This window comes from Aquila chrysaetos, chromosome 13 (assembly GCF_900496995.4).
Source record: "Aquila chrysaetos chrysaetos chromosome 13, bAquChr1.4, whole genome shotgun sequence".
Classification (NCBI taxonomy): Eukaryota; Metazoa; Chordata; class Aves; order Accipitriformes; family Accipitridae; genus Aquila; species Aquila chrysaetos.
Window position 1 is genome coordinate 18,266,572 of NC_044016.1, and position 142,858 is coordinate 18,409,429.

Sequence of the window (142,858 nt, forward strand, 5' to 3'; positions counted from 1 at the left end):
AATTTGTACACAAGTGGAGACCTCCTCAACACTTCCGAACTTGTCCCAGGAGGAAGGCTGGGACGAAAGGCAAAAGGGACCTTTCACCTAGACACGGGGAGTTTATCACTGGCATGGAGTTGGCAGTGGCTGAAAGTCCTTTCTTGTTACTGCTGGCAAACGTGTTGGTGGCTTCCTGTGGGTGCAGAGAGGCTGGGAGCGTGTCAGTCAGTCCCTGGTAACCTTCCTGTTTTGCCAGGGAGGTGTGGGGGGATGGCCATGGAAATGGAGCGCCTTGCTTGGGCCTGAGGGCAGCTGGTGCAGCAGGAGCCAGTGCCACCCTGGCCCTGTGCTTGCATTTGCTGTGAGGAAAGGCGGTGGCGAGTTTCCGTGCAGCTGCAGGCCCCTTCCAAGCTGCCTGGGTGGCTCGAGGGACTCGAGATGGGATACACGCATCCTCCCTACGGACCTGTGCTTGGAGTCAAGGGACGGGACAAATAGGTCATGGCACCCTGTCACCCTCCTGGTGCGAGCCAGGGTGCTGTACAGCACAAGCCGTTATCAGTCTAGCACATCCTGAGCTGAGCCCGCCCAGGCCGGGGACCCAGGGAACGCCGCCCGGAAGGGCTGCCAGTGACACCGCGGCTGGCCTGCCCCAGCCCCTCGGGCACCCTCCTGGCCGGAGGCGCAGGGACCGGTGGTAACGCCGGCGGGGCCCCTTTAAGCGGAGGCCCCGCCCCTCCCCGCCCCGGCCCGCCCCGGCCGGCCAATGGGCGCCGCGGCTGCCGCGCCGTTTGTTACAAGTTTCCCGTCGCGGGCCGGGGCGCGGGGTGGCCACGGCGGTGCGGGAGCCTGGGGCGGTGGCGGCGCCGGCGCCGCCCGCGCCCGACGGGAGTGGGGCGCGATGTCCGCCTGCGGCCGCCGGCGTCGAGGCTGATGGGGGCGGACGGGAGCGCTGCCATTGAGCTGAGCCCGGGGCCTCGGCTAGGGAGCTCTGCCGTCCTTCAAACACTCTGCGCCGAATGTCTCTTGTCCTTTGCAGCAAGCTGCCAGTGGGTACCTCCCTCCTTTACTGAAGCGTAATCGGGGAGAGGGCGGAAAGCAAAGGAAGTTTGGTATTTATTTTTTTCTTTAGGCCTTGGAAAGGGATTCCCCCTCCTTCCCCCGTGGAGGTCCGCAGGACGGAGTGCGGTGGCGGAGGAGAGAGGAGCACAGCTGGAAGCGGGCTGTCCGGAGCCGTCCGCCCCCCCGCCGCCGCAGCGTACCTGGGGGTGCTGGAGGCAAGCCCTACGAAGCTCCTCCGAGCAGCGGCTCGGCAGATGTAGATGCGTGCGCGTGTGTATGCTTAACCCTTTATTGGCTCCCCGGATTTGTACCATGCTGAAGATCCTCACCAAAAAGCTCAGGAACCAGAGTTTGAACGAAATTCAACCTTTCCAGCTAAAGGTAAGAACAGCCCGTTTTGTCTCGGTTGTTTTTTGCACCCTTCAGGTAACTAATAACGGGGCCTTGAGAAGCTAGTAACTTGCAGTGTTTATTATGCTGGGCCAGTTTCCTCTCGGTGTGCTCAGTAGGAACTGGCTTAGGCTGTATTCCTGTTACTAAAGTCCTGTTCCTTTGCTCTCAGAGTTGACCTGCACAATTCAGTAGGACATACAGAAAGGTAGATAAAGGCAGATGTATCTGTCCGTTCTTTAGCAATATTTACTTTTAATGGGGTTCACATTTAACTACATAGGCATTTGCCCGTCTGTCTAGTTACCTTTGTACGTGTGCAATCTGTAGTCTCCCAGCCCTTGCCAGGCTAGAACCCACTATGCTAGGTATTGTACAAACATGATTTGCCTAAAATGCCTTTCAGCTCGTTATTTGCATTTCTCTCTCTTCTGGTTCTGAAGGCTGGAATCTGAGCTGAATTTTGCAGTCTGGCTCACTGCATTGACTCATGGACTCTGTTTCCATCCTTTCTTACTGCTCAAAAGAAAAAATGAGGATTCAGGATAAGGAATATCTAAGCCCTTCCTGCCAAATGAAAGGAGGAGTTTTGAGCCATGTGCAATGGGATAAAAATGGAGTTGTGATGAGTGAGTTACAAAAAATTACCAGATCCTTATTTGGTGAAAGTGTTGTGAACCAAGGGATACCCCCTGAAATCAGCAGAGTTACTCTGTATTGGCATCAGTACTGTGGGAAGTGTAGTGCCTGGCCCCAAATCAAATAAGGGATCTGGGAAAACTAGCAGCCCTCCTTGCCTGAGTTGGGGTCTGGGGATCCGTATACCAGACTCTAGTGGAGTCTTTTGTATGTGTTACACAGAGGCGGATTGCTGTGTGGCTGCACTTCTGCGCCGTCACTCTGGACAGGCTGATGGCAACTTTGTTAGAAACAGTGCTGATGTTTCCTCAAAGTTTGCTGTGTCTATGTACTTCTTCCTGCGAGGATTGCACAGTCTGTGGTTCTTGGGGGAGGAAGGATCAGATTTTATTCTTGGAAATAAAATAAGGGCAATGCTTTAGGTTGTAGTGGACTGGTTCAGTGCAGAATATCTCTGCAGAGGCAGTGGGGGATTTCTTTTGAACAGTGTGTTTTGGGGCCTTGTGGCTGTGATCACCCCCTTTAGCTTTATTGTTTGTCTCTTGGAGCCTCAGGTTGTGAAACTGTGAGAATCTTTGGAAGGAGCTCTCAGGGGTATATACAGCCTTTGGGATGCTTGGAGGCATGCAGGAAGAACTGCAGGAGTGGGTGTCTGCAGCCATTTTGTTCATATTAGTGCCAAGGTTTTGTGCTGTAAACAGGTGGTCTGCATTTTTTCAGGCTCAATAGAGAAGAGAGCCTTAAGCTTGCACTGTTTCTTGCAAGGCTAATGCGTAGACCATCAGAGGTATCGTTGCAGCCTGCTGTGGGGAGTGGTACAATGACTGATATACATGTGTATGGGCAGAAAGACAGACTTTGAAACTCTGGGTTTATATGTTTTGTAGGCCTTTGGGGACCATGTGCAGCTGCCTGGTCTTGGTTGAGCCTTGTACCAGCATACTAATCGGTTAATAGAGTATGCAGTGCTGTCTTAGGTGTTGGGCCAGATCTCCTTGCAGGTGTGGACATGGGATAGGTGGCACAAGTGGCAAGAGGTGTGGGAGCTTACCATGGTGCATTGACCCTGTGATGAGGCCAAGTGTCCTGTACCATCTTCCTTTACTGCCCTCGGATGATGTGGGGCTGCCAGGCACAGACCGGACTTCTGCCTTCTCAACTTTCTCATGTTGGTCTGTGTCTGTGAAGGTCTGTATGTATTCTGGCAGATATGGTACATGCATTATGTAAAAGGTCCAGTCTGCTGTCATTGAAACCTAGTGAAAAGTTAGTTAGGTGTGAGCATAAAATCAGGTCTGTAGTAGTGTAAGGGAGAATGCACAACTAATTCAGATAGAATGAGAACTGATCTGCATCCACCACCCAAACCAAGAGCTTTCTGAGCTTTAAAAACAGTGTGCTTAGCTGGTCTTCTCCTTCATTACCCACTTGCTTTTGCACTTTATGACCTTTGTTGGAAGTCCCCAAATTCAAGGGAAAGCAAGCTGCTGTTGTGTTTCTAGCTTGCAACAGTACTGCCATTAGGCAAAGTCCCAGGAGACTGTCCTTGGGTAAATGGTAAACTCATTCCTGTAACCTTGGGAGATTTGACTAACCTTGGATTGGCATCCAAGCTTTGGGAATCTTCAATTTCTGCCCACTGTAAAGATCTAATTTTGGTACCATGTGCCCTGAATTGGTTTAGTGTGGGTGTGATAGGTCTTCCTAGCCTTTCCCCACTTGGAGAAGCTGAGAGGCTGCCACAGCCTCCTGTAAGTGAAACCAGGAAATATGCAAGCTTTGGGTGTTGATGTAATGGACTTTTCTTTTTTTCCTGACTAAAGTTGGTCTTTAGGCAGTTGACAACTAAGGCTGCTCAGAGGGCTTTGACTCAAGAGGTCTGCTGGTTCGTGCTGTTGTTGCTGAGGAAGCTAGTGTCCCTTTATTGTCCTTTCACCAGAAGTCACCATAATGGGAAGGGAGGGATTGACTGATGTTTCACCTGCTGTTGGGTTAGTGTGTGCTGCCAGCAGTTTCTGGTACAGGTAGCTGGGCTGTGAAGCATGGTAGTTAGGGTTCAAATTTGAACCCTTAGCCTTGGAAGACTGGTCCTGTTGACCTTGCTGTCTCCTCACTGGACACTCATGCCCCTGTAGCAGGGGTGGCTAAGTGGCAGCATGTCTGCTCCCAAGCTGTTGCGGTTCATAGTCCAGCCCATTGACTTAGAGTCCTTCAGCTGCTGCGGCTAAATCCAAGAAAGGATTTTGAGTTGGAGCCTTGTGCCTCAGCCTGTTGTTCTACCTCTTGCTTCAATGGTCTGGTGTTATTTGCTAGAGATTAGGCCAGATTCAGAAACCTTGTTTTTGGCTGGCTGTTAGAAATTGAGAGCCAAAAGCAGATCTGACTTTACAGGTTAGGGCTCATCTTTAATAACAGCTGGCAACTGGGGCTGTTCCAGAGCAGACTTTGTGGGACAGGAGAGAAGAGTGAGAACAGGGGGTTGTCCTATGCTGTAGTGAAATCCTTCAAATAAGGAAAGTGAGAAAGGCCTGTAACTCAAGACCTGAATTTTTTGTTGGTTGTCCAATATTACAGTCTAGTATGGTTTTTTTATTGTTTTCTTTCATAGTTTTGGACTGGTAGTCTTGAGAAGCCCTTCCTGAACTATAAGTCAAATTGTTCAAGGAGCTTTTAAAATGCATATCCTGGGGTTGCATGTGGGTTTATGAGATGGAGTACTGATACTGAGCCCTTAGAAGTACTCTCCAACTGACTCAGCTTTCTACAAATGAAATGTCTTGTTCATCTCTGCAACTTGGGGTAGGGGTTTCTCACACAAATGCATTTCTTCCAAATCCTTCTTCAACTCTTGCGCCCTTGCATATTTGTGCAGTGGCTAAAGTATAGGTGTTGGTTTTCTAAGCTTTGCTTGCAAGCAAGCTCCTTGGGGCAGGGAGCATCTGGTTGGAACAAGTCTGTGCATTGCCAGTCAAACTAAGCCCTTAATTAGTTGCCCTAGGTGTTATCAGAATGAAACAGTTGGATTGTGGTGTGTTACAAAATTAACTGGCTGAAACATGTAACTGAAGAGAACTAAGCCCTTTAATGGTGGCAATTCCATTCCAACTTTGCTGTTGACACAGATAACTTTGTAGGCGGTACAACTGATCCACAAAAGTTGTTAAATTACCTATGTACTTGGCATATTCCTTTTTGTCCTGGGCAGAGGTAATTAAGAAATGTTTGTCATTTCCTTAATGTCAATCAATGAAATGAAGTCATATGTGAGTCTGTTCTGGTGGCAGAGAACTGCATTTCTGTGCTACGTAATTTTGGCCTTACAGTTGCTTACAAGGGAACTGTGGACTAGGCACTAACAAAGCCACCATGTCAGCTCTCTTCATGTACCCTTGCAGCTTGTATGTGTGCATACACAGTGCTGGGGACCAGCAAGTTATGTCAGTTATTTTCTTCTGGTATCTGCATCCGGAATCAGCTATGAGACTCTGGTCTGGCTGGCCAGCCCTGCTGAGCGACTGGGAATCATCCTGATCCTTCCTATATGAAGGCGATTCAGTTGGTCATGCAAAGTGAACCTCAGGCTTGCAGGTAGTGACTTCTGAGTCACTGTCCCAGTGGTAGCTGGTTGTTCTGCAGAGCCAGGAATGTGGTATTTAATTTTTCCTCCTCAGACCAAAGAAGAGTGAAGTAGCATCATTATTATTGATGCACAGTGTGTGTGCTTTCAAAGATCTGTGTAAGGACTCATGCTTTGTGGTAATGAGGACAGATTAATTTCCTTTCTTTGGGTTGACTGCTTGTCACGTGTTCAGCCAGCCACTTGTCTTCAGGCTGGCTGAAGACAGCTTGGCACAGTGAAAATCTAGCTTTGTCTTTCTCCTGTGGTATGTGAAGGTTTTCTCTCTCCTTCATGGGTTTTTCAGCGCATACCACCAAACAGGTTCATTGCTTTAGGGCTGGAGGACTCTTTTACACCTAAGCTTTGCTTTTCCTCCTGTTTAGAGCTGGTAACATTAGATCCTTCTGGTTTGTCTTAATCTCACTCAGGAGGGGCACAAGCACTTGCATGAGTGTAAGTGTGTAAGTACAATTTTGTCTATTGGAGTATCTATGAATATGCCTAAAGTTAGGCTTGTGACAATTTGGGCTAAAATTATGTTAGTGGGTTAGAAATGCTGTGATAGATACTTAGCCAAGACAAAGAATAGAACAGGCAATTCCAACCACTCAGAAACCTTAAGGTTTAGAGACTTCTGCCTGAGGCATTGTAAAATAATAGGTTTGGAATTCTTTCTACTTGGTCTGCTTTCTAAGGTCTGAATCTTCAAGGGTTGTCATCTTTCCTGTGTGGACATCCAGCACTGAATCTCCTGTAATGACTTAATTCCAGAGAGTGGCACTTCAGACAAATTGCAGATATTGCAAATACAGCATAATGGGAAGTTCATTGACACTGGGGTAGTTCAGTGAAACATCCTCTCAGCTGGTCGTCTTTATGACTGATGAAAATCTGGGCTAGATTAAAAAAAAAAAAAAAAAAAAAATAAAATCCACCCCCCAGTGTCATGAAGAAGTCTTGTTACTTTTCCTTATGTTTCTCAGTTCTTGATTTTTATTGGAATGAAAAATTTAATTCTGAAAATGTAATACTATGTATTTAACTTTTGCATTTCAGTGAAAACAGATTAATCCATTTTGCTTTGCTGGACAGTGCTGTTCTACTTCATTTCCTGCTGTCATGTACCATCTTACAGCTCCTGAATTTGTTGCACTGTTTGGGATGCTGAAAGTTTTCCTGAGCAGGGGACTAGCTTATATTTGAAGTGAAAATAGAAAGCAGACCCAGGTCATCATTTATTTTAATTATGGCTTTTGCAAAACAGTGGGTTCACCTTTTTTTAAAGTAAAAAGCAAGGCTGGCATCCATTAAGACACCTCTGTGGGGTGGTGGGTGGACATGGTACCACTCTGCTGTAGCATGCAAGTCTAGCCAGCTTCTCTGGCTGTTCCTGGAGCATGCCTGGGGTCACAGAAGTGTTGTTGGGATTCCTCAGTATGGGAACCAAGGGATGTATTCCCTTTTCAGTGGGAAATACACTCCCACCCGCAGTGTAGGCAGCACCAGCTCCTCCTACCCCCTTGCATTTATCTGTAGCCCCTGTTCTCCTGTTGAGTGGGATTCAGGTTGCCGGGTGACCCAACTCCTCCTAGCAACCAACATCACAGGTATGTGTGCACTCAGGGCTGTTTTTGCTACATGGCTGTGGGCAGAGCCTGTTTGTCCTCTCGCCACTGTTGACCAGCAGAGTCAGCCAGCTAAGCTGTTTTTGAATAGGCACCAGTACCACCCACAACTGCTCAGCATGAACACCCAGGCAAGGATTTAGAGAAAAGCCAATTAGTTGTGACCTTTATCTGCACGGAAAGCATTCCCTGTGCAGTATGAATTCTGCTGTGACCCAGGCCTAAAAGTTGACATAAGGGACATATGGCCCAATGTGACCTATGCAAAGCTGTCTCCAATGCCAATCTGGGCACAGGCCTGCCCAAGTTGTAGGGACATGGCACACAGGTGAAGCACAGTTCAAGGAAGGTTTCTTCTGGACCAGCTTGGTCACTCATTGGGGGTGGACAGCTCAGGGTGCCTCTGGGCATTTCTCACCTCTCTTGCTATGATGTTCTTGCTTTTCAGACTGATTATAACCTCCTCCCTTACATGGGCTGGTCTGTTTGGATATTGACCTGACCTCCCTGTGTACCTCAGTATATACATCATACTGAATTGTTCAGTTGTAGGACAGGCATTTTGAGGCTGGGGCATCTTGGGAGTTGGCTGAGGCAGAGGGAGCGGATCTTACATGGTGACTAGTCTCTCTTCCTCCTCTGTAATCACTGCAGCACACCAAGCGCTTGGCCAGGTGAACTTCTGCTGTTCTGTCTTTGAGACAGCCCTAGCAGAATGGGAATGCTACAAGAAAGTACCCTTGTGTGGGTACATCATGTGAAGAGCTCACCTGGTTGCCTCTCGAGTCCAGCCTTGATGGCTTCATGGAGGGTGAAATACTGCAGATGCTTATGAAAACTTCCTGGTGGACCTGGATGTAAGAAAGTATCTTGCTTGGAAGATTTGCATCAAAGCTGCCACTTACCTGCATGTGCAATAATACAAACCCTGGGTCTTCCTAGTTGTTCTGGGTTAGCATGGCAGAATTGCATCTGGGGGCGGCAGGAGCTAAAAGCCCAAAGAAGGTGCTGTGAGTGACTGTCAGCTTTGCAAGCAGCTGGTGCGGACCAGTCTCTGTTTCCAGCCCTTTCCTCCCCCAGCACTCTTAGCCAGCCAGCCCACAATCCAGGCTCACTGTAGAAATGAAGTCCTGCTGCAGAGCCCATTCAGCTTGCCAAGGCTTGAGCTGTGGTGCTGGTAGTGGAGATCAATGCCTGTGCCCCACTGGCATGTACCTTCTAAATGAGTGTTGTCAACGAGGAGATGTGTTGAAGCCTGGGGAGGTGTCACTCAGGCATGGTAAACTGTGAGGCTGTGGATTGCCTTCCTCAGATGAGCAGCCATCTTGTGGGACTGGCATGACTGGGTTGGTTGGTTGTTATGCCCAGCAAACACACCTAAGAAGCCCTTTACAGCTTTGCCTGGGATTACCTCCCAGCCCTTCTTCCAGCATCAGCCCAAATGAGAAGACCTAAGAGTTCAGGGCTAGAAACACCTTCTGAGGAAAAGAGGAAACCAGCACCTGAGCCTAGGTATCCTGAGGAGGGTTTTTATTAGTCATGTCTCATTTCAGGGATGGGTTAACCTGAGGTTTGTTGCCTGACTGCAAGGTAGGTCCTTATCTGAATTTAGATTTATGAAAGGACAGGAGGTGCCTGGATAAAGTATTCCCAAATACCTCAATATTCATTAATGTCCAGAATGAGAGTAGGTGGACTTTGTTTTCTGACATTTCTAGGGAACAAACTATTGATTGGCCTTGGGTGGCTGCTTAATTGATTTGACTGGGCTACAAACCAGCTTTTGAGCCGCTGATTTCAAGGAGATCACAGAATTCAAGTTGCTGATGGCATAAAGATCCTATCCCCTCACACCCATTTTGTTCAGAAATCTGTCTCATCTTCCTAATGGGATCACATTGTTTCCATGATGCAGCCTCTTTATTTAACTGATGTCTGTCCTTTTTGGCATCAGAGGCCACAATCTGCCAAGGTCTATATGGGCATAAGATGAGATGAAAATTTCCTTTGATTGAAGAGGGAATTTTCCATCTTGAGGAAAGCTGCCAGACAGGCAGCTAGATCCTCCAGTTTGCTGAGTGTGTCTGGATGTAAGCTGGGAAAATATAAAATAACCCTTCCATATCCTGTCACCCAGTTATTACACACAAATCCAAGTGGTTGTTCCAGACAATTGTCTGCAGCCAGACTGTTTTTGTGTGTGGGTTTCTTTTCTTTTATTTTTTCTTTATTCCTAGGAATTGGTTATTCTGAAGAAATAAAAGTTCTTTGGTCAGGAGAGAACAGCAGTATTTGGTGTGGAGCATATGAAGTGAAATAATTTAGAGGCTTAAAAAATCAGTAGCTTCTATGTATATGTTTTTGTTCATAGAAAACCCTTTATTCTGGCTTGGACAGAAAAAGTCATTCTTGGGAAACCCCTCAGTGGTATTTTGCAGAGGACTGCAGTGCAATGCAAATTTTCCCCTGTCTTGCTCCTGAAATGGTATGTGGGGGTGCCAGTTTAGTTTGTGGTGCTGGACACTGTCTCAGTAGCTATCTATGGTGAGTGAGGTGAGTTGGATCTGCAAGAACACTGTCAGGTTTTGTTCTGTGCATCCCCTTGTGTTGTGACATTGCAAGTGAATGTATATGCTGTGTGGCCTGCTTCCATGAATGACGCTTAAGAGCACCCATCCTGTGTTAGACCTACAGTCTGTCTGCCCCCACCTCAGTATCCTATCTCCTGCAAGTGCCAGAGGGGGGACCTAGAGGAGACTGTAAGAACAGCACGTATTTTGGTCTTGGGGACTTTTTGAGATGGAACTGCTGTCTGTGCATTAGTAGCCCAGTTGACTTCTTTTACCTAAACCTGTTCACTTCCCCCCACCAAATCTATGTAGGGTCTTTGCATCCAGAACAACCTGTGGCAAAAAGTTTCATACCTTGACTACATGTTGCTGAAGGATCACCTATTGTTTATTTAGAACTTGCCTCTTACTAATTTAATTTTGTGCTTTCTGCCTCATATTGGAGGAGAGAGTAAGCATTCAAATTCTGTCTTTTGCCACTCATCTCTAGCCCATCCCTCCATTTGTGGGGTGAAGAGACCACCCCTTTGGCCAGATTCTCCCAACTAGGAACCACTTGGAATCACACAATGCCTACCAGGAAAGGATCTGACGCAGTGAGAGCCATTGCAAGTTTTTACATGGTCCTAATTCTTACTTTAAAGATGCCTAACCATAGAGATCAAAGACCTGGTCTTGAAGGATTATCCTGTATTACTGGCTTGCTCCATGATAAAACACAAGACGTTTGGTGTAAATCTATAGAGATGAAACAGCTTGCATCTGCTTGCACTCAAAAGGGTTAATGTGGTATTTTTATAGGAGAAGCCTGAAATGTCTCATGTGCTCCACATGCATTTTCCAGCCTGACTATAAGGCATTGTTCCTTGTGTTTGCAAACCTGGCTGATGTAGTTCTTTATGGCTGAGCAGAGGTGAGTGTCAAGTGAGGTCTCCCAATGCAGGCAGCTTCCCCTTCAGCTAATGAGGTATCTCAGGGCAATGGCAGTGTATCACCACATCACAGCAATGTAATAACTGAACTAGGCCAGTGGGCATGGGGTGTGAGTTAGGAGGGGTGTATTTAAATCCCTGTGGCCAAAGCAGGAGTGGTTGGCAGTGGTGTGAGCAGCCATCTCCCATCCTCCCCTCTCTCAGTACATGCATAACAGATAAGATTAGCTATGCTATAGGTGCCTCTCCAGTTCTAGGTGTCCCTTGTACTGTCTTCCCCTTATGTCTGAGAGGGGTGTCAGCCTGTGATAAATAGGGCTGCTCTTAATCTGTGTTTGGAGCTGAGGTTCAGCAGCAAATGGGCTGTAAATCATAGATGGAACTAAGTCCCTGTATCTTAATGCAGGGTGGATGAGGCCCTGTAATGAAGGTCTTTAATCCTTCAGGCTCCTTCTGGTCTTTCTGGACTGCTGTGCTTTGTGGTGTCAACACTGCTGAATAACACTGCTCCTCTAGGGTGTGAGCTAGGGGAATGCCAGGGCTCCATGCTGTGCGCTGTCAGGGTTCTCTTTGCAGCACAACCGTTTTGTAGGTTGCTGCTTCTCTCTGATGGGTGCTTCTTGACACTACCATTGTTTTCTTAGCTAATTCCCTTCTGAACTATGTATGTAAAATGCTGTCTCCCTGCATAGGATGAGAAAGTTAACAGGTGAATGCTAGCCTTCCAAGAGAATCCTTGAAACTTGGACATGAATTAACCATAACACTCTATCACATCAGCAAAGCCATGGGTAGAGTAACAGAACTGGTGAGAAATTTACTGTGTGAGTCCACCACATACAGGTGACTGCCAGCTGAGGCCAGGCTGCACTGGGTATTTGTACTGAGCAGAAACTGAGTGGTGGGAGGAGAGTAGGAGATCTGCTGGAGACTTAATGGGAAATGGCACTTCTGGAAGGTTCACTTGCAGGTAGGAGTAGAGTTGGAGGAGTGTATGGTTTCTGTTGCCACAGTAAGAGCAATAAACCTTAACCAGCCTATTAAGATAACAACATAGGGATAGTTTGAGAATTTTGTAAAAATTCTTGCTACCAGAAAGGATGATACATATCACAGCATGGAGCTGCAGCATTCCCCTGGCTCCTGTACTGCAGAAGCAGTCTTACTTTGTAACACATTGTGGTCTGGGAAGGCAAGGAGGAAATTGGAGGATTAAAGGCCCTACTTTAGCAGTAACACCTTTGTTACCAGACCCTATCCACCTGCTGAGTGAGGGCTGTAATGACCTTGTTCTATCTGTGAGTTCTAACATCATGACCTATGAAATCATGGCCCCAAACATGACTGAAGCTATGTTTATACAGAGAGATTCTGGTTCTCATAGTGGCTTTGAGGATAAATAAACTGAATGGAGTTCTCTCAGATTTGGAGTATTTGGGGTGCTAAGGACCAGAGTCTGGGTGTTTTCTGCCTGGGAGGCTTTTTAAAGCATTTTTTAGTAGATAGCATTCCTTTTGTGTCTTCTGATGTCATGCAAGTTTGATGGCTGGTGGGAGGAGCATGTGCATACGTGTGGGTGCCTATATCATTGGTCTCTGCTGGGTAGAACTGAGTCTGTTCTAGTCTTTTTGCAATTACTGCCTTTTGGAGGTTTATCTTGAGTGGAATTAAGAAGTATGGTCTTGGTTCTGCTCTTCTAACAATATTTGCCTGGAGCTTTTGAGAACAGACCCATGGTGGATAGGAGTCTCAACTATAGACATCAGCTGCATTCACTTCCCTGTGATTGGAGAACATCGGATGTTTCTGGTGACTATGGAGTCCATGTGTTCATCTGCCATAGGCTCATTGGTGCTGTATACTGTGCTTCTCTGAAGCAATGGTGAGGCATTGGGACTTGCTAGGTTTTTTTTATCTGCAACCCCCCCCAGTGTTTTTATCTTTAGTCTTCCCCTGCAAAATCATCTCAGCATAGCCCTGGGAAGAACAGGGGGAGATTTAGAAAAGGAGGTTTGATGCAGGCTCTGACTGCTGCAAGAGAACTGATGTGGGGCAGATGAGAGAGTGCAGAGAGTCCAGCTGTGGTCTGTGGGTTTGGCCTGAACTGGTCACTCGTTTTGACTAGTCTCTTTGTGCCCCTTCCCAGTGCTGAAGACAGCCCCACTGCACTTGTGTCTGCACAGAGTCCTCTGATTCACTCCACTTGCAAAATGAGGATCCCCAAGCCTAGGGCAGTGCCCTGTCATCTCTGTAGTTCTAGTCAGGTTTGGCCACAGTTGTAACTTCTTTCCAGGAGCTGTAGCCAGTAGATAAACATAATCTTGTCATGCAAACGGTATGTTCAAGATGTGTATTAATTTGTTAGTGGAATTACAGAAGGATGAGGGAGAGGATTTAAAACAGTAAGAGGACCACACATGTGCCTTCTCATACCCACCCACCACTACTCTCCTTACTGTTCTGTGTAAGCCTAGTGCTTTCCTCTCAAGATCTAGGTAACCCAACTTAAGCCCATGCTTCTGGAAATCAAGTTCAGTCATTGTTCCTCAGAACAGAAGCTCAGTTTCCATGTTCTGTGGTTAATGACTCCCACCACTTGCACCCTGAGAGTTGCCAGTCACCATATTTGCCTGTGTCTGTGTAAGGTAAGCATTCAACAAAAATGGCATCTGTATTGTTAAAACAATGCAGACTTGGCTACCTAGAGTGACTCTCTGCTTCCCTTAAATCTGTGAAACTGCTGACGGTAGACTCTAGGACTCTAGACCATGCAGAAGATGACGTGTCTGACTAAATGTGCAGCATTCTTACAAAAATAGGAATTTTGCTGTCTTTGGCATGGGGCAGGCCTGGAAAACAAGGGCCTCGGAGTGCTGTGTCCCACTGGCCCATCACTGCTTTCACTGACGCAGCCAGGCAGCTGCTCTGTCAAGCAGGACAATGTTCAACAGTTATGAACCCTGGGTTTGAACTGTAGCCACTTGCAAGGAAATGGGGGAAGGAGGTTGAAGGCAGAGCTGTTACGAAAATTAAAAAGGAAAATAATAACAACAGAAAAGAAGACTTTAGAAAGCTTTTTCCTAGTTTGGACTGTTCTGGCTGGAAGTTTAGCTGTTGAAGAACCCCAGCTGTAAAACCCAGATCTAGTCTGGGCAGTCGTATCTCACTTGTGGATGTTTGAAGTCTGAACTGAACTTAATCTCTAACTCTGCTGCTTTTCTTGAGGAGAGAGCAAGCATTACAGCCTGTTTTACTAGTATAAATTGTCCCTGTAATGCTGAATATCTCTAAAATAAAATTTAAAGGAGAACTTGGGAGAGGAGTTAGATGTAATTCGAAGGTCTGTTTGACTCATTCCTTCTTTCTTCCTCACATTGTTCCATGGCTCAAAACTACCTGTCAGTGTCTCAATCTCCCTTGTTTTCCCACTCTCTCTAATTCAGAGTTTCTTTTAATTGGGAGGATGGTGCCTCCCTCATTCAAGATCAGGCAGTGTCCCATGTCAACTGTTGACCTGGAAAAATAACACTGGGGAAACTTAGTAAAATGTTTTTACTAAAGTCAAGCAGTTGCGACGGAGAAGAGCTGGTAGCAGAGCCCTGTGCTGTAGGATGCTGATGTCTCTAGCAGCTGCTTTGCAGGAAGTGTGGCAGGGAGAAGGTAAGTGAACACTAGTTTAATTTCCCCAATCTGAAGTCGGAAGAAATGGAAGTTGGTTCCCCATAGCAGAGATATCAGTAGTCATTGGTGAGGTCATCATCCCTTTCTGCTTTTGTGCCAGGAGCCTGTGAGTGAGACCAAGTCAGCAAAGTCTCTTTCCAGGGCACTTGGAAGGGGCTTTACTTGGTTCCACAGATTCCCTGGAGTACCAGGGCTCACGTGAATGAGCCTGTGTTGCAAACTGCCTTATATGCAGCAGCACAGGCAGCTGCTGGGGAAGCCACCTCCCTGGAGGTAGACTCCCTCCCTCCCTCCCAGAGGGAGATTGGGAATGATGCCCTCCAGCCTGCGTGCATTCTCGATTCAAGCAGGGAATGAGGGGTTGCCTGTAGTCAGTTGTATCTCTGCTTTACCTGCTCCTCACACACACACCCTCCACTGCACCAAGCCACACCGTTGGTGTTTTAAGTTTTTTAGAACAATACAGCTGTTAAGTGAAGCCTGTTGGGAGAGATTTGTTCTGCCTTGGAAGTGAGATTCCCTTCTCTTTTGTGAGCTCCCAGATGATTCTTAATGTAATTACTTTTGATCATATGATGGCAGGTTAATTTCTTTTCTGTAAGCAAAACCAAGAGGAACTCCACTTTAACAGGGTGGGGTTTTTTCATTGTCTGCTGTATTTCAGTACTTTAAGGGTGGCAGGACCCTTTAGGAGCTGGGCAATTCTGGCTGAGCTAGTTATCATTACTCAGTTGACAAGCGGCAGCGTGATGAGAACGGCAAAGATTTTTCTCCATCTCTAGCTTTTTCTTATATCTGCTAGTTTGTCTTTCATGTTAAATCTCCCTCAAAGGTATAAGCTTTACACTCAGTTCTCCTTAAATACCATCCGGTTATTCTACACAAACCCATCTTTTCTTACTGGAGATTGATGCAAAAATCAAATGCATGGGGAAGTTTGTCCATGTTTCCATCTGGCATGGTAGGAGTCCTTAGCCTGCCAGAAGGCATGTCCGGTGCTGGAGCTGAAGGACCCAGGTGTAAGACTGAGATCCTCATCAACAGGAGGCTGCTGTCTTTGAACTTCAGATCCGATGCATTTCCTGAAGAAAGACTGGATGGTGGATGGGCACCGGTACTTTTTCTGATTTGTTTTATACCATGGCTTGTAAACATTCACACATCTATGTGAATTGATTTTCTTCTCTTTAATTTTGCATGTTAAAGTACAAAGTGTACTGGGCACAGTCCTGGGCAGCCAGTTCTAGTTGACCCAGCTTGAGCAGGGGCTTGGACTAGATGATACCAAGAGGTGTCTTCCAATCTAAACAGTTCTGTGATTTGTATGTTGTGAATAAAGCCATGCTCTAATGGTATCTTTGACATGGAGATCAAGATTTCTGCTTTAGCAGTGTCACAGTCCTGAGTTTGTGAGGAAAACAAGGCTGTGCTGCCTCGGACAAAAGTAAATCTGTGGCTAATACAAGACAGGGACAGTGCAAGGGAGGCTGGAGGCCTGAACACAGTACTGCTGTGTTTAGTGGAATGCTTTTGAAGAGAGGAAGGTGTTACTGTTAAAGCCTGGGAAGAGTCAAGGGAGAGAGCATTTATCTCCAACTAGTCAGAGCATTAGTCTTTGATTCCCTATATCTTTATGGTTTCTGGAAATTCTTGTTATCCGTACAGATAGACAATCCTTTTTTTGATCTTCCATTAATCTTTGCCTGTGTGGTATATTAAGGCAAGGAGTTTCATGTGTAAAATTTCAACTCTGCAAGATTAATGGTTAGTCAGCTATGAATGATGGTTCTCTGTTAGGGAACATGGGAGCTAGGGTCTCATATATAGGAGCTTGGGAGACTTCAGTTCCCACAACCAGGTTATAATTTGTGGAAGGATTTACTAATAAAAAGAGAATGTAGCAATACTAAAATAGAAGACCTTGCTAAATGACAAATGGGAGCAAAATGATGATGTCTGAAAGATGTGAAGGAAGACTGAGTAGGAGCGTATTTGCTCAGAGATGAGAGGACTTCTGAAAGACAGTGCAGGTCATGGGACATCAGAAGCAATGTGACTTCTGAGTCTTATCTATTTACTTCATTCATGCTCAAAATGCACAATTGCTGGATTTTAAGGCTTTTTTTAATGGTTAGCCTGTGATGTATACTGTGAAAATATCCTAATTTCTGAGGGTATTGTCTAGAACAAGGGTATAATGACACCAGTGGAAATAATGGGAGAAACCAAGTCTGAATGTTAAGCGAAGTGTGCTACTGGTATGTTGTTCTTCCAGAAGAAAATGTGGGTGTCAAGAAGAGTGGCTCAATAGGTGTCTCTAATTGCCTTGATTCTGGAAAGCATTTGATGTTGCTCGTAAAAATTGCAGTTGGTTAAGGAGCGGGTGCTTACTTTTCCATGGCTAGCATCAGGAGGATGATTAGCAAGACCATGGGAGCCTCTTTTTTCCATGAAGCCTTTCATATTGTCCTACCACTTTAATTTCTTTGGGATATACTATGGGACCAAATCCACAGACTCTATATCTTGTTTGAAAGAGATTTCTTTTCTCTTGCAGGTGTTCTGAACAAAGCCTATAGAGAAGTGTTCGAGGCAACTCACAGGGGATTAGTCTTGGGCTGCCTGTGGGACTGGGGAGGACTTTGCAGAGGAGAGTTATCTATATGAGACTAGGGGCTAGAAAAATTGCTCTTGTACAGGGAGGAGTGAATATTTTGGAAGCCCAGGACCGGTAGTGACAAAGACCTTCAAAATGTCACTCATTGACTCAAATCCAACTCCTGTCTTAAGCATCTCAAGCCAGTGACACTGTGCAGTAGCTCTCTGACCTGCATGTGCTAGATGTCATTGCCTCTTTTTTGGAAGCAGCACCATGCCATGTATTGAAATTTAGATAGTACAAAAACTGGAGCTAATAGGTTTCCCATGCAGAGCCGTTAAACCTCACTGAAAACCCTGTCCAAATGAAAGGCTTTTATGTGGGAATGAGCCACAGACTAAGGTCAGTACCTCTTGCGTTAGAATTGGAGCCTTAGCTTTTGTAATGAAGACAGGACCACTGTCTGTCTGTACAGCAGCTAGCACAATGGCACCTCAGTGTCAGCTGTCCCCTCTATGAACTAATATGGCACAAACAAGGTATTATACCTGTTCTGGGGACAACTAGAAGTCTGTTAATTTGGCAGTGTTCCTCAGTGCCAGCTGCCTTTTATTAAATGACATGTGTGTGAATATGTACAAGAAAATTGTAGTTGTGGTGGGAAAAACAACCCCCTGTGTTTACTTCAAGAATATCAGCAATGGGGATAAATCTGTGCCACTTTCCCCATTCATCATTTGACAGTTGGGAGAGTAGTTTAAAGACTAGCAAGGAAGGAAAATATTTTCTGATTTCTTAAAGGGCTATATAAATATAGAAGGACAAAAGGTAGCTTTAAAAAAAGAGGAGAAAAAAGGTGGCAACAGTTCTTTTGGAGGAACAAAACCCCAAAGATGATCCTGGAGGGTTGTCACAAAATAGGTGTGTTGACTTAATAGCTGTCAAATTCAGTATCAGTCAGAATTTCTTCACTATTCCTGTCTCTCTGCATCAGCTACATGTGTCTTTCATAGGCACCTAGTTAAGCGTAGTTGCTCTTTTGGGTCTCTGGGAGGCTGAAACTCTCCAAGAACATTTCCCTAGGAACAGTGGTGGAGGTGAAATGGGTCCATATCAGTGTAATGGTTGCATGCTGCCTTACCTTCTATAAAAGTCAAGCACAGCACATCAGACACTTTTAAATTGGAACCACAGCATGTAAGTTTTTGAAACCTATTGCCACTGAATTCTGTTGTGGGCAAGCAGCTTGTGAGACTCAGCTAAGAATGATGGGAATGTTTGTTGTTGTTATGAATAAAAAGGTGTAAGGAATAATAAAGCTCATTTTGCAATGATCATGTTATTCCAGAACTGTCTCTTAGAAAGGTTTCTTTTGAAGTATTGCATTTTCCTTTGACTTACTTGGTTTTGGCCATTGCCAGAGACACATACTAAGCTGCATAGCTCAGAGGTTTGATCTAATAACTTCCAGGTATGCTCTATGCAGCAGAACAGAAGTCACTTTAGGAACAAAGTAAGTAGGGTTTCCTCTATGTAGAAAACTCAGCAGCAGTGGGATCTATCTGACCTACAAAAGCTTGGTTTTAGATCTCTCAACCCTTCTCAAGAGGCAACTACCAAGTTTGTTCAGTGCAATTGCATTGTGTATATTCCAATTCTTCTTATTATTATTGTCATTTTATTATTATTATCATTACTATTTTCTTTTCTGTCCTATTAAACTGTCTTTATCTCAACCCATGAATTTTTTTTTTTTGACCCAATTATCTTGCCCATCCCACTGTGGGAGAGGGGAATGAGCAAGCAGCTGTGTGGTGCTTAGTTGCTGGTTGGGGTTAAACCATGACAAACATGTTTTGAGTAAGTGGGTATCTGGGTATACAGCTGTCCTAGTTTCAGCTGGGATAGAGTTAACTGTCTTCCTAGTAGCTGGTAGGGTGCTATGTTTTGAGTTCAGTATGTGAAGAATGTTGATAACACTGATGTTTTCAGTTGCTGCTAGTAGTGTTTAGACTAATGTCAAGGATTTTTCAGCTTCTCATGCCCAGCCAGCGAGAAAGCTGGAGGGGCACAAGAAGTTGGCACAGGACACAGCCAGGGCACCTGACCCAAACTGGCCAACAGGGTATTCCATACCATGTGACGTCCCATCTAGTATAGGAACTGGGAAGTGGGGGCAGGGAATCGCCGCTAGGGGACTAGCCGGGTGCCGGTCGGCGGGTGGTGAGCAATTGCACTGCGCATCATTTGTACATTCCAATCCTTTCATTATTGCTGTTGTCATTTTATTAGTGTTATCATTATCATTATTCGTTTCTTCTTTTCTGTACTATTAAACTGTTCTTATCTCAACCCGTGGGTTTTGCTTCTTTTTCCCGATTTTCTCCCCCATCCCACTGGGTGGGGGGAGTGAGTGAGCGGCTGTGTGGTGCTTAGTTGCTGGCTGGGGTTAAACCACGACAACAGCAAGTGGTTTGATGAAGTCCATTGGCTGACCCAGAGCAAACGTTCCTGAAAATTCCTGACAGACAAAATATGTGAATTTTCATTACTCTTGGAGCATTTAAGGGTCTTCAGTGGTACTGTAAGATTCTGTGCTGGTGGGGACAGCATAATGTTATTGTTTGCATTTCTGTGAAATCCTGTTTCTTTTATTGCTATTACATTCTTCAGAGCTGTCGTGTAGGAAAGCAAGATGAGTCTGTTCTTTGGCTTATGTGTGTGTGCTTTCAAGGGGGAGGTGTGGGTACATACATAGGATGGCTAAAGTTAACATGCAACTTCCATTTGTGGGTGCCTTGCAAGATGATAGTGCTGTTGACAGGATGTGTCTTTATTTGGGCAGTCAGAAATTTAGTTGTCCACATGATGTGGTAGGCCATGAAGGGTATAAGCTGCATGTCTGGGTAGCTAAGGGCAGGGTGTGTTTGTTGTGCTTGGGAAAGTATTGGCGGTGGAGTAAGGTAGAGATAGCGGTAGGCTGTGTGTTTTGTGTTGCTGCAAGTAAGAGGATACGATGGGAGTTTGAGGTTGGGACATGAGGATGTGTATATAGGGAGGTGCTACAGCCTGGTGGTGTGATTAGGTGGGGTGGATGCCTGCAGGATATGAGAGAGGGAGGGTGGGGGAAGTGGCTTGGGCAGCAGCAGGGAAGTAATCAGTGTTCACAATGAAGCCTTTTCTTTCTCCTTGCCCCCTAGATCTCCTACCCCCCAAGTGATGAGGACAGCGATGACTCTGAGGGAGAGAACCAGGAACTTGCTCAGATCGACAGAGGTAAAGGGATGAGATAGGAGGGTCCTGGGATGCTACAGCTGAAGTCCATTTTGCTTTTCACTTGTGTTCTTGGAAGTGCCTCCTTCTCTGTCCCCAGTGTACCACAACCAGATGCATTAAATGAGTCACCTTGAAGTCTTTGAGACCTCACAGGGAGAAGCTGGTATTATCAGATGCTGCAGTCACACTTTTCTTACCAGAGATGGAAGTTGTTAACCACATGTTAAGGCCCCAGTGTTGCCGACATGGGGCAGAGAAGGTCTACAATTGGGCCAGCAGCAGAGCTGGAACTAAAAATTTATCTTCTATTCTATGCTTGTGCACCTGTCATCTTTGTTCTAGGTTTCCTCTTTCTTGCCATTTTGAGTTTTGACCTTCACTTTCCTCATTCCCCTGGACTCATTGTCTGATTAGCTTGCTCCCTTCCTCCTGTACTGTTGGTATTGAGCAGTCCTATTCTTGAATCTCTAGCGAGGGTCTTTGATAGACATGTGCTCTGCTGTTGTTTTTGGTTCTAGTATGAAGCAGCTTAGAGCTACAGGGTGAAATCTGTAATAAATGCATCTGTTGAGCTATGTTAAGTCTCTGCCATTTGCACATGCCCTGTGTTTTATCATTGTTTAGCCAAATTCAAGTGGATTCTTATGCAAAGGCAGAAGTTAAATTCCTGACCCACAGGACATGTCCTATCAAAATTCAAACCCCTGCTTCACATGCTTAACATAGAGCTCAGCAGAACAGGTAAAGCGTGCCCAGCTTATGGCTGAAAGCAGGCTCTCCTATGTGACAAGCCTTGTAATAGAAAGAGGACTTCTGCCTCCAGAAACCAGATCTCTATTTGAGCCACAGACATACTGCTTAGAATAATGTAACTTACTTGCCTCCTCTGCCTTGAGAACTAGTCACTAGAACTTAATGTTTTTAGCTAGAGGCAAGTGCCTAACACATTTGTAAGATCATGACTTCTTCACGTGCAGGGGATGAGGTGGGCGGCAAGTCCATGTTCTTGCTCTGCAGCTAGTCTTCCAGGTGACAGCTTGCGAGGGGATGTTTAGCAGTCAGGTCTAAACAAAGGTCTGGAAACTTCCAAAGGGAAGCATTCAGCTGGGGAGTGTTTCTTCTGGGGAAGAAAAGGTGGGAAAACAGCTCAGAAGTTTACTTGGGAGGAGATAAAAAAAAAACAGGTCAGGAGAAAGCAGCCCCAGTTTATTAGGGTGTGGGACACAGATCTGCCCTGCCACTCCTTTATCTTCTCCTCCCACCAGAGAGAAGAAGGAATTGTACCTTGACCCCTCTGGCCACCAACCAGCTCCAGAACCAGGAGAACCAATGCTGCAAGGTTCAGGCCCTCTTCCATGCCAGCCTTGACCGCCACAGCTCAGAAGAGGAGCTGGAGCGTATCAACCGAGAGTTTGCTGCTGAGAAGCGGAAGTGGTCCCAGGTCAGCAGGCTTGCCTGCTGCAGCGACAACAACAATACCTCCTCCAGTGATGAAGAAGTGAAGAACTTGTGTGCGATGTCCTTCCGGCCTGTGGCAGAGCAGGCTGATGGCCTGCACACCAGCCCAAGCCCTGTGCTCTTCAGTGCCTCCCCTCCCAAGAGACTCCAGCCCCTGGTGCGGAGCCCAGCCTCCAGACCTTTAATCTTCACAAGTGTTGGGGCAGGCCTTGAGCAAGTCATGCCTTGTAAGAGACATCGACAAGGATACGGGGATAAGGTCAGCAGGCCCAGCCTTGACCTGGAAAAAATGCAGCAGGTAAGGCAGAACTTCATATGCAGAAAGCCGCATCGCTTGAGAGGTGTTGTAAGCAAAGATGGAAAAGGGTTATTGAGGCAGGGTTCAGTAAATTCATAGGATTGCTTCTTGTGATCATGTCTTCAGGGGCATAACTGGTAATTCTGCTGTCTAGGATAAACTAGGCCTAGATGTAGATACCTCTCTTAGAGGTAAAGCTGCTGCTACTTGAGTGACTCTTGCTACAGTTGGGCTCTTCTCTTGCTACCCCCATTAGGAAGGTAGCACCCATACTGTCCGGTTTGTTCCATGACACAGGAACAAAATCACTGGAGTTCACTTTTGTCAAGTTACCCCTGCTGCCATGATCTAACCCATACCATTTACTCCAAAATAAATTAATTGCTTAGGGGTATGTAAAAAAAATACCTTTGTGATCAAAGTGGTTGTAGACTTGATAATAGGTATTTCCACACTTGTTCACCTCCTTGAGCCCAGGTCTTTTTATGACTCCCAGGAGTTTTCCAGCAATGTAAACCAGTGCTTTTTACCTTCTTAACAGTTTACAAATACAAACTGTTTACAATTTGCTCTAGATGCAGTTACTCTTGATTTTGCAGGACTTTTGTAGGGACCTGGGACTGAGGTGTGTGAATGCTAGGGGTTTGCCTCATCTCTGCAGCGGCTGGGAAATGGGGCATGCCTGGTACCGGTGGGGTGGGTTGCCCTGCACAGTGCCCATCTGGTGCCTCTCTTTCAGAAGGTCTTGCTGTAGAGTTCATATTTCAGGTTGCTCTTCATTATTTGTTGTTCTTGCACTGGTGTAGTGTCGGTTTGAAAGAGTATCTGCAGACATCTGCTGACCCTGGTAAATTACAGTAAGTTAGACAGTTATTTTCAGTTCTGAATTTCCTCTCATTAGGGAAGAATTTCACTGCCTCTGGTTGGATGTACTAGTTTTAACCTCACTAAAAACACCCCCTTTAAGTCTACAAGATGGATCCACTAAAAGAAAGGACTATGTTTTTATTTTCCTGGATGTATAAAAGTGAGACCCCTCCATTTCCTCATTACATTGCTGCTTGTTCTCAGTCCTGCTGGCAGCATACATCGCATGAATACATAATGCAGAGACTTGTGGTTTAGTACAGTTTTCCTCACCCCCTCCTTCCCCTTCTAGCCAAGTTTCTGCTCACAAAACATTCAAAAGGCCCAGTCTTGCATTTCACATCACCCAAATCTTCTGCTGATACTGCCAGACTAATTAGTCTGTCATCCTAAGGAGAGGAGAAGAAAGCTGGTAAGCCTGTACCCAGACTTCTTTTTTTCAAACTGCATGTGAGTAAATGGAGAAATGTTCCTTTTGGCCCAGGTGCTTTCTCTGACTTGGATCCCATGCATAGCATCTACCTGGTCTGCCTTAAGTTCCTTTCAGCAGTGCGTTTGGGGGTGTGCTGGTGAAGGTTAGGGGCTAATTTAAATAAAATTTCCAACCTGTTGTGGTTTTTCTGGGAAGCCTTGTGAGAATGATTTGCTTCCTGGTCCATCTGCTCTTTACACTTCTGGATTAATTGTGGCAAAGATTTTTGCAAAAGAAGTTGAAATCTGAGGTAGATGTGGGTGTGTGTTTTTTAAATGACATTTTTGCTATAGGTGGTGTTAACACTTCTAGGTTGTGGAATCCCTGTTATTAAAAAAAGGATATTCAGCTAGTGGCTTTAATCTAAAAGTGTACTTTTTTGGGGGGGTTGGCAGGGAAACCTATAAAGTGAGATGCAGCCTGAGTATTGTAACAGTGTTTGGTCACTTGTATTATCTTTATAGTTTTAATTGGTTAATTTTCAACCAGTAACATCTTGAAGCTTTATGATGACTTCTTGCTTGCTACCTGTACTTGTTTCTGCTACAAAAATCATGATAGAAATAATAATGTTGTAGATTCAGTCTTCTACTGACATTTGGATTCCCATCAGCTTAGCTAAAATCAGTGATCTCATTTCTTGTGACAGGATCTGAAATCTGGGTTTTGTTTTGAGTTCTGCCACAAAATACTTGTATGAAGCTGCACAAGTCTCATTCAGTACCTCAATTCCCCACTTGTAAAATGGGACCAGGGTGTTTCTTTTTCTTGGTCTGTTTTCATTCTCCAACAAAAATGCCTTGTGTTAACTGCCTGGGCAGCACTTGGCATCATGTGTTTTTTTTAGTCAGGTAAACAATGCAAATGAGGAATGATAATATTAAACTGGCTACTCTAAGGCTTCATCTGGGCTCTGAACATAAAGCTATTCTTGCTTTGATTCTTATCCTTACTATCATGTGCTTGCCCATGAGAATACAGCTGAAAAGCTTGATGAGTTGGAAGCTTTTTTTGAGCAGCAGATGTGGATTTTCACTCTTGTTCCTGAGCCTTACTTCCCATTCCTGCAGCTCTGTGGAGCTGACAGATGACAAACAGTATCAGGCAAGATTAATTTGTGCCAGAGGCAAATGTGTTCTGAGACAAGAAGACACTTTTGAGTGCATGATGTGGTTACTCAGGGGTGGATGAAGAGAAGCCGAGCGCTTTGCCTTTGCATCAAATCCTGTCTATGTTGGATGGTGATGGAAAATTGGTCCAGGGAGTTTTGGTGTGAAGTGGCTCTGTGTTGGGATGCTTAGCTATTCTTAGGGTTGAACAAACAAGGCAGCTTTTGCAGGAAGGCCGTGGATCAGTGGCATGTGGTGTCCAAATGTCTTCATGTGTTCCAGTGATCAGGTGCCTTTTGGTAAGGAAGGAGAGCAAATTTGGGAGAGACAAGTGGGTTTGGGGGCAATCTGAGTGCTTTTACAGGGCTTAGGGAATTGCTGTGCTTCTATCTCCATGGCCTGTAGATAAATGGAAATCTCCATCTGGGCCTTTCAGTTCAGCCTTCCTCAGCAGGAAAGGTTTAAACCTGCACAGGAGCAGGTTTAGAAAGTCCTGCTCTGGTTAGGTGCCAGGCCATGTCTTTCCAGCTTCATGGGGCAGTGTGATTCTGCCCTTTTGTGCCCCAGCCATGAGTTTGGACGGTGGGTGTATTTTCTACCCTGGCTGGTCAGCTGGCCACTCAGTCTCTTCCCTATTGAGGCTGAGCAAGGGCAATTCAATGCATGCTTTTCTTCACTCCTCCAAAGGACTAGAAAATTAGCTCAGAAGATTTCTTGCTTTCCCCTAATTGGGCAGAAATACCCTGGCTTATGCAGACACCCACATTACTGCAGCAAATGCCCTCTCCCAGCCACCCCTTGATCATAGTCCTTGGACAGCAGCATCATTACACACAGGCCTGGCTGCCAGTCACTTACTATTTAACAAAGGCTGTGCATGTACTAGAAAGACTGTGGCTGCTGCCACCCTGTTAAGCCAGCAGATCTGGCTTTTTTTGGCAATGCTGAGAGCACAAGGTCAAGGAGAGCAGGGACATCCTTTGATGGCTCAAGGTGAAGGCATCAGGGGTGCAAGGGTCAGCTGAAGTATAAGGAAGTCCAGGGTGTCACAAAGACTCCTTGGAGCTGCTGAGCTTGTTCCCGGGAGATGGGACTAATTGGTCTTGGCATGTTGTGTAAACAGATAGAGAGGAAGTAAAGGGTCCATCTTCCTGTGCTGTTCAGTGGGACTGCCTGGAGCTCCTTTGAAATCTTTCAGCAGCTTGAGGTCAGAGTGCAGCATTTGCAGGGAGAGAGATCATAAGAGATCTCTCTTGGAGGAGAGCCGCTTTGGGTTGGCACAATGAGCAATCCAAATTGTCCTCGTTTATGTGTGGGTAAGTGGCTGGTAAGGAAAGCATCATTTTAAAGTACAAGGCAGAGAGTTTGGGTACATGGGTGTATTTCCAGTTACGCTACGAAGTCACTAAGTAGTTCTGAGCAAGTTGTGAAACCTTTCTGCCATGGTTTGCCTGCATGTATGAGTAGATAATATAAATACCATTGTCTTATGGAGGCTTAATGCATTATTTAAAATGCTTTGAGATGCTAGGATGAAAAAGGCCAGCACAGAAGAGAAAAACACATCCTGTGCTAACATTTGGATTTCTCACTGCAGACACTGCACCCCTTTAGTGGATGAGTAGTTTCAGTGCATGACGGGTGAGTGGAACTTCATCTTGGTTTGTGTGGCAGGGTTTTGGTAGCAGGGGAGGGGGCTACAGGGGTGGCTCCTGTGAGAATCTGCTAGAAGCTTTCCCAGCTCCAAGCTTTCACCGCTGGCCAAGGCCGACCCAATCAGCGATGGTGGTAGCACCTCTGGGATAACAGATTTAAGAAGGGAAGCCTGCAGTGGAAAGGAGAGTAGAATGTGAAAGAAACACCTGTGCAGATACTGAGGTCAGTGAAGAAGGAGGGGGAGGAGGTGCACTGGAGGAGGGGATGCTGCCAGTGCAGCCTGTGGTGAGACAGCAGGCTGTCCGCCTGCAGCCTGTGGAGGTGAGGGGGGGAGCAGATGCCCACCTGCAGCCCATGGAGGAGCCCATGCTGGAGCAGGTGGATGCCCCTGAAGATGACTGTGACTCCATGGGAAAGCCCATGCTGGAGCAGTCTGTGACTGAAGGACTGCAGCCCATGGGAAGGACCCATGCTGGAGAAGTTCATGGATAACTGTCTTCTGTGGGAGGGACCCCACACTGGAGCAGGGGAAGAGTGAGGAGTCCTCCCCCTGAGGAGGAAGACAGACAATGAGGCAGAGACAATGTGTGATGAAATGACCGCAACCCCCATTCCCTGTTCCCCTGCGCTGCTGGAGGGGAGGAGGTAGAGAAAACCGAGAGTGGAGTTGAGCCAAGGAAGAAGGGAGGGGTGGGGAGAAGGTGTTTTAAGATTTGGTTTTACTTCTCATTATCCTTGTTTTGATTTGATTAGCAGTAAATTAAATTGATTTTGTTTTTTCCCCAAGTTGAGTCTGTTCATTACCTGTGACCTAAGTGGTGAGTGCTCCCTCCCTGTCCTTGTCTCAACCCATGAGCTTTTCTTTATATTTTCTCTTCATCCCACGGAGGGGGTAGGGAGGAGTGAGCAAGTGGCCTCCTGGTGCTTTGTTGCTGGCTGGGCTTAAACCATGGCAGCTTGACACTGAAAGTGGCCTGGGTACAGTGTGAGCCCTGGTCTGGGCTCAGCTGTGAAATGTCAAGCCCAACAGTCCTTTTGCTGAATATTTGAATACTGGCATTTTGGGTGGACTGGGCCTGGTAGGGTGACCGGCACTGAAAGCTTTCTTTGGGCCAATACTGGTTGCACAGAGGTTGCAGGATGCCACTTGCCACATGTGACCAAAGACCAGTGTGTGACCCCTGGTACACTGGGGTCTGGGCTTTGGGCTGCTAATGGCTCCAGGGTGAGGTTTCCATATCCTCAGCACAGCTGGGCTTTGCCCTTGTCTGTCTCTTCAGGACTTGACAAATAGCTTCCAGATAGAGAATGTGTGAGGTTGCAAGTCCTTTTCACCTCTTGGCCTCCCATTTGAATCTAGGCCTTGTCAGTTCCTGAAAATTGTTATCATCTGTTTGCCTGTCTGAACTTGCCTCTGTGCTGAGGGAGTGCTGGAAACCCCACTGCTGGTGCTGGTGGTAGTTTCATCACTGTCTCTGCCCTGGGCCTTGCTCTCCAGAGTGACTGAGTGGAGTTCAGGGGCCTGTGCTGAGTGTAATGGCTTACACCATTTCCTAAGGGGCCCAGTGCCAGAACTTCTCTCCCAGGTGTGAAAAGTTGGGCCATAGAAGTTCTTTGTCCCTGGGCGCAGTAGAGTGCTGCTTGAAGCAATATAATAAGGAAACTGTTGCAGAAACTGATTGCGCCATTACAGAATGAGAAATCCTGCTTCTGGTAACCTCCTGCAATTTTGCTTTTATTTTTTTACCCCCAGAAATATTCTACAGCAGCTGTTCCTCCAGTACAGAAACCCCTGTCTATCTCACCCCTGCCAGCATTTGGCACTGAAGCAGCCAGCAAAACAAATGCTATGCCAGGCTGCTGCAAGGCGATCCTAGCATGAGAACGTTTGGGGCTGAAAATGATTGATTAGATTGTCTGGTCTACTTGCCTGCAAGGATGCAGTTCTGTGGCAGGAGGTTCTGGGACTCTAGACATGTACTGTGAGTGGGTGATGGGGCATGGTAGAGGTGTCTCATTCTTTGTGCCTTTGGAGGAGCTGAGGAGATATTTTCTTCTGGTTTGATGTCTGTTATAAAGACTTGGCTCAGCGCCACCCAGCTGATGTCTGCTTTGCTGATTAATGCATTTGTAGTCTGGCAGTGATGGAGAAAGGGAGGGTGGGAAGGAAGGGTGCTGTCTGGGAGGTAGAGAAAGACTCAATAGCAAGGGAAGACATGAGGAACCCTACCCTGCCCTGAGGAGGCAATTATGACTCTGCTAGGCAGAAGAAATCTCTTTCTCTTTCTCTGTCCCCTAAGTGTTCCCTGGATGGCTAATACATGCAAAAACATGCTGTAATGGAAGTGCTCGTGTGCTGCTGGGGCTGGATGAGTCAGAGCATGAGAACTGTAACCCATGTAGAACTTGGCCTAGCTGCTTCCTAGAAAGGGTAATGATTTCCTCCTTTCCTGAAGGAGGCAACTGAGTTGACTATGTCTTCACTTCACTGATGGTATGGCTCTCCTGCTGCCATGGTGCCACCTTGTAAATGCCAAGGGCAAGGCAGGTAGGATAATCTAGTCCTATTCTTAAACTTTCAGCATCAATCACCATGACAGAGGTTAGAGCATTCTTATAGAATGGTTGAGGTTGGAAGGGACCTCTGGAGGTCATCTTGTCCAACCCCTTTGCTCAAGCAGGGTCGCCTTGAGCCGGTTGCCCAGGACCATGTCCAGACAGCTTTTGAATATCTCCAAGGATGGAGACTCTGCAACCTCCCTGGAAAACTTGTGCCAGTGCTCAGTCACTCTCACAGTAAAAGTGTTTCCTGATGTTCAGAGGGAACATCCTCCTGTGTTTCAGTTTGTGCCCATTGCCCTTGGTCCTGGCACTAGGCACCACTGAAGAGCACCAGACCCCATCCTCCCTTCAGATATTTGTATACAATAAGGTCCCCCCTGAGCCATATCTTCTCCAGGCTGAGCACTCCCAGCTCTCTCAGCCTCTCCTCATAGGGTAAATGCTCCAGCTCCTTAATCATCTTTGTGGCCCTCTGTTGGACTGTTTCCAGTACCTCCATACTGCTTTTGTACTGCAGACCCCAGAAGTGGACACAGTACTCCAGGTGTGGCCTCACCAGTGCAGATTAGAGGGCAAGGATCACCTTCCTCAACCAGCTGGCAGCATTCCTCCTAATGCAGCCAATGACCTTCGCAGCAAGGGCACGTTGCTGGTTTACATTCAATCTGGTGTCCACCAGGACCCCCAGATCCTTTTCTGCAAAGCTGCTTTCCAGCTGGGTGGCCCCCAGTGTATACTTGTGCTTGGGGTTGTTCCTCCCCACGTGCAGGACTTTGTACTTCCCCTTCTTGAATTTCATGTGGTTCCTGTCAGTCCATTTCTTCAGCCTGTCAAGGTCTTTCTGGATGGCAGCCACTTTTCCCAGATTTGTGTCATCAGCAAACTTACTGAGGGTACACTCTGCCCCATCATCCAGATCATTAATAGAGATGTTAAATAGGACTGGATCCAATATTGATCCCTGGGGTACATCACTAATTGCTGGCCTCCAACTAGACTTTGTGCCATTGATCACATCCCTCTGAGCTCAGCTCTTCACCCAGTTTTCAGCTCACCTTGGTGTCTGCTCATCCAGCCCGTACATCAACAGCTTCTCTGTGAGGATCTATGTTCTCTGTATATTGTTGAAATAGAGAATTAATTTCTGTGCAAGTCTGCTCCAATTCTGTTCTGCCTCATGACATCCGTTGATACTATGTTCACCTTTCAGGTGTGCTGCTGGCAGACTTTCATTCTGATCATGCATCTGTCCTTGGACCTCTTCCACCGTTGTGTCAGCCCTGGCACAGAGAGTGTTGACTTGTCCATTCCTAGGGCCAAACACTTCTAGTCTTGTCCCTTAATCCTTTCCTTCCTTGTTTGCCTGAGTGCATTTTTGATCTGGTTTTGTAATGCATGCAAAGGGGCAACAGTTCAAGGGGCAGATGGACAAGTGAGCCACTATGAGCGCTTCTGTCTGGAAATATTTATCTATCTCTTTTTACTTGGGTACCTGGCCATGTAACTTTGTGTTCTTTTCCTGGGAGCTTGCATGTTGGTGAATACAGCTATTTGGACTACCATGGAACCTAAGTAGCATCTGAGCTGTCTCCAAGTGTAAGACAGTAGCTAGAACATCTGCTGAAACATCTGAAACCCGGTTCCTTGAGGTGCTGCTTTGAATCATGAGAGTGGGGATTAGGTTGGGTGACTTGCAGTGCACTAGAGAGCTTGGTTGAGGAAAAGGAAGATGAGGGAAGGAAATTGGATGTGGCTGGTTTGGGAGAGTATGTGTTGAAGGCAAGAGAGATCTGTGGGATAGGAAGGGGAAGAAGAGGGTAAGAATGGGTGGAAACAGAGCTAGAGAGAGTCATTTTGTTGTATTAAGATTCCCAAAGGGACAATATAGCACCTGGCACCAGTGGCAGTAAATTATGAGCCTAAGGTTAAAGCCAACAGCTTATCATTTAGATTGGCAGCCTTGCTGGCTACCTTCCCAACCCTGCTGTCTTTCTTTTTTCTTTAAGCTCTAAAGCCTGGTAAGAAGGTATTAGACTAAAGCTGATTCTTTGGCTGCAGACCAGAGAGAGGAGATCAAATGGGCATATGGGCACCACTGGCATGTGTCCTTGGGTTGTGACTTAAGGAGAAGTCCTGAGTAATGCTGGTGATACTGTGTGAAGCCTGAACTGTTGGTGTGACTCTGAGGGGTAGGTAGGCCTGGAGGGAGCAAATTTGGGGGGGGGGGGGGGGAGTTTTCCCACCTGAAAGTGGCTGCCAGAATCTCTGCACATGAATAGACAAGATTGGTGTCTTGACCTCTATCATTTTCCTCTGAAAGGACTACAGAAAATAATTCCTACTGAGCCAGTAGAAGGAAAAACCCAGTCTCCCATATCTACTGGCAGTGGTTTATGGTGGGCTGCCAGCAGGCCACAAAAAACATCACTCACCAAAACCTAGAGATCTCAACTGCAGCAACAACACAACTGGTTAAAATGTGATTTGAGGTGGAGTGAATGGCAGTCAAAGAGTGGGTGCTGAGTTGGATACCGAAGGGTGGCGATCCTGCAGCATATTCCTGTTCTGTCTCTTGTGTGTTGGCTGTTGCAGGTCCTTTTTGAAGAAGGTTTTCCAAAGGATGTTCTGTTTCTTGTTTTGACACAGTACAGTGCAGAAGGATAATGCTGGCACATTCTCTTTCCTACTCTCTGAATTCAGCCCAAGTAGCCTCAAGGGCCTGGCAGATTAAGAAGTTTTGCTGCAACCTGTTTATACTTTCCAGCAAGACCAGTTAGTAGATGTTGCTTAGCAGTGAAGGTCAGGACCTTCTCTACAGTGCTGTTCTCTGGAATAAGGCTGGATTGTCCTTACCTCCCCTAGCCTTGGTATCTGGAGTAGAAGGGCTGCCTGGGTTGGGTCCCAGTGTGGCTGTTGAGTTGGCCAGATACCTCTCCCTTCCCACTCCTCCCTCAGCGTGTGGCTCATTGTGATACAAATATCTCATTGTTGCCTGGGGAGAAAAGGAGTTTGCAGGCAGCTTCACCATATACTGTCACTGCCCATGTTGTATTTGGTCTGCAGATGAGTGGATCTCTCTGAAAAGGAGAAAGCCTTACAGTTTACTTTTTCAGAGGATCAGTGAGGTGAGCTTGAGGAGACTGGAAAGGGTAAATGCCTATTTAGAACCAAGCTGGTTATTCCTCATGTAGTCCAGAGAGCATCTGATGGTGGTGGCAGTTCTCTGCTTGCTTTTCTGACTTTATTATATAGATTAAGAAACTGAAATGAGCGGAAGAGATAGGTTAGGCTTTTTCTTTTGTTCCTACCCTACCACCACCACTAAGCATTGAATTGCCAGCTTAAGCACTTACACAAGTGACCAGCATCTTAGAAGTCAGCACCCACAAGGCTGCTACTGCTTAAAAATCAGATGGTAAGAGACTTGTTCAAAGCACTGCACAGAAGTGATGGTAGCAAGGAATGGAAAGCAAAAGCTTGGTTTTTCCCTTTGCTTTCCACAGGCACTGCTTAGCCCCATATCTCTGAAGTAGGACCTTGGAGAGCATGGCTTGGCACTGGTGTTTGAGGTGACACGGGTGTGCTTTGTACCCTGCAGTCTCCCCATGGGTCACTGCCTGTGAGTGAGAAGGAAGGAAGGAGGTGGTAGTGCGGGTTTGGAAACAGCAGAAACAGGGTGGTCATGTGATTGTGTAGATTAACTATTGATGCTGGATGTTTGTGCTCCAGTTTTGCCACTGCAGACTGAAAGCAAGGAGCTTGTCCCAGAGCATGTCTAAGACTTGAAAATGCAGCAGCCATTACTGTTCAATAGGCAGAAGCTGGCTGAGCTTTTAAGGCCAAGCCTGTGACTGGAGTAAACACTCTAGGAAATACTGGTTTTGAAGCAAGCTTTGCCATGGTAGAATAGCCAGCCCGGCTGTCAACAACACAGCTGTCCTTGGTGTGGGCTCTGATTTTCTGCCTTAGCTCTGAATAACCTCTCCATGTTGGCTCACATGAGAACTGCACTGCTGGGCTCTGCTTGCACTTTCTTTCAGCCTGTTGATGTCAATGGGAGTTTTGGGCATTGGTTCACAGCTCATCTCACAGGAGGAGGCGCTCAATAGAGACATCTACATCTCATGTAGATGGAGACTGAGTTAAACCAGAGCAAATTCACTTCTAAAACTCCCTGCCCTTCTCCAGAGCTGTGTTGCCGGATACACACTTCTTGTTGACTTGCAATTGGTTTTAAGAAAATGATGACCAGTAAGTCAGAGATGAACCCTCCCTCTCCAAGCCAAAAACATAGTTACTTTTTTTTTTTTCTAAATTCAAGGTTTCAAAAGCATAGGTGTCCTGGGGGCCACAGGTAAATTAAAAACAGCACAAATTAAGCTACTTAGGAGAAACCCTATTAAGTTTGCTGGTTTTCCTCATTGAAAATAATCTTTTCAATCTCCTGTTGGACTTTCCTTGCTTATGCAAAGCAATTTCCATAGGAATGAACTTGAAAAACTGAGGATCCTCTAGAGTGTTAGGAACTTAATATAAATGAGAAGTCTGTGATAATGTCTATGTGAGGGTAAACTATATTTTTAATTCTAAAAATGTGCTTGTGTTAAAATCCTGGCATATCCTTGCAACCTATAATTTCACTTGCTTGTGTTTCATTATGGAAAAAATAGGTTGGGCAGTTATACAAAGGATGAAACCCTGAATTGCTTCGCAAGTTATTTTGCAATCTTATTGTAAGCATGTTCACTTTTGACAGCATAGATAAGTCTTTTGCCTACCTGTGGAGACTTTAGGAACTCCCTATCTTGCATATCACTTCAGAGGCTCATCAGACACTCCTGTAGGCTCTGGCATGACTGTATGTGGGCGTAATACGATTAAGAAACAAGGAACAGTTTAACAAATCTTTTTCCAAATTGCAAAGGTAGTGGATCTGTGCAGTTCCTAGTATAGGTAGAAATATCCTTAAAATGGAGCCAGTTAGATGTCTTGTTTTCTTACTGCTGTAAACCTGTTATTTGTTAGATTACAGGCGATGTGGTTTACAGCTGGGGAAACTGCCATAGGTCAGGGAATGCCCCATGTTCGTTAGGAAAGTCTGTTACTGCTATTGTTTGCTGTCTGTGCAGGAAAGACAGACAAGCCTCACACAAGAGCGTGGTGTACCAGGCTAGGTAAGGCTGTATATTGAGCGTACTTTAATGTAAGTCTTGAAACCTAAGCTGTGGTGCTTTGTTCAGAGCTCTGATTGAAATAGCACAGTGAGCTTATGGTATGTGTATTTTCGTTGTAGTTCTGAATTTGGTGTACTATCAAATCAAGCTCTTAATGTGTTTTCAACTTAATATAATTTTGTCATCCTCTGAATAACATGGCCAGCTCTGTTAGTTTCTAAGTGTTGTTAGAGCAATGAGTGTAATTATGAGCAGTAGAGTAGTGCTCTTGGAAAATGTTTTTTTGAGCAGAGAGACTTGTAGTGCGACATCTCTTTAGTATTCTTGTATCTTTTCTTTCATCATACACCTAATGTTCTTTTCAAGTCTGACTGCTACCAGCAGTGTGAAAGGCATTTTTGATGTGCTAATTCTTCCTGTCTGCGTTTTGCAGACTCTTTTACTATGGGCAGTTATGCTAAACAGCCTATGGAAAGACCCTAGAGATGAGTGAAATAGTAAACCTCAAGAAGCTGAAAAAAATCAGATTGCTATCTCATGATGTGGCTCCTGGTAGGGTTAGAAGTAGAAAGCAGCAGTAACTACTGCTGCAACTGTGAGACTTGCCTATGTTGCTTGGTCCACTGTGTAAAACTGTGTACTGTGGTGGGGCATTGGTTCATTTGCTTTCCAGATGCAAGCATCCAAATCACTCAAACACCCTCAAAACTATTCATACAAATGTAGTATAAATTTTTGCTTTTATTACCAACTTTCTATGCACAGAGGTTCTTAATGAAGTTGGCCTTGAGACGTTCAGGTCTGCCTTTGTACCTTTGTACTCTGCTCTTTCTTCTTTTAATGATATGATCTGAACTTTTGCCCTTCTCCAGTGTGGTGGGTGAATGAGCCCTCTTGGTCCTTGGACATGACTATTTCGTAAGCATGAGATGGGCCAAAATCCTGAACTGAAGAAAGGAAACACCAAAATGATTTGCGTGTTAAAATTTGTGTGTTACAAGCACTGGCATGTGTTATACAGGCTCTGATGTGGATCTTACAGGGTATTGAGTTGAAGGTTTATTTCCAAGTATTTGGAAAGTGGATCTTGATGCAGACAATCGAGTGGTATACATGAGGTCAGCAGTGCTCCAACTAGTTCTTCTTGCACAGCTCTAAGGGTTGCTGTGTTCTGCTAACACCTGTTTGGAAGGGTAGTGGCCTGCTTCTGGCTCTGAGCTGGCACATCACTGCTCTCGCATAGGGGAGGTTCAAAAAGTTGGCAGGAGTAACGTGTATCCTGTGTGCTGGCGCCCGTGGACAAGTGGAGATGCTGAAGCTCAGCACGTTAAAGTGTCCAGGGGAAAGCACTGTTTGCTGCATTGGTTGTATTGCTTTTCGCATTGGGGAGGCTTCTCTGGACCAGCTTCTGTGCCATCCTGAGCGATGTGCAGCCATGAGGTTGTGGACAAAGAGGATGTAACAGGGTATCAGAATCCACGAGTGCTAGTCACCAGCGCTGAAGGGAACCATGTACCAACTTAAGAGGAAGGGCAAAGCACCAGATGGGGGATACTGGCTCCTCTGAATTCCTTGCAAGCTGTTATGGGTAGAGGCCTAGGCTGGCCCTTTCCAAGTTGGTAGGTCAAACCGCATCACAAGCTCTGAGCTTCAACCTGCAAACACCACCCCAGGCCCCGTGTGCTGTGTAGCATTGTGCTGCGAGGCAGGTGTGGGCAGGCATTTGCTGCATGTGAGTGTGGGAGAACATTCTCTGAGCACAGTGGTTAGTTATGTGCTGTATAAATGGATTAGCTCCCTGGATTAAGAGGCCTTTATCCTAATAGCTAGCCATTTCAGCATGTTCCCTTGCCACTAACCTGTATGTGAGGTTCAGTGGGGCAGGGGAGCAGGGGGACAAGTAAGTGGTAGGGTGGGACATGTGGGAACAGTTGGTTACATCATCATTTCTCTCTGTGGTTATTAATGTTATACTATTCTCACTTCACGGATGTCTGTTTGAAAACAAAAAATGGTCTTTCTGGTTTGTTAATCATCTTCTGGCCTGTAATTTCTAATATAGTACTTGTTTATTTAAAATTATTTTCATGTGCTCATGCAAACAAATGGGATCTCACAAATAGGCATAGTCATGTGAAAGGAGAAGATGCTGAAATATGCTGCTGGGCTGTGCAGACATGACATGTACGTGTGTGTGTCTTGGGAGGAGAAGGAGCGGGAGTCTGTGCCTTGTGTTCAGACTCTGTGGAGCCCGAGCAAGCCCCATGGCTCGGGTTGTTTCCTTGTTTGTTTGAGACAGGCTTGTTTTGGCTTCCCAGAGCTGTTTATGCAGTCAGCCTGCATTTGGCTTTTTCAGAGTTTCTCCACTGTCCACAAATCCAAGTTCTGGTTTGAAGGTGTGACCTTGTGTTTTCTGCTTAAAGTTGCCTTTGCCTTTGCCTTTGTGTTCCCACCAGCTGAACCCAAGGCAAGGGTTCCCACAGGGTAATGTCCTTCGCATTCAGCTGGAGGGAGGGTGGGAGGTGATTAAGAGTCACCTTTGGAGGTTTCTATTGTAAAGAACAGTCCATGGCTGCCTTCCATGCCACTGAAGAATCCTTTCCTCATTTAGTGCAATGAGTATACCCCATGGTGCCCTATTTTTGAGGAGCTCCACTAGGACCAACCCTCTGGTTAAGAATCTACTGAGAAGGTGCATATTCCAGATTCTCCCCAGACAAACCCATTGATCTCCATGGTATGTGTTCTGTGATGGATTAGATAGATACAGTGTGGGTTTTATACCTCCTGAAAAGTCCCTTGTGCTAACTATACCCTTTAGGGCAGGTTTTTGGGCTGACAAACAGGCATTCAGGGCCAAGAATTTATACTTTTAAACATAAATACTTGATATCAACATCTAAAACATTCCGGTTGGCTCAAATACTTGAAGAAACTGGCTTTAAAATCTAGACTTGAAACAATTTTGAGCCTTTTTTTTTTCTTTTGCTTTCCATGCATACAGCTATCCTTTCCTCTGCTGTGGCGAATCTGTGTGATCATGCAGTCTCTTCTGGAAATCCGGTGTCCCGGATGACTAGGCTGTTCACTTGCTGGCTGGTATGCACGAGGCCCTGTGGCTTGCACAGAGCCTTCAGGGTGTCTTGTAGTTTTTTCAGTTAGCTCAGGATGTTGTAAAGGTAATCTGGCACATGCTCTGGTAGTCCCTGTGTCCTTTGGGTTTTGAGCAGCCATCTGTGGATTCTTTTCCGCTTTGTGTCCCTGTAATGTCCCAGCTGACAAGAATCTGTACCTTTCACTGACTTTAATTTTTTTTTTTTTTTTTTTTAATTCTTTCCCAGGGTGTACAGCTCTGTGACTTTCAGAGCCCTCTGTGTCTCCCTGCTCAGAGGAAACTGTGTTTACTTTATTGCCTGACTTGTGCTAATGTCTTATCCCCTTCTTGGTGTGCTTGGGGACATTGTTTAAACAGCAAATGGTGAAAGGGTCTGGGGCTGCTTGTTTCAAGCCCCCAGCACCGCCATCTCCCATGTGCTGCAGGAGCAGCACTGAGAGGAAACGGATAAAGCCACAGAAGGCAGTGTACCTTCTGCCCTCACTCTGCCTATGGCAAAAGTCTGTGGGGAGGGCGGGCTTTGAAGTCATGTCTGACCCAAGGCTTCAGTTAACAGTTGCAAGCTGGGACTGCAGAAGTGAGACAAACTATAGAGACATCAGATGATATGTTAGACTAGACTGGACGTTCCCTGTGGACAGCTTTGGAGCCAAGGCCACGAATGAAGGGAGGAAACAGTCACGTTGGCAACCCTGAATTAAAAGCCTTCTAAGCTTTTTCTCAGGAGCTGCTACCATGCCTGCCAGCTGTGAAACTAGACTCCCCTGTCCCTTTGCACCCCTCCTCCCTTCCCAGGCTCTAGTGAGCAGGAGGGGCAAGCCCAGCATTTGAACTTTGGTAACTTTGGCATGTGCAGATGAGTGATCGGGAATTAATGAATCCCGCCCCTTCTTTATATTTTTGTTACTCCACAGGTGCTGGAGTTTTCAGTCAGGTCTGTTTCCTATACAAATGGAGCTTTGCATTTTTTCCAGGTCTCAAAGAAAACTCAGTGAGGGATTTGGGATTGGCGAGCAGTGAATAGATGAACCATCTGATGTACCCTGCAGATCAGCAGACTCAGACTCTGCCAGACCAGCAGGGGAAGTGGCTGCTGAGCCAGAGATGCTCCATATACAGAGTGTTCACTTCCTCCATCCCCAAACTTAAATCAAAGGGCTAGTGGTAAAAGTGCCAGGACAAATCTGACCCATTTTATCGGTGCCTAGGGGGACAGGGCTTCTGTACAGATCCAGAGTATATCTGCAGACTGTATGCCACAAAGGTGACAGAGGAGCTGCAGAAAACCAGAGTCATCTACAGACACACAGAGAGTCTGTTTACTTAGACCATAACTGTGTAAGTAGGTAACTGTGTTGGCATTAGCTGTGGCTCTAGTGTGATATTCAGGGAGAACTTCAAAAAGCAGCCTGTAATTTGAATAATTTTATCTGCTCTCTGGGCCTTGGGAGTGGTGGGAATTTGGGTGCTCTGCCAGGTGGCAGACCTTGCTGGCCAGGCTTCGGCTCACACTCTTCTGTAGCAGGCATCAGCCAAGCCCAGCAGCCTGGTGCCACTCTGGTGATCACCTGTGTGTCCTTCTGGATCGAGGTATGACTGGCTTGTGCTTGTTTAGAGAGCAATCCACTTGTGGGATTGACTTGCTCTTCTGCCAGTTAAGACTTACCTGTGGTTCAGGGCCATTTTGTATTTGCTGTAGGCTCTCACCCATTTCTCTTCAGCAGTGACAGCTGAGCCCCTCCCAGGAGTGCACAAAATGAGGTGATTAATGACAGCATGTTGGAGGGGATTTTGGTCACCACAGAAGTTATTTTATTGTGGTTTTCATGGCCCACCATTTGCTGAGTGTGTGATCCTGGGCAAGTCCCTGCAGTACAGTTTTTTGTAAGGCCTTGTCTGTTGGGGTTTTTTTTTGTTTGTTTGTTTGTTTTTTAATCTGCATTTGTTTTCAGTGATCACTCGGTAATCAGTAATTCCTCTGCTGCCCTGTCCAGAGGTGCTAAGTGGTCAGTGTTTGCAGTAAGTGAAGGCTGTGGATTTGTGGCACTTGCTGGCAGAGGTGCTGCCTGGAAAACTGGGGCTCCCCTGTTTGGTAGAGATGGGTGCACTTTGTGACAGTGTTGAGAGACCAGATATGTTGATGTTTTGCAGGGTCTTCAGACAGATTGAGGATAAGTGTGGCAAAAAAAAGCATTAATGACTAATTCGACTGAATATGAAAGGGAAATAAATTTCTAAACAGCTCAGATGCTTTTCAGGATATTCCACAGTATCACCACAACTTACAGTCTTCAGATGCTGGGGTTTGTAGGAGGGGAAACTGTTGGCCAAACTACTTGAATTAGCCTGTATTTTAAAGTGCCGGGAGGCTCTTTAACTTCTGGTGGAGCAGTCTGCAGGCTGTGACAGATGATAATTGTAATTTAAGGCTGTGGGTGAAATGCAGCCCTCCTGGTGCTGTGCTGCTGCAGGGGCTGGCCAAGGAGCTTGCATCCACATCTGGCACATGGATGTGCTGGCTAGTGGCTTTGCACCCCTGGGCCCAGAGGTCCCAGACAGTGGGTGCTTGCCTGGCATAGGGCATCCCTGGCAATGCAAATGCAGAGTACCCTCAGGTGACAGCTAGGAAGGACTAGTCCCTTGTTTTTCTGCTGATTAAAGTCACATGTGCCTGAGAGCCTGAGACTGGCTGGGGGACAAGGTCAGCTGGAGTTGCTTCAGCTTTACTGCAGTAAGGAGGAGCCTGTGATCTACTCTTTTTCCTTACAGTTTTTGTACAGCAGAGCTAAGAGGTGATGCCCATCCCCTAGCAGCACTGCTCAGTGCCAAGGAATTTAAAACCCCAGTCCAAAATCAACTGACAAAATAGCTTTAAAAGAATTTTTGCTTGTTATCCTCCTAAACCGATGGGGAGGGCAGACCCAGCTTTGCCTCTTGCAGACTACCCATCACCATGTTGGCGAAAGGACAGGAGCCATGGCCCGGCTCCCTTGCGCCCTGGGAGATGTCTGCAAAAGCAGAGGGCACTGGGCTGCTGTGGTTTAGCCTGGAGATGCCTGAAGCTGTTGGGTCAGGGAGGCACCGAAAGCTTCAGCCTTGCTGCTGAGCTTTGGCTGGGGCCTTGTAGGGTTTCATGCCTGGCTTCTGGGAGTGCTGCCTTTGGGGTAGCCAATCCCCTTCCTTTAATTCTGCCTGTGCTGTAAAAAGGGCCCTGCTGAAATCTCCCGCTTTGTCGGTAGCGTGAGGCTGCTACTGGTTTCCCTGCATGTGTGTCTCCCTGCTCTCTGGTGGCTAGCAGTTGTGGGCCTCCTGCCCCAGCAGCCCCCCAGCCCGTCTGCCCAGTGCCATGCGGTGGGACGGAGGTGGGACTCGGAGGTGGGACTCGGTCAGGCAGAAGCCTGCAGCCGCATCATGCTGCACAATAGCCACTTTGTGCAGTGCCCTGACCTTATCTGCCCACTGCGCTGCAGCTGCACCCCTGCCCTGTGCCTTAACCCTCTGCACGCTCTCCCTGCCTGAGCAGTGGTGAGGCAGTGGACAGGCTTTGTTCAGCAGCTGGCTGGTGCAGAAGGCTGTTCCTCCTGGCCCAAACCCAGCTCTGGTGGCTGGTAGGGAAGGAGGTCAGGCAAGCTCCTTGCTCTCAAATGCCTTGCCAGGAGAGAAATGCCATGGGGTCGCGTGCACTGGGAATGGCACTGGGCTGGAGCTCACACATCAGCATTGTCTCTGCACCGGCATCTGCTTCACCTCCCTGTCACAAGGAGCATCTTGTTGAGGCCCCTTCAGCCCTCGGCTTATTGGGCCATCTTGCTGCTTCACTGCCTGGCTGTCATTTTTTTCTCTTTATGGACATTGCATCATTGGGCATGGTTTCTCCCTTTGCATTAGCCTTCTGCTATGACTTAGAGTGCAGTTTCTCCGCACACTGTAATGTTTCTTCTTTCAGTTCTTTTTCTGAACAAACAAAGCAATATCATCAGTCTGCTTCTGTATTTATTTTCTATGATAGACATTCAAGCTTGGTCTGCCTTGTTCCAGGAGGACTCTGGACAACTGGGAAACTGGCTGGTAGGGTTAACAGCATGGATGTAAAACAAGAGTTATGGAGCTGAGGAGACTTCTTAAAACTTGGTCTGCTTAACACTTTGTATCTTGTCAAGAGCTTTAAGATGTCAACAAGTGACAGACATGTCCATACCTTCAGTCAAAGTGCACCAGCCCTTCTGCGGAGGGTCCTCAGCAAAACTGATGAAAGGCAGACTTCTGGCCTGCTTGATGTTCTTCTGAAAGTCTGGTCTTTGAGGCAAGTTACAGTACAGCTACTGAACACAGACTTGAAATCTTTTTCATTAAACAAGTGAAGATACCTTCAAAATTCTTAAGTTGTAACAAGCTGATTGTATACCAGTATGTAGCATTTGATGAAGTGTTCTGATTTATTGTAGATTAAATGATGAGTTAAGTTGAACTGAGAGTTCCTGTGCTCTCTTGCATGAAATAGACTAAACTGGTTTGAAAAAAAATGGTACTAAACTGCATCCAACTCTAGACAGGCCCTTAGGTTTAAAACTACAACCAGATAATAAAATTAATAATAATTAAAAAAAAAACCACCAGTAGACAAAAGAGCTGTTGCTTTGTCCTATGGAGGTACTGAAAATGAAACCATTCTAAAAATAGAAACATGCATATAAAAAGCAGATGTAAGATGAAAGGTGTTTATTAATATACAAGCTGATATTTTGCATTGTACACTGATTTGAGAGATTGTTTGAACTCTTACGTATTTGAAAATTAAGCTGTGATACCTGCCTTTAAATTGTTCATTGCCAGGGTTTTAAATATTTGTTTTTGAACTGCAGTAGTGTGACATAAATTCATCCTTCTTGAGGATTTCACTATTCCTAGAATGACCTTGCATTTAAGAATACCTGTATTTTGTGTGTTAATGTATATTACAATCATCTGGATGATGCAGTTTTTACACAGTAGTTCCAGATACAGTAGTTTGTGTGCATAAGCAAATACATGCGTGCACCACTTACCGCCTGGGTTAGTTCAAAACTGCTCAAATCAGTGTTAGAGGACTTGGAGCACTACTGCTTAATCGGAGATGTCTCCTGAAGCAAGGCTCGACTAGAGAGCTGTGCTCTGAGAGAAGCAGGGGTGGTGGTTCATCTCTGCTCTTAATGTGGTATTTTGATGTGGCAGTGATGTGCAGCAAAGCCACGTGCCAGTTCAGGGGTTCATTACTGCATGTCATTCAGTAAATATGTAACCCTCTAAGAGATCATTTCCAGTCCCTGCAACTTTCTTTTGAATCTGGGTCTAGGACAGGGAGGGTCACTGGGTTATGAGCAGGGAGTATTTGTATAACAGGAGGTGAGATTGGTGGGAGGGTTCTTAGGCTGAACTGATTCGGCTGTTTTCTGGGAGTTTAACCCTAAAATGTTCCAATTCAGCCTTATTTTTAGAGTGAAGCATAACTCTTGTACCCTCAGAAAGACCTTTCACATTTCCTTATTCATGTTATTTCCTCCTTTTAAGTAGAAGCTACAGCAGATCATAAAATACTTTCCTTCATGCAAATAATAGTGCTCCCAAGCTGTATGTTTCAGCTCTGATGCCAGCAGTTCTGTCGGGAGATCAACGGGAGGGACTTTTTAATTGAAATAAGGAGGCTGGGCACAGACACTGCCTCTTTTTCTTCCATTTCCTTTTCTGCAGGTGGAAGAAAGAGTCTCAGAAAGCAAACCCTGTGGTTTATTCTCAGCTCTGCTGCTAACATTCTCCATGACCTTTGGCAAATCTCTGCTCTTCTCCTTGTCATAGCTCCCAAAAAATAACTCAAGGAAATAAAACTGGACTTCCAGATTGGCTTAGTAGTTAGGAATAATCCCGGGGTTACTAAACTGAATGTGTCACCTTTCTTATAGGCTATTCCCCTGGCTTTACCCTACTGCAAGTCATGTAGCCAAATAAATGTTATTTCAGCTCTGCCTTGTATCTATGTAAATAGGAGTTAATGAGTTGCTGCAACTTGTGGCTGGCTTGTGATATGGAGGTCTCCAGAGGGAGGATGAGGAGAGGCTGCTGTGGAAAGTCCCCTTCTGTTGCTAGGCAGCACTTCGTTTTAGCTTCCACATCCAAAAGTCTGCACTCAGGCTTGGCAAGGAAAGGGAAAATCAAGGGATGGAAAACCATACAAAGATGCTTGACTGACTTTTTGTAAGGCATGGCTTTACTGTGCTGGGTGCAGAGAGTGTGTGGCTGCAAGTGGGGTGGAAGCAATTTGATTAAATAGAGTAACATTTGATAACTTGCCTTCTATTTATTCATTCTCAGCTGCAGGATCACGTGGCTGGCTTGCTCGCTCTCTCTCCCTCTGTTTTGTCTCTTATGATGATCTTGGACCCTTGCAGTAAGCTGGAAGAGTGCAGCACAAGCAGTCTTGCTCCACTTCCAGTCTAAGTGGAAGTAGGAAAACGCAGCAGTTCCAGAGAGCTTCCCCTGGTGAGGTTTATGCTCCAGTTTTACAACCTGTGGATGAGGGGGTGTCATGTTTTCATTTTACTACTAAGTCCATCAAGAGGCACACCAGAGATCACTATTGACTAACAAAGGGCATCCTGCTCTTGCTGTGCAATGCAACCTCTTTGAACTGTAGCTATAGTGGAAATAGTGGCAAGATCCTTACATGATAAAGCTCATCACAACAGCATCGCTAAAAGAGCACCTCTGGTTTTCTGCCAGAAGCGTAGGACTTGGGATACAGCTGAGCACTTGAATTCCTCTTGGTAGAGTCTGGCTGGTTGTCCATCCACCCACAGGCTGGTTCAAACTTTTTGGTCAGTCTTGGTTGTCGTCCTGTAATGCTGTTTCTGTTGTTACTCCCTATGCGTTTTAAGAGAAGGCTAGAATGAGTAAATTTAAGGTCCTGCTGCCTCTACTAATTTGTAGTTGGAAAATAATGTCTTTTGTTGCACCCTGATGGGGTCTTCAGGGGATATGTGGGTGGGACCTCACTAGGCGTTGGACCCCACTGGACTGTACTCGAAGGTGTTGTACTTGCTCCCTGGCTGACAGTTGTGTGTAAAGATACTTTTCCCCTTTCATCAGAGGATCCTGTGGTGCTACTGAGGCACTGTGGAATTTGGTGTCACAGCCTTACTCCGTCCTTGGAGGTTCAGCCAAGTATCACCCCAAAGCTCAGCTTTACAGCAGCCTGGAGAAGCTGAGAGTCTCACCCAAAGTCATGCAGCTCATAGTCAAATGGGATGCGGCAGGGTATGTCCCACTGTAACAGTGCTCTTCCCCTAAAGGATGGGGCTCAAAATCCAGAGTCCTGATTCTCACTTTCACTACTTGACCCTATGTTGTCTTGCACATTTTATCCTACCAGTGGGCTTGTGGCTTGAGCTTACCCTTCCTCATCCCCACCAGCCAACATTTCACAGCAGTCTAGAAGAAAAGCTTATGGAGAGACCAAAACTTTGCAAGACCTTACAACTCCTCACTTTGCTCTTCCCTGCACCCCTGGGGTTTGTCAGCCCCACCAAGTTCTCCCTCCTCCTCCTCCTCAGTCTTTTCCACTGTGTGGTTGGGGGGGGTCTTAAGAAAGGCAGTAACCTCACAGTAAATACCAGCCTTACAATAACTGCCTTGCAGCCTCACTGGGATTGGAGCCCTGCGTTGTTTTATAGGAATTCCCGGACAATTACTTGTTTAGTAGGATAGCGCAGGCTTGGGTTAGTTCAGTTCAGCAGTTCCCTTTGTTTCCTTCTACCTGGTTTGTGCAAAGACCTGTTGGGTCCTTTTAGGTTAGAAACCTTGATGCTGCGCTGACCCAGCAGCCTGTGCTGCTAGGTCAGACATGGGGGCAGAGGAATCAGGCATGGCTACTGTTGAGCCCTTTGATTAATAACAAAGCATTAGGATTCACCTGCTAAAGGATTAAGAGAAAAAGAGAAAAAGCTCAAAATCCTTGCAGCACCTCCCTTCTCCCCAGTGCTTGGACAGTGCATTGCAGTTTCCTCAGGCCCCAAACTACCCATGTACAAGTTTCAAGACTTGCTGCAGTGTCTGTCTCTTTTCCAGGCGTGTAAGTGGGCTGTGAGTGTGCTGAGGGCTGGTTTTTAGATCCAAGAGGCTGATGAGCATAGAAATGGTGGGTGGGTCTCCAACTCCCTTTCTAAGTTTGGGGCAGCTGTGTGGATTGAGACTGCAAAGATGTGCTCATGGGGTGTAGAATGACAAAAGTCATGGAGGAGTGGGACTTCCCTCCCCACCACCCAGCAGTACTTTCTACTGGAAGAATAATATATACTTTCACCTGAGCACTGTCTTCAGTTTGAGGTTTTTTTTTCTTCTGAGTTTTTTGGGGGGTTGTTTGTGTATTGGGGGCAGGGGGAGTAAGCTTTTTGAGTTTCCAAGGCTCCCTTTACTGTGTTGCTTTTATCTTGTGTTCTACTGGAAAAAGCAGGAAGACTACAAACAAAAGGAGACAGGAAGTAGAAAGGTCTCACTATTTACCATCCATATTGGTGAAATGCTGGGATGTCTTTCCACAGGTCTTCTATGTTAAGAACTTAATCTGAAAAACACTTCAGTTGCTTTGTTAAAGCGTGTGTCTGTGTGAGTGTTTCCCCACACTTCACACAGCTTTCCAACTGGAAAGGGGGAGAAAACAGTCAGGAACTAGGAAAATCTATTATTTCTTTCAAAAGCTGATGGAGAAGTTTCTTCCTGACATGCCTCCATCACCAAGTTTTTCACTATGAAAAATGTAGTTGAAGTATTTTTTACAGAAAAACTGTTCTCTCTTGAAGCCTTGTTCTTCCACTTTGAGTTGTTTTTGGGGAATTTTTTGAAGGAAAAGAATGATTTTATTCATTTGCCAACTTTCAAAGCACTGCCTTAGAACTGGAATAGAGCTGCAACTCACCTGTTTATTTCTGTAGTTACACAAAGTAATTGCTGTTTTAAGTACATGCTCTTTGCCAAGTTGTGTGGTTCATATGTTATGACAGCTTTAATGACTCTTACACTATATGGCAAAGGGATTTAGGGCTGTGGGCAGGTGCTTTTTTTACCTTGTTTTTTAATACTAAATAAATAAACATAATGAAAATAACTGTTAAATAATGGGAACATCCACATTTACATTAAATAGACTATTTTTTTCTTCATAAAAGGAACATAAATTCACCTGCTTCAGGGCAAAGTCTAACCACTAATTGACAGAAATTAGGAAGATACTTCCTTTTAAGCAGTTGTTCCATCTCTTTCTCTGTGGAATTTCTTGTACCTTCTTTTGAAACCCAGTGTATCAGCCACTGCCAAAGGACTCTGTGGAGGTTGGGCGAGACAGTCTCAGATAAAGTTGATTACTTGATGGCCACCTCTGGTAATTCTTAGTCTTTCATATCTATCTCACTTAAGCATCCATCCATCTTGTTTGCTAATTAAATGTTGATTAAAAGAGACTCCCTAAACCCTCCCTCTTTCTGTTCCCTCATGCTGCTGCTACTAATCCCTGGATTCTACTCTCTTTCAGAAGATGCTGCTCAAGAAGAATTGTGGAGCGCAGACTAGAGTTATTAAAATTCATGTAAGTTGCCCTTTTCTGGTGCAGTTCCTTCATCTTTCCACATATATCTAAATGTGGTGATTCTCTTTGAATGTCTACACCCAGAACATTATTTCTGGAGGTTTCCTGTGGCTTGATCAGCTGCATAACAAAAGTTGCTAGTCTGGAGTATAGACTGTAGTTGCAATTTAGGTTAGGTGCTGATGAGGCTAATAATACATTGGCTTTTCCATTTTGGAGACGATGCGTTCAAAGCTTCCTTAGAGTGGAAGTCTGCATCCTCTGCTGTGATCTCATACAGTTATGCATAGCTGTCCTGTAGGGTGTCATTTGGATCCTTCTTGACCAAGGGAAGTGCTGATCTGAGGTAACAAGTGGTGTTCAGTAGGGGTGAGAGGTACTGGTAGATAGCTGTGGAACAGGGATTATATCTGCATGATGCACTGGTGTCTGCAGAACTGTATGGGATGTGGGACTGGATGATGGCAGGTGAGAGAGCTAGATTGCTTGGATGGCTTTGTAGCTGGGATGATGCTGCAGTGTTTGAGCATCTCCTGTTCTTGAGCACACACATGCCTAGCAGGGCTAGGTTTGCTCAACTTTCCTGCTTGTAGTTTGTGCTGCCTGCACCTCTGAGTCTTTGTCTCTAGTACCCCATCCCCTGACTCTCCAGCAAACCCCTGTCTCCTTTGTGGGTACCTTGGCTTTCTTTCGGTCAGTGCTGCATGGCGCTGTGGGAGATGTGTGTGTGTGTGACCTTGCACATTGCAGCCAAAACATGTGCCTTGGTCCACTAAGCCCCATATGATCTTCCACATGTTTGTGATACACAGGCAAAAACAGGTCAGGGTGAAGAAAACAGATAGCCTTTGTGATAAAACTGCTACTTCCACTGCAGTAATTATAGCCTTGCAAGAGGGATGAATAGCAGACCAGGATCCTTCAGGGTTTACACCTTGCTAGCAGGAAATGGGACTGATGCCTTTGTGTATCCAGAAGTGCTGCTGTTTATGGGCATGCTGTTGGGTGCCCCTGCCCATCACTGCTTTGTGGGTGAATTTGGTATTTGAGAGGAAGAGGAGCAGGTGGGGCTGGCTGGAGTCTTGTGCAGTGCTGGATGGTATTCCTCCAACTCCTTATATGCCTTCTGCCAGGGCACTTCAGTCCTGTCTTCCAGCAGCCCCCAAATGGCCTGATGCTTCTGACTGCACAATTAATCCTGACCTGTTATGTATTCTCTTGTGCTCCCGCCTGGATTGTTTTCAGTAGAGCTGTCGTCTTCAGTGCCCTGTGAGCTTTCCCCAGACTGTGCCTGTCCTTCAGACCTACCGACAGTCTAATCCTGCTGCAATGTTTTAGCACAACTTGTTTATTACCTTTATCCCTGCCCCATGTGCTTTTGCTGTTTTTTCTGGGTGTCACTGGACTGCAGCTATTTCCAGTGCTGCGTGGTGGTAGTCCCCCAGTCCCTGGGGTTTCAGCAATGCCTCAGTGGGGTGGTTTCCTCTGACACCTTGAGCTCATTATTGCAGCTTACTCTTGTGCACCTGGAGAATCTGAGAGGCAGAATTATCCCTTCACTCCCTACAAAGTCCATGTCAGCTTGCACTAAAATAAACAGCAGAAACTGAGAGCAAACCCTTCTAACAGATGGCACAGAATCCACGCTGCTTTGGCCAACCTTGCTGAGCTGGGACAGTGCCTCTCTACCTGAGGTGCTCATGTGGTTTCCATGACAATAACATACAATACTTCACAGTCTCTTGTTGGTCTGTCATGGTGGCAGAGCTGTTAGGTAAAGGAGCATTTTTGCTTCCATTTTTCAAATGATTGCCCACTTTTGTGTACCTAGCTTAGAAAGGTCCCTCGCAGAATACCTTGCTGAGGTGCCTCAGCTCTGGAAGCAGCTGAGAGAGGTCGGTACTTCTGAAAGATGATGCTGTGCTCTCACCATATAAAGGGAAACCTCAATCCAGCCAGTAAGACATGCTTCGCACAGGGTTACTTCTCAGTGTTGCCCAGCAGCAGGACTAGAGGTAAGGGGCACAAGTTGAAATGCAGGAAATTAAGGTTGTCCAGAGAAACTGTGGAGTCTCTGTCAATGGAGATATTTGGAGCATGCAAGGACATGGTCTTGGGCAACTTGCTCTTGCTGACCCTGCTCTGAGAGGGGTTGAACTAGGCTATCTCTAGAGGTGCATGCCAACCTCAACCATTCTGTGATTTCTGGCTCTTGCCCAGCACTCAGTAATAGAGTCAGAGCACACCAGGGACCTTAGTTCACTTGGGAAGGCTATTCTGAGGCCCTACTGAATATGGCCTTTTGCAAAGGATGATAGCAGGAGGCAAGGTGAGAGGCTTGGTTCTCTGTTGCTGAGGGTCTGGTGACACAGGTTCAGTTTTGGGACTTTGCCATTGTGGTGAGGGTGGAAGAAATGAAGACAGATCTCTCACAGCAAATGGGTTGATGAGGTGTTAGAGGAGGAACCAAGCAACTGTCTGCGTGTCTGAATAGGAAACATCACCGTGTGAACCAGTTTGCTTGTGTCACTGTAGCCCTGAGAAGCCCTGATACACTAGTGCTCCTGTTTCAGCATAGGTAAAGAGCATGCAGTCTCTTTCTGAACTGAGGTGGGCAGTGACATCCAGACAGTGTACAACTGGGTGGAGATGCAGTGAGTGAACTGATCTGGGGAGCAGTCAGGCTACCTGATGGTTTATGCTGGGGATTTGAAGCAATGAGCCCTGATTTCTCCCCCCATTTCTCCTGCTGCTGAATAGCTTCAAGGAGAAAGGATTATGCTTATTCCCTCCTGTGTTAGGCAGATGATGACAGTTACCTGCTAGTAACATCAATGAAGCTTTTCCATACTGTTCTTGCTGAGGACAATGTCTCATGTGGTTGTGAGCTAATGCGTGCTTTTAAAAATACCCTTCTGACTGATATTTTGGTTGCCTAGACAACTCGGGACTTTGCTGGTGTGTCAGGATGCAAGGTGATTCTCTCTCATGCATCATCCCAGCTATGCTCTTCCTCCCTCTTCTGCTGGAAGAGCCTCCCACGGGAAGGTGAGGTAGAAGGGCAGTGTCTTTGCCCTCTGGCACTGAAACACAGTTTCACTCCTTGGAAATGTTCATGGTCCTTGGGAGTCTTTCTCAAGCAGCTGACCTAGGCTGGGTTTTGCTCCTCTACATGCTGTTTTGACACTAAGGTGCCACCTTGTTGTTGTTCCCTGTACTTCAGCTTTCCATGGGTCAACTCAGGCAGTGTTAGGCTACAACCTTTCCACTTGCTCAACAGTTCTTCTTAAGCAGGATGATGGGACAGTGATGTGACAAGTCTAAGAACCTAGACAGATTAAGGCAGAGAGATTAATAAACTTCTCAAATGTGCAGCAGTTCAGTCGTGTTTTGAAGTGTTTTCAGGAATAGCGGCTGTGACAGGTCAGGGCTTACAGTGAAGATAAAATAATATTTAAAAAAAAAACTCCCTTCTGTCCACCCCCCCAGTAAAGGATAATGGAACAGGAGAATCAGACCCTGCAGGCAGGCGAGCAGAGATAAATTGGAGGTGACAGCCTGTGTATGAAGTATGGATTTGTGCATAATAGATACATGTAGCATAGCACATGTCAGTGCAAGGTGGGGGGTAGACATGGGCCTGCATGGGTGTTGCACAGTGAGGTGGGCAATGTGTCTGTGCAGACCTTGTCACTGGTGCCCCAAAGTGTCAGCCAGTGTAATGTCTAACTGGAAGCAAGGTGCTGTGAGAGGGGCTGCACACATGTGCATGGGTATTTTAGCATCCAGAGCATGTTTGCGTGGTACACTTGGGTGTTGTATGGAGACACTTCCTTAGCACTGGAAGGAGGATGACTCTATGTGCATATGCTTGCAGGGTGTAACTGCCTCCACCCTGGACCAGGCTTGGTCAGCTGTAGCCAGCTCTGAATGCAGAGATCCATCTTCCAGAGTCTTTCTATAATACCACAAGTCTTCAGTTCTCCAGGCCCTCCTGGGATGAAGGTTACAAGTCTGTCATTTAGTCCTATTCTTGTTCTTCCTTCACAAACTCCAACATGCAGTCTTTGAATGGGATTGGTGGAGGTAGGCTTATCTCAGCAGCAGTAGGTGGGTAGAAGACACAACTGGCAAGCCCCTGGGTATCTTGAGAGCTCTTGCTGGGGCAGGCAGAGAGGGAATAAGGATTTCAAGGCCAGTCTGATAACCTGGCTGATCAGAGAGATGTTTTCTGCTATGTGAAAATAAAATAAGAATTTAAAATCAGAACATAAACCTCTTGTGTTCTTGCCTTGATCTTATTAATGTTGAGAATGTCCTCTGCTTGGACAGGGGCCAGATCCCTGGAATGACTTCCCTGTCTCTTATCTCTTGTGTCTGCATCCTAAAAGGCCATTGCAGAAATATGCTGGGTTTTCTTCTCCTAAAACAAGGGACCTTTTCAGCTTGGAGCTGAGCAGGAGATATGCTGGCCTGAGCCTTCTTGGCAGATGCCTGAGCTATTCACAAATGAAAGGCATACTAGGTGACAGAGTATTGGTGCAAACCTCTGGTTCTGGCTGCACAGCATGAAGTAAAGATTTCTAAAAAAAAAAAAAAAAAACAGAAGACTCTTCGTGTATGTATACATACATACATATATATACACATAGATATATGTTGCCCCTTACATTGCAGGCTCCCAAGGTGCTTTCCAAACATTGCTAAATGTAGCATCCCAGAGGCAGATGAACGTCATCATTGCAACTTCACAGCGAGTTAAACTGAGAAACCAGCAAAGAATGTGACTTGCCTGAAAAGAGACAGTGTGAGGAGAATTGAAGTCTGGGCTTTGATCTTCAAACCACATTCCTTGAGCCGTGTCCTTATTCATACCATATCATGTGATCTAAACAGCTCTGACATCTCAGGCAGCAAAGATCCCAAACTGCAGCTTGCTAACAGTTTGTCAAACCCTCCTGGTTGTCTTTTGTATGTGACTGCCTGAACCTGCCCTTTAGAAGCAACAAGAGAGACTCATCTCCCTGGCTAGTTGCATCCTTGGGTTACTTGCTGGGCAGAGGCCCTTCATGGAGATTTTAGCACTCCAGTTCCCTAGGCTGGCTCTTGTCTCCTGTTGATGGGTACACCTTTGCTGAGCAAAATGGAGAAGGTCCTCTGCTAAGTGAGAGCATGAATATCCATTGCTTATTGGGGAAACCAGCTCCCCCTGTGCTCCTCCCAACTCAGCCACTGAGCTGCCTGCTGAAGGTCTCTGTGCAGTGATAGCTGGTCCTGGAGAACCCCAGCCCTTGGTCTGAATAATTACTGACAAAAGACTTTGTCCAGAGTTTCCCCAGTGTAGCCAAGGTGGGAATGCCTCTGTCTGTTAAAAACTATCCCAAAGATCTGGCTCCAGACATTGTTTTATTTAGCATTGCTTTTATTGGATTTCATGGCAAAGGCTAACCAGCCTTCAGCCTGTCCATAAGGAGCCAGAAGAGGGACTGTCATGTCTCTCTTTTCTGCTTCCTTAAAGAGAAGAATTTTTATTGCTGTGTGCTTTTCATAAATTCCTGCCATGTACGCCCTTGCATCTGTTAAGTCATGTAAGTGCTTGCAGAATAGACATTGTGGAATAACCAAGAACTCTGTAATCCAGACAGCACCATGAAAATAGTGAGTGGCTGGTGAGTCAGGAGACTGACATCCTATTTTCAGTGCTGTCCTTGCCTGTGGTCTGATGTGGGTTGTGGGTCTGGTTTAAGAATGGGAGGGTGGGGAGGGGTAAAAAGGAGATTAGGACTGAGGTGCAGCCCAGTGACTGGCTGCTCCTGGGACACCTGCCCTTTGTGTCAGTGGTGGCTGTGGCTGGTGGCACTGTGGTTCAAGGGGCTGGGAAGTGGCAAGGCATGTTTCACAGGGGGGCAGATTTGGTGACTTTTGAGTCACACCTTGGTAATGCAGCAGAGAGAGAGAGGGGTAGGGGATGGCAGAGGGTCACAGCAGCTCTGCTGCTGTTTTCTGGCAGAACTTCAAGTCCAAGGTGGCAGATCAGGCGTGTCTTTTACCGCTGCATCCAGGCCCACTGCAGTTGCTCCCTGCTCCCCTTTGTTCATGTGGCTGTGGGAACCTGTCACCTGTGCCCTCTTCCAGTCCCTAGAGCTGTTATCCTCTTTTCCCACATGCCTCCCGTGCTTGGCTTCCAAGGCTGGGGCGGTTTGTCCAGAGGCAAGCTCACTGTGTCAGCATGTGTTCACAGCCTGCTCATGCCAGGGTAATTAATACTTGCTTTGCAGTTTTAATTTGGGTTCCCTTTAAGTTGAAAGCAGTGTGCTGCTCTGTGCCAGCCTGCCTGGCCAGAGGCAATTGGGTTGCCCTGGCCTCATGCAAACTGGAAGCTACACATGCCCAAGTAGGTACCACGTGCTGGCTCTGTGAGAAGCATGATAGCTGGGGTTCCTGGCCCAAAGGGAGGAGGACTGCGAGGGCAACCACTGTGATCCCTCTGGAGGGAGGATGTTCCTGCTACACAGAGAGGGGTGGAAAGGGGAAGGTGGGAAGGAAGGAGAGGATAAGGTAGTGTCACTTGTGTACAGACCAAAACTGCTAAGGACTCTACTCGGACGTAGTTGAGAGATTTATGGACAGATCGTGCCTTGCCTGTGCTTCCTTGAAGCTCCTCTCGTGCCTGCTCCTCCTCCTGCTCAGGCACATGCAGACCCTGTGGTGTGTGCCGGAACTACTGCAGGTGTGTGCAGGGAAGCACAGGCCATTTTGTATCAGGAGAGAAAGTGGGGACAAGACACAGCTCACTAGTAGGGGGATGTAGGTTCATTCACTTGTTCTTAAGAGATTTGTGTGGCCTTCAGAGCATGATCTTCACTGGGACCCTGGAGCAGTGAGTTCCCCAAGTTGGCCAGGGAGCACTGAGAACCTGCCCCTCTGAATGACCCATCTGTCCCTTTTCATCATGCAGCTTCCTTCCTTCAGATTGTCAGGCAGGCAAAATCAAAGCTTGCAGTCAGCTTTCTCAAAGGCACATCTCAAAGTCGTGTGAGAGAGAGGAGAAGAAAGGCTTATCATGCTGGTGCCAGCAAGGACCCATAGCTGAAACTGGCCTATTTCTGCTTTTGGGCAAGTGACCAGCAAGCATCTGCTAGGCCCTTTGAAGTACCTTCCAAAAAAGTTCAGTGTTGTCTGTCTGGTGGCACCTCTCTAAGTCTGATAGTTGCCATTTATTTGACAAGCCTGTGCACACATTTGCAAATGATTGATAGATTTTTTTTTTTAGTATTTTTTTTTTCCTTTCAAAGAGAAAGAGTGACGTGTTTGTAAACTGTTGGAACTGCTCTTTGCAATGTGGTTGTGTACAAGGAAGTAGGTGTTAGGCAGCCTTATGTTGGTGGAGGAGGACAGGCCTTTCAGCATTTTACAGAAGGGTAATGGAGTACACAGGAAGAGAGTGCTAACTGCAAAGTTCTGCTTTCCTTGTCAGAACAGTGTTTGGATTTGACCTTTCCTTTTCTTGGAAGAGAAGGGAGAAGAGTAGTCTTAAAATGAAGTTCTGTCATGGTCTATCTTTTAGCTATCCCCTGAAATTAAACTGCATATGAACCTAGGGCTGGAGAGACTTTCAGGAGGGAACGGGTTTGCCTTTGAAAAGTTGTTCTTTGAGCTGCTCCAGGTCTGTGACTGGAGTAAATTGTCAGAGGCCCTGTTGGAATTAATGAAGAAGCAGTTAAATGTGAATTGCTGCTGGATGAGCTGGTCCTGATTGTCAGTGACTATTTCTTGAAAACTGCCTGAAGTCAGACAGTAATTGAAAGGAAATCACGTCTCACCAGAAGGTTGCAACACCTAGGTGTTAATTAGTTCATCCTGGCTGCCTGACTGTGGTGTACATATTATGCACAGGAGAAACTGAGGCACAGATGTCGGGGAAGTGGCTTGGTCAGGACTGTGTCTGGAATTACAGACATAGCTAGCAGCAGGTATGAGGGTGCCCTTCCCTTGCTCTCAGCTGATGGTTTCACACATCGAAGTTGAAGTGTCAGCAGTTTCTTGTCTAACCACCTGGCAGGTGTGAGAGGAAGGAGAACAAAGTGGAATTAAAAGCAGTGTACCTGTAAGTGCTCCACTGTGGAGTCTGACAGCCTTTACTCTCTCTGTGCCTTGCCTGAATATTGGTACTACCTCTGGCTCTCTCCACTCCTGGGCAAGGCGACTTTCTCACAAACAGGCAGCATTGCAGGCAGGCATCTGTCTTTGCCAAGGCTCTTCTGGGAATTTATTCCTTTCTGCACAGGGTGGTGGTGGGAATCGGATGCGCCTTTACAACTTGCAATTACATGGTGCCTTTCATCCCAAAGGGCTTTTAACAAGTGAGTCTACGGACTGCAAAGGGATCGTTCACCCACCTCTGAGAGGCATCCAGCACTGGAAGGCAGCATCATTTAAATGGAGCTCAGCAGCATTTCCCAACCGCCAGGGCCCGAGGGTAGGAAAGAAGGGACTCCTGTGCTGGATTGGCCCTGAGTAGGGGATGGGTTGTCAGAGTGCACCAGCTGATCCGAATTTGAATCCTGCCAGGATACTAGAGCTCTTATGAAAGAGAACGAAAGATTATTAAACAGGGCTTAGTTTCATATCACCCCTAGCACACCACTCCCCTCTAAGACATTGTTGTGTTAGGTAACTTCATTTCCCTCCTCCTGTGGGGATTGTTACTCTCACAGCTGAAAGCATGCTTGGAGTTGTGCTTGCTTTTGCTTTGTCTGAAGAAGAGAACCGTACTTCTGTGGAATCATGAGTCCAAAATTAAGTTATTTCACAGTCTACATTTGGGATATTTTCTGAGACTTCATAAGGGTAAGGGATGGGTTTCTAGGAGGAATGTGGGTTTGTATTGGTAGATTTATCCTTTACCTGTTTATCTTCTTCCTATGTACTTTTTCCTTGCTGAAATGTATAATTACGTTACAGATGGATTTATGGAGCAGTTGCCCGTTTCTCTGTTTTCTGAGGGCTGCTAATATGATTGAAATTCTGTATTTCTGCTGTGGTGTTTAATCTCACTGTCATCTTTGAGGCATCTGCATCCAGTCGCTATCTGTACCATCTTTAGGTGTGCTTCAGATATGTTTCAAGCCTGGTTGCTTATTTACCACCTGTATTTAATGGTGATAATGCAACTGGTGACTACGGTACAGGTTTACAAGAATGTATATGTAGGTGTGTGTATATGAGGGAAGAAGTGAGTGTCTGGGTGCATGCTGACAAGTGTGTGTGACTGAGGTGGTCTGTGCATAGTTGCTTGAAATGTATGTAAAACAAGCTAGCTCCCTTAGGAGCTGATCTAACTCAAATGAGGCATGCAATGAGGCAGCATGGGTGTCCGCAAGTACTGAAACTTCTGCTTTGGATAGTTGCATGAGCAAGTGATGAGCTGTGCTCCCTTGGACTGTCCCCTGGATGCTGGTGGAGTTCAGGCCCTGCTTGGCTTGAGTTACGATGTGAGTGGACAAGATTTGTATGAGCAGGGACAGCTCTCCTTGTAATTTCCAAGTCAGGAGGAGGTCTGTGTGTGCACAGAGGGATGTGGACAAGTGTCCAGGGAAGTGCATGTGTACTGGGGAGAACCTGAGGCATGTGAGAGCAGGTGAGCGTGTGCAAGTGAGCATGGGTGTGTGACAGACTGTGCATCCGAGCATGTGCGCCCTCCTGCCTGCAGCTGGGTGCTTGTATCTCAGGCCATTCTCCAGCTGTGTAAATATATTGCTTAACTAATTGAGGCCTCTGGTTAATGATTGCCATTAGCGCAGGGCTCTATTTTGTGCAAGTTACCCAGCTGCCCGAATGCCATTAGAGTGAACACGCTGGCCTTTAATGTCAAGTGTGGAGTGTTTGTGCTCTGAGGAGCCTCTGCAGGAGCTGGCCTGGGGTTGCTCAGCAGAGCCTGTCAAGCAGGTTTGTGGCAAGCTCCGTGGGGGCTTGCTGCAGTAGCAGCAACTCTAACAGCCTTCCTTAGTCAAAGCAACGTACCAGGCATCATAGGCTAGTACTGGGTGCCCAAAGGAAAGGGCAGACTGGCTGGGACACTTGCTGAGACCACAGAGAGGCAGCTGGCCCAAGCAGTGGGGTGGGAGGAGTGTGTTCTGCTCTCTGGCAGCCAGCCCTACCCATCTTCTGTCTGGGAATACATCTACAGAGCTTTGTCTTGTGCTACTCATCAGAGCCAGACCACCACATGCTGTGATCCCAAATGGTGTCATGGACTAAGCCAGATCAGGCCTGGTCATTCCTAGAGCAGGATACAAGCTCCAAAGAAAACATGCTCTTCTACAAGAAGAGAGTGGAGTGATTTGGTGCCAGTGCTTTCTTTCCTCCAGCAAGGTCCCTAGCAGAGGTGTTGTCCTGTCAGTCATGGAGTTAGGTGCAAGACAGACCTGTGCTGCTCAGAGTTATAAATGCCTGCAGATTGGTCAGGCTGTTCCCATGAATGAGGGCAGTTGCATTACTGCCTCTCCTGTTACGGCCTACAGTTGGACACAGGCCCCTTCTCACCTTGCCCTTGCCTGCTGTTGTGGTGACTGTGCTGTTGAAAGCTAGCCATTGTCTTGTGCCCGCTTGAGAGGTGCCATGATGAAGAGGCAGGATTGGGTGCAGTTTGAGCCTTACTTGCAGCTGCCCGACCACCCATGAATCTCTGCATCCTCCTGTGTCTTCTCACATCTTTGTCCTTCACCTCAACCCTTGTTCTGTGCCCATTTCCCTCGTGCCCTGGGGGGCTTTCTACCGAACACATTGGCCCCAGAAGAAGGCCCAGAGAAAAACCCCAGGGCCACTTCCCTCCTAAAGCCTGGTGAGTTCTGTGGATGACTTTCGTCTGTCCTCTGGACCTGTCTTTCCCCAGCCTCTTCTCCATCTGCCATCTGCCAGAAATGAACTGATTCAGCTGCCTTCCCTAATCCTGTCTGGCATTTCAAAATGGAGGGGACTGCCAGGTTCTTTGTTCCCATTCCTTCTTGGCACTGGCAGGGGACCTTCTCTGCTCTGGAGAAGGACAAATGTGCTGATTTATTCTGCCCCTTAGCTTTGAATAGGGGTTGCTATGTTACTCTCCAGCTCTGAGGCTTGCCAGAGCACACACTGTTATAAGTGGCAACGACAAATTATATGCCAGCCTGTGGGCAGTCCAATCAAAATTTATTGAAGCAAGCAGCAAACAGGCAAAACAGCGCTGGGCAGCCGGGGAGTCTCTGCTCTACCAACAGGCACGCACCCAACCCCTTTAGAGTCCCCTTTTTATAGTCCTTGGTTGCCGGGCTAAAGCCCAGAGTCCCGGCCCACGTGGCCTTGTCTAGTGTCTTCTGCGATTGCGCGCCTGGTTGCTAAGGGGGGTCGTGGGATGAAGGTTGTAGTCTTCTTCTGTGTTTCTTGTCGTTTAGAGTATGCGTACCTTAAAATATTTCCTTATTAGGCATTGAAAGCCGAGCTATCCCGTTCACTTAGCAGGACCTTACAGTTACAAAGTTTCCAACTGCACCTGTTTGCAAGAGCTAACACTGCCTTGCAAAAGCGAACATACTGTGCAAGGCTTACAAAACTGGTTTGATTAACAAATACATAAGATGAATTAATACATAAGATGAATTTATCACACACACGATATATAACCCCACAGCAGGTGGCTAGTGAGTAAAGACCCTTAAATCTGCCTCTCTTGTTTCTTATGCTGCTGGCCAAGGTGTCAGGGGGATGTAGCAGGGCATGATTTGCTGGCTGAAACTCCAGGCACAGCTATGCCAAGCAGCATGTTGGCATTTTCCATTCTCAAGTGCCCATCTTAATTTGCAGAGGAGGTACCAACTAGGCAGGAACATGCTGCCCACACTGGCTTTTAAACAGGCCCTTTCTGACATGAAGGCTGCAGCATGGGGCTGAACTGTGACAAAGATCTTGGAGGCAGAAGCTTCCAGATCCTGCTGCAGTGACTGCAGCACCTGGGGCCTGGCTTGGACACTTCCATAGCACTCTCTAATTTGGCATGACTGTTTGGGTAGGCCTGACCATTTGAGCAGCTTTCTGGGAAAAGCCGCATGTGCTTGTCCTGTGATGACAAGTTAAAATCCAGCCAGGATAGAGGCAGGTGGCATCAGAACATCACCTTGCCATGCTGGTATGTGCTTGCAGCTGTCTGATAGACCTGACTTGCCAAAATGAACCACTGTCTTAGAGGAGACAGCAGAGTTGGTAACTGTTACTAAAAAGCCTAATTCTTTGAGGAACAGTCCCTTAGTGCAGACTGAGCAAGGGAAACCATGGGTCTTGCCAGAAAAGGCCTAGAAGAGGCATCAGGGAGGCATGTAACACCAGCGCCCAGGCCAGATCTCCTCTCACTGGGTTTTTTCTCACCTTCATGAAAACAGTGGTAAAGCCCTTCCCAGCAGTGATGGGAGTGAGATGAGGGTAGGGGACATTTGCACGAGTTTCTGAGCTGCTGAACTTCCCAGCATGTGGCATTCAGTAGCTCACACCTATCCCTGGGGAATGAATTCTGCAGCATCATGATTAAATACTCTGCTGGCCTATAGAGCTGTGAGAACCTCCTCTCCTGGCCAAAGAGTGTGAAGCAGCTGCCCCATTGGTGCTTCTGCTTGCATAAGGAAAGAAACAAAACAAAGTTCCTGAGAAGTAAAACGAAAACACTTCCTATTTAACACAGTGGAATCACTTTGGCACCGTAATTCCTCAGGGATCCACAGGTCCCAGCACAGCCTAGTGGGGAACAGCATTTCTATCCTGTCACACAGTGCAGGAAGTGAACACATATTTCTTGCCTCCTTACTCTGGATCTGCTCTGACCATGCTCTGAGCACTGGGAGCAAAAGGGGAGAGAATGGTCTTTGGTGGCCATGGTACAAACCAGGCTGTAAGGCCTTCAGGTGGGATCTTTTCTTCTGAGCATCTCTCAGCCATTCCTCATTGAACTGTGGAGGCTAGAGCCAAAATTCTGGAGAGTTTCAGTGTGTCTGGGACTTTATCGATGAATAAAGGGTGATTTATAAATCCTTACTGGAGAGTTGTTGAAAAATAGGACTGAAGAATGAGCCTTCAGAGATGACTTGGTTTATCTCCCTGCTCTAAAAGTATAGTAGATCCTCCTCCAAGACCAAGTGAATCTGAATTTAGCTTTTCCATGCGATACCTCCATGTGAAGCAAAGTGCTTCACTGCTTATGTTAGTGCCATTTGCTGCAAGTACAAGCATGACCACCCATTCAAGTAGGTGTAATTGTATCAGAGAGGGATGTGACAAAGCACTTGAGGCAAGACGTCACTGTTTGCAGCTTATATGAGCACTGACTTTGTCCCTCTTTTTATTCCCATGCAGAGCATTAACGGAGGCCGCCCACCACCCCACTTTGTGTATGATCCATCCACCTTTGCCTTCCGTTCCCTCAGCACCTTGAAGCCGCTGAGCCCGATAGCTCCAGTGGAAGAACCGTCATGTGCCTACTGAAGGAGTTTCTCCAAAAACCTCAGGAACTATCAACCAACCACCTGCCTGGCAGGGAGGAGGGGAGGTGGTGATACCCAAGGGGATGGGAGGGAGAAGGAGACAATTACATATCTTTGCAATAGAGCCTCTCTGGCAGCATATGGCTTTGCAGCAGTGACTGCTTTCATACCATTGCCATATCTGAATAGTGGCAAAGGGAGAGATTTTTGTCTTTCAGGGCAAAACAAACCAGTCAGGTCCACAAACTGTAAGGGCAGCCACCAAGGCAGTGGCAAACATGGGGATGGTGGTAGTTGAAGATATCCCTGAGGGGTTCAGGGGCTAGTATGGCCTACATGGCAGCAGGGGTGAGTGATCAGGGTGTGAAACCAAGTCCAGTCAGTTTCCCAAGAGTACCTGAGTCTACAGTGCTTTGCTATAGACCTGACCCTTCTCCCAGTCAGAAGTGAGCTCAGGGTTGGAGACAGAGGCTATACAGGATTGCCTGAAAAGCAAGAAGATCCTTCTCTGAGATTGTTATAATTGCATTCACTTCAGGCTGTCTTAAGTGGAAGACCCTAGGAGAGGGAGGTGGGAGGGGGTAACTGGCACATCTATCTGTGTGTTCCAGCTGGTCTGCTGGCAACTCAGTGGTATTGTCTAAAATGGGAGGCATGAGCCTCCCACTTGTAGATCGAGGGTTAGAATGAAATTCTAGAATGGAAGGTCTGTATTCAGCTATCCAAGAAAACACAGTGCCCACCGTCAGTCCTCAGCATCATCAGAGAGAAGAACTTGGGGGTGACCGTGTGCTCTTAGGTCTCCTCTCTGCTGAGGCTGTCTGTGTTCTGGGATATGCAGCACTTCCCCATAGCATTGTCCAAATACCCTGCTGCCCTAACATGATGCTGAAGGTAACTGGTACCACCAAACTCAGCCAAATCTAATGTCTCCAGCAAGCTTTCCACTCCCCTGTTATGCTGGCTATTAAATTCAAGTAGATTCTTCTTGTATCAGTGGAACAAGTATTCCCAGATGTAGCATGGAGTGGGAGAAAGAGGTCTCTGTTTTGTGGTCACCTGTTGGTGGAAGAAACAGGAGGGGAGTTTGGGTGAAGCTGTGGGACATTTCTCCATAGACAGTCCTAAGGCAGTTAGGACCATGCTACCACTGGAGTTTCACTGGGATCTGGCCTTGAGGCATGTACGTGTTTTGTGCCAGAAGGCAATGGCTAATAGAACAAGCTCTTAGCTCTCTTGGTGAGGCAGAGGAACAAGGCATTTCCCCTCGCTGCACCTGGTGGAGAGAGTAACCGCTTTGTCTAGGTGTTCCCTACCTTGAGCCTGTATCTGGCTGAGTGCAAGGGGGAATGAGTAGTTCACTTCTTGTCTGGATCAAGAGGAGCAACTGTAAGTAATATAAAATAATTTTTGCTTTTAAACCTCCAGTGTGGAGTTCTTTGATGCCATTCTTTCAATGAGACTGGTGGTCAGTCCAGCTGCCAGTAGGAGGCCACACAGTGAACCAGCATTCACTGGTGCTTTCTGGGCCCTTCACTGAGATCCTTGGGGAAAGCTCAAAGGCTGCATAGGCCTGGGGACCTGAATCCCCTGCCCCTACCCTCCTCCCTTCCCAACTGCCTCTCAGGCAGGCAGAGAAGCTGGGCAAGGCAGTGAGGGGACATCTGTCCTGATGTAGCCCCAGCTCTTAGCCCCAGCTCTGCCTGCTTTTCAGCTCCAGACTGTCACATCTGGGCCACCCCCTGCACCAGCGCACCTCCAGGGGGTCACTTGTGTTTGCTGGTGAGGTACCTCTGGCAGAGCATCGTGATTCCCTCCAAGAAGTCCCTTCTTCCAACAGAGGCTGATTCCTCTGCTGATTCTTCCTGCTCCTGTAGAGACTCTGCTTATCTTGTTTCGATGGCATACCTCCACTTTTTAACTGTTGCCAGATCAAGCTGACCAGTGCAGGACAGGAAGCATTGCCCCTTTGGGCCAAATCCCTGTGCTGAGGAGAAGGGACAGCCATAGCCTGGTACCTGTCTGAAGAGGCACATTCCCTGTGCAGACGGCTGGGGCAGGAGCCCCGGCGTGGCCCTGCGCCCTCAGGCTTTGCTCAGTGAGAGCTGCTGAGGTGCTTAGCCCCAGAGATGTGTTTCTTCCAGCCTGTGGGTGCAACAGCCTGCCTTCCCCTGGGTGGGAGCGGGGAACAGGGATGTCCTGCCGATATCATTGCCTTTTAGAACTTTTGTAACTTCTCTCTGTCTTTTTTTCAATCAGACGGAAAAATAAAAACAACAAAATAAAGTGTAACAGCTGCTATATTCACACCTCTGGGGGGTCTCATGCATTTGCCATCTTCTGGGTGTTTGTGGGTAGGGGTATAGGAGGGAATGGATTAGAGCGAGCTGTGACACAGCACTGCTACTCCCAAGTGCTCCCAAATCCCAGGCCATGTCTGCAAGAGAATGGCTTTGAAAACAAACTAGCAAGAGCTTTTCTAAAATGAATGCCAGGCTCTTTGCATATAAGAGGAGCTCCGTGTGCAGCTGCTCCCTTTGAGGCTAGCCCTGATACGGTATATTGACCCTCACTGGTGCTTCCCTCACCAAGAAGGTGCTTTGGTTTTTGAGTAACCTGCCTATTGCTTGGGGGTTGAATGCAAGCTGGCAGTGGGTGACCATACAGCTGGTCTTTGGCTTACAATTTTAGCCTCAGTAAGTCTTACATCTCTATCCCAAGATTCTCATCAGCCCTTTTGCTTACAGCCAGAGCACTTGTGCTCCTCTGTAGCATAACTCTAGCTCACCCCTTCCTCTGGATCTTGCTCTAAAAACTCCATCTCGGGTACTTGTAATGTGCATTCCCCACGCCTTGCTGTCTCTCTCCCACACTCCTAGCTCTGTATCTTAACCAGCATCTCACAAGGCTATTACCTATGTCCCCTTTTCCAAGGCCCCCTGAGAGATAGTAGCTTAAATTCCCTTAGCAGTCCTACTTAGACTCATTCCCAGGAGGCCTTTTCTGCTCTTCCCTCCAAGCTTTGATCTCCTCTAGGCTTTCTGCCATCTCTCTTATCTTGAAATCCTCCCCTCTCTGTCAGTTGCAGCTCATTGTTAATTGGCCTTGGCCCATTTTCCAAGGGTTGTAAGGTGGACTTGCTGGCTCCCCCAAGTCCTTTGCTCTCATACCTCCTGTACAGAATCACCTTTCTCTGTGATGTTTCTTCCAAAACAGCCTGATTGCCCAGCGCACCCACCTTTGGGGCCCTAGATGCTGTTCAAAAATGGTGTGCGCTATGGCTCCACAAACCCTGATCATCTATAGGCTTCTGCTAGCGCAAGCTTTTTTATAAGTATATAAATGCATAGAGAGGGATGCGTTGACCTCGTACCAGCCAGGCTGTAGGTACGGACACAGATTGTGCCAAAGCCAGAGTACAGCAGGCGAACAGCAGAAAGCTGGCATAAAGCTTTGCAGTCTGCAGACAGCTAACTGGCCAGGGTGAGCTGGGGTGTAGAGCTGCTTCAGCTGCCCCCAGGGCTGTAGTCTGGGCCCCAGCATGTGTTTGGGTTAAGTTCAATCCTGCCCACCCCTCATCTCTCCCTGCAAGTTGGGCCTCTGAGTTAATGACAAAACAGAAGGTTTTGTGGTAAAACATGATGATAAGCCTTGATAGACAGCTCTGAAGCTAAAAGAAAGCAGGTTAGTGGTATTCATGAAGATCTTACAGGGTACTTTTCAGCTGTAGTTACCAGCGTAGCTGACAAAGGAAGCTAAAGACATTGGCCTCATTTGGATACCAGACCCTGGCATGGGGGAAGGGTTTGCCAAAGACCGCTGTGGAAGCCATCAGCAGAAACCAGAGAAATGAGAGCTGAACTGTGGTCTTCTGAAGGCAGTTCCTTGCTGTAGCTGCTGTGCCCTATTGCTGCCTCTGGCATACATCAGTGTGGGGTTGTTGACCTCTGTGTCTTCCAAAACACCCTGTGCAAACACTCCATCCACTGCTGGAGCGGGCTGGGGTGCAAGTGAAGCACTCTGCAAGCATGATCAGCTTGGCATAGGTCCCTCAGGACCTCTGCTTTGCTGGATCTCCCTGCTCCAGAGCTAGTCCTCCCAGAAGGTTTGGGTCATGGCTCACTGGGGGAGCCTGTAACTTCTAAGCTGAGATCTTTCTCTGCTCTGAACCAATCTCGCTTGGAGACGTGCAGGTGTTTCCCTTCAGAGTGAAAACCAGCCCTGCGAAGAGAGGAGGACTGTTGTGCCAAGGTGCAGCCCTGGCATGCTGAACTCAGCTGTGTTAACCATCTGCAGGAGGGTGAATGGGGACAGGCAGCTGTTTGAAGAGCTTGACCACAGCTTCTCTGTGATTTAAGTGGGACCATTTAGGCTAATACTGTTCTGCAGTTAAAGTAAATTAATTAGGTTAATGCTATGGCCTTATAAAAATAACAGAGGGGAACCAAGCTTACAGCAGTGGCAAAGGGAGTTGTATGTGTACCCTGAGACTGGGTGAGACCCTTTGCAGCCAGTGCACAAGATTGGCTCTTCTTGTGTTGTCCAAACATTTTCTTAAACATATGTATGTACATGCATGCACACACATGTTTTACATATTTATGTCTCTGTATGTTTCCTTTATGCAGAAATCTCTGTACTCTACTACAGCCACCCACAAGCAGGGTGCCCTGTGCTTACCTGGGTCTGTTTGACAGGGCTCAATGTGAAGCCCACCTGCAGCACACTTACCATCTGTGTGCTACAAAGCATGATGATGCTTGGAAAACACACCTACCGCCCCATTTCCAACTGCATGCTGAGTGTTGACCTACCTGCCAGCCTACCAGATTGACTAGGAAAACAGGCAAAATCAGCAGCACTGCTAGGGGCCAGGGTTCTCACCCCAGGCTAGATGGAGGCCACTGAAACACAGCTTGGCACGGAAGCAACTAAGCAGCAGAGTTTTCAGCTGGAGAGACCATCTCCTTCAAGCAACTTAGGGCTTTCCCTTGCTCTTTCTGAAGCTGCATAGCATGTTGTGGCAAGGTGTGGGGTGGAAGAATGAAATCAAGGGTGTGTATCAGGTTAGGGTTGGATGGGGTATGTGCTGATACAGTGTGGGTGTATAGACACAGAGTGCATTTACAGTGGCCTTTATATTTATGGCATGTTATTTATATTTTAAGTGGAAGGAAGTCTTGGAGGAGTAAAGGCAGTGGGCACACATGCAAGCAAGCGTGGGCCTGGCAGGATGGGTGCTGGTGGATGTGCATCTGGGGCATGGGCAAAAGAGCTTGTGCTGGAGAGGGGCATGTGTAGGTGTCTGCAGATAGCGATGCACGGAGGATGTACAAATAGGTTACAAATGCCAAGGCAAGTGTGGTGAGTACTTCTTTGCTGTTTCTGCAGTCTCAGCCATCTGTGGTAACAACTGGCAGACTTTTGCAGTGCATCTCACCAGTAATGTTTGGGAAAAGTGAAGAAAAAATTACAAAGGCCTGATCTGTGTCCTTGAGGCACTTGGGCGCTTTCACCATTGAATTAAAAAGAAGCAGGCACCTGGACAACAGTGACTCAAAACAAAGCGACCTCATTATAAAATAGGGAGTGATTGTACACTGTTCCTTCTCAGACAAGAACTTCAGGGACATCAAATAAAAGTAGCAGGTGGCAGGTTCAAAGCAAACAACTGGAGGCAGATCTGCACAGAGTGCAGGGTTGCACTGGGGAACACTGTGCCACAGGATACTGTGGCTGCTCCGTATTTACAGCTCTCCAGACTTGCAAAGAAAGAAAAAAAAAGAAAAATAGTCCCCAGGAAACACTACATACACAAATGCCACCCCTGGCTGAGGAAGGTGGTGAGGTGGGAGGATTTCTGGGGGTAGGTTGCTGTGTGCCAGCCCCATCTCACCCTCCTCTGTGGCGAGTCCACTCCTGACAGGGTTCAAGGTGGGCTGGTGGTTCCAAACAGGCACATGCACTAGCAACCACCCTGCCATGCCAGTGCTTCTTGGCATGCATGCCTGCCTGTTGCCTTTACTCCTCCAATACTTCCTCCATGATATGAGGCCTCAGTGGTGACTTGGCCTCATGTCTTTGATGGTGAGGTCAGGGATGACCCGATGCATCTACTGAGCTGCCGGTGTTAGGGAGTAGCTTGAAACCTGGGCCGCTCACTGATCTATCTGCATGGCTGCAAATGGGCATCCTACAGAGCCTGTCTGCCCTCAGTGTGTGGGTGCTGGGGCCCTGCTAGGAGGACCCCAGGTCATCAGGGCTGACTGGCATCCATCACGTCCCTTGCCACAGCCAGGCTGAGCCTGAAGTGTCCATGGTCACTATGTGCAGAGGCTGGTCACAAGGGCATAGCTCAGGCTCAGGTTTCTGAAGCGGGTCAGGTCTGTAGCAGCTGGCGGGCTGGTGTCCATGTGTCATAGGAACAAAGTGAGTTTGGTTTGAGCACAGTCTCAGGCTTACAACATGTATATTATACACGTAATATACTTTTGGGGTGTAGGAACATGTTAAGAAAGCAAGGGCAAGTGTCCCCCAGAAATTAGTAAGCCTCACATGGGAGTGAGCAAGCCAAAGAGGATGCAGCTGAAACGGCAAGGCTCTGCAGAAGAAGTAACATCAGTGACGAGGAGATTTAAGCATGTTGGTATCTCACCATTTCCTGAGCTAGATTTTAGTGGGCTTATTCAAGAAAGGGGTGAGGAAATAGAAGATGTAGGTGCTTTGAAAGCTAGCTCTGGCTATAGCTGCATGCCAGCCTGGCAGGACTTGACCACATGTTTTCAGTTAACCCAGGACAGGATGTGCCAATAGCTCTGGACACATGAAGAGCCCAAAAATCTGTTTTCCTTTTTGTGGCTGCTCACATCGGTGCCTGCTGTAATAATAGCTCAGTCTGTTCAGTGGGTTGGCCAGCACAGATTGCATGTTCCTGTCTGACATGTTCACAGCATAGGAGCTCTGAGGTCAGATGAGTGGAGGAACTGCAAGTGCCATGAGAGCGGGGTGCCAAGTGGCGAGACAAATGGAGACAACAAAGCCCGTTTGACAAGGAAAGTGGTCACCATCTGCGATAGGAGGAAAGTTGCTTTCTACTGAAGGGTCCCCTGGGAGCTCTGCTTTCCTCACCCTGGCACGTCCTGCAGACACCCTGAGGTGGGCTAGCCAGCATCCATCCTCAGTGTAGAATGTCCTTGGAGCACACTGGCATGCTACACCAGTGAATCTCACGGGAGTTTGCTCCCTACTGAGGGACAGTGAGACTTTGGTGCCCTGTATTGCTGGTGTGAGACCTGTCCTTGTGTGCCCACAGCTTTCCTGATTGTCCACCTGGGCCTACTGCTCTTTCCTCCTGGCCTCCATGAATGCCTCTTCTCCGTCAGACTGTGTCTTTTTCCAGGTGTCCCCTGTTTCTTCACCCCCCTCTCCTGGTTTCAGGTTCCTCGAAGACCCTGCAGTGAGCCAGCCCAGAGGCTTTGGCACTGGGGTCTTGGTGCAATTTCTTTTCCCTCACAAATTTTCTCATTTCTTTCCTTGGCCACCTTGTTTCAGCCTTTAGACTCAGCAGCAAGAAAGTTTTAATGTAGACAAAACTATGTGCCACTCCTCGAAATGGTTGAAGGATCTTTGCCAAATTTTTCCGAAAAGGGTAGCTGGAGTGTTCCATCCTGAACAGTTTCATTGCCGACGGGTAACATTTGGCAAGACATTGGCGAGGGTCTTACCCAATGGAAGGCTGCTTGGCAAACCTGGCCTTGGCAGTGCGACGAAGCCAAATACATCAGGGCAAAACCTCGATCATATACAGCTCTTTTGAATTCTGAAAGCCTTTGTCAGCTCTTCAATGCAGAGCCTCCACAGGCCCTGTTTTGAAGAGATGTTTTGTCCTTTCCTGGCTTTAAACAGTTCCCCAAAATAAACCCTCTGCTATTTACTGGCATTGTTTTCTTTCTTGTGTTGAATGCTGATAAATAATCAGACCCAGTATATTATATTCATGTCTGCTCTGGTAGAAAATAATTGCAACAATTACTACCAAATCAAAATGCTTCTGTTTCTCCTGGTGTCGTTAGCATGTCCCAAACATTTTGTTCTTGCGGTTTAAAGTGCAGTAGTAACATGGTCCAAGTGCAACACATGGTTGAGCGGAGCTTCCCAGCACAGCAAGCTTCCCAGCCATGATCGCCTCTGAGATGCTGCTAATTTTCAATCACGGTGTCAGATCCTCTTCTACCGCAGGGAGAGCAACTGCTTAGCCTGTGGTTTACCCAATTTATTCTAGTAATAACTGGGCTGTCTGCTTTACGCGCTTCTCGTGCCCCGCCCCCCCCCCAGACCCAGCCATGTCTCTGTGACAGCAGAGAGAGAAGGCATCGCTTCGCCCCGGCCATGAAGGGGGTCTCCGCGCGCTCAGAGAAGGGTACAAGTGTTCCCCCCCGGCTCTGCCCAGAAGCAGCGAGTGATGCCTCCCATCTCTGCTGACCTCTGGATGCCAGGGCTGGCAGCAGTGCTGCCTGCTGCAGACATTTCCACCAGGCAGGGAAGGAAAGATCCCTTTTTAGATAGGGCACCGGTGGCTTATCAAGGTTTTGGCTGTACCCTGGCCCAAGTGAGGGGAGCTACAGCCAGTTTGCAAGGGGGAAACTGAGGCAGGGAGTGGCTAAGGCAAGGACCCGACACAAAGATAGTGGAAAGATACACATTAGCCTGAAATTGCATCCACAGATATGAAAAGCATCGTGGTCACATGGCTCCATTTGTGAAGAAAAACACTGTATTGACTGGATCATTGTAAAACCTTTAATTGAAGAGCCAAGTCCTCTCTGCCCAGTGTAATGTTATTCAAATAGACCTGCACACAACTCCTTCAAAGCAGATGCTAGCCAGGGTACAGCCCTAGATCAACAGTCATTCAGGATCAGTATTGCTTGAAACCACTGTGTAAAATCAAATATAAATAGAGCAGAGAGCATTTGAAGCAATTAGGGTCTCAGGGGAGATTCATTTCCTGTAATGAAGCCAAGCAAAGGGGAGATGATGCATCATTTCTGTAATGCAGTGAGGACATGCAGAAGCTGGATTACTCAGAAAACTCTGAGCAGCATGTATGGTTCATATTAAATCACCTAACCTTTCTATCTCCAGTGGTATTTCTGGGGCTTTCATTACTGTGGTGCTCTACAAACTGTAGCCTTGTGATTGCCTCTGGGAGACAGTGCAATATTCAAGGTAAATATGATTTTACTTCTTATGCACACCAAAATACTGAATGTTCCTGCTATTTTTGAACTGCAGTGGTACTGCACAAAGATCCTCCCTTTGGAGCTGAAATGCAGAGCAGACTAAGCAAATCATTTAGGTCCTTAGAGAAACTGTTGGTTGCGTGAAGACTTTGCCCTGCATTCTCTGGAGTCTGTCTTGACGGTCTCACTGCAAGGAACATCTTCCCTCCAAGGTGCAGGATGCAATTCCCTAACTCCCAAGGTTGTTTGTCCATAAATGAGGTATTTGCTACCAAATTTCCCAACTCTCAGATTCCCTCAGTGCCAGGGATAGCCAGCCAAGCTCTGACCGTCCAGGCTTGGCCACGGGGCAACTCGGCCAGCAGCTCAGGTGCAGCAATATGTCAGCCAACCTCTGTCTAACACTGTGCATGGGTTTTGCCCAGAGCCTCAGCTCCCTCTCACGTTTTCTTGCCATCTCCTGCTTGTCACCAGGCCGCTCCCCTGCCTGGGCAATACCAAGGCACCGCTCCTCCCTGAGCTGCAGAGCACCTCAGGCGCGCACCTTGGCACAAGATCTCTGCAGAGCACTGGCAGCGGGTGCTTGGCAGGACTTGCATCACTTGCCCACCCCAGGAGCATCACTTTCCTTCAGAGGTGGATGCTGCCCCGTGCTCCCCATGGCTGCTTGCAGACTGCATGCAGCAGCAAGGCTCTTGAACGGCTGGAAAGGAAATCATGTTTCTCCTGACATCTGAAAGCAATTTTTCCTGAGGAGCCACAGTGCTGGCTGCATGTGGGGTGCAGGGAGCCAAGCCCAGGAGATTCCAGGCTGACATCTTTAGGCTGAGTTTCCACCCAGGGCTGACGGGCTTTACAGCTGTGGCTGAAATGGAAAGGGAAGGGGTGGCAGAAGCATCTGCACTACCCGGGGTGTTTGAGGTAGATACTGCAGAGTGATTAATCACCCAAATCACCCATCGGAAGCACCAGTTAAAAGAATAACATGTCCTATAATTTGTGCGTCATGGGAATCCAATCTGCCCACAGGCAGTGCTGTGTGAGGGCATGACCATGAACAAGGTGTTTAGACAGGCTTCACACTTTTAATTGCTCCTTCAAGGAGCTTGGTCCATGTGCCAAAGTGTGTTATAGCTGTTCTTCAGCAGAGCAGGGAGCTGGGGCAGTTGAAGGGCTTTGCCCAGCACTGGGTTGAGCTGTAGGAGCCTGATCTGCAGCCCTGTCCAAGGTGCACAGGATGAGACCTGAGAGTCCCTCTGTACATCTCTAGCCCCTCTCACGATTGAGAGCAAACCTGGGAACACAGGCCAGGAGGGAGCAAGAGCTGCTCCATCCAGCTCCTCCCATCCAGGCTAATCAAGGGGACCCAGGACTTCATGGTAGCCCACCAAAGGCACCTCCTGATATTGAGCTGGGGATGCTGCCACGGGCTTCTTGCACAACCAGGCCTTTGCTCTATGAGTGATGCTGCTGCTCTGGGCAGGTGAGGCTGACCAAGGTTCTTGGGCTTCTTGCAGGATGCTGGGAAATGCTCTGGCCACATGCTATAGACTTCGGTCTTCTTGGCTGGGGCCACCTGCTGTGTGGTTGCTTGCAATTGCAAGAGGCTGGGTACCACAGACTGGGTAACTCCTCATCCCACCTTCCTATGGCATCTTGCAGCTGCCTGGCAAAGCTTTAAACCTTTCCTTACAATAGCCACACAGAAATTAATCTTTTAAGACTTTTACATGTTGGAAGCCCCCATCACACTTTGGAGATCCCTCTGGCTGATGGCTGTGCTTCCTATGCAGAGCTGGTTGGTGGCCTGGCCTTGATGCTCCTCTGTAACCTGAGATAACAAGACATTTTTCTTTTGGTGCTGGCACAGACAGACCATTTATGTACTGCAAAAGAATGGGGTAGTATTTCTTCCCTCTGAAAAAAGAAAAGTCTCTTGATCACTGAATCAATCCGTCACCTCCCTCTGTGTTGGGTAAATAATCTGGGCTTCCTGGGCTTGGGCCAGGAAGAGCAGGGATGGAAATACACAGGGTGTAGCTCAAGTCATCCTTTCATGTCATGAGCTTGGCTGGGCCAGGCTGTTGGGGACATGTGGCAGTGCCCATGGTGGGGACAGAGGAACAGGTCCCATCCCTCTCCTCAGTGCTGTCTGTGTCCAGGAGTCCCACCACATCTGCCAGTGTGGACTCGTCCTCGGTCTGCGAAGGGCAGAAAGACCCTGAGTCCAGTGCCAGGCAGATGGGGATGTGCCTGAGGTGATCTGGCCTGGAACCCATGACGTCCCTTGAAGGCAGTGTACAGAGCATGTGGAGCCAGCCCCAGGAAGGCAGGTCCCCATGGGTTAGCCTCCTGCTCCCCAGGGACTTGCCTGGTGCAGCCGCTTTGCCAAGTCTGGGCCAAAAAAGGGGAGGGCAGGAAGGTGGCACTGGCCAGAGTGACAAACTGCTGTTCCCACTGTGTAATCAGTTCCTGGAGAGGAAAAGCTAACAGCAAAGAGATGCTTGATTTCTCTTTCCTTTTTTTCTTTTTTTAATTTAGTAAGACAAGAGGGAAGAGTGAGCAGCGGAGACCCATCTGCAGCTCAGAGGTGTGTGGCGAAGCAGCACCTGCAGCCAAAAGCCGGGCCGGTGGTGCTGGGAGGAAGAGGAGGCACTTCTCCCTGCGGGTTTATAAACTCTTGGCTCGCAAAGCAGGAGGACAAAGTGCATCACCAAAACAGAATTGCGCTTGATGTCTGGGTCAGAGAAGCTCCAGCTGGGCCTGGGCAGCCCTTTCCACTTCCCCATCCCTTGAGAGCTGGCCAGCAGCCAGGGGCCAAACTGGCACCTCACCCCCAGCGCTGATGGGAAGGTGAAGGAACCGTGGGAAAACCCGGCTCTGGCTGGCTGCTGTCGGCTCAGCAGCAATTGCAGTATAAAAAATATTTCTCCTCCCCACCATGTCCTCTCCATCCCTGCCATGGTCTGCCTCAGAGGTATGAAGGCAGCAGTAACAGGCCACCCCGATGGACCAGACTGATGGATGAGCCAGCTACCCTGAGTGCCTGCCGGCTGGAAAAGAGGACTGACTACAAGCAGATGATGGGAATTACAGCTGGGTAAACTCAATACCACGTTAACCCTGTGGGGTGTGAGCGGGGTCCCCGCCACATGGGCACGCAAAGCACCAGCTCTGCTCCATCCCCCCCGAAGGTGGTGCCTGGCACTGCTGGGGTGTCCCCGTTACACTGGTGGGGTGATAATGCAAAGCCTTCCCTCACCTTCACCCTGGGTCTTCTCAGGCACCAAGCACCCTGCCATAAAAGCAGTCTTTCCCCGCATGCCCCTGTGTATTGCCATTTATTACATTACAAGGGGAGAAGGTGGGCCTGGTGCTTTCAGGGATTTCAGGGTGCAATGCTGGGCAGTCACTGGGGTGGGCTCAGATGGCAGCAGGACTAGGGAGACTGGAAACATCTCACAGTACAGTGCCCTATGTGCAATAAAAAGCCAGCAGCCCATTTTGGTCAAACCAAACAGGGCCTTTTGGAAAAGCATGCCCTAAGAGGAAATGCTGCTCCCAGAGCAGCCTATGGCCCCCAGGTAATAATGCTGTAATCGATGTCAGTGCACACAGTTATCCACTACAGTATTACCAACCCCATAGATTTCAAAATCCTGAATAAGGCCTCAAATCTCACAGCACTGGCTTAAAAAATAAATTAAAACTATGCAGTTTGGAATCTGATTACTTATCCTCTATTTGGGTTTTTAAAACTTTTGGATACAGCTGGGCTGCATTTCAGCTTCCCTTTGCATCGCAATTGCAAGGTCACAATAATTACTCCATAGAAGGGAGCTACAGGGTGGGGGTTTTTTTGAAGGAAGCTGAGATTCTTATAAATTTACATTTACAGGGAGGGAGCTTTAACAGTTCTCTAGGCTCTGAAAGTCTGTTAAAAATTGCAAGGGCCACTGATATAATAATAGATTAACCTCAGACCAATTTATGTGTGTGGTTACTGATCACCTGCTCTAAATAAGCTCACTGCAGGAAGTGGACTTGCCTCTTCAAGGAATGCTGCCTGTTTGGAGATGTGCCGACAAAGCATCATTTCCACTGGAAGCATTGTCACGGAGGGAAAAAGTGAAATTTATCTCATTGCCCAGGAAGGCATAAAGGCAGACTGATAAATAAACAGGTGGTGAACCAACTACTTGGCAATAAGTGGTGAGGCAATCGCAGTGCGATGAAGGCTAATAAGAAAATATGATGTCATGCATGGCTCTGCTTTGCCAAAGTGTGCCGCTCCCTGCAGAAAATCACAAAGAACTGTAAAAACAAAATACATTTGTGCTTCAACTGGAAACTGAGGCAATAATCATTATGATGAAGTAGCAACAGAGCTTTTGGTTGGACATCTCAGTTCCCCTCCCAAGGAAGACTGTGCCACACATTGGTCAGGGAGGCTGGAAGCTGGGACACAAAGTGAATGTTGGCTGCCTCTTTACGTGCCACAGCCTCTGAGCTGCTGTGGGGCCGGAGCAAACCTAGAGGGAGACCCTGAGGGTGGTCCCACAGGGGGCACAGCTTTGCGTGTTATGGTCCTGTCCTGCCTTTCTTCTCTCCCAGCTCCCCCATATCAAAGTGGAGAGTGAGCCATCAGGAGAGTCTCAGCACAATGTCTCCTTTGAGGAAAGTCAAGAGCCACATTTTGCTGGGTATTTGTGGGCCCTAGATACCGCTCTGGATTTGAATGGAGAGGAAGGGGCAGGCAGAAGTTAAAAATAAAAAAGGAGGAATAGTTTGGATGGGATGAAATAGGAGTAGCCTGCATGTCACATTGGTGCTAGCTGAAGGCAATGATCCATACCCTGTCTCGGCACCTCTAAACACCACCAGCCAGGGAGGTCCAGCTGGTCTTTCAGCTAGGACGCTCCAGCTGAGCTAGTCCCTGTCTTCTCTGGGATTGCATCCCATTGCCCAGGTGTGCAAATGTTTGCTGAGACATTCAGAGGAAGCTGTTCATTTTTTTCCCCTTTAAACACAAAATGCATTCCCTTAACCACAACCATAGGAGGAGGCAGCTGCTCTTGGCAAACAGAGCCATGCTAAGTGCACTTGCTGGAAGTGTTTTGACTTTGTTTCTGAACACGTGTGTAGTAATACTCAGCTTTGGCCACCGGCTGTGTGGTGTGGTGGGGATGTGAGGGGTTGGGGGGACACAGGATCCATCTAGGGAACAACCAGAAAGGACATTTCTGCAGCAGTCCATTGCCACAGCAGGAACAATTGTAAGCAGCAGTATGGAGAAATATAAATATACAGGGTTTAGAGCCCTAAAGAATGGTTTGCCATATGCGGGGAGGGACGGTGCAATTGAAGAGGAGGAAATCTTCCCAGTGTCCTTGCGAGGAGATCAAAGTCAGAAGGCCAGACTCACTGCAGGAGTGAAAACCAGGGAGAGAGGCTCACAAGTCCCCAGTCCCACGGGATTTGCTCCCAATTTTGCAGGCAGCCTGTTACTGCACAGGAACCCCTGGGCCAACGGTGTTTCTTGCCGGGCATCCTCAAAAACAAAACCCCTACAATTGCCAGCCTCTGGCAGTGCTTCCACTTGTCCCAAATTTCTGCCTCCCCATAGGAGCTGCCAGGCTCCACCCTAGAGACAGCCACCCTTGCCAGGGGAGATGGGGTCATGTGTCATCAACACTTGTGAAACACTTTGGGGTGAATTATAGAAATATAATGGTTCCTTTGCTTTCCCAAAGCTCCTGACTGATCCAGGCCAACTTCACATTTCCCTCTTCACCACTTCTGTCTGGCAATCAGCACCAGGCTGCTGGTGGTGGGGTGGCAGGGCTTGCCCACCTCCCTCACTCGGGGTTAAAAAAGAAAATCGGACCCTTTAGAAAGAAAAAGAATCCTAAAAAGGCGAAAAATAAAGCATCCAACAGCCCATGTTGGAGACATTATGAATTGCTTTTGAAAGTGCTCGTTTGCCTGCATAAGGACAAAGGTACCTTCCTCTAACAAAGCTGCAGGAAAAAACCCACTGTCCCCCAAGTTCAGGGCGCTCTGGAGGACAGCCATGCTGAAATTGTGATTAAGTGTTTTGGGCCATGCCTTTCACTGCAGCCTGCCAGATAAATATTTACAGCTGACCACGGAGAAGCGGGGGGGGGGAGGAGAGGAGAGACATCTGTAAATTCTTTGGAGCCTTGCTGCGTTTTAATTTTAATTTAGTTCTTTTTTGTTGCTTTTCCATCCACACATCATTGTCTCTTTTTCTCAGCCCACAGATAGCTAAAGAAGAGATTTTTGAGAGAAAGGGGTTATTTCTAAAACCTCAGGGGACAGATCCTGGTGGACAGATCCTGGTTTCAGTGACTGTGGTGTAAAAATCTGGAGCTGTGATAAACCAATACTGCAGAGAGCAGACTGCAACCTTTGATTTACTAACTGGTGTAAATCTGATGTAACATTATTGATCTCTGTGGATTTACTCCGTCTCATTGCCTCCTCCCTTGTCTTCTTCACAGTTGTCCTTATCCATGCGAAGTCAGTGCCTATGTGGCTGTAATATGCCAGTAAATCACAGTGTTACACCCACTTGTAAATGGTGTAAATGACTCCCTCTGTTTGGCCTTGTCTCAAAAGAAAGCAATTCTCTGTGCCCAATGGGAGAGCTGGTTATCAGCAGCCCAGAGTATCTCCTCCCACCGACCCCAGCCCTCAAAGGTGTCTGTAGCTGAGCCCTCCAAAGAGGGGGCAACCAAGAACGACTCATATAAATGAGGGCCCTCAACCCTGGGGGCTCTCTGCATTTTGATGTATGAGTATATATGTCCTGCTCAGAAACATACGCAGGAATCTGTAGCTATAAAAGCTGCTGCACCACCCTGTAATCCAGCCCAGATGTGCCTCTCCTTTCATGGCGCACTCAAGGGACCCCTCTGAGCCAAGGCAGGCAGGGATGGAAAGCTTTGTTCAAATTTACTCACCCCAATGAAGAGACCCACAGCAGACTTCTCACAGAGGTCCAGAGCAAGAAGGCTGGTAGGAAGGATTTGTTATGGGTGGCGACGACAAATTATACGCCAGCCTGTGGACAGTCCAATCAAAATTTATTGAAGCAAGCAGCAAACAGGCAAAACAGCGCTGGGCGGCCGGGGAGTCTCTGCTCTACCAACAGGCGCGCGCCCAACCCCTTTAGAGTCCCCTTTTTATAGCCCTTGGTTGCCGGGCTAAAACCCAGAGTCCCGGCCCACGTGGCCTTGTCTAGTGTCTTCTGCGATTGCGGGCCTTGTTGCTACGGGGGTCGTGGGATGAAGGTTGTAGTCTTCTTCTGTGTTTCTTGTCGTTAGAGCATGCGCACCTCAGAATACTTCCCTATTAGGCACTGAAAGCCGCGCCATCCCGCTCACCCAGCAGGACCCTACAGTTACAAAGTTTCCAACTGCACCTGTTTGCAGGAGCTAACGCTGCCTTGCAAAAGCGAACACACTGTGCAAGGCTTACAAAACCGGTTTGATTAACAAATACATAAGATGAATTAATACATAAGATGAATTTATCACAGATTGATTTCAGGAGGGGGACTGGAGAGTAAGCCAACTGGTGCTGGCCCACACTGTCATCAGATGCCTTCTGAGGTCATCATTGCAAGCCAGGAGCCCGGCAAGCTCTTGGTGTCTCTGAGAGACAGGTGTTAATGCATGCAGTGCAAACCCTGGTCTTGCTTGAGCTCCCAAAGCTTGGTGCAAAGATCTGTGCAGGCAGCTGAGCCTCTGGTGATAATATGGTGGGGCTACTCACCTTCTTCAAGGGTTTAAACTTGGGAAACAGAGGCCAAGTAATGAGGCTCTGGGGTGGACTTTCATGCTGATCTGTTTAGGAGAACAAGGGAAAGGCTTCATGGTTTGTTGTAGGTCGTATTTGCAAGCCAGGTACCAGGATCTCTTCCTCCCCATGTGGTAGCAGCTCTGGCTTGAGATTTATCCCTGCTCTTATCGGTGACCTTCTAGGTAGCCAAAAAGTAGCATTTAAAAAAACTTCTGCGTTGGCTGCAAACTCATGTGGGAAGTTACTCTTTCTGTTAGTGTCATAAAGCTGCATAGCCCTAAATAGAAAGCATGGAGGCAAAGGTGTCCTCCCCAGGGCTTTGCAGTCTCAGCGCAAAGAGTGCAGTTATAAAGCAAGTCATGGAGTCCAGGGAGGAAATTTATGGCTGGGGAGATGGATAAATAATAAGCCAAGATCAACAGTAGTGGTAATGTTGAAGTGTACCAAGCGGAGTTGCTCCACTATTACAGGGCTGTAACTGCTTGGAAACCATGGACTGAAACAAGCCAACTGCTAGAGAGTTGCTGCAGTGTCGAGGCCCTAGCATTGGCACCACCAACATCTGACAACCTGAAGAGGCTGTTGTAATTGGAGGGAGCAGTGCCACATGCCAGTGACTGTCTTCCCCAGCACGCTCTTACTCCTGGGGTCAGCGCTGGGTTGTGACAAAGACTGGGATTTTACAGTCACGCTCTCATGCATTGCCTCCCAGTGGTGATTGTGACCTCATGAAGTGCTGACATGGCTCTGACTCTTCATTTGTAGACCATCTGGAAGCCTCTTGGTCCTCCAGATGTGATGAGAGGGGGATTGGGCTTTGTGTAGCTCTTGGAGGTTTGAAGGAGACACAAATCAAAATCTTGCAGATTTTTTGCTGCTCCTCTCAGCTTTCCCATCCTTCTCCTTAATTCTGTTTGAATTTCTTCTCTTCTCGGCCTGGAAAGTAAAGTCACTCCAGTGTTTACTTTCTCTGTTCCCTGCCCAAGATGTTAAGCATGTCTTAGGTCATCCCTGCTAATGGATCACATAAAGGAGTAGTGGAAATCCATTAGTGGAGGTGTCTTAAAGAAGAGGTTGGACAAACGCATGTCAGGGGCAGTGTAGGGATAGCTGATACTGTCTTGGGACTGGTGTTGGATTAAACAACCTCCTGAGATCTTTTTCAGCCCTAATTTCTGAGTTCCTCTGATCCTGAGCAGAAAGCATGACAGCCAGGGCCTAAGAATGCCCTTAGGTGTTTCCAGTGGCAGCAGCCCACCATACTTTGACATCTGCTTTGTGCTCGTGGGCATCCAGTCACTGCTGTGCAATGGCTTGGTGTGCTGGGGTGGCATCTGGGGGGCAAACTGTGAGGGTGAAAAGTGACATCCCCCTACGTTCTGTGACGCACAGAGGGTGTAGCCAGTGTTTAGTCCCATACTTATCCTCCATGTGAACTGTCTGAAAGCAGAATTAATTGTTTGGGGGAAAATACTGGCCACCCCCAACCACTCCCAGGCACTGTACATCCAGCCCCAGTATGTGACCTGAGACACCAGAGACAAACTTACCCCCCTCTCCTAGTCCTCAGGGTTTGCTCTTTGAATACTCTTGATGCTCCAGCTCTTGGAGCACTGTGATTACACATTGCTCTCATCTCTCACATCCTAAAAACAGTGACAACAGGACTCCTGAGGGGAGAGGAAAGCTTGCAGGTAGCCTTCAAAGCAAGAAAGCAAAACAAAGAACTCAACCCTTTAAAAAAATTTCACGTCTTAAGATGGATCTGCTGATTTTGGTTGGTGGAGTTGCCTGAAACTTGGCTTTGACAGTGCTAATGGTTATAAGACCTAGATCACAGTCTGGACTTTCTCTGCAGTTTCTGAGGAGTAGTTCACTACTGGGGTATGCCTGGGCTGCAAAATTCAGTGTTTGGGTCTTGAACGCTGTCACTTCTCTGCACCCTGAAAGCAAGATGGAAAAGCCTGGAATGCATTTCTTTAAGACTTTGCTGTCTGTAGCTCCTCTTCAAAGGACCAGAGGGCAATCCAGAGCCTGAATCACTTTTTGCTAATGCCCTGGCAAATCAGGTGTGTCCTGACTAACATGTGCTGTGTTACACCAGGGCAGGGCTAGTGTGAGGGGGACCTGAGAGGCAGCTGGAGAGCAAGCGCTTCTGAGATGGCTAAAAGGAGCCTGAAAAATTATTATGGAGGGACCCATAATGGGCAGTGGGGGACGCAGCGCTTTGCTCAGCCCTTCTGCCTGTGACACAGACCAGTTGTCCAAACACCAGTGCTTCCCTCCACTTGCTGACTTGAACCAACAAGGGGGCTGCACTGTTTGCATCCATCTCCCGCAGGGACAGAGAGCTTTCCAGATTCCCCCCCGTCAGGCTTGCTTGCCGCAGCTTGTGCCGAATCAGATTTCAGGGTTTGGGCTCTCTGTGTGTGCACTCGTGTGTGCTTTTAACTCACTCTGCAGTCTTTTCAGGAAATTAATTTGTGTCAGATGATTGGTTTTTGTCCTTCCTTTGCTTTTTAGAGGGCAGGGGTTGGAGGACTGTCATGGTTTAACCCCAGCCAGCAGTTAAGCACCACACAGCTGCTTGCTCACTCACCCCACGTTGGGATGGGGGAGAGAATCAGAAGAGTAAAAGTGAGAAAACTCATAGGTTGAGATAAAGATAGTTTAATAGGTAGAGCAAAAGACACGCACACAAGCAAAGCAACACAAGGAATTCATTCACTACTTCCCATCAGCAGGCAGGTGTTCAGCCATCTCCAGGAAAGCAGGGCTCCATCACACCTAACAGTGACTTGGGAAGACAAATGCCATCACCCCCCCCACCCCCCCACCCCCCTTCTCCTTCCTCCATCTTTATAGGCTAGGCATGATGTCATATGGTCTGGAATATCCCTTTGGTCAGTTGGGGTCAGCTGTCCCAGCTGTGTCCCCTCCCAACTCCTTGTGCAACCCCAGCCTACTTGCTGGTGGAATGGGGTGAGAAGCAGAAAAGGCCTTGACTCTGTGTAAGCACTGCTCAGCAGTAACAAAAACATCTCTGTGTTGTCAACACTTTTTTCAGCACAAATCCAAAACTTAGCCCCATACTAGCTGCTATGAAGAAAATTAACTCTACCCCAGTCAAAACCAGCACAAGGATGCTGTTGATTCAATAAGCTGCAGCTATTGCCCTGCTCCTCTGGCCCCACAGCTGTATGAGCCTGATGGTCCTGCTTCCCCAGGCAGCAAGTGAGGGGAAAACTACTGATGACAACCCAACCATTTTGGGCATAAGTGACAGGAATGAGTCCAGAAAGCATCTTGGTTCTGGAATGAGGTTTAGGCATCCTTCTCTCTCCTCCCTGGCCCCCTTCACTCCTTTGGCTGGGTCCACGTTTTGACACACTACCAGGCTGATGCACTGTCAAACTGTATCCCCATTAAAAATTGCAGGGGAGAAGCTGAAGATCTTGTTACCAAGGAAAAGGCAATTGAGCAGGCAATTGAACAAAAGGTGATATAGCAGCAGGGAAAGTGTAGGAGATTATTGAAGACCTGGCATGGACATCTAAGCTGGATATTTCTGCTAAAATGCTAGTAAGCCAAACAGTGGTACTTAAATCAATTGTTGTCCCAGAATTAGGAACTTAATGTGGAATAAAGGCTTTTCCACCTCTCAGAGCTGTTGTTTATGGCTCGCTTCAGACTCAGGAAGACAACATTGTTTAATTAACATCATAGAATCATAGAATCATTTAGGTTGGAAAAGACCTTCAAGATCGTCGAGTCCAACCATTAACCATGCTCACTAAACCATGCCCTTAAGTACCCTGTCCACTCGCTTTTTTAATATCTCCAGGGATGGTGACTCAACCACTTCCCTGGGTAGCCCATTCCAATGTTTAACAACCCTCTCAGTAAAGAAATTTTTCCTAATATCTAACCTAAATCTCCCTTGCCTCAACTTGAGGCCATTTCCTCTTGTCCTATCTCCAGCCACCTGACAGAAGAGACCAACACCCACCTCACTACAACCCCCTTTCAGATAGTTGTAGAGAGTGATAAGGTCTCCCCACAGCCTTCTCTTTTCCAGACTGAACAGCCCCAGTTCCCTCAGCCGCTCCTCATAAGACTTGTGCTCCAGGCCCCTCACCAACTTGGTTGCCCTTCTCTGGACACGCTCCAGCACCTCAGTGTCTTTCCTGGAGTGAGGGGCCCAAAACTGAACACAGCACTCGAGGTGCGGCCTCACCAGTGCTGAGTACAGGGGAACAACCACCTCCCTGTTCCTGCTGGCCACACTATTTCTGATACAGGCTAGGATGCGATCGGCCTTCTTGGCCACCTTGGCACACTGCTGGCTCATGTTCAGCCGGCTGTCAACCAGCACCCCCAGGTCTTTCTCTGCTGGGCAGCTTTCCAGCCACTCTTCCCCAAGCCTGTAGCGCTGCATGGGATTGCCGTGACCGAAGTGCAGGACCCGGCACTTGGCCTTGTTGAACTTCATACGATTGGCCTCAGCCCATCGATCCAGCCTGTCCGGATCTCTCTGTAGAGCCTCCCTACCCTCAAGCAGATCGATCCTTCCCCCCAACTTGGTGTCGTCTGCAAACTTGCTGAGGGTGCACTCAATCCCCTCATCCAAATCATCGATAAAGATATTAAACAGAACCAGGCCCAACACCGAGCCCTGGGGAACACCACTTGTGACCCGCCGCCAACTGGATTTAACTCCATTCACCACAACCCTCTGGGCTTGTCCATCCAGCCAGTTTTTCACCCAGTGAAGAGTACACTTGTCCAAGCCATGAGACGACAGCTTCTCAAGGAGTATGCCATGAGAGACAGTGTCAAAGGCCTTGCTGAAGTCAAGGAAAATAACATCCACAGCCTTTCCCTCATCCACTAGGCAGGTCACCTGGTCATAGAAGGAGATCAGGTTGGTCAAGCAGGACCTGCCTTTCGTAAACCCATGCTGACTGGGCCTGATCCCCTTCTTATCCTGGACTTGCCATGTGAGTGCTCTCAAGGCAAACCGTTCCATACTCTTCCCCGGTACCGAGGTCAGGCTGACAGGCCTGTAGTTCCCCAGATCCTCCCTCTGACCCTTCTTATAAATGGGCGTCACATTGGCAAGCCTCCAGTCCTCTGGGACCTCCCCTGTTGACCAGGATCGCTGATAGATGATAGAGAGTGGCTTGGCAAGGACCTCTGCCACTTCCCTCAGTACTCTTGGATGGATCCCATCAGGTCCCATCGATTTCTGAGTGTCCAGATGGCGAAGTAGGTCCCTAACTAATTCCTCCTGGATTAAGGGGGGTATGTTGTGCTCTTCATCCTTACCTTCCAGCTCAAGGGGTGGAGTACCCTGAGGATGACTGGACTCACTATTAAAGACTGAGGCAAAGAAGGCAATAAGTACCTCGGCCTTTTCCTCATCACTGGTTGCTACGTTCCCTTCTGTATCCATTAAAGGAAAGATATTCTCCTTGGGATTCTTTTTACTGTTAACGTATTTGTAAAAACATTTTTTGTTGTCCCTTACAATAGTGGCCAGATTTAGTTCTAGCTGAGCTTTTGGCTTTCTAATTTTCTCTCTGTATGATCTAACAAGATCCCTGTACTCCTCCCAAGTTGCCTGCCCTTTCCTCCAGAGATGATAAACTCTCCTTTTTTTCTTGAGTCCTAGCAAAAGCTCCCCATTCAGCCAGGCCGGTCGTTTTCCTCGGTGGTTTGACTTGCGGCACATGGGAATAGCCTGGTCCTGAGCCATTAAGATTTCCCTCTTAAAGAATGTCCATCCCTCCTGGACCCCTTTGCCCTTCAGGACCATCTCCCAAGGGACTCTCTCAACCAGTGCCTTGAAGAGGCCAAAGTTTGCCCTCCAGAAGTCCATAGCGGTGGTTTTGCTGACTACCTTCCTTGCCTCACCAAGAATTGAAAATTCTATCATTTCATGGTCGCTAAGCCCAAGACGGCCTCCGACCATCACACCTCCCACCAGTCCTTCCCTGTTCGTAAACAGTAGGTCTAGCAAGGCTCCTCCCCTGGTTGGCTCACCCACCAGCTGTGTCAAGAAGTTATCTTCCACACAGTTCAGGAACCTCCTAGATTGTTTACTCACTGCTGTGTTGTATTTCCAGCAGATGTCTGGAAAGTTAAAGTCCCCCACAAGGACAAGGGCACACGATTCCGAGACTACTGCCAGCCGCTTGTAGAACAATTCATCCGTCTCTTCAACCTGGTCGGGCAGTCTATAACAGACTCCCAGCACAATATCTGTCTTATTGGCTTCCTCTCTCATCCTCACCCATAAGCACTCCACCTTGTCATCAGAATTGTGTAGCTCTATACAGTCAAAACATTCCCTAACATAGAGCACCACCCCGCCACCTCTTCTACCTTGCCTATCCCTTCTGAAGAGCTTGTAGCCATCCATTGCAGCACTCCAGTCATGGGAGTCATCCCACCATGTTTCCGTGATGGCGACTAAGTCATATCTATCCTGCTGCATGATGGCTTCCAGCTCCTCCTGTTTATTGCCCGTGCTGCGTGCGTTGGCATAGATGCATTTCATCTCACACTTTGAGTGTCTTTTCCTGTAGGCATGAGAGCTGAACTCTTCACTTTCAGTAGAAGTTGGTATTCTGGAGTTTGAATCATTGCTTGCAGAATGGCAGGATAGCAAGAGGCTGGATTATCAAGAAAATGAGTAAGAATGACAGGCAGCTTACCTTCTGTCTATTTCGCAGGTTTTACCACCATGTTTCAATCTACAACATACACATCACACAGCAAGTGCTGTAGCTGATCTATTTGTATCTTAGGCGATATGCTCATGGACCTCCTCGCTCCTACTGTGATCCTGTCAGTTCATGTAAGTCAAAGAGGTTCGATCCAGGTCAGCTCTTGGTTGACAGTCCTCAGAGGAGAGGCCAGGATGTCACCAGATATGACAATCTCTTTTCTGGCTCAGTAGAATCAATCACCCTAGCCTACTGCTACAGGGCTCTATGAATATTGACTGGACACTGATCTGATGAAATGGGGACTTAACATCACTGTTACCAGGAAATATGAGTGTAGGCCATGCAGTCCTCACACCAGATTTCACTCTCTTCCTTTGAGCTGTGGATTTTTTTATTTCTTGCCCCAAACTGCTTAGAGAACATGCTTGCTTGCTAATCTACAGCCATATTGCTGGCCCAGGGGAGCTGTATTTGGGAAGTAGGTGGGTGATGAGCCGGTGAGTAATGTGCAGTTCATGAATGCTTTGCAACTCTTCAGCTTGATGGCTGTGGGAGGCACATGGACTCTGATGTACAGCTACTAGAGTGGTGAAGTGATTGGTGCCTCGTTATTTTTTCACTGTCAACAATTGTTTGTGAAAGCCACCGGCAAAGTGTCCAGAGCAGGCTTATACAAAGGATGACAAATAGCTATTGCCCTCACTTACTCTGCTAGTTCAGGGGCTGAAGTCTGCATAGTAGATCTCTTGGACATGACCCCGTTGATGGTCCCTGGGGGTATGAGAAAGATATCATGCAATAAAGTTTCTTTCCTTTTCTCTCATTGTGCTTTAAAAATAAACGAACTCTAAAATTGCTTACAACCACTTCCTGCCCCTACCATTGAACAATTAATTCTTCCACTGTGACCTTAAATTCTACTGTTTACCAGTTTTGGAGTGGTCACATCTTTTATGGTGTTCTTTTTCCAAAAAGGCTTTGCTCACATGCGTGTCTCTGTGAGGGTGTGTATTATGTTCAGCTATGACCTCTCTGATGTCCACTGCCAGTGGCAGGGGAATAATAGACCTCAGCATGGTGGCTTCAGCAGGATGTGTATGTGCATTGGTGTGTACATACATATGCAGTGGGGGTACCATGCTGCAGATCAAAGGGAAAATGAATCTCTAAAATGTTTCGTTTATGAAGTGTATTGTTGTTGCACTGCTGCCCAAGGTCTTCAAAGGGGCCCAGATTTATTGTCTCAGCCCAGTTCAGGGATATTTGTTGTAGATTAAAACTGGAAGAAATAGGAAGGGGGCCAGGCATGTAAATTACTGAGTAAAAATAGGAGCTCTTACATTTGTTTGCTGTATTAATTTGGGTTTTGTTGTTTTCTTTTCTTTCTTACTGAAAAAAACCTCCCAAACTAGTGCTTTTCCCCTCCCCCTTACATTTATTCCTGAGAGCCAAGGAGTCATGTCTATGTTTTCTTGTGTGGCCACATGGAGTATGTCCTGACAGCTCTGCTATCTCTTAGGTAGAGACTGAGATTATCCAGGCGTGGCTCTTGGAAAGGAAAACTCACTACAGGCAAATCTGCTTCGCTTATATTACTGGAGGTACCTTTTAATCTTAGTCCCTGACTGTTTTTCTCTCCACAACTCCTCTGCTTGGAGGAAAGTCATCGACTCAACACATGCCAAAGAAATTAACTCTCCTTTGTGGCCACAGATTTTAAAGAGAGGAGCAGTCATTTGGATCCTGCTCAGCTCGTCATGCAACGCAGCCCGGAGAGCCTGAGCAGTGGTGTCCAGCTGACTGGCACAGCGAGGATGTGCTCAGGTGCTGGCTGTGACGGTGCCCATGGGCAGGCACAGCATGCACCCACACTGCCAGGGAGAACCTCTGCTTGCGTCCATGCAGGGGGTTTGCCCAGAGCTTTAGCCTTCACTAAGACCTTGTACACTGACCTTCCCCACCAATCCTCCGGGCTGAGTCTGGAGGAGGACACCCCAATCAGGCAGTCTCCAGTCACTTCTTTCTGCCATGTGGCTGGGGTGATGATAGGGGAGACAGGGAAGAGCATGGGCTGTGATGTAGAGAGAGGAAAAGCACAAAAATACAACTTCTTTTGAGCTTTACTTGCCTGCATTGAGCTCTTTCCCCCAGTTCCAGTGGACGGACAGAGGTTTGGTCACGCCATCATGATCTGACTTTGAACAGGGCAGGGTTGTCCACATTCAGAAAGATCTTATGAGGGAAAACACAAGACCTCAAGATACTTCTCCTCACCACCTCTTACTGATTATCTCCTAGGCTAAATGTGCTGGCTATGTCCTCACTGGGGTGCTGGCTATGACTTGCTAGGCAAAATCTCTGGGTCAAGCATTCAGTATCAACAGAGCTTCTTTCTCCAAAAGCTCACACTGCAGGTGGGAGATGCAAATCCAGAGAGGGAAAGTGAGGTGCTGAAGGCTTTTGAACTAGAACTGGTACCAAGCCACTTGTGCTTGATTTGTGGCAGTTGATATTGAATCATACTGTCTTTGTCAGTCCTCTGAAATTCTCTGGTTCTCCAAAGAGCTTTACTCCACAAGGTAAATTCCCCTGTGCAACTCTGAGCCCTTTCTGGCAGCCTTAGGCAATTGTAAAGTGCTAAGATTTGGGATCCTACATCCTGTCGCCTTAGGGGAGCATCATTTTCATGCTAAATGTGAGTCCTAGCTGTGTGAGGCTTACAACCACAGGTACAAGGATATATATTTCATCCATGCTGTGACCCTGTTGGTTGACAGAGCATCCCAAAGTGGTCTTCTGCTAGTGCTCATCTTTCAGGGATTTCAGCTAGCTGCCTAGTAGCTTTCAGCTGAAGAGCTGGAAGCCATGCCCATCTTGCCAGACACCAGGGACCCCACTCAGCTGTGTCTGTAGTGCTGGTTAATCTTATGGGCACTCACACCACATCCATCTTGTCACCTTTACCTCTGCATCCTGCTGTCAGTTGCAAAGACTGCCATGTTATAGACGCTCGTGACAAATTGGAGGAGCCAATTTGTATTAAATAAAAGATCGAATTTATTAGCAAGCGATAAAAGAGCAAAACAGCGCTGGGCGGCCGGTGAGACAGTGCTCCGCCACAAGCTCGCACCCAAACTGGGGAAGAGCCTCTTTATTTATACAGTCTTTTTAGTCCCTGATACATGACGGCTGGCTGGTATCTTCGGTATCTTGTGCCATCAGGTGTTAGGTGGTCGTAATTTGCCTTCTGGTGGTTGTTGGGATGAAGGCCGAAGTCTTCCTCCGCTGTTCTTTAGGTGACTCAAGTCCCATTCATGCTCTGTAAAGGTCTCTCTACATATGCTAATCATCGGTATGCAATTGTCTACTCAACGGATACTCATGGTCTTAGATAAGTGAAGAATATCCCTACCTCCACAGGTTTTAGATAAGCGAAGAATGTCCCTACCCCCACATGCGATTTCATGAACAAAGTTAACCCGTTCATTACAATCCCCCCTTTTCTATTTTATCCTGATTTTGTTCATTAAATCGATCTAATACTTCTTTTGCCCGCCCGAGGATAGGATTAATTCCTTCATCCTCGATTTGTTCATATTGTTTTCGTAGCAGCATTAAGTGTGCAGCTTCTAAGCACCCTTTAACAATAGCGATCAACTTATTAAAAATGCATGGCCCAAAAGTCAAAAATAAGATCAACAAAATAAGGGGTCCTGTTTCCCTCTCCCTGGTGCCCATTCTAATGCTATTGTTTCACAGCCCCAATATGCACAGTAATATTCAGTTGGGTGATTGCAATATCCTTTTCCTGGATTATTAGCTGGACACATATAAAAGGCTTTACGCTGAACTGTATACTTGCAAGTATTCTCATCAATGGGGGCCCATCCATGGTATGACCTTACTAGGGAACTTAAGTGGGCCGTGAAAGAGGGAGCACCCGGGGTAATTCTGTTTTGTATGATAACTGAGTGTTCTAGTTGTATTAGTGACCACTTGAAGGGTTGATGGCTGACATTGCCAGATACTATAGGCCCAACAAGCAAATACCACAGTAACATCATCCAAACACGGATTGCTGGTGGGGTTTCCCAAGGAACACCAATGGGTGTCGATGTCAATTCCTGATTATCTCTTTGCCAGGGCATACCTGGTCGGGCTCCCAGAGTCCATTCCTCCTCTCAAAGTGTCTGTTTTTTGCCATTACACGCCGATGATCTCACAGTATACTCACACTCCCTTTTCCCTACGCCTCTGCCTACTTCGCCTACTCCGGTGCCTGGAGCAGCGAGGTTTCTCATCTTCTCGGCAGCAGTCGTACTTCTTAAGGGCGTGTTTTCCACTTGCAAAGCCCTTGTGGGATTTAGCTCCTCCCCGGGAACTGTGTAGAATATTTTATATTACCTGGGAAATGACAAGACACTCGCAGGATTCAGGGTTATAGGAGCTTCGGGTTGGTTAGGGATTTCCTGTAGCTACCCCCCTCCCCCCCCCCCCCCCCCCCCCCCCGGAAGGCGGATGTGTTTAGTCCCCTTCTCCTTTGGGTACACTGTGTACAGCCGTCCCTAAATGGGTGGCTGTTCCTGCAGTGTGTCCACCAGCATTCCTTATACAAATTTTATTTAAGAGTAGACGCTATTCTAGTGATAACGTCTAGCTCGCTTCCACGTGAATCTGATAGCACACCGCCTTATAGTTTCAGGTACTAATAATTCCCACCCACAAATTAGTCTATTAATTTCCACTCTATTCAATTGGTCTCCACGGGGAATTGGTACTCTTGATACTTCATACAATAATAATGTCCCCTTCTAGAACTACAATACCATTTCTGACCGTACAGTTACAAAACACCCAACTCCAATGGTTATGGTTACGATGCTTTAAACACGGAATCCCGCTAAATATTCCGGTGGTCTAGGGACCTTAGTCCCCACTTCACAATAAAAAGGTAAGTACGTAAAAAGGTAAGTACTGAGGAGTTCCTGCTAATTTATGTATATATACCAGCTCCACTGGTTTGATGAGGTATCCGTTCTGTACGCCAAGGAGTAAAGTTCACCACCTGTAAATTCTCTCCAGGTGATACCTGGAACCACTGGTATAAACTAGGTTTTACCGTTCTTCCAAAAGGATTTATTCATTCATGCAGTTCCTTTTTCTTCCTTATCACTAGTTTTAAGTCCTCTGAAGTCTTTGTTACTTCCCACTGATCTCTGGGTAAAGGTCCTTTAATTCGTGAGGCGTGCGTCCATCCTCGTTCTGCAGTCCGGACAGCAGTTTCTGTGGTAAGTAAAACAAGAAAGGGCCCCTCCCACCTAGGAGTGAGAGAGGATTCTTTCCAGGCTCTGATTAATACCATATCACCTGGCTTTACTGAATGTATGGATATATCTAGGGGTGGCCTCTGTACCACCATTCCCTTCTTTCGCAATTTCTCTCTCCTTTTCATCAGCTGAACAATATAAGGGTTAATACTATCTTCATCTAAAGTAGGGTAATTGGCTGGGCATTCCATATCATAGGGCATGCCATATAACATTTCAAATGGGGAAATTCCAGTATCCGTTTGGGGCTGAGTCCGAATATTTAATAAAGCAATTGGCAAACATTTTACCCATGACATTTTGGTTTCTATCATTAACTTAGTTAATTGTTTCTTTATTTCTCCATTCATTCGTTCTACTTTCCCGGAGCTTTGGGGGTGCCAAGGTGTATGGAACTCCCATTTAGTTCCAAAGGGGGCTAGAGCTTCTTTTACTACTTTGGAAACGAAATGTGGGCCTCTATCTGAATCAATAGTTTAAATATTTCCATATCGTGGTATGATATGTTCCAAAAGTACTTTTACCACTGTATTGGCAGTTGTCCTAGCAGTAGGGAACGCCTCAACATAGTGAGTGAGGTGGTCCACCAATACAAGTAAGTGCTTATATCGCCCTACTTTAGGGAGATCAGTAAAATCAATCTGTATTTTGGCGAATGGTCGGTGTGCCAATTCCCGTCCCGCTTGTACTTTTTCTCTAAGATGCTGCTTATTGATCCTCTGACACGTTAGGCACCCCTGTACGATTCCCTTGGCTACATTATAAACCCCAATACACATGTATTTTATTGCGAATTGATCAACCAGTGCTTGGACACCCCAATGAGTCTTTGAGTGCATACCTCTCATTATTTTCCATGTTAGTGCTTTTGGTAATACTTGTCTCCCATCGGGTAGTTCCCAATTACCCTCTTTTTCCACTACTCCCATTTCCTTCAATTTATCCATTTCTGGTTTACTAAACTGTGGGCTAAGGATTTTTGCCGGCGTTTCACCTGCCAGCGGCGTGATGGTCACAGCAAGTAGTGCTGCCGCCTTGGCTTCTTGGTCAGCAAGATTATTCCCTTGAATTTCGGGGGTTGTTCCTCTTTGGTGTCCTTTAACATGTATTACAGCTATTCGCTTGGGCCCTCTTATTGCTTGTAGAATTTTGACAATCAGTTTCTCATGAACCAAACCCCTTCCTTGAGAATTAATAAGTCCCCGTTCCTCCCAAATTTTTCCAAAAGTGTGTACCACTCCATATGCATATTTTGAATCAGTGTACACGGTTCCTTCTTTGTCCTTCAAAAGTTCCAATGCCCTAAGTACTGCATATAACTCACATGCCTGCGCTGACCAACTAGGACTGAGGGGTCCAGATTCCTTTACTTTTAGGCTCCCCCCGTCCACAATTGCATATCCTGACTTCCTTTTCCCTGCTATTACTCGAGATGACCCATCAGCGAATAGCTTTTCTCCCTCCCCCAATTCTACCTCTTCTAGATCTGGCCTAATTTTCGTTTGTTGTTCTATGGTTTGGAGGCAATTATGTGTTAACTCTTCTTCAGGACCTCCATACAAAAACTGCGCTGGGTTCTGCAAGCTCGTTGTTCCGATCTCTAATTTAGGGGAATGGATCAGGATCCCCTCATATTTTAAAAGCCTAGCATCGGTGATCCATTTTTCAGCCTTTTGTTGGAGAACTCCTCGAATATTATGGGGGGAGAACACCTTTAATTCACTTCCAAATGTTACCTTATTCGCTTCTTCCACTATCAGGGCTACAGCAACGACTGCCTGTAAACAGGTGGGCCACCCTCTACTGACGGGGTCTAATAATTTGGAAATATACCCTACAGGTTTCTTTTTCCCTGCCCACTCCTGGGTTAAAACTCCATATGCTGTCCCCTCCTCAGCGGCCACAAATAAATAAAAGGGTCTCCTCACATCAGGCAGACTCAAGACAGGGGCGTTAACTAGATCAGCCTTGAGACCCTCTAATCTCTCTTCATCCTCCGGGGTCCATTTAAGCAACCCATCCATAGTTAACTTTTGATTCAAAAATCGTGCTTTCGCACTAAAGTTTTCAATCCACTGCCTACAATACCCAAATAGCCCCAACAATTGTCTAATCTGTCGTTTACTCCTCGGGGCTTTCAGTGATAAAATTCCATTTACTCGTTCGGGGTCCAACTTCTTAGTCCCCTTGCTTATCCAGTGTCCTAAATATTTCACCTCCTTTTCCACAAACTGTAGTTTTGGCCGTGATACCTTGAGGCCTTGAAGGCCCAAGAAATTTAACAACCGTATGCTTTCTTTTCTGACTGTTTCTTGATTTTCTCCTGCTAACAATAAGTCATCCACATACTGTATTAGTACGACCCCATCCTGCAGTTGGTATTCCCGTAGAACCCGTTCTAGGGCTTGTCCAAATAAGTTTGGGGATTCTGTAAACCCCTGGGGGAGTACAGTCCACCTTAACTGCTGTCTCCTATGAGTGTCTGGGTCTTCCCACTCGAAGGCAAAATAATCTCTACATTCCTCCTTTAGAGGGCATGACCAGAATGCATCCTTAAGATCTATTACGCTATACCATTGGTTCTCGGGTCCCAATTGACTCAGCAGGGTGTGTGGGTTTGCCACTACCTGGAACCGGCTGACAGTCCGTTTATTGATTTCCCTTAGGTCATGCACCAACCATCGGATTTTTTCACTGGTAAAATCGGGGTATTAAAAGGGGACATGCAGGGTTCGAGTACCCCCTTTTCCAATAGTCTCTCGATCTCAGGTTTTAGTCCCCTTTTCCCTTCATTAGATAAGGGATATTGTTTAACTCTCACTGGAATCTCGGGGTTCTTAATAACCACCTCAAATGGTTCAATATCCAGTTTTCCAACCATTTTGGGAGTATACCACACTTCGGGGTTAATTTGTTTCTCGTCCACCTCTGTAAGGGGACAAAGCCTAATTTTTAACTCTTCCTCTTCCACGTCTACTCGAATCCCTATTTCTATGATTAAATCCCTACCTAATAGGTTATATTCTGCTTCAGGTACTAACAAGAGCGTTCCGATTCCGCATCTGCAACTTGATTCCACCACCACATCTTTTATCATGGGGATCCTGAAAGGTTCCCCTTTTGCTCCAATTACATTAACTTTATCCCCGGATATTTTACATCCTGGAGGTAATGATTGTACAGTAGACCTTTCGGCTCCGGTATCTACAAGAAAGGTCACCTCCTGGCGCTGAGGACCCACTTTTAAAGTTATCAAGGGCTCCTTCTTACCGGGGGTCCTCAGCACATAGACCCCCTGACCCCGCTAATCCTCCTGGAACATTTTTTCATCCTGAACCCTTTTTCTACATTCTCTCTTCATGTGTCCTTTTTATCTCCCTCACCAGGCCTACCGGGTCTCCTTATCACACCCTTTTGTCCTTCCCTTACTGCTGCAACCAGCAGCCTAGTCTGCCGCTTTTCAGTTTCCTCTTCTCGCCTCACATACACCTTCTGAGCTTCTCTAAGTAATTCATCCAACCCCCGCTCCTGCCAGTCCTCAATTTTCTCCAACTTCTTCCTAATATCTCCCCACAATTTGGCCACGAACTGAGTTTTCAGCAACGCTTGTCCCACAGGAGTGGCAGGATCTACCCCAGAGTATAACTGGAAGCTTTTCCTTAACCTTTCAAGCCATTCTGTTGGGGTCTCATCTTTTTTCTGCCGTTTCACTAAAGGCTTTATTAATATTCTGTCCTCGGGGAACCGATTCCCATATCCCCTGAATTATAATTGTTCTCAAGTCTGACATATTATTCCTGTGAGCCGGATCCTGATTATTCCAGTTTGGCCAATTTAAGGGCCATTTTTGATCCGCCGCCAGGCCAGCCTGATGTTGCTGGTCCCACAGTCTCATCCCAGCCCCTCTAATCATGTCCCTTTCTTCTACGGTAAATAATATGCCCAGGATAGACTGTAATTCATCCCACGTGTACAAATTCAGTCCCAAGAATTGATCTAGCCTCTCGGCTACCCCCAGGGGATCATCTAACAAACTCCCCATTTTCTTTCTTAAATTCCCTTACATCCCCTGTATTAAGGGGAACTGCCACATACCCCATTCCCAGTCCTCCCTGTCCATCCCCACCAGGCACTAACATTTCTCAAAGACGAAACAATCTTTCCTCTCCTCTCCTTATCTTATTGCGTGCAGACCTTCTGGGAGGCGGTGTCGGGGTCGAGGAATTAGGTTCCAAGTCTGACCCTTCCTGGGCCTGGGCTATTTCCTGGCCTTGGAGTGGGTCCTGAGGAGGAGGGGCCTGAGGGGCATAGGGAGGGGGCCAAAGGGGGTCCTCATCATCTTTTCGAGGTTTATCTGGTCTGTTTTCCCTTAAGGCAAAGAGGAATGACAGTTCCCAGGATTGGGAAATCCATAAGGCAGCATATTCACTTTCCTCTGGGCTGGCTGGTGGTCTCTTATTGTTTACCCATATATTTAATTGTTGACACACCCAGTCCTCAGAGGACCCGAACACAGGCCAGAGTACATGAGGATTGCTGAGAGGTTTTCCACCCCAAATCTCAATACAATAACTAATCATCTTTTCCTTAGACCTATCCTTTCTCCTTGTTGAACTGTCCCAATATCTTAACATCAGGCCTAGGGGACTATCCGGGGGTATGTCTGGTAACTTATTTCCCTTCCCCATCCCCATGGGTCCAGAGGGCTTGCTTTTCCTCTGCCCCATCTTCCGAGGTGCCTTTATCCACACACACACTCACTTCCCCTCGGTCGTGACTCGCTCCCTCGCGGGCTACGAGAACTGCACTACTGGACCTCTCACACAATCACACCTCGGGATAACCACCCCAACCAAACGGCTCATGCTTTATATACTCACCCACTCCCGGGGTCTTCGTTTGGTCTTCGTGCACAAAATTTAAGGGGTCCTGCAGGTTCTTTTGCTCAGTTATCATAATTTAGAGGGGTTCGTGGGTCCAGGGTATGGCGGCGGCACCTCTTCAAGACAGGGCTATCCGCGGATAGGGTGCCTCCCCGCTTGCAAGGGTCCGCACCAAAGAACCTGGATCCGAGTCACGGCACCAAGTTTGTTATAGACGCTCGTGACAAATTGGAGGAGCCAATTTGTATTAAATAAAAGATCGAATTTATTAGCAAGCGATAAAAGAGCAAAACAGCGCTGGGCGGCCGGTGAGACAGTGCTCCGCCACAAGCTCGCACCCAAACTGGGGAAGAGCCTCTTTATTTATACAGTCTTTTTAGTCCCTGATACATGACGGCTGGCTGGTATCTTCGGTATCTTGTGCCATCAGGTGTTAGGTGGTCGTAATTTGCCTTCTGGTGGTTGTTGGGATGAAGGCCGAAGTCTTCCTCCGCTGTTCTTTAGGTGACTCAAGTCCCATTCATGCTCTGTAAAGGTCTCTCTACATATGCTAATCATCGGTATGCAATTGTCTACTCAACGGATACTCATGGTCTTAGATAAGTGAAGAATATCCCTACCTCCACAGGTTTTAGATAAGCGAAGAATGTCCCTACCCCCACATGCGATTTCATGAACAAAGTTAACCCGTTCATTACATGCCATACATTAAAAGATCGTTGTCTCCAGCGAGGTTTGTATATAGATTTTAATATCATAATTACGGCATGTAAACAAAATACCACTTGATTCTTGAAACCATATTCACTGAAGCTGAGCTCCCATGCGAGAGATACATATGAGTTTAATTGCTGTTAAAACTCTGCAACTATACTTTTAGTAAGGCACTGGTATTATTTAACACACTGATCAAAACTACTGAAATATAGAGCTGATGCTGGAGATTAATCAATCCAGCACCAGTGGGCTTTGGCAGTTTCACTGTACAACTGATTATCAGTGGGATGCTTCCTGTATTTTGGCAGCTGGCAGGACTGTGCCATGCCCATGACATCCAGCTCCAGCCATTGGTCAAACCCATCCAGTAGTTTCACTTGAGCTGTCCTCCTCATGGGAGATCAGATCAGACATAGCTCCTCTTACCGTCCGGGGGCCAGGCTGTCTTTCATACCGATGGAGTCAGTGCTGGGAATAGCCTTCCAAATGCCAGCGAAGGCCAGGTGCTGCTGTTGGGGAGAGTGAGGGCAATGCCGCCTTTGCACGGGATACCCACTTCGCTGGGTCAGCACACTCATGACAGCCCTACCACCTCTCCGGCTGCTCTGTCACCCGCAGCTTGGCTGCTCAGTTCTGCTGTTGACATCTGGAGCAAAAGCATATACAAAAGCCTGTATAAAGCAAAAACATACACAGAAGAAGGAGACTAGGTTCTTTTGAGCATCTTCCAGGCCCAGCCTCCCCCAGAGCTCTTTGCTATGTTTTGCTTTGTACGCTGGGAGGAGAAGAGCTTGGTTAGAGAAGAAAGAAGAGGACATTTTACAGATTAATGAAGCCTAGATCTGATCCAGGTGTGCTTCCAGGTCTTTTCAAACTCTGGTGACACCAGAAGACATTTTGCAGAGCCCAGAGGGTGGTGGGGAAGCCTGGGACAGCTTATAGATGCGTGATTTCCCTGGCCTTCCCAGACTGACAGCCCAGTGATGGCTGTCTTTGGCTAATTGTGGCAGGACTTCTGCAAAAGCAGCAAGGTACCCGAGTAGGAAGCCTTGTGGCTTGTGGATGTTGGCGGGAAGTCCTCTGGATGGCAGAGCAGCAGCAGCGCGGTGTCACTGAGCCTCCTGCTCTGGTCCTGGCTCAGGAGCTCCTGGTGAAGAAGGGCAATGCCCCTAAGGCATACCTTTCTGTGTCTGCCAGTGCTGCCTACCTCACAAAACCTCTGTGAATATTTGAGGTGTTGTTATCCTCCTTTGATAGATAGATCCTCAAAAGTATTTAGACATCAAACTCCCAGTTAAATCCAGGAGAACTCAGTACCTAAATGCCTGCCTGGATCTAAGTGATTTGCTGATAACATGTTGTAAATGAAATTTTGACCTTCCAGACCTTTAGCTGGTGGCGTAGTCTGGAGGCATCTTTTTCTGCCAGAATACAGGTCCATGCTCCCACACCAGGCAGACAAATAGCTTGTGGCTCCTTGGCAGGGCTCGCCTCTGCCTCCAGCCTGGTTGGTGCTCTCCTGTACACTCGCAGGGCCTGGGAGGCTGGTGGAGGGGGGGCCGCGGGGAAGGGCTGTGCTCAGAGGAGATGGGACATCACACACAGCAGTAGATATTCTACAGCTTTTTTTTTTTTTTTTTTTTTTTTTTTTACTTCACAGCAATGGTGTGCCACCCTCGTTGGTTTTGGCAGTTCCCAGTGGGATTAATTACATTGTGCATGCCTTAAATTCCCTCTTTTGCAATGACAACTGGATGCAATTTCCTTAGGAGTCTCACAAATGAAGCTCTCACATTGTTGGAAGCCAGTCATTGAGTGCTGCAATGTGTTCAGAGGTGGCTGCTTCTCAGCAGGACCCCAAGTGGTTTCTAGAAACCTTTCCGTAGCCTGTCATGCACTTTGGGACTCACTCAGTGGGCAATACATGGGAGTCCTGGGCAGGGTCTTTCAGCTAAATGCAACGTTGTTATTTCTGCACTGCAGAATCCCAAGATAGCCTGGCTGGAGGCACACACTCACATAAGACAGAGTGTGAAATGCAAACTTGAATGTTTAGAGATTCATATGTTGTTGGGATTGGGCTCAGGAAATGCCAAACCAGAACTGAAACCTGCGCTTGAGGTTTGATTCTGCTTCATGCTTAACATAAATATTACTCTTGTGAACCAAACATTCCCCAGAATAGCTCCATGGAGCTAAGGATAGGTCTCTGCAGAGAATTTTATGACCTAGTTGCCTGTGATAGCAAAGGACTAGATACTGCCCAGCAGGTCCCTTCCATTCACATTGTCCTGTGATTAAAGAGCAAGACTCACCACTGCAGGCTGCTCAGGGAATCCTCCACACATCAGCAAAAAGCTTCAATGGTTGTTGTAGTGGGGAAATGACTTGTGAGACCACATGCATATGCATTAAGATGGTCTGGCAGGAAGGGGCAATAGTCTTTTTGATCTGGAGACATGGAGGAAAAAGGCTGGAGGACATGGAGGAAAATGCCCTTCTGACAACAAAAGTACCACCTCCCTCCTGCCTGCGCACTGCACTGTGCTTAAGATTTGGTGCTACTTATTTTTCAGACTGCTCCTGTTGACTTGCAAAGACCTTCATGCCAACACCCCACCAAAGCGCTTGACCACTAAAGAATAGCCTGCAATGTGCCTCCAGCATGTCTCTGGGCAGCTAATGAAAGAGCATGATAACTAAAGAGATCTAATGAAGCCCAGCTCCTGCCAAGTGCATGGTCAAGTGATCTGTGCAATGTACAGTGAGAGAGGAGAGGAGGGAGGATCAGGAAAAAAGACAATGCCGCTAGGACTTGAAAAACAAGGTCCAGGGGAGGTAGATGACAGATAAAGGAGGCAGAGGAGTAACAATGTGTGCTGTGGTTGGAGGGATGGGGTAAAAGAAAGAAAGAATGTGCTTGTGTCATTTATAACTTGGGAAGGCCTCACGCAGGTATTTTATTCCAAGTGCCTGACCTTTGCACTATCTGGGGAACATAGGAATTAACTCAGATATTAACCAAATGCTTTGGTCTAGCTGGAAAGCAGAGTGCAGTTATCTGGAGCAAGTGAGGCAGGAGGAGCAGACCCCTCCCTTCCCTTCTGCAGTGAGAGGTGGGCTGGTCACAGGGGCAACATTAGTATTTTTTGCCAGTTCTCTAATTCACTGGGCTCAGGGAACATGGCTGTCTGGCCTCCCTGAATCCGCAGAGGCACTGCAGAGAGCAGTGGGGAGCAGGAACAGGGACCTCCCAGGCCCTGGGCAAACCCCCTGTCAAACACCACCTTCGGGAAACTTTGCAAATGGATCTGGATAAAGAAATGCCATCTCAGTCCTCAAGCACAGCTGGAAAGGAGCTGCCTGGAGGGCTGTGTGTTGGAGGGGTGGGCATGGCCCGACTGGAGCAGTGAGGACATTTTGGGAGCTGTGGTGGGCTCTGCTGACCTGACAGGGTCAACTCTCCCACAGCACTTAATAAGCAAAGCTGCCCTTCCAACAGCTGGGCACAGAAGTGCCCTGCAGGTACTGTTGTGTTTGTGTTGCTGTTTCTCCCTTTTTTCTGACAGCTGTAGCATCTCAGGTGTCCTTATGGCAGGGCAGTCATCTCTCCTCTCATGCACCACAGTACTTGCCAGCTTGCGGTCCATGCAGTTCTCAAGGCATCTGAAGATGCTCAGCGAATGGTGCAAAATACAATACAGATCATAACCTGCCTGCATTTGCAGTCCAATGCATGCAATCAAAACTGGGGGGAATGCAAAGGAATAAACAGACACTCAAAGCTAAGCTTAATTTTTACTTGGACCTGACAAATCACTGTGGTGACTGTGCCATGTGATGCCTTCAGTTTATTCGGAAAAGGCTGGGCAGACCTTTGAGTAAAACACATACAGAGGTGCTGGTCAAATGCATACAAGGCAGAAACTAGGAGAGCAAGATGGGTGCATGGTTACCATATGGTCCTGAGGTGATCCAGGTGCTCAGAGCCAAGCCCTGCCCTGCCATCTAAGACTCTACAGTGCCTAAGGGCTGCTGTTGGCCTTTGAGTTGTTCATCAAGGCTGTACTGCATTTCTGTGGATGCCGCAGGATAGTGTTCTGCACAGCATTGCAGGCTGGTGCCCTGGGACACTGTTGGGTAAGGATTTATGGAGTACTGGGGCAAGGGAAGAATGTCTTGACCTCAACAGATCCAGTAGAAAAAACCCCCACCTTTCTGTATACAGGGTGGGAGTTGAAAGGTGCTGGCCACACTCAAACCCAAGAGCAGCTACAGGATATGATGGCTTTCCAATCCCTGCCCTAAGTTCTATCTGGTTTGCTTAGTTGCTGTGGAAAGAGGGAATTTGCCCCAAAAGGAGGGAACCAGGGGATTCTTTCTGGTTCTTTCCCATATCCCTCAGTGATTGTTTATTCTTGGGGAGCATCACTACCCATCCAGTCATCAAAGCATCAGGTACTCATAGCCAAAGTCCTGGCCTGGGACCATCACCACCAAAAATGGAAGAGTTCACTTTGCTGTGGCCCTCTTGGGTGTTGGCAATATTTGGAGATACAGCCCCATGTTGATGGTGCCTGTGTGGTCTAATTACCCTTTATGGCTACTCTCGCCTGCCTGCTTACTTGCATGTTAATTTATTTGTCCCAAGATGCGCTTGCGCATCTGTTCCTTATTTCCTGTGTATGCATTTGTTTTCTTGCTAAATACTGAAAGGGAAGGAGATGAAATGCATTGAAGATCTTGATTTACAGCTTCAGCCTTTCCCTAAATCTGTTAAGAACTGTGTTCTCAACTCCCCCTCCTCTCTACCCTCTGTGATGGCAGGGAGACATCCAGTAAAAACATAGCAAGCTGTAATGTGGACACCAAAACAGAGACAGACCCCTGTCACTCCACTAACCACAGCAGATAATGGGCCTTATCTGCCCTGTGCCTGATCCTGGGTATATTTTTTGTGATATCTTGACCCTCTAGTACAGCATTGTACACTCACCATTTGGTTCTTCCACCAACTCTCCTATGTCATTTTGGAGTTGATGACAGCACTGGTGGTGATGCACAGGGGCTATCCTAGAATGCAGCTTGTCTAAGGCAAGAAAGAAAATATGGGAGCAGGACGGAGTAGCTATGTGAGCAGTCAGCTTAAACAGCCACCAGTCTGCCTGGCCCTGTGTCTGCCCCGCCGCCTCTTCTTTCAATGCTCTGCTACAAGTGAGCAACTTCTGCCAGTGGAGCAGACCTAACCTGACTCCACAACGGACTTCAGCACCTTCCTTCTCCTTCACTTGCTGTGCCCCGGCTGATGATGCCTCACGTCTGCGTATTTCAGAGCAAGCGTGTACCACCAGAAGGGAGGGGACAAGTCACAAGCAAAGGTCAGGAGAGGATGGTTCCCTGAACAGAAGTGACACGCAGACTGCTCCAGGAGGTCACAGCCCAGACTGGACTCTCCTCTTCCCCAAACCTTCTTGTTTGGTTTACTCAACCTTGTAAGTATCATAGAGAAAAGGAGGGATCAATAGTCGCTGGTTGATCCAGAAGGTTGGTGTGTCGGCAGTTGGTGAGGAAAAGCTCTATCAGCATCCAACTGCCTCCCAATCCCTTGAAAAGGGACTTCTTTTGGTGGTGGGTGATGCCCTTCCCTATTCCCCAACACCGCATACTTGGCAATCCACGCTGCCTCTTGGCTCAGCAGTGCTGCTGTGACGAGAGGGGTTTGAATCAGCTGGGAAAGGGCACATCCAAGAGAGGTCACTGAGATAGGTCATCCCTTCCCGCTGCAACTGAAGACCTGTATGACGAGTAGCAAGCTTCCCCTAGCAGGAATTATGCCACTCTGGAGTTTACTGAACCATTTCTCTTGCACTTATGCCAGGCCTTTCCCCTCAACGAAAACTAAAACTGCCAATGCCATGGGAACAGCGTTTCTCAGCTTCTGGAAAGATCTTTGCTTAGGTTTATGAAGCAGCTTGTTTGAACAGGCTGTGCCTAACACTCACTTCACTTGACACCTGCCTGGGCTTAGACTGGGAGAGGGAAAACAGAGACCAGCTTGTGCCTGCCAACTATGCTTGGCTGCTTTGGGGCATCCTGCCACTGCATGGGTCAAACCCATGTGCTTGGACCTCTGGGGACCAGCAGAGGCACGAGAGGTCTGGAGGACCTCTGGAGGACTTCTGGAGAAGGCAGCAGGACTGGCATCCCTGGCCAGGATAATTCCTGTTGGGGGGAATGAAGAGCAAACACGCCTTACCTTTAATCTCACTGGCAAAGGAAGGTGACAGGCACCTTGGAGAAGCTGCTCCCTCACCTGAGGCACATGAAAATTGCCTACCAGGCTGGCAACCACAGCTGGGTTGGAGGAGGGACCCCATGCAAAACCAGCACGAGCATTTGTGGCAGTGCACGAGCTGAGGACCTCTGCAAGGCATCCTGGCAGCTTTCCCCCACCGCGGCTCACCCAAGGAGGCCTTGCCGTCTCAACCCAGCCTGCTGCATGGAAAACCCCTGGCTGTGCCATGGGACTAAGTGAAATACTGTTTCCCAGCTTAATGGACAGATTTGTTATGTATACAATGAATTACCAGCTCTTTCACTGCAATAACTGTTCACACATTGTTTCTCTGTCTCTTTCACTGTTTTTTATGATTCATGCTGTTTGGTTGCCCAGCTGACATTTCCAAAATGAGGTTTTTAAGTCCCAGCCTTTCCCCCTGCCCTCTCCCCTTTTGGTTTGCCTGGTTTATGGGCCTGAGAGAAGTGTTTCCAATCACAATAATATCTTCATGTTTTGTTGACAGAAGGTCAACCCAGGAATAAGCCTAACTGGTTTTAGGAAAAATATTTGCTTATTTAGTAAGGGGATGTGTGTTGGAGATCAAATTTATGAGAGTGAAATTTAGTCTGGTTATTTAAAGGATTCTGAAATAAGAGCTTCCCAGCCACTCAGAAGGGGAAGAACAAGAGCTATAAATTGCTTTAGGCTGAAGGGAATGTAGAAATAAACTAAGTTTCTGTGCAAAAGGTAATAGGATCCAAAGCAAGAACTACAACCAGAGTTTGAGACAACAGCCCATTCACTCCCTCATGCACAGTGCTCATTTCACACACTCATTCCTACAGAAGAAAGGTCATAATTTTCCCCAGTATCTGACCTTCCATTTCCACAACAACCATCCTCAACAACCAAACACTTACTCAGACTCACAAAAGAAAGTTCCAGCAGCTTAGCTGGTCACAGAAATCTGTTTTGTAGCATGCTTTCTCTAGTTTGTCTTTAAATTATAGTTCTAAGTTAGATTTTCCAAATCCTTTCATGAGAATGGCCCATGCCAGGAACCCTACTCAATTCAGGAGGAACCATCTCTTCATTGAAATCTCCATAAGTAACACTGCTGAACAAGCGTGTCTGGAGGATCATGTCCAAAAGGTCTTCTCTCTTTTCACTGAAAAGACTAGCCAACAGTGCAACAGGTTAAGTCACCCTTTTCCATACAGAATATGGAGTGTACCACATACATATATGTATCTTCATATATTTTAAAAATGTATATGTGTATGTGCATGTGTATGTATACACATATATATGAATTAGAATAATTCAGGCTGGAAAACACCTCTGGATGTGATCATGTTTAATCCCCCAACAGCCAGCCCAACCTAGGGCACATTGCTCAGCTCCTTGTCCAGTTAAGTGCTGAGCCCCTCAAGGCGTGAAGAATTTTTCCTAGTACCTAACTGGAATTTTCCTTCCTGCAGCTTGTGACTGTTGCCTCTGTCCTACCACTGTGCACCTCTGAGGACAGTCTGACATATCTGTGTATGTGTGTATATATACATACACACATATATATGCATATAAGCATACACACACACAGTTTCTTATGCTTCTTCCTTTGTGCATCCAAGAGATAACAAGCTAAGTGCAGCCCTGGTCTGGCCCAGTGCAGCTATTCCTATTTCTAGTAAACTCCGAGATGCTGCAGAAAGGATCCGGCATTTTATTTGTTCTCCTGCTGTTGCACAGCTCCAGTTCATTTGTATTATTTAGACACATGCCCCCCTCATGGCTTGGAACAGGACATTTCTTTCCTGTTTAAACATGGTTATTACAAAATACAAATTGGAGCAAGAACTGTAGTTAAAAAAAAACTCTTCTAATGAAGTCCCATTGACACTGGATGCTTGTTAAAAAACAAACCAGAACATTAAGCAAGTCTTTGCAGTTAGTAGAGAAAAAGACGAGTCATTATTAAAAGAGTTTAGCTGGTTTGGATTAACCCTACAGTCATGACACATTTCAGCAAATTCCAGATAGAGGGGAGGTAGGATGCAACAATGAAATCTTATTTGCTGTAGATTTTATATAATTTTTAAACAAGATAACAACACTGTTTGTAGATACTCTGCATCTCTTTTTGTATATAGCCACCACAGATCAGCATTACAGGACTGGAGAAGAGCTATCGTAAAATGCTGCTGGATACAGGACTTTCTTGGGGACAGCTGCATGTATCTTGGGCTTACAGCTATAAGAAGAATGAAGCCAAATTATATCCCAGCATAGAGGCAAAAGTGAGGAGGGTACTTGATTATGAAGTGATCCTCTTGCTGGGGAAGCCACTCCAGATGTCGTAGTCATTCTGTCCTCAAACAGACCATAGCTGGTGTAATCTAGCTTGTGAAAGGATGATTAGAGAGAAATATATGGCCGGTGTTCACAGGCACGGAACCTATTTCTGACAGAGTATAAAAGAGATTAAACTGTACCTGTGGACCACCCAGCCAATTCTCTCCCTAATGTATGTTAGAGGTTTTTTTTTCATTCATGCTTTTCTCATTTTATAAGATGAAAGCAATCATATGGTCAGAGCTGTAACCTCTAACCATTAGTCCATACTCTAAAAAGAGCACATCTTCACATTTGTCTATGGGTAACAACGTGGGCCTAATCTGAGACAGGATTTTAATTACCCAGGTGGCACAACAGCTAACCAGGGTAATTTTTTTGGCATAATAAAATTGTATCTCCTGCCCATTTGCTATCTCTCAGCAGCCCATCCAAGTATCTAGAAAGCTTTTCTGTGTAGTCATTTCAAGCATAGCTTGAATTCTGCCTTTTCCTACACAAGAGAGATCCTGTCATCCTCCCCTCTCTCCCTCCCACCACAAACACCACCCTCATCCTCAGGGGGAGGAGACACTTGATGGTACTTTTCAATCCCAGCTAACAAAGAGACCTAGTGCCAGCATCTTTCAGAGGGACCAAAGTTTCACTCACTGAGTACAGCTGCATTTCTGTGAAATTAGCCACATTTTCCTGCTGTGCACATTGGGCAGCAAGAGGTAAATGCCATAGGAAAGTCAGAGGTTAGGAGTGAGTCAGGATGCAATCTCAGTAGTTGATTCTGCTTGGGCCTGAGCCTAAACTGTTTAAGACTTGTCTATGTGTTTTGAGCACCAGAAGAGAATCTGCAGAGCACCAGCACTTCACAGCATGTCTCCTTGTCTCACTGCTTCGCAAGAGCAGATGACAGTTCTTGGGCAAATCTGCTAATTTGGAGAGAGAAAACTGTTTCGTCTGTTTTGTGGTGAGACACCTGAAAAGCTGAGAGAGGTTGTTTCAGGAGGAAGCACAGAGAAGGTCTGTGTACTTACAGCTGTGCTTTCAACACTGGAAAAAAAATTATCTTTCCACCACAGACCCCATTACCCTAGCATGTAAGAGCAATTAGGATGTTACTGCCTTGCTGTTACGGAGCAGCCTGGCCTGGATTGCTGTTTCTTGAAGAGTTGTAATGGGAATGGGGTGGTTATTTATGGTTGGGGAATAAGGAGATGAATGAGTAAGTTATGAGATTTCACATCAATATTCCTCTGGCTTTTTGCAAAGAAATGTCATCCCACCCTATGACGAGCTGATGGCTCTGCCATTTCCCCCAAAGAAATTTGTAAGAGCAAACCTCAGATCTTCCCTGACTGCACTCTGATTAGGGAGGACAAGAAGGGAGAGATTTGGCTACCTGGCTGCCTCATGTTGTGCTGCTTCATACTGCCAGCTCATAACTCAGCAGCCTGCTCAGCTCTGCTCAAATGGCAAACATACCTCCTGCCCAGGACAGCTGTCAGTTTGGGAGCCAACCCTTTTGGTTGACTCCTGGCAGAGGTAAGCGCACAGCCTATAGGCTCAGGCTGGGGCTGGAGCTAAACCAGGCAACACCAGGTTTAGCCAGAGATACTGCCCGATTTGTTCTGCACTGGATGGACCCCCAAAAAAGACTCCCAAAGAAAAGGGGGAGCTGGAAGACAGGCACCCAACAAAAAAATACTTGGTTCAGGTTCCATTGGGACTGGAGGCCCCACTCAAAACTTCAAAATACAGATTCAGGTTCAATTTCTACTTGAGTGAGGGAGAAAATCGTGGTTCAGGCTGGTTTCTGGTTAAGTTCAACTCCCATCAAAACCACTTGTACAACTCAGGAGCAGGACAAAAGTATGAAGGGGATGTTTTGGGGTACAGTAAGGTGGAGGTGGGCTTGAGGATGAAGATGAACAAAGGAAGAGGCTCAGCACAATGTGGTTCTGTCCCACGGGGAATGATGAAGCTTGAACTGGACTCAACATACAGGAGAAGCAATGGCAGAACAGAGGAGTGCCAGCAGCAGCAAAACAGACCCAACCAAGTCTGGTGGGAGAAAAGATACAAGATCAAATTAAATCAGGAAAAGCTGTTGTCAAGGGACAGTTGCAAAAGCTGTCTGCTAGTCCCTGGCTTCTTCATGAAAAGAAAATAATTGATTGCCAAAAAGAAGAAACTGTAAGAAGCCACTGGGTAATTCTTTCCCTTTTGGAACTGCCGTTTTGGAGCAGACTCTGCTCTGCTTGTATTACACATGCCAGCTCTTAAAAATTTCCTTATATATGAAGTTTTTTGCAGTTCACATAAACATCAACTTTTGTCAGAGTCCATGTGTTGCATTTAAAGCAAAGTACAGCACACATTGCATACTGACCATATGGTCACGACTTCAGCAAGTATATCTTTATATACAGGGCTATAAACATGATCCCTACAAAAAGGGAGGCTCAATGCATTTGCCTCGAGTCTGGGGGAGCTGGTGAGCCTTCTACAGTGGGTCCAAGTGCTCTCATCACTTGGGCCAGCACAGGTGAGTTTTGATCTGCTGTTCCACAAGCCTAATCTTAATTAGACTTCCCTTGAGCAATCCCCTGCAGGTGGATTCATATCATATGCTATTCTTAGTCGGCATATCTCATTTCTAGGTGTTACAAGAAACTGGATTTGAAACAGGTACTCAGCATAAGCAGGTGAGTTGCTCAAAATGCCTTAAGACTGCAGTTTCAGCAGACTGCATCCAGCAAAAGCATAAACTTGAGATTCAAGTGGTTTAACAGGTCAAAGCAGAGAAACAAAGCAATATATTCATGGTCAAAAGTGTGTGTACACCTGCATATACATCTACACAGCTGCACAATCAACAAAACACTTCCACAATTTAAAAGCATAATTAAGCAAATCAGGCTGATATATAGATCTTTCCTTTAACTTAAAGAATGTTTTTCACATCTTACCTCACATTCACTTTGAAAATGAAACTGAGAGCTCCTAAGACAGCACTTCATTTTCAGAATGTAAAAAATAAACCTACCCCCCCATATCATGTCTACAGCTATGCTGAGTGTGTATGTATAATTCTGTGCCCCAGAACAGCAGAATGTGTTGCTATACAGGTACCAAAATATATATTGCTTTATGCATAGACCTGCAAACCAATATATCTTGCAGCCAGCTGCCCAAATATTAGGTGCTCATGGGCCTTAAGGCGTTGATGCCCCATAAATTTAAGAGTATTTATTAGGTGAATACAGAGCTGGAAGTTTTGTAGCAGTGGAAAGTAAGTATGATAATGAGGTAAACACATGTTGCAAAGAAAATACCAACTAACTGTGCACTCTGTGCAGGAAATAGCAGCCTTAAACAATCACTTCTTGAATGCTGGAGCAAGGCCTCTGAGATGGCTACAGGATGGTCTATTTGTTAATAACATCTTTCTGGGTCCTGCAGCTTTTTACAGTGCTGTAAACCCAGTTTGACAAGTAGGTAACCAAATAGGTGTAATGCTCCTTTGAATGCTTTGAAGGACCTTATGCATACTCCTTTCCATTCCAGAAAACGCTACATGTACATGTATGTGTACATGTGCTACATGCAGCTTCAGTTTTCCTTAGATAAGCAAGAGGAAGCATTCTTCAGGGAGCCCCTGCAGATACAGCCGGGATTCCCTCTTTGCGGACCTAAGGGAGGGTGAGGTCTGTGCATCATGAGCTCCATCTGGAGGTTGTTTGCTCTAATCTGTGGGTTTGAAAGAAGTGGAGAAAAAATGCAACAGTGCTGGGTCAAAATCACCAACCCCTAGGGTTATCTGTAAAAAACCCGACCTTGCAAACCAGAAGACCTGTCTGATTGTGACGGAAAAGGACTTAACTGCAAGGGTTAAGCAAACGACTTGAACTTCACTCGCAGACTTAACTGCAAAGTTCAAGCAAACAACTTATTTGAACTTCACTTACAGACTTAACACGCCACTATTGCAGGTTTTACAGATACAATGGAGGAATGCACTATTGCAATTTTTTAAGGCAAGAGTAGTGCATTATTACAACCACAAATGCATTTACAAACATAAAGCATAAACAAATTCACTTACCCCTCCAGGTAAGGGCTCTCAATCCCAGGGAAGTTACCTTGACTGGCGTCCCGATCAAGGGGGGGAAGGGTTTCCTTCGCAAGCCAACTGTATAGTTAGAGAAGTGACTCCCCCCATTTCCAACCTGAATCTTAGAGTTTTTATCCCCCGACTTGTGGAACGGTGTGTATGACTATGTCTGAGTGGATTATGACATATGCCTAAATGGATTATGTATATCTGAGTGGAGTTTCCCCTTATCTTTCCTTCATTGGTCTGTGATTGTTTGAATACACAAGGTTGTCATTTGAAACTGAAGCTGAAACCCTCCAGGTTTTGGGGTTTTTTTTTTTTTTACCTTGCTTCCTCAGCAACTGAATAGTGGTTGGATTGAGACTCAGGGCATACTATTGGTTAAGGGATTTCAAGGCTCAGTTCAGGTTTTGGTTCTTTGAATGGTGCAGCCACTGCCCTGTTTACTTTAGGGTTTATCAGACAACCCAGGGCTAAGCTGCCTACACAGCTCCCCATGAGGCGTCTCTGCACAGAGACAGGGCCTCAAGGGAACCCAAGGCTGGGTCACTTTTGTAACGCCCCCATGAGTCGCCTGTGTGCACTAGACATGGTGAAACTCATTTGTGAACCATGAGCCAACAATCCAAACACTGATGTGGAAGTGCCACGCAGAGAATGGTGGGTGGTGGGATGTGCTCCATTTGCCCATGGTGGCAGAGGACCGTACAGCTACACCTGAGATGCAGCCTTTGCTGTGTGTTTTCTTATCCATTGGTCAATGCAGCAAAGAAGAGGCAGAAAGCCCAGCACGCATTCAAGATTTTCTTGTTAGACCATTTATGGTGGAAGCAGCTGCCCTCCCAAGTCCCCAGGGTGTGTATTTGAAAGTCTGTCTTTACCCCCACCCTCAAATGTAAGGGGGGGGGGGGGGGGGGGGGTGGAGAGGATGTCAGCCCAACCTGTGGCTTCCACAGAGCACACACAGCAGTGGGAATGGCCATTCCAGAAGTTGAGGGTTAGGCAGTGTGCGGAAAAGTACAGGTTTGTTAATTTGGATGAAGTATTGCTGCATGAAGTTCACAAAGCACTTGTTTGAGGTGTAGGGCAAGTTTCTGATGACACATGCCAGCTGTTTGATCTTGGTGATTTTGCTCAGATCTGTCTTGAAGCTGTCTGCATGCATAGCTTCAACAAGAATATTCCCCTGTTAATTTAAGCACTATGAATTCAGAAAAAATTTCAGACTGGGTCAGTACACTCGTACGAAGTCAGAGAGAGCTGAGATGCGATCAGACTTTCCACCTGGCTACTCTTACGGTAGAAGCTGTTGGGAGTGGCGTACGCAGAACCCTGCAGACTTGTTCCTAATGTTACAGACAAAAAGCAGTGCTGTATGATTGAGCTAAAACCCACCAGTGATGGTTTTCTTTGTTTTGCTGGGAGGTCTCACAGTGCTTACAGCAGCGAGGGGTCTGACTGATGCACAAGTATTGAGAAGAGCAAGAGAAGTCCATCAAAAAACAGTGGTCTGTGCACAGGAAGGTCATGCTGAGCGGGATCCCCTTGTTTGAGCGCCTGCTGTGTGTTAATATACTCATCATCCTCCTATCTGAGTGGAAAAAAATGCTGGGGGATTCTTAAGCCAGGCAGCAGTCCTAGATATCACAAGACCTACTTTCCTCCTCTGACACAGTGAATATCATTATGATGTTAGGGATGACAGGAAAGGTATTTGGGGTGAGAAACCTTTGTGAGCTTTGCCATACATGCTATAATCACACCCGTAGCTGTAAATATTATTGCCGGCTCTGCTTGCTGCGTGACTGTGCACTTAACACTGCCACGAGAAAAAGGTGCCCCAGGTGCAGACTGCTGTGTGGGTCTGGGGAGCCTGGATGGTTTGGCTCTGGTTTTACATGAAAAAGTGCAAGATCTATGTGGAAAAGCACCTCAAAACTGATATAGAGAACGAACTGCTTATTGCTTAATGATTGTCTCTCTGTAACTTTACATACCAAGGATTGTTGTTTGTCAAGGATTAAGCCTGTCAGAGACTGGTACTTGGGAATGATGAGCAAGAAAGAACCATGAGGGATCACAAAACTTAATTAAATGTTTGATGAATTTACGATCTTGTTGAGAAGGCACAAGTAGAGGCCTTGCTTGAATAGATAGGGCCGGAAAAGATAAGAACTCCTGCCTTTGTTCTCCTCCTTGTAGATAATTTAGCTTAAACTAGCCATATGGTTCTATACCACTAATGAAAACTTAGATAATAAGAGCACTAATAAGCACTGATGTATCAAAACATGTAAAGGACCATACTGCGCAGAATCACCTGAGGAGGGTCAAATAGCGGACAAGTGAGGAAGACTATGGAAGACCACCAGAGGACTCCTGAAGACCACCAAAGACCTTCAGTGCACCTGCGTAAAGGACATTTGCATATGCTAATAGTTTCCCGGAAAACCAATGAATATGTATAACATTTCTCGGAAATCTAGTGCATATGTATGTAGAACATGTACTTAACCTGCACAATTAGACCCGACGGTGTGCACGATAGGTGGAGCGATCCCCCGTGCATCCAGCGCTGCCAATAAAGAATACCTACTCAATAGTTAATCAAACTATTGTGTTAGTTTCTTTGAATTGTGATAAATGAATTTAGTCCCAAACAGGATTCCAATCAAAGTTTACAATTTATTAAATGAATAAAGGCAAGCAAACACTGCTGGGTGTGTCGGGAGTCTCTGCTCTACCAAGACGCACACTGTGAAAAACAACCCAGCTTCTTTTATAGTCTAACATTAGTTACATCGTGTCCTTCCAAGAGACTCTCACCCTGTGCAACAGGCAACACCCTGCACAACACCAGCTGTGGCCATCAAAACCTAAGCAAGTTTGCAACAGACACCTTCCCCCCAACAAATGCATATAACAAATTGCTTACACACTGCCACTTCAATACACCCTCTATTCATACATACTAAAGATCACCCCGTTCGTAACCTCGCTTAATACTATGATAAATGCCTCAGTTCTTCCCTAGGATCTTTTGTTTAACACTGTGCAGTTAACAACAAAACCGGTTTTGGGCTGGCAAAAAAGAACTATATACATATCATCTGTTTCCTCCTGGCCTGTGGTTATATGAGGACCGACAAAATGGTTAAAGATTGCATATACAGTGAGGGTCACATTTTATTATGCGGCCCTAGCATTGTTTATATTGACACGAATCAGATGAACACATTTCACAATCCCCCCATTTTCTTTTTTGTTGATATTGATTCGTGTTTTCGTTTCCAATCATGTCAATACTTGCCGAATTGGTTTCAATTTCGGATCTTCCTTTGTTTTTATTATCATCAGAGAATGAGTTGTTTCTTTCCCTGATTCTGGATCAGTAGGTACTGCAGATATCTGCATTCCTTGTATAACTGAATGTATTAGTCTGGTAAAACAAGGTATTAAACATGGAATTATTAACAATTCCCCAAATACCCCCAATACAACTATCCCAATTTTAGTAAGCCAATCACCGCCCATAAAGTTCTCCCATAATCCTCCTAGGTTGATTCCATTCCAAGTCTGAACTGGGACATGTGCAATTTTCTTCATTTCTTTTACAAGCTCATTTACAGCCTTTCCTTCGTCATCAATTTCTAAACAACAATTACTAAGATTAAATTTCCCACAAACACCCCCTTCTTGTGCTAGTAAATAATCCAAAGCTGAGCGGTTTTGATACAAAGCAGTTCTGATCTTAGTGTTTTGTTTTGCAGTTAATCCAAGTGCATCTCCGGTTTTATTCACAACTATTTCCACTACCGCTTGTAGCCTTATTATTCTATTAAGCATATATATTGGGGTCGTGTAGCCCCAGGATCCATCTTCTGCCCATGTAGCTGGATCATAATAGGCAATGATTCTCTCAGGAGGCCATTGTTCACCTTGATTTGTTCCACCACAAACATAACAATTTGTTACATTTAATGATTTAGCTATGTTTTCAGCAAGGGTTACAAACAGATTTTTAGCTACTGTGGGAATTTCATATTTCACTCCTGTCTCTACCTCATGATCATAGCATATAGTCCTGTTTCTTTCTCTGCATAAAGAACACTGGGTCAGGTTATACATGCAGCTTCCTATTTTCTGACCTTTACAATCACAGGCAGTATGATACACCAAGGTTTGGGAGGTTACCCTTCCCTTTCTAGTAGTTACCACACATTGACTACAGTTGTTTGTCGTAAACAGAGTCAAAGAACTCACCCCAAGTAGGACTAGAACAGGTCCGGTAAGAGCCATAGCGGTCGGCGGTCACAGCCTGAAGGGGTTGCAGCCCTTGGCAGACCTTATAAGCCGCACCACTGGTTCCCTATCCGGTCTTGCCCTCCTCCTTAATTTAAGGGGTGGTCCTAAACACTCAGGTTTTTTCTTTTTTCTTTTTTCAATTTGTATAATCAAAAAAGAAACACTCCCTTATTAAATTGACAACAGTGAAACCTGACCCAAGGTAGCTCATGCAATGGAGTGGTGGTTCCACAGTGAACACACAAGAACTCTAAACTGTTACTCAGACAATGTTCTTGTCTTCCCCATGGGGAAATTATATACTTAAAACACCTAGAACACTTAGCTCTTAGAAATAAACAACACCGTTTACACAATGGACAGGTGCTTGTGCCAGCTCCTCTCCAGGGACTTGGAAAGACTTGATCTCTTACCAGCCCCCCCATACACTAATACATTATAATTTCATGGGAGTAACTTCAATGAAATTCCCACAGCAACTTAGCTTATGTTCTTAGGCTCAAATTTCTTCATGTTCTTCTGATGGTTAGCTTAGTTTCTCCAGGCTCAGATGTGACTTTCCACTCCTTCACTGGACCTTTCACTCGTGACACGTGTCCACCCTTTTTCAGCAGTTCTTACAGCCGTTTCTGTAGTTAATAAAACAAGAAAAGGTCCTTCCCAGAGGGGACATAAATTTCCTTCTTTCCATGTTTTTATTAGAACTTTATCTCCTGGCTCTAGCTGATGAATTGCAAATCCTAAAGGTGGTGTTTGGGCCATCACCCCAATTTCTCTTAACTCTTTTAGTCTTTTTCCAATAGTAAATATATATTTTTGGATATTATGATCCTCAACCACGTTATTCCCCAGAGGCATTCCTTGAAAACAAGGCATGCCATATAACATTTCATATGGCGATAATCCAGTCTCACTGTGTGGTTTAGTTCTTATATTTAAAAGCGCCAATGGTAAGCATTTTGTCCAGGGCATCTGTGTCTCAATCATCAATTTAGCCAATTGCTGTTTGATTGTTTGATTCATTCTCTCTACTTTCCCCGAGCTTTGTGGATGCCATGGGGTGTGATACTCCCACTGAATGCCTAATGATTGACATAATAATTTTATTATTTTAGATGTAAAGTGTGTGCCCTGATCAGAGTCAATGTACTGGATTATCCTTAAAATTTTTACTATTAATTCCTGATGTATAAGATTCCTCCCTTGAGTATTAATTAAACCTCTTTCTTCCCAAACTTTTCCAAAAGTGTGGACTATCCCATATGCATATTTGGAATCTGTAAATATAGTCCCCTTTTTTTTCCTTTCAGTAACTCCAGGGCCCTGCATAGAGCATACAGTTCACAAGCCTGAGCTGACCATGATGGATTCAGAGGTCCCGATTCCACGAGTTCTAAGTCCTTATTAATTATTGCATATCCTGTTTTTCTCTTCCCTTCCACCACTCAGGAGGAGCCATCTATAAACAATACTTTCCCTTCTTCTAATTCAATATCCCTTAAATCTGGTCTCACTTTCGTCTGGGTCTCTATTACTTCTAAACAGTTATGTTGTAATTTTTCGGATGGTTCTCCGAATAAAAATTGTGCTGGGCTTTGAGCAGAGGTCACCCTCAGTTCTAAATCAGGGGAGTCAATTAGTATTGCTTCATATTTTAGAATCCGGCTATCCGTTAACCATTTTTCCGCTTTTTGTTGTAAAACACTTCTAACATTGTGCGGGGTGTACACCTTTAGAGGAGCACTAAAAGTAATCTTTCTAGCTTCCTCTATTAATAATGCTGTAGCAACCAAAGCTTGGAGACAAGCAGGCCATCCTCTACTTACTGGATCAAGTAACTTAGAACAATACCCCACGGGTTTTTTAATTCCTGCCCAGTCTTGAGTAAGGACTCCATATGCTGTTTGGTTTGACGTATTCACAAAGAGATAAAAAGGTTTTTCTAGATCTGGGAGGCTCAATACAGGTGCTTGTATTAATGTTTTTTTTTTATTTCCTCAAATTTTTGGTCATCTTCTGTAAACCACTTAAGTTGGTTATTAGTTAATTTCTCATATAAGAATTTTACCTTCTCACTGTAGCTTTCAATCCATGGTCTACAATATCCTAATAATCCCAGTATTTGCCGAATTTCCTTTTTAGTTTGTGGGGGTCTCAAGGATAAAATTCCAGATATCCTGTCAGGATCTAATTTTTTCCTTCCTTTATTCAGCCAATGTCCTAAATATTTCACTTCCTGTTCTGCAAACTGTAACTTTGATCGGGACACCTTTAATCCCTTTTCTCCCAAGAAGTTTAACAATTTAATAGTGGCTTCTCGGGTCCCCTCTTCAGTTTCTCCTGCTATTAATAAATCATCCACATATTGCAATAATTTTACCCCCTTGGGTAATATGAAATCTTGTAAAATTTTCTCTAAGGTTTGTCCAAATAGATTGGGTGACTCTGTAAACCCTTGTGGTAGCACAGTCCATCTTAATTGTTCTTTTCGTCCCGTTTCGGGGTCCTCCCACTCAAAAGTGAAATAATCTCTAGATCCCTCATCCAGAGGGCAGGCCCAAAAGGCATCCTTCAAATCTATTACACTATACCAAGTATATTTGGGGGATATATTACTCAGTGAAGTATAAGGATTTGCCACCACAGGGAATTTAGTGATTGTTTGCTGATTTACAGCTCTCAGGTCTTGTACCATTCTATATGACCCATCCGGTTTCTTTACAGGGAGGATTGGTGTATTATGAGGTGACATACATGGTTCTAAAGTTCCTTTTTCCAAAAGTCTTTCAACTACCGGTTTTAATCCTTTTTGACCCTCCATGGGTATAGGGTATTGCTTGATTCTAATAGGGCGATGTGGATCTACTATTTGAATGCTTATGGGGTCCATTTTTATCTTTCCAGCTTCCCCTTCTCTATACCATACCGAGGGGTTAATGGCTTCTTCATCCTTCTGTGTTAAAGTATATAATTTAATCTGCAATTTGTCCCCTTGACTCTGAATACTTAGGTTTAATTTCAAAATCAAGTCCCTTCCTAATAAATTATATTCCGCTTCAGGGAGCAAAAGTAAATCATTAAAACAAATTTTCTTTTCTGTTTCTACTTCTACATCTTTCAAGATAGGTGCTTTAAAAGGTTCTCCTTTTGCCCCCACTACTGACATATACTACTCTTCCCTTTTTCTATTCCTCTTGGAAGTTTTTGAATGGTTGATTTTTTGGCTCCTGTATCCACTAAGAATAAAACTTCCTCTTTATGGGGACCTATTAATAATTCTATCAAGGGCTCTGTTGATGTTGACGTCCCCAAAAGATATAGCCCCTGACACCCCTATTCTTCTTTGAATATTTTTTCATCTTGTTCCCGCTTATGACAGTTCTTCTGAACATGTCCCCTCTTGTTACAGTAGTAACATACGGGAATTGTGAACCTTTCTCGAGGAAACTGTCCCTGGGGTGTCTGCTCTATTCTTCTTCCCCTTTTTTCCTCAGACAGAGTCTTATTTTTCTGACTCTCTCTTACTGCTGCTACAAAGATCTTAGCTTTTGCCTTTTGTTTTTCCTCATCTCTCCTAACATACACTTTCTGTGCTTCCCTAAGTAACTCTTCTAATCCTCTTTCTTGCCAGTCTTCCAGTTTTTCTGATTTCCTTCTTATGTCCCCCCAGGATTTAGCCACAAATTGTGTTCTAAGGAGTGCGGTTCCAGCTACTGTATTCGGATCAATTCCAGAATGCATTTGTAGACTTCCTTAATCTTTCCAACCATTCTGTTGGAGATTCATCTCTCCCTTGTTGTTCATTAAATACTTTATTAATGTTTTGCCCTCTGGTAACCACTTCCCTTATTCCCTGTATAATTAATGTTCTCAAATCCCTCATATTCTGTCTTCCTTGGGGTTGCTGATGATGCCAGTGGGGATCCACATTTGGCCATTTCTGATCTCCCGGGGGTCCTGCCTGATTCTGTCTTTCCCAAATTCTCATTCCAGCTTGTCTAATCATCCCTTTTTCCTCAGCAGTAAATAAGATCCCTAAAATAGACTGTATTTCTTCCCAGGTATAAGTATTGGGACCCAGGAATTGATCTAGTCTTTCAGCTACTCCGAGGGGATCATCTAATAGGGTCCCCATTTCTTTCCTCTTTTTTTGAGAATTTTGACACATTGACTGCCTACTTTGGGATGGTCAAAGTAAAGGCGTACCCACCTTCTGTGCTCTTTTCCCCTGCGCTTCTCACAACCATAAATGTCAAACTATTGTTTCCCTTGTGCTGCACTTTGTCTGAAACCTGTCAGGCCCTCTGCACCCATTGTGATGAACAGAAATCCCTTGCAGGTGTCTGGTGCACACTGAAACTGAACAAGGCTCTGGAGAAGGGCTACAGAAGTCTGTGAAATCTATGAGGTCTGGCATTTTGAATGGAGGGGCAACAGCCATTCCTTGGATTATGTAAAGATATGCCTCTGCCAGAAGCAGGAAGCTTCAGGCTGCCCAGCCTGGTGTGCACATGCTGACAAAGAAAAGCTAAATATGTTGAAGATAACAGGCAGAAAGATGTTTTGCAGCTTGAGCATATTAAGTAAAACCCTACAAAATACCAAGCTGCCGAACTGTTTTACATTCTCTGTGGGGTAAAACTGGAATGAGCTCCATTGCTCCAACACTACCATTGCAAGAACCAGAGGAGTTGTACAGTTATCCCTTCTCCCCAGCTTCTGATGTACCCTCCTGCCATTTATCCACGAGGATATGGCCACTGTCCGGTGGAAGCATGCCAAAGGACAGGTGACCCTGAAATGCAACACTAGGCTCTGGCACAACTGCGAGTCAACCAGGGGACCAGATGCCCCCAGCCGGTGACTATTTAGGTGAGCTGATGAGTGATGACCATGTTACCGAGTTGGGGTCTTCAGGTCCCAAATCCTACCACTACTTGTAGTTTGGAGGAAAGCACTGCTTGAAAGTTAAAGGCTTGACTCCAAGTGCAACAAACAGAACAAGATCCATTTTTCTCTGAGAGCCCAGAGGGGCTGGGCAGGGACAGGTAGCTTGGCAGCGCCCTCAGGGCCCTGGCAGCCCCTTGGTGACCTCCTTGCAGGGGTCCATAGCTCTGGGGCATGCTCCAGCTTGCTCACACCCCCCTGCCCTCTTTAACATCCTCCCACCCCAAACAGGGCTTGATCTGCAGCCTTGGAAAGTGGGGGGCATGAACCTGCCTTTTGCTTTTGTTTAATTACTTCCATTCACATTTAAACTTCCATTATTCATTTCATTACCTCTTATTAAAAAGCATTTATTCAATTTATACCTGCACTTATATGGATATGTATTTAAATTATAAGTTTTTTAATATATATAGCACATACACACTAAATAGGCACATATATACATACAGGAAGTGAATCCACAAATAAATAACACAAATATTTATAAATATTTGTATCCTCCTTCGGATATATATGCTCATATATGTGACAGAAAAGCCTATATTGTTATACTTAAGTGCTCCCTAGTCCAAAGGAAACAGGCAGCCAGTCAGAGGGTGTTCTGAGATCACGAGTAGGACAGTCTCAGAAATAAAATGGCAAGCAGCCAATCACAAAGCACTATGAAAAGAGGAGGGGCCTAGCCTGTGCTGTGAGGAGGCTGGCATGCTGTAGTGGGAGGGGCCTTCCTGCAGCGATGTACCATAGGGTACAGGAAAAAGCATTAGGTCCTTCCAATAAACATTTGCAACACTGTCACCTGTTTATCAAGATGCCTGTTTGCTCTTTGAACCTTATTTTATTAGTAGCTTTAACAACCTTAGATGGCGTCCCGGTTTCAGCAAAGAATTTCATAGCCTAATTATATAGACATTCGAAACTATATCCATGATAAATCAAGAGCAGGCATGCCTTAAATTGCATTAAGATGGCACTTTGCTCTTGTGTTGTGACAGGAGAAGAACAGGCTTCATTATAAACTTTTACAGAATATCATTCCATCGCTCCTCCTGTTACCCTGTGATTCAAGATAAGCAGTGCCAGCCCCTGCAGTTCTTCAGCGTTTCTACATCTTTATAACATTGTACGCTCCCCATTTCCAGTTCCAGCAACTGCACAAGGGAGAAGTAAAACCAGTTTTCTTTTCAAAATAGGTTTTCTTCCATAGGAAAGAAAAAAAAAAAAAAACCCACCCCCTCAAAAGTTTTAGGTTGTTTTTACCATGACAGTATTTTCAAACAGCAGCCACAGAAGCAAACAAGTAGTGTTTCTCATTTTAATTGCACAAAACCAACATGAATAAATTTTATCAAGCCTGTAAGTATACAGAGGTTTATTTTTTTAATAGTTTTTGTATACTTTTATTTACAAAAGGAAAAATGAGCCTACAGTTTCAAGCCAAATAAAAAGGACAAGGCTAAAAGTGGAAGAAGAGGCAGAACAATGTGTGGGCTTTTTAAAAAAGTATCTGGAAGACAGAGGACACACAGGGTGAGCTAACAGCCAGAGTGGCTGCTGATGCACTTGAATTTGGAACAGCATCTGAAAAACCAACTCTTTTATCCCTCACTTAATGTGTGGTGAAAGAGTCCAAAATCGAGCAGTCCTTCAAACCTCAGACATACTCTGGGGTGCTTGAAGCTTAGTAGCCATATTTTTCATTGAGATGAGTCTTGCCATCACCGCTTTGACCTAATGGACAAAGAGGAAGAGTTGCATTATCTCCCCCCCCGTCATCCAAGACAAATGTGTATCCAAGTACAAAATAGCCTCTAGGCAGCACCAAAGCTTGTGTCAGACAAGCACAAAGAGGATAAAAAGACAGAGTGGATATTACAAGTCAAATCGTCTTTTGATTTATACTTGTAATTTGTCTTAACCTTACTAATAGTGTCAAGATTACATCACATATTCCTGGATTTGTTTTGTTTTGGTATCCCCCCCCCCCCCCCCCCCCCCCCCCCCCACCCCCCCCCCCCCCCCCCACCCCCCCCCCCCCCCCCCCCCCCCCCCCCCCCCCCCCCCCCCGGTGTTCTTATTTATGCAGCTTAGAAAATAAGTCTGATTATTAGCAGGCAGAGACAGAAAAAGGAGCTCTCTCTTATGGACACAGCTCACTTGGCTATCCCAGATCAGACCTCTGAGTTACTGAATCAAGTATTTTGTTCCAGTGGATTCATCTGCCAGAGAAGTGCAGCCTTTTCATTGAAGGATAATCCACCAGATTATAGTTTTCTTCAGTAAAATTTATTCTCATTTTTATTATACCCTTTGGAGCCTATCTATCTATATTATAAGCCTGGAACAGCCTTATAAAAATTACAATAATGAATCTACCACATGAAAGCTAAGCTTTGAACTTACTATGAAAACCTCAATGCATGAATTTTCCATTTTAGAGAAAATGAAAATTCATTACACTGTTTAAGAATAACCTCACTTAGCTAAAAATGCTCTGGAACTAAAGTAAAAAAATTGTTCAACTTTAACATAAATTGGATGCGTGTATCAATTATTCAGTGCCTTCACCAAAGCATTACCAAGACTTTTCTCCAAAACACATGACCCACAGTGTGTATTCCAATGATTTTTGCAAAAATCTGCAAAGTAGATTTTCAGATTTCACAGACTTCTATGAATACTGAGAATACCAAGATTGCTGGAGCATTTATCCCTAGTGAAGGTTTGAGCTTGTCTTTCAACTAGATCATCATATCACTATGTGTGAATGGAGTTAGTTCTCTCGGGCATTACAAAACTGAAAAACAAACTTCAGGTGTATCTGTCCATTGAGATGAAGCTACTACAGATATGGCCTGTCTTTCACTGCAAGCCTTGCACAGCCATACAACAAATATGGGGCACAACTTGCCAGAAAACATCAGGTTCTGGGTAAAGTATTCATGAATTACTTTTTTGTCAAGAAGTTACAAGGACACCCTGACGACTAGGTAGATTCTTGAGTTATAAGACTAAAAACAGTAAGGAAATGATCAATACCTGGAGGAGGAATCCATATGCAGTAGTCTGGGTCATCATCTGGGTACTGTGACGAAAAAAAAGGTTGTTGGACCTGCAAACAGAGAAAAGATTTTTAAGGTGTTGCACTCCTCCAGCAGTGTGTCACAGCCACTAAATCTCTCATTAATTCAGAGACAAATACTGAAAGGTGAGGGTTATTTCTACAAGAGTTGGGGGATGAAAACAATAATACAGAGGAAAGAAGAAACATCAAACCCTCAAATAGATTCAGTTTATTCCCAGTGGATTCACAGAAGAATAGAAATGCTGGTTAGATGGGACCTCTGGAGGTCATCCAGCCCAGTCTCCCCCTCAAAACAGAACCATTGCCAACTGCCACTTCTGGACAGTTTAATCTTGTCACCCTAATGTTTGGTAGTGTCATTCGACACAGAATTTCTTTATGCAGGGAAAAGCTTTAGAGTAGGATTTTCAAGTGCTTTACTGATTTCAACACGCAATCCCACTGAAAACTTTGGGTTTAAGGTGACTTTTAAACTGGAGTATATAAAAGTTCAGCTGTTATATAAGGATAACTCAGTTTTTCAAAAGAAAAGAAAACCCAATTTTTTCAGGTCTCACTGGCATCACTGAAATGTTTAAAGCAAACCAAAACAGGTCACTTGCAATTTAAATGTTGACAAAGCAATGTCTTTTTGTCCCTAGATTTTTAAGTTTTGCCACATCAGCATCCTTTTCTCAACAACTTTTGTTTTCAACAACTGCACGTAGCTATCAATAAAAATTCATACAACTGTGGAGCACAAGACTTAAGAGCTCAAAATGTAGCCAAGTTATTCAGCACTGATTTGCATTACTCTGTAGTATCATGACACAGTCTTAAGTTATGCAGTTGAAGCAATTTTTCATTCCCTCAAAAACTTTCCTTCCCCAAATTAACGTCTAAAACAGTTTTTTTTGGAAGACTAGTGTTTTCCAGAACATTAGATTGCAGAGTTGAACAGTTTTTAAATATGGTTTGTGAACAGTCACTTTTAAATTGTTTTTCTAGTTTTACATGATTCAAAGTTATTCCTCAAATATTAAAAGAGAAAAGAAAAAAAAAAGCTGACTTCTGGTTGATATTTTCCATGCAAGATCTGAGCCCCAAGGCAGAGACAGCATGTGGAAAAAGTGATTTGTGATGGGAGAGAGAATACAGCTAAGCCATCTGGCATTTGGAGAATGCTCAGTGTTAGAGTGAACTCTATGCCGATGAGAGGTGCTGACTTGACTGCCTCAGCATGAGAAGCTGCCTTGTTCTCGCCTAGTCATAGAAATTATATAACTTGCGTTTTAACAGTATAAATTTACTCTTACTTTCTTTATCAACATCCTTTATAGGCCAGCCACAAAGGACAATTCTAAAGGCTGTGCCTACCCAGTCCTTAGGTCCTTTGCCAGGACTAACAAGGCAGCAGTTAGCAGACACAGGCTGCAGGGAGTTAAGTTTCTTTAAGTAAGTGTGCAGGGCTAAAATTAGATGGTCACCACAAAGAAATTGTCATAATGGTCAGAACTCACAGTCCACCAAGTACAGTAATCTTTGACGGCAGTCAGCAGAAGGGTGGGATGCACTCTAAAGGGAAGATCCTCACAGTCATTAGGCTAAGAGCATGCTGTCAGAGAAGTTCCTTCCCAGCTCCAGGAAGGCACAAATTGCCTGCATCACCAAATGTGCAAGGCTCATATACTTTACATTTTCATATAAATCTTATGCACAGGAGGAACATTTTCTGGTACAGCCACTCAAATTTAGTAATAGTTTAGTTGCAAAAGACAATCTCTTAGGCTCACCTCTTTCCACATCTTACAGAGAAGGATGAGTTTTGATAATGGCAATACAGACTAGCTAAAACTTTAATACAGCATGTTCTGTGTCAGCCAATACATGCTTCCCAAGCTATTCTGAAAGGAAAGCTTTGCAATGCCATTCCAAAGCCCAGAGAGCACCTACATTCTACAACACTTGTGATACAGGAGAAGCAGCATTTAGCACAGGCTAACTGCTAAGTGAAAAGGTGGAAAAAAAAAATTGTGATTGAATTGAGAGCCTCTATCATGCTTGAAATGCTGTGCTTTACCTTTTCATTGGAGACTCCAAAATCTGTGTCCAATGGCAGTGTGTGGTTCTACATTTGGGTCTTAGTCAGCAGAAATGCACTACTATCACCAAGTCATACTCAATCAAATTGTTACTATTTCACTAAAGAGCCTACTAAATGATGTCCTGAAACTCTTAAGCTGCAGGAGTCATGGTGTCATAACTGACCTTGCTTGAGCTATTCATTTTCTTAACTTTCTCAGATGTCTCTTCAGGTTCCTTATATACTGCCTCAGATGCTGGCAAGAAAGAAGATCTGTTTTATGACACATCATGAATGACCAATTCTATGAGAAATAAGCTTATAGGAAGTTCACATAAAAATGGATACATCCAAAAGGAAATCCCAGACAGTTCACTGCAACAAAATTCATACTTAAGACTGCTGAACATCTTTTTGTTTTTCATAGATTTAATAACTTATGTTTAATACACTGTTAAGTCAGCTACCTGCATGCAGTTTAATAAGCTCCTCTATTTGGGATTCTGTAACACACTTTAGTTAAGGTCAGATGTTTATTTTCTAAAGGATATTCTCTACCTGTAATCACTGCAGTGATTGATTTAGAAGGAAACAGTAGGAAATGTGCAGGACCAACATGCCTTTTTTTTTTTTTTTTTTTTTAAAAGAAAATAACTTTACAGTAACATAGGTGATAAGAATACAGAAGGGAGAAGTATGCCTTGTTTTTCTGCCACTTAATCTGTGAAGTACTGAGACTCTTGTGGCTTAAGTCTATGGATGAGATGATGAGGTCAGGACAACATTCTTAAGAGTCTGAGTTATGAAAAAAATAGAAAATTCATACAGATCTCCTCCATTTTCAGTACACCAAACAGTCTTCATTTTGAGGATCTGATTTTATTTTTTGGTGTACATGTAGAGGGGTCATCTGGGTCATTAACAGATTATTAGCTAATGTTATGCAGTATTTGTCACTTTATAAAAGAAAGTTCTGTCCTGTAGTGTTAAGAGCTACTGCAGGAGAGTAAAGGGGGCGGAGGGGAAGCATTATGTTTATGCTCCTAATTTAAAATAATTTTTCTTCTCTTGCTATTTTTTTTAAAACGAAGGATCTCAAAGCAGTTAATGGCTATGAAAAGCAAGGAGAACTGAAACATAGTTGAAGTGACCTGTCTTCACCATACACTTCACAATCCTTCATTTCAATTCTAGATTCTTTAGGCTCTAGATTAGGCTTAGTTTCCTTCTACCGACAGAAGACAGTAAGTCCTTTAGACAGTTTCTAAACCCACATGCTACTGTACAATAGAGTCTAAATTGTATTGCTCACCTTGAGATTTCTCTTGTGAGGGTCCCATCTGAGATTTATTCCTTAGTATCTTTAGCTCAGGCGGAAAATTAACCCCTGTAAAAGAAAAAAGAAAAAGCTAGGTGAGCATTCTGCAGTAACTCTGATGAGTAGAGCGCGAGCATCCCTGAGACAAAGTACAAAAGGGAACTCTTAGCTACATTTGTCTCAGGAAGAACTCTTCTCTCAAAAGTCCTCCAAATTATTTCATTCACCAAGTCCATCACAATACAATATTAAAGAAAAGCTTGTGACCAGTTAAAACCTACTTTCCAAGAGCAACCTGTCCAGCATTAAGACAAAAAGTTAGAATTAGGTTTCTATCATCAAACACATCATTTACTGAGAAACATCATTACTGAGTTTTCAAATGCATCAAGCTGATATAGAAAAGGCGGGATTGGAGATAAACCACACAGATACAAGGAAGATACCTCTCCATTACCACTTTTAAAATTATTTTTCCTCCTTAGAAACAAATCTGAAGCTTTACACAGACATCTGTTTTCTAAGTCACGGTCCCTGCCAACAATGTAATTGTTTTCATATGGACACTTAATCTAATGAAAGCAGGGCTTATCAAAATAGGACCTTTCTTAAGTCCAGGAGATTCCTATTTCACCAAAAGCATGAAAAACTGACTGCCAAGCAGAGTTTCAACCAGAACCATGTGAAACTCAGCTGCTGGCACACAGACTCTGGACTCATGGCAAAAATCTATGGAAAAGAAATCTGCTGGAGAACCTGTAATTCAAACGTTAGGAGATTCACATAGCCCTGAAAAATTCAGCAGTAACAGACTCAGCTTCATTACTGGAAAAATCAAAACCAATGGTTTACCATCCTGAAGAGATTCTAGATTCTTCTTATTGCAAGGAGAACCATCAGGAGCATTAGTTTCTTTTCCTGTTTCTTCCTCTGTTGTCATTTTCATTTCCAGGTTCGATGTTCTGCTGTTTACTGCGTCTACTTCTTGCTCCTCCTCCATTTCTTCCTCTTCTTCCTCCTCCTCCAGTACATCATCTTTCATTTTTAACAAGCTTTCAGGGATGTCTGGACGCTTAACAGGCAACTTCTGTGGGAGAAAGACTTGTGCATCAGTGCTAAGATAAATGGAGGTAGATGTCACATATTCACTGCAGAAGAAAGCACACATATTACTGTGGTAGAGACAGCTGGTTAGGAAACATTCTCAGGATGAAGAATAGTTAGGTTTTAAGGAAAAGTTATTAGTAGAGATGGAAGATGAAAAAATATGTCTAGTCCATAGACAAGCAGTGCAGTCTTTTCATAAGAGGGACACTGGAAACTGAATCAATCTTGGATATGATCTTAGCTATAAGATCAAGAAAACCAAAAGAAAGTAAAGGACCAGCTGCTGAGGTATAGCAACAGTTCAGCCTGATGTCCGCAGCCTGCCTCTACTTGATCCATTGCCTTTTGACTGCAGCTGTGCCCCAGGAAACCGGCTGTACAAGGGCACCGAATGGCAACTGCTGGCAGCAAACAACATCCAACAGCCACTGCTTGCTGCCCTATGCACCTTCCACTGCCGCAGGCTTGCGCCTCCATGCTGGCTCCATGCCTGTAAGAAGGCACGGTTGCCACCTACAGCCTCCATAGCCTGAGAAGGTGTCTGAGAAATAGCCTCTGACTCGCAGCACTTATGAGTCCAACTTACCCCTATGCTTCCAGTTTTCAGCTTGAATTTGCTCCCCCCTTTCATTGCACCAAAGAGAGGCAGGGCAATCTTTTTAGGCTTGCTCTTTGCTTCCAGACTATGACTCCCACTCCTAATAAAAATTAGATATAAAGAAAAAGAGTGTACAAAGTATCAAACAAGCCTTATATTAACAAATGCAAAAAAATCTGCAAATTAGAAGTGGATATATAAAAATCATTCTATTTCTCTCTCACTTGCACCATCCAAGGAGGAAGGTACAGGAAATGACTCCTCCATCCTATATACATGTTGTAGGATTCAGGCACTTGCCATAACAGGAAGCAAAAAAATAAATAAATAAGGAAAAAAAAAAATCTATATCACACAGACTCCCTCAAATTCAATTGCACACACATACTAACGTATGTATATAACATATATGTATATATAAAACCACACTCAAGGCCAAAACTCAATTTAAGTAAATTAATTAAGTAATTAAACCTCTAATCAAGCTGCCACTAGCAAATGATGAACGCAGCACACACCCTTTTGAAGTGCAGTAGCACTGCTAGGCAGTTGTTGAACAGCCACTACGCTTGACTTCCAGGTACACTTCATGGAGTGGAAGTGGTTTTCATGTTGCACGTAATACCTGTAAAATTCTTCAGTTCCTTTTGGATGCAGGTTGGGAAAAAAAATTAAAAAAGCTGACACCATGCTTCCAATCCCTTCCCCCTTTCATCCTCCCAGTGTGGGCTTATCTTAGTCCAGTGTTGCGGTACATCTGCCTCAACCACAGATGCTGCAACAGCCAAAAGGCACAGCGGCTTTTTAAAGAGATGAACCAGGTAGTTTGGAAGGTCGTCATGCTTTTGTGTTTGGAAAGCTGTCTATTTACTGGGCTTGCACAACTGCCCATGGATAACAACAACGGTAAAAGTAATGGTTTTGCACTTTAGCCAAGACTTACTGGGGCTTCAGCTCAGGCAGTTCTGCAGGCTTGACAAGCTTTATTAATCCTTTGAGTCTCTGTTGCTCTTTCTTCAATTCAAACGACCGCAAGTGAAGCTTCTTTCGTGCCACGCTGTCTAAGGTACATCCTGATTTTATTTCGGTCATGAATTCATCCAAAGAATCTTGAGCTGCTGGCTGGGACTGGACTAGGCAAGATAAAGGGAAGATACATATTGTTACAGGTGGGGAGATGAGATATGTACTCATCAAGTCCTACCTTTAGAGAATAATGTATATAGGAACAACTATCCTCTCTGCAAGTTTCTGTTGAACAGTGAAATAATGGAGGTTGTTAGCCCCGGAAAGATGAAAGCATTTCTCCTAACAAAAGCCTGACAGTAAACTTTAATCCACTAACAAAGCCTTTCTTAAAATGGAATGTTCCTTTATGAGTAAGTGTCTCTATTCTAGGTTGTTCATCTCACTTCAATATCTGCTGTCCCTAAAAAAAAGTGGTGTATGGGTTCTTTTTGTAGTCAAAGACTAAAATAAACACAGCTACAAAGAATCCCACACCACTGCATGGGGAATCCCATTTCGGCTTTCCTGGAATGTTTATGTAATAACGCTTGCAAAGCTCGAAATGAATCAACACATGATGCTGCCTCCTACCCCTGGATGACTGAATGCATAGAAGAATACTTTCATATGTTACACCAATCACACAAAATTTAGCTTTGTTTTGACTGGGTTTTCTAACAAGAAGCCACTGTTCTCTACTTGAAAAAGTAACAATAGTCTTTCTACTCCACCTGATTTCAAATATTAATAATTCTATGCATATTTGACTAATTAAAATAAAACTCAGGAAGAAAAACTAAAGCTCTAATGACTAAGAAAAATAAATAAAGAATTCTAACACATGAACTTCAATTAACCAAACAAAAAAGCCCATGAAAAAATCCTTTCTTGCACTTGAACAATGCTTCAGAAGTTTTTATATGGTGTTCAAAAATAACTTGAAGGCAAACAAAGAAAAATGTTGTTGCTAGAATTTTAACAAGCCTTTTGACAGGCAGTCTTCTGCCTTTTAATATTGTATGAAAAGTGGCAAATCCGATATTTATTTGCTGCATTATAAGCATTTATGTATACATCCACAAGCATAATTATGTGACCAATGAGTCATTTTCAGTTCAAATTGAGCTAGTTAGTGAGCACTTGAAATTTTAAGTGCGTACAAATAAAATAGTAGAAGTTATTAAGAGTACATATTCAAGCAGTTTTACATGACTTAAATATTTAGAGAAAAGTCTAATAAGACTCATGTTTACAAATGGACTCAGTTGAAAAGGGTATTTCTGATCTAGAACCACAATTTACAATTTGCAAATATATGAAAGCCACAACAGTAACTGTTCAAAGATATACAGAATTAGGAGGCTTCAAAAGATAAGAAACAGTTGTAGCATCCACCTCCACACAAATATAAATGATGACAAAACATGTTATAAAAGAAATTCAGATAGAAATACTCTTCTTTTTCCTCTTAACTATTTATATGACCCAAGACAAAAACCATCAATGAAAAGGTATTGTTAACAACCAGTCTGAAACTTGTAGCATGCAGGAGCTGAGCAGAATGATCATTTAATTTAAACACCAAATTTCAAAGATATGGTTTAGTATCTAGTCAGATAATTCAGAACAATTAAAGATATAGTTCCACAGCTTGCTTCTTTAGCTGCAGAACAGTGTAAGTGCTTCAGTCAGTGAGTGATCTTCAGCGAGTCAGATCACCCTTTCTTGCGAAGAGGATTCTCTGATTCCACCAACAGTGCCTAAGATCAGGTAGCTCTGCTTACAGGGTTACTGTTAGCATTTGGTATCTGTTGCAGCATTTTTCTACACTACAGAAGTAAAACTTGACATTGCTAGGCGGTGAATCAATCATGGCTATTATACTTTATATTCCAGTGAAAAAAGCTATAGGGCTATTTACTGCACCATCAACTTATTGATAGTTTTCTTCTGAAGATGAAAACAAAGATGAGACTGAAGAGTTCTATGTATTTGATTTTCATTCAGCTGCATCAGTGAATGACAGATACCAAGTCAGTCCATCAGTAATTAGCCCTGAAGAACTCCAGAGAACAATTTGTGAACTTCTACTGCAATTTTTTAGACAACCACTTAATTTCTCCAAGTGCTTGGTAAGAGGTGTTGCAATTTAGCCTGTCATTCACTTATTGGTCTCTCTACGCTCTTGCCCTTAGGCTACAAATAATCATTCAGAGCAAGAAAAAGTGTGTTAAGGTTTCAGAACTGTATGTAATACAGCAGCTTTGCTGGACGGCTCATGATAGCGGTAAGAATCACCCATGATCAATACGCATGCTCCTGGCTTATGCTTGTACTTGGCATCTGTGATTAATCTGAAGCACCCAAAGAAATAAGAGAAAACACAAGTATCAAGAACACACACACACCCAAAGTAACTGTTGATGCAATATTTGCTATGTTGTATCCTGGCCTAGTTCTAGGAAATTCCCATCCAATACTGAATTACTCTGTATTGCAGTAAGTGCCGAGACTGCAATTTTTCTAAGGTTCTAGCTGTGTAACCAGTTACAATTTACCAAACCATGATAACATATATCAGAAATATATGGTGTTAGTAGAAGTCTATAAACTGATTCTTCCTTATCCCAGCCTCTATTACAATATGATTAGTCTTGTTGATAAACAGTATCAGCAGAAACAAAGGCATCATAATATGTTTCGAATTACATGTTTCAGTCAATATAAAGCATTAGCTTCTCTTGCTAGTCAATCGTTAACTACTTATCAGAACAGTCATGCTGAAAACAATTCCTTCAAACACACTGAACCGACTCATCAGTTAGAACTTTCAGTGGAACACTACTGTTTTCTGAATGTCCTAGTTTCAGCTGGGATAGAGTTAACTGTCTTCCTAGTAGCTGGTACAGTGCTATGTTTTGAGTTCAGTATGTGAAGAATGTTGATAACACTGATGTTTTCAGTTGCTGCTAGTAGTGTTTAGACTAATGTCAAGGATTTCTCAGCTTCTCATGCCCAGCCAGCGAGAAAGCTGGAGGGGCACAAGAAGTTGGCACAGGACACAGCCAGGGCACCTGACCCAAACTGGCCAACAGGGCATTCCATACCATGTGACGTCCCATCCAGTATAGGAACTGGGAAGTGGGGGCGGGGAATCGCCGCTCGGAAGACTAGCTGGGTGCCAGTCGGTGGGTGGTGAGCAATTGCACTGCGCATCATTTGTATATTCCAATCCTTTCATTATTGCTGTTGTCATTTTATAAGTGTTATCATTATCATTATTCGTTTCTTCTTTTCTGTTCTATTAAACTGTTCTTATCTCAACCCATGGGTTTTGCTTCTTTTTTCCCCGATTTTCTCCCCCATCCCACTGGGTGGGGGGGGAGTGAGTGAGCGGCTGCGTGTTGCTTAGCTGCTGGCTGGGGTTAAACCACGACAGTCCATTTTGGTGCCCAACATGGGGCACGAAGGGTTGAGATAACGACAAACCTGACCAGAACTCGTTAAAACAAATTTGTTATAAGCATTCATTATATTGGTCTAATAGTCGCTGGTCATTATGCTGATTTATGTGTTCTTAGAGTTGTTGCTCTGGTTTTTAAAGTTCTGTTATGTATCACCTCGCTTGCTGTATGTGGTCCCTCTGCGGCTGCTTATCATCCGTGGGAGGTGGATTAAGGTTTTCGCTTTGATGTATTGTATAACACTGGTTTATGGTATGATAAAGTCATCAGTTGTGGGATTAATCCAGTATTTGCACTCAACATTGTCACCTTTATACTGCGGGAGCCATCTGTGAGAAACTATTAATAATTATACCATTTACCTTTCCTCCTTGGAAAACCAGTCTATGAGTGGGATACCTTTCTTCCCCTCTCCTTGCTCCTTCAATCCAGTTACAATGGTGTTTGGGAATTTTGAAAAATTTGAATACTTTTGGGATGTTGATACCAACATGGTCCTAGCCCTACTGCTGAGAATTAACATGCTCCTGAATGTGGTTCAGCTCTTGTTTAAGGTTAAACAACTATTTAAGAAGATCACCCAGAGGTCTGCCCTGAGGCTGGATAATTATGAGTGGCAGGGTGTGTGGGGTAGTATGGGCAAGTACCTAGAAAAGTGGGCACCTCCAATGTTTTGGAAATTCACCCCTGAACAAGTGCAGAATCCAGAAGAACTAGTAAAATATTTGGAAAAGGTATGCTGTCACCCCGGCAGCTCCAGAGAGATACAAATCACTGCAACGTGCTGGGGCCTGGCCCACGCCTATCGAGCCCTGTTCGACACAACTCAACACCCTCAAGGGGAAGAGAAGGTCTCTAGACCTAACAACAAAACGACGAACATTGCGGCCACCCAGACCTTGGTGACAGGCACCGCGACCCCTCCAGCCCTGGCAATGAGAACTGTGGCTACCCAAACCTCAACAACAAGCACTGAGGTCCCTCCAGCCCCAGCGACGAGCACTGCTGCTACCCAAACCTTGGCGACAGACGCTGCTACCCAAACCTTGACGACAGACGCTGCGGTTATCCAAAACCCGGCGAGCGATACTACAACTGAACCAGCGGATCAACCTACACCAGTATCAGTTGCCCCCGTACAGAAAAAGAAATATACAAAAAAATCAGCCTGCTTAGCAAAGGATGAAGGTGAACCAAGGTCATCACGGGAACAAGAGGAGGAGGCAGAACCAGAGGTAATAACCCGGTCCCTATCCTTGAGTGAGCTGCAGGATATGCGAAAAGATTTTGGCCGCCGTATAGGTGAGCATATTATCACCTGGCTTCTCCAATGCTGGGACAATGGGGCTAATAGCTTGGAATTAGAAGGTAAGGAAGCCAAGCAGCTGGGATTGCTTACCAGGGAAGGTGACATCGACAAGGCAATTGGAAGAGAAACACAAGCCATCAGCCTCTAGAGGCGACTCCTGTCAAGTGTGAAGGAAAGGTACCCCTTTAAAGAAGATGTTATATGTCAATCAAGCAAGTGGACCACCATGGAAAAAGATATCCAATATCTGAGGGAATTAGCTGTGCTAGAGACGATTCATCATAACCCGGACAACCCACAGTTACCCAAAGATCCAGACGAAGTCCAATGCACATGACCCATGTGGCGGAAATTTGTACGGAGCGCACCATCGTCCTATGCCAACTCACTGGCAATAATGACATGGAAAGACAAAAAGACACCGACAGTGGATGAAGTGGCTCGCCAACTCCATCAATACGAAGAAAATCTCTCCTCCTCCCTACAAGCCTACATTTCGGCTGTGGAGAAGCTGTCCGACGATTTCCAGCAATTCAAAAAAGATATGTCCTATTGCCCACCTATAAAGACCAATGTCTCAGCTATTAGGAGTGAACGCTCCTCTGCCCAAGAGAGAAAATATAGAAAGTACACACCACGAGGTGCCCTGTGGTTTTACCTATGTGATCATGGAGAAGACATGAGGAAATGAGATGGAAAACCTACCTCGGTCCTAAATGCACGGGTACGTGAGCTGCGAGGAAAAACCACCACAAAAAAGGATTCTACTAAGAAAAATGCCGCTCCAGTTTCCAAACAGAGTAGAAGGACTGATCTTATTTCTGATCCTCTTGAAAGGACTTCTGAACCAATTTTACGAAAAGTGAACACCGAATACTCTGACCAGAATTAGAGAGGCCCTGCCTCCAGCCAGGTGGAGGAAAAGGATAACCGAGTCTATTGGACTGTGTGGATTCGACGGCCTGGCACGTTAGACCCACAAGAATATAAAGCTCTAATAGACACCGGCGCACAGTACACTCTAATGCCATCAAGTTATAAAGGGGCAGAACCCATCTGTATTTCTGGTGTGTCAGGGGGATCCCAAGAGTTAACTGTATTGGAAGCTGAAATAAGCCTAACTGAGAATGAATGACAGAAACACCCCATTGTGACTGGTCCGGAGGCTCCATGTATCCTTGACATAGACTATCTCAAGAGAGAGTATTTTAAGGACCCGAAGGGGTATCGATGAGCTTTTGGTATAGCTGCCTTGAAGACGGAGGACACTGAACAGCTGTCTACCCTGCCTGGTCTCTCTCAAGACCCTTCGATTGTGGGGTTGCTGAGGGTTGAAGAACAACAAGTGCCAATTGCTACCACGATGGTGCACTGGTGGCAATATCGCACCAATCGAGACTCTCTGATTCCCATCCACAAGTTGATTCGCCAACTGGAGAGCCAAAGAGTGATCAGCAAAACTCGCTCACCCTTTAATAGTCCCATATGGCCAGTGCGAAAGTCTAACGGAGAGTGGAGACTAACAGTTGACTATCGTGGCCTGAATGAAGTTACGCCACCGCTGAGTGCTGCCGTTCCAAATATGCTAGAACTTCAGTACGAACTAAAGTCAAAGGCAGCCAAGTGTATGCTACAATTAACATTGCTAATGCGTTTTTCTCAATCCCTCTGACAACAGAGTGTCGTCCACAGTTTGCCTTTACTTGGAGGGGTGTCCAGTACACTTAGAATCGATTGCCCCAGGAGTGGAAACACAACCCCACCATTTACCATAGACTAATACAGACTACACTGGAAAAAGGTAAAACTCCGAAACACCTACAATACATTGATGACATCATTGTGTAGGGCAACACGGCAGAAGAAGTGTTTGAGAAAGGGAAGAAAATAATCCAATCCTTCTGAAAGCCGGTTTTGCCATAAAAGAAAGTAAGGTCAAAAGACCTACACAGGAGATCCAGTTTTTAGGAATAAAATGACAAGATAGACGTCGTCAGATCCCAATAGATGTAATCAACAAAATAGCAGCTATGTCTCCACCGACTAATAAAAAGGAAACACAGGCTTTCTTAGGTGTTGTGGGTTTTTAGAGAATGCATATTCCAAATTAAAGTCTGATTATAAGCCCTCTCTATCAAGTGACCTGGAAGAAAAATGATTTTAAATGGAGCCCTGAGCAACAGCAAGCCTTTGAACAAATTAAACGGGAGATTGTTCATGCAGTAGCCCTTGGACCAGTCCAAGCAGGACAAGATGTTAAAAATGTGCTCTATACTGCAGCCGGGGAGAATGGCCCTACCTGGAGCCTCTGGCAGAAAGCACCCGGGGAGACCCGAGGTCGACCCCTGGGGTTTTGGAGTCGAGGATATCGAGGATCCGAGGCTCGCTATACTCCAACTGAAAAAGAGATATTGGCAGCATATGAAAGAGTTTGAGCTGCCTCAGAAATGGTTGATACTGAAACACAGTATCAACTCTTAACACCCCGACAGCCAGTGCTAAGCTGGATGTTCAAAAGGCGGGTCTCCTCTACACATCACGCGACTGATGCCACGTGGAGTAAGTGGATTACACTGATCACACAACGGACTCACATAAGAAACCCCAGTCACCCAGGAATTTTAAAAGTGATCACGAACTGACCAGAAGGCAAAAATTTTGGAATGTCGCCAGAAGAAGAGATAACGCGTGCTAAAGAAGCCCCGCTATATAATAAACTGCCAGAAAATGAGAGACAATATGCTCTGTTCACTGATGGGTCCTGTCGCATTATAGAAAAACATCGGAAGTAAAAGGCTGCTGTATGGAGTCCTACACGACAAGTTGCAGAAACTGCTGAAGGAGAAGGTGAATCAAGTCAGTTTACAGAGATAAAAGCCATCCAGCTAATGTTAGACATTACTGAAAGAGAAAAGTGCCCAGTGCTCTATCTCTACACTGACTCATAGATGGTAGCAAATGCCCTGTGGGGGTGGTTACAACAATGGAAGCAGAACAACTAACAACACAGAGGTAAACCCATTTAGACTGCCACACTGTGACAAGATATTACGTCCCAGCTAAAGAATCTGGTTGTAAAAGTACGTCATATAGATGCTCACGTACCCAAGAGTCGGACCACTGAAAAACATCAAAATAACCAACAGGTGGATCAGACTGCCAAAATTGAAGTGGCTCAGGTAGACCTGGACTGGCAACATAAGAGTGAGCTATTTATGGCTCGATAGACCCATGATGCTTCAAGCCATCAGGGAAGAGATACAACATATAGATAGGCTCGTGACCAAAGGGTAGACTTGACCATGGACACTATTACACAAGTTATCCATGAATGTGAAACGTGCTACAATTAAGCAAGCCAAATGGTTAAAGCCCCTGTGGTATGGAGGACGATGGCTGAAATATAAATTTAGGGAAGCCTGACAGATTGACTATATCACACTCCCACAAACTCACCAAGGCAAGCGCTATGTGCTCACAATGGTAGAAACAACCACCGGATGGCTAGAAACATATTCTATACCCCATGCCACCGCCTGGAACACTATCCTAAGCCTTGAAAAACAAGTCTTGTGGCGACATGGCACCCCAGAAAGAATTGAGTCAGACAACGAGACTCATTTCCGAAACAACCTCATAGACACCTGGGCCAAAGAGCATGGCATTGAGTGGGTGTATCACATCCCCTATCATACACCAGCCTCTAGGAAAATTGAGCGATACAATAGACTGTTAAAGACTACATTGAAAGCAATGGGGGTCAAAAACATTGAGATACACATTTAACAAAAGCCACCTAGTTAGTCAACACCAAAAGATCTGCCAATCGAGGTGGCCCTGCCCAGTCAGAATTTTTACATACTGTAAAAGGGGATGCCTGTAGTGCACACAAAAAATATGTTAGGGAAGACAGTCTGGGTTACTCCTGCCTCAGACAAAGGTAAACCCATTCGTGAGATTGCTTTTGCTCAAGAGCCTGGGTGCACTTGGTGGGTAATGCGAAAAGATGGGAAAGTCCGATGTGTGCCTCAAGGAGATTTAATTTTAGGTGAGAATAGCCAAAATTAACCTGTATAATATTAGTTGCTATATAACCCTGCTACTATATGTTATCATTACTATAATTGTTATATGCTATATCCATAGTACTATAGTAAGAATCACTTAAATCAAGCAAGAAAAAACTGTGATAAAACTGAGCGAAACACAGTAGTGATGAAACCAGAACTGACTCCAGCATGCAACAATCCAACGGTGCACACCATCCTCCTACTACGTCCAATGTCAACTACTCGTCACACTGCACTGAAACCCAACTCTGCTCTACCGACTGAGAGGACTTTACACCATCCCTCCTACCCAAAAAGACTGGTATGACAGATGGAGCCCAGAGTCAGGAACTAAATAAACTCAATGAACATTTAATAAACATAACCCATAAACCAAAAGAATGATATATCTATGTATGTATACATATATATATATATATCGTTGTTCATATGTCTCAAAGGGATGGAAAAGCTGATGATGATTGACCAGGATGTAACTAAAAGTATGAGAACTGAACATGACGTCAATGGTATAGAATAAGGGGTGGATACTGTTCTAGTTTCAGCTGGGATAGAGTTAACTGTCTTCCTAGTAGCTGGTACAGTGCTATGTTTTGAGTTCAGTATGTGAAGAATGTTGATAACACTGATGTTTTCAGTTGCTGCTAGTAGTGTTTAGACTAATGTCAAGGATTTCTCAGCTTCTCATGCCCAGCCAGTGAGAAAGCTGGAGGGGCACAAGAAGTTGGCACAGGACACAGCCAGGGCACCTGACCCAAACTGGCCAACAGGGCATTCCATACCATGTGACGTCCCATCCAGTATAGAAACCGGGAAGTGGGGGCGGGGAATCACCGCTCGGAAGACTAGCTGGGTGCCGGTCGGTGAGTGGTGAACAATTACACTGCGCATCATTTGTACATTCCAATCCTTTCATTATTACTGTTGTCATTTTATTAGTGTTATCATTATCATTATTCGTTTCTTCTTTTCTGTTCTATTAAACTGTTCTTATCTCAACCCGTGAGTTTTGCTTCTTTTTTCCCAATTTTCTCCCCCATCCCACTGGGTGGGGGGGGGGAGTAAGTGAGCGGTTGCTGGCTGAGGTTAAACCACGACACTGAACAGTGATCTGGTATAATCACCAACAAAAATGTTGATACAAATGAGTTTTGGTGTGGAGCTGAATTACTAGAAAGAAACATACCCATATAATGCACAAAAGATAGTCCAGATGTCAGATTGTTGCTAGGCTTCTTGGAGAGAGGTTTGTCTTCTGACGAACTGACGTTGCAACCTTTATTAATGCCAACTCTGTTAAAAAGGTTTTAGTATGAAGAACCAGCCTAAACACATTTCCTTCATGCCTTCCTTTTATTCCACCAGACATCATCAGTAACAGAAAGCAAAATGCAGCTATCTGTATAACTTTTAAATCTAACTCACTACCAGACACAACCACCACTTTAGAAAGGCTCTGCCTTTGTACACAAAGGCATAATCCTAGAACCTGAATGGCACCCTCTCATAAGCTAGCAAGTCCATTGAACATACGGGCTAAGCGTCAACTGCTTTGACTCCACACTCCTCTTTTCCCACCTTTCCTTTTTAAGGCACATTTACAATGAGAGAAGTGAAATAAAAGATACTGTCTTTTCTGTCAGTTGTTTGCTATTCTGTTATAAATGGTTTTGGAGGGAGTGGAAAAAACTGGATCAGTTTCACTAATACAGGCAGATAAACAGTAATAATGCCCACCCTCTTAAGCTCCAGGAGCTTGTACACTCACCTCCTTACCTTAACTTAGATGTTGCTTGCTTTGGAAAAAGCTGCATTCATTAGCAAGTGACTATACAAACACAGTACATAACTATTGGGTGAAGAGCATAAGTATCCTCTCCAGCTAACTCAGTGACCTGCAAATCTTCCTATCCCTTTGTGAAAAGTGGACACTAAAAAAAAAAGAGTACTTAAGACAGAAATCCATAAGATACTTTTTCATGTCTTTATCGTTCATTATGGAAAGCACTACGATCAAATGAACTTCATGCCTTACCTTTCCCTGAAGCCTTCAGCTTCTCTGTTATCTCAGAAAGCTCATTTTCAGCTTCATTTAGCTTTGTGATCTATGAAAGAACAACACACTTTTGAGATCTTTTTATCTTCTTAACTTTTAAAAGTTATTCAAATATCCTAGCAAATTATCTCCATTTTTCTACTTCTGATCTTTGACCAGGAGTTTCTGGGCTGAAAAAATTACAGTCTAGATTGTTCCTAAACAACTTATTAGCCCTTTCACATACTGTTCAAATAATTTTCTTTCTGAAAGACAAAAATATGTATAATGCTTCTGCAGCAATGTTATATAACCACTGTGATCCTCCAACACTACCTGTCCCTGCTCCCCCACACCCTATTGTCTGTGTAGAACTTTCAGTTGTCACATGCCTGTCAGTCCAGGCTGCTTATTCTTTGAAGCAGAATGAGATCCTTCTTTGGGATGTGCCCTGTGCACTTGAAAGCTTGCAATTATTTTCTGATGCTTTAAAACTATTGTAAAAGTATCCTGTTGTGGTATTTCATTCATGCGCTGCCATGATCCACCAAGCGGAAGGCAATAATACACAGGCAAAAGCAAGGTAGTATGCTTCCACTAGAATATATATAAAGCAAACAATATTTTCAGGTATTTTCAGATATTGTCCACAAATCAAAACCCCACTATTTTATTCTAACTTGGCCAATTGAGAGCTAAAGGTTTGAAATTATATTGGAGTTTAAGCTAACAGAGAAAGATCAGGAAATATTTTTTATTTTCCTTCTTAGTAATAAATACATGCATGAGAGAATAAGCCTGGCACGTCATAATAATTCTTCTTACCAGGGAGTCATAAGTCTCTGGTTTTTCTTCTATTTTACCAGCTTTTTTCATCCTGTTCAGTCGTTTCTTTTCTACAGCACCAGTTCGATCAAGGAAGGTGTCATCATCACTGTCATAAAAATCCTCATCTTCCCAGTTCTTTGATTTCCTTTTTCGGGATACTGGGAAAGGTAAGGGAGAAGGCAAGAAACAAAGTGATTTACATACCACTGAGCAATAAAACAAATTCAAGATGGCAATCTAAAATCCCTAATTTAGGGCTTTTAGAACAATTACAGCATTTGACTAGTTATTCACCTGCTTCTTGCCTCAATACTCCCCGAGCATCAAGTAGCCTGCAAGCTTCCAGTGCGCACTGTATCATTGCTTCCTTCTTCTTTCCCGAATGGAGAACCTCTGCCACCAGCTGCTTCCCTGATGCATCATCCACAGGCAACCTGTTCAGTTTGAAGGATCAGAGAACAGCTCAGATACAAACAGCTTCTCATGGATGCTACTCAGATATTTTATTTATCATGTTAGCATTGTTCTTTCCATTTCACTCTAGTCTTTTTTTGTGGGTTAAATATTTTCATTTTTCATTTCATACAGTACCAATCAAAACACAAGCACGGATCTCCTAAAGCATGCAAGTAAATTTTTATTTCACTAGTCCAAACACTAATTCTTCCTGTATTCATTCCATTTGGAATACAAGAAGTTAAAAGGTTAAACGTCAATCCCCGAATCACTTTATGCACCAGTATCTTGCATCCATACCACACCAGTAACAAATATTTTCTATGCTGAAGCAAAGGTTTCCTAAGCAGTATAATCATTGTAATGTTGTACCTATCCATTTGAGGCCTATCCTGTTGACTTAATTTCCACCTCACCTTCTCCCATCTTATAAAAGAACGATGTTAGTGGCCTCTTACAGGAAGCCATCTTCTATACCACAAAAGAACTGAAATTGGGTACACAGTAGAATGTTAAGATTTTTTTTCTCTCTCCCATTAGGAGTTGAAAGATAGTCTCCTGGTTTCTTCTCTTGTATTTCAATTTCACATATTTCTCAAAACAAGGTGAACTGAAAGAACCTAGACTCTTGCTTTCCCAATTTTCATCTCTAAGGAAAATCAACTGCTGCCAGACCAGAAAGGAGTGCAGATACTGAAATAGGTACTGAACCTTGAACTTCTGTCTCAGTATCAGGGCTTACGTCTAATTCCAGCTGGCATCCTTGCCAAGTGTGACAAGACAAGTAATTCCTTCAGCTTTTGTTCGTGAATTCAATGAAGTCAGCTTCTATGTACAAAAGCAAATGGAGAGATACATACTTGATTTTGCATACCCAGCTATTGTGCCCACGATCATCATATTCATATTCTAACTCTTCTCCTAGAGAGGAAAAGAAAGTTGATGTAGTAACCAAAATTGAAATAAGCAGGAATAATCTTTACAGCAGAGAGGAATGTCATGGTTAAACAAAAGAGATAGAATGCCCTTGTTACATATCAAAGGACTGAATTTGCCACCTTTTTTTTTTTTTTTTTTTTTTTTTTTTTTTTTAAGCCATGGGATCTTCAGTTGGTATTATGCTTATTTGGTTGTTTTTCACAATCAAGTCTTTTCAGATAAAAAAAAACCCAACAACAACAACAACAAAACCCCCCACCTCTAAGTGGCCTGTTCACGAAGATGTAGTTCAAAGAAAAAAAAGAGTCTTGCCTCTGCATGTATTAAAGTAAATGATATTGAAGTAACGACAGTTTGCAGTCTGGATTCACAGATTAATTTTTCACTTCAGCAAATAAGTGAGTCATCTGTAAGTTTCGCCAGCAACCATTGAAAGTTTAGACCAATTCATTATTGCCTTTTGTCTTTTTATACTTTCCAATTCTATCTCACAATCATAGCCACGTCCAAACAGAAGTCTGGAATTTGACGGGTTTGGATTTTTCAGCATAGCTTCAAAGCATGGGTGTGGTTTGAGCATCACTCCAGAGGAATACAAGGTGCTCCCTGCAACTCCCAGTTTAGGAATTAGTAACTAAGTCTCAGATATAAAATGGTAAGCAAAGTTTTAATACTAAAAAAACCCAACCCCCCCAAAAAATAAACCACCACCAACACCCCCAACTTGATCAAACAAAAAACCTTAGCCACAATGTAACAGAAAAGTTTAGCTCCCATACCTTAAATCCCAAAGGAAACACATGAGCACAAACGGCACACTTTGCTAAATAGAAAAAAATTACATTTATTTAAAAAAAAAAAAAAAGAAAAAATAGTACCTTCTCTGTCAAAAAAGCCCTGTAAGGCCTTCCTAGGATCTTTCATATAGAAGGCATCTTGTACATCCTGAAAATCAATAGCAATAGGGTTTTCTTCAACCCCATCCTCCTCAGCATCCTCCCCTAGAAGGATATATAAAAGTGCAAAACAAGTGGTGAAACATTAGAAAGAACACTAGTATGTTTAAACTTTCATTAGTTTGAAAGAAGTAGCAGTTACATCATCCTAAAAATATTTCCCTTAACTTGAAAATTATTTCTGCATCCAATCAAAAAAAAAAAAACCAAAAGCCTGCTTCTTTTTTGCTATTAGTTATTCCATCATAAGATACAGTTTTGCAGATGAACGTCACTGCAGTTTCAGCGCTTTCAAGGGTTTATGTGCTTATACATTTCCATTCAAAAGGCCAACTCATTTTGTACTGAAAAGCTCATTAATCACAATTTATCCAGCTTTAAGATGTGGATTTCCTGTTTAAATTTAAAGACAGCTATACTGCATAGATGTCTCAAGCAATTACATTTCACCTCTTGGGCAAAAGTGTGGACATCATCACAGGAACAAAACACAGAGCATTAACCTAAACTCTCAGTTTCATGGCCTTTTATAGGTGTAGGCAAATTGCCTTCTTCCTTTTAAAAGGAGCTCTAGCATACTTCTCACAAGATATAAGCTTGCCTTGTCACAGCACTCTTCTTTTTAAAAGGAAAAGGATTAATTTGTACTCAAGAACTTCCACTGGATCGGAACAGTTGGGAACCAGCAGGAATTTCAACCCTAGTATTCACTGAAAACTGGCTGAAAGACCATCCAAGGCGTGTCAGCTGATTTATACGTCACCACTTACCCATTCCCCATGAGCAGCTCATATCAGTGTTCTGACTCCTCTCGCTTCTCCGCTCTTTTTCATCTTCTTCATCAGAGTCCTCTCCCAACATTGTCTTTTCTAACTTCGCTTGCTGCTGCTTAAACAGTGCCTTCAGTTGAGTCACAGTTAGCTCCGACTCAGACTCCTGGTCCTCTTTGGGTCCCTAAGTCACAAACAGTAACTTAGCATAAGTGTTTTTTAAAAGAAACAAGGAAAAGAAGTATTTTGAACACACATGCAGATTATGTACAATAACAAACAAATCATTATAGTGCTCTTCAAAAAGTGGAATCATTAGATCATTTGTTATGGTTTGCATCCCAAATATATTAGTTTTAACGCCCTTTCCAAGGTGGGGGGGGAATAAAGGAGCATTATTGTGTACTTGTAGTCAGATCAATCTCAAATATAACTGTATTTTAATGGCAGAAGGCAAAAATTTCCATCAGTGCCACATGGGAGAATGTGAAGAACGAGCAGCTTCTGAAGCGCGTGTAGGGCACACCAAGTGCTCTCTAAGCTCCTGCTAATAAAAGCTGCTCTTGTTCACAAAGACATATTAGTGCTTTACCTTACTGATGCATCATACTGTTGGAGAGACTCTCCTCATACGTCATACTGTTGGAGAGAAACGCCTTTTGTGCTCACTGCACATCGGCAGAAGCTGCCATGCCTGTTCTCACACTGAGCCCTCGGCAGAGCTGCCCTGTGCCCAGTGCACCAGGGCAACACAGCAGCGGCCCTACTCTGTCCTTCAGCCCCAAACCCCACCGCAGAGCCAGCAGCCGATACCTACAGCTGACTACTTTTCCACAGTAAAACAATCACGGCAGCGCTGGGCTGCTTCCAAAGCACCCAAACCGCCTCACACCTCAGAAGCGGCTTTCACCCCGAGCGGCCAGGGATATGTAGATGGGGCCGGGTAAATTCCCGATGTTGATCCGGGGAAGCCTGCACCACACGGGTCACCCGGCACACGGCCCAGGGAGTGCGGCGGGGCCGCCCGGGCCCCAACCCACCTGCAGGAAGAAGAGGCGGGAGCTGCCGCCGAAGCGGAGCCCGTGGCCCACCCGCACCCGGCAGTAGGTGCGGGGCGGCACCCGCGCCTTGTTGAGGAAGGTGCCGTGGGTGCTGCCCAGGTCGTACACGTAGAAGCCGGCGGCATCGGCGCCGCTGGGGCTGTCGGGGGAGCAGCCAGCGCCGCGGTACTGCAGCACGGCGTGGTGCCGCGACACCGAGGGGTGCTCCAGGGCCAGGGCGCAGCCGGGCAGCCGCCCCACCAGGAACCAACTGCGGCCCTCCAGCCGCACCGAGCCCAGCGCCACGCCGCCCTTCAGCACCTCCAGCCCGTAGCCGGCGCCGGCCGGCGGGCGGCTGCCCCATGGCGGCTCCTCGTAGCGCGGCGCCACCGGCGCAGCGGCAGGGCGGGGGGGCGGCGGCGGGCTGGGCTCGCCGCCCTCTGCGGCGCGGGGCGCGGCGGGCAGCGGGCGGCTCGGGCGCTTGAAGGCGGCCGACTCGGCCGCCGCCTCCTCGACCTCCGCCATCTTCCCGGGTCCGTTCCTAAATAGAGTCGTCCGGGGACGAGTACCGTTGCGCCTGCAGTACCGGGGGTAAGGCGCAGCTCCAGGGGGTCGCGCCACTGCCTCATCCACGGCCAGGGTAGCGTAAGGGGTAAGACAGGGAGGGAAACAGCGGCAGGGGAGGCGGGAGCGGCAGCAGCGATCACTTCCCTCCTTCCGGAGCGAAGGAGCGCTGGTGGCGGGGGAGCCGCTTCTGGTGGCGGACTGGGCCCGACTTCCGGCTCGGCGGCCGGGAGCGGAGCGGTGGGGGTGCTGCGGGGTACGGCACGGGGGGGAGCTCCGCGCCGGGCGGGCTGGCTTGGTGCCGCCGTGACGACCCGCGGGCC

The 142,858-nt window shown here is 45.7% G+C and overlaps 2 protein-coding genes across 9 annotated transcripts; one reads left to right on the forward strand and one right to left on the reverse strand.

The window, feature by feature from the left end:
• Nucleotides 1-795: 795 nt before the first annotated feature.
• LOC115350070 lies at nucleotides 796-76,034 on the forward strand. Of its 6 annotated transcripts, none has more exons than XM_041128392.1 (6): nucleotides 796-1,031; nucleotides 1,115-1,425; nucleotides 20,300-20,375; nucleotides 21,641-22,131; nucleotides 26,177-26,220; nucleotides 71,982-76,034. In XM_041128392.1, exons 2-5 carry the CDS (start codon nucleotides 1,321-1,323, stop codon nucleotides 26,198-26,200), a joined length of 696 nt encoding a protein of 231 aa, XP_040984326.1. In that variant the 5' UTR covers nucleotides 796-1,031; nucleotides 1,115-1,320; the 3' UTR covers nucleotides 26,201-26,220; nucleotides 71,982-76,034. The 6 variants fall into 6 exon arrangements, with proteins under 6 accessions (XP_040984326.1, XP_029891096.1, XP_029891092.1 ...); XM_030035236.2 differs by lacking the exon at nucleotides 71,982-76,034 and adding an exon at nucleotides 60,071-62,490; XM_030035232.2 differs by lacking the exons at nucleotides 26,177-26,220; nucleotides 71,982-76,034 and adding exons at nucleotides 46,643-46,696; nucleotides 60,071-62,490.
• Nucleotides 76,035-118,227: 42,193 nt separating this feature from the next.
• On the reverse strand, nucleotides 118,228-142,534 carry LOC115349767 (solute carrier family 4 member 1 adaptor protein). Of its 3 annotated transcripts, XM_030034423.2 has the most exons (15): nucleotides 142,428-142,534; nucleotides 141,972-142,367; nucleotides 140,932-141,115; nucleotides 140,084-140,206; nucleotides 139,127-139,187; nucleotides 138,105-138,244; nucleotides 137,808-137,968; nucleotides 136,983-137,052; nucleotides 126,040-126,229; nucleotides 125,085-125,196; nucleotides 124,244-124,478; nucleotides 123,386-123,460; nucleotides 122,259-122,329; nucleotides 119,966-120,038; nucleotides 118,228-118,657 (listed from the first exon to the last, which is right to left on the reverse strand). In XM_030034423.2, the coding sequence occupies exons 1-15, from the start codon at nucleotides 142,494-142,496 to the stop codon at nucleotides 118,608-118,610; spliced, it is 2,010 nt and encodes a 669-aa protein (XP_029890283.1). In that variant the 5' UTR covers nucleotides 142,497-142,534; the 3' UTR covers nucleotides 118,228-118,607. The 3 variants fall into 3 exon arrangements, with proteins under 3 accessions (XP_029890283.1, XP_029890282.1, XP_040984240.1); XM_030034422.2 differs by having other exon boundaries at nucleotides 141,972-142,534; XM_041128306.1 differs by lacking the exon at nucleotides 122,259-122,329 and having other exon boundaries at nucleotides 141,972-142,534.
• Nucleotides 142,535-142,858: the final 324 nt, after the last annotated feature.

What these genes read in the sequence shown, in the direction of transcription:
- LOC115349767 (XM_030034422.2), bottom strand. Translation starts at nt 142,496, where the DNA reads ATGGCGGAGGTCGAGGAGGCGGCGGCCGAGTCGGCCGCCTTCAAGCGC. An exon ending in GGGCTTTTTTGACAGAGAAG is followed by an intron (nt 139,188 to 140,083) that starts GTACTATTTTTT and finishes TTTCCTCTCTAG; the next exon opens with GAGAAGAGTTAGAATATGAA. An exon ending in CTCACAAGAGAAATCTCAAG is followed by an intron (nt 122,330 to 123,385) that starts GTGAGCAATACA and finishes CTTTCTTGCCAG; the next exon opens with CATCTGAGGCAGTATATAAG.
- LOC115350070 (XM_030035232.2), top strand. Translation starts at nt 1,321, where the DNA reads ATGCTTAACCCTTTATTGGCTCCCCGGATTTGTACCATGCTGAAGATC. An exon ending in TTCAACCTTTCCAGCTAAAG is followed by an intron (nt 1,426 to 20,299) that starts GTAAGAACAGCC and finishes CTTGCCCCCTAG; the next exon opens with ATCTCCTACCCCCCAAGTGA. An exon ending in ACTTGCTCAGATCGACAGAG is followed by an intron (nt 20,376 to 21,640) that starts GTAAAGGGATGA and finishes TCCTCCCACCAG; the next exon opens with AGAGAAGAAGGAATTGTACC.